This window comes from Trichosurus vulpecula, chromosome 2 (genome assembly GCF_011100635.1).
Source record: "Trichosurus vulpecula isolate mTriVul1 chromosome 2, mTriVul1.pri, whole genome shotgun sequence".
Lineage (NCBI taxonomy): Eukaryota > Metazoa > Chordata > Mammalia > Diprotodontia > Phalangeridae > Trichosurus > Trichosurus vulpecula.
Genome location: NC_050574.1, coordinates 39,237,748 through 39,359,643, shown reverse-complemented (window position 1 = coordinate 39,359,643; position 121,896 = coordinate 39,237,748). Strand labels below are relative to the sequence as shown.

General features: G+C 40.7%; 3 protein-coding genes and 1 pseudogene across 6 annotated transcripts; 3 read left to right on the top strand and 1 right to left on the bottom strand.

Moving 5' to 3' along the window:
* Nucleotides 1–294: 294 nt before the first annotated feature.
* Nucleotides 295–1,290, top strand: LOC118836350 (olfactory receptor 49-like). The gene has a single exon (XM_036743667.1). The coding sequence runs from the start codon at nucleotides 295–297 to the stop codon at nucleotides 1,288–1,290; it is 996 nt and encodes a 331-aa protein (XP_036599562.1).
* A 20,646-nt stretch (nucleotides 1,291–21,936) lies between these two features.
* LOC118839542 (zinc finger protein 260-like) lies at nucleotides 21,937–53,591 on the top strand. 4 transcript variants are annotated; one of them, XM_036747017.1, is made up of 4 exons: nucleotides 21,937–23,830; nucleotides 38,098–38,104; nucleotides 51,550–52,285; nucleotides 52,430–53,591. In XM_036747017.1, the coding sequence occupies exons 1-4, from the start codon at nucleotides 21,943–21,945 to the stop codon at nucleotides 52,691–52,693; spliced, it is 2,895 nt and encodes a 964-aa protein (XP_036602912.1). In that variant the 5' UTR covers nucleotides 21,937–21,942; the 3' UTR covers nucleotides 52,694–53,591. The 4 variants fall into 4 exon arrangements, with proteins under 4 accessions (XP_036602912.1, XP_036602911.1, XP_036602910.1 ...); XM_036747016.1 differs by lacking the exon at nucleotides 38,098–38,104 and adding an exon at nucleotides 44,057–44,061 and having other exon boundaries at nucleotides 21,937–23,824; nucleotides 51,434–53,591; XM_036747015.1 differs by lacking the exon at nucleotides 38,098–38,104 and adding an exon at nucleotides 37,482–37,504 and having other exon boundaries at nucleotides 21,937–23,824; nucleotides 51,368–53,591.
* Nucleotides 53,592–63,446: 9,855 nt separating this feature from the next.
* Nucleotides 63,447–64,147, top strand: LOC118839136 (claudin-6-like). The gene has a single exon (XM_036746579.1). The coding sequence runs from the start codon at nucleotides 63,479–63,481 to the stop codon at nucleotides 64,145–64,147; it is 669 nt and encodes a 222-aa protein (XP_036602474.1). The 5' UTR covers nucleotides 63,447–63,478.
* A 10,482-nt stretch (nucleotides 64,148–74,629) lies between these two features.
* On the bottom strand, nucleotides 74,630–102,197 carry LOC118836349 (annotated as a pseudogene).
* Between the last annotated feature and the right edge of the window lie 19,699 nt (nucleotides 102,198–121,896).

Genomic DNA, 121,896 nt, shown 5'->3' with positions numbered 1-121,896 from the left:
TCACTTTATATCAGTTCACGTAAGTCTTTCTAGGTTTTTCTGAAACCATCCTGCTCGTCATTTCTTAGAGCACAATAGTATCCATTACATTTATATATTGCAACTTGTTCAGCTATTCCCCAGTGGATGGGCACCTCCTCAATTTCCAGTTCTTGGCCACTACAAAAAGAGCTGCTATAAATATTTTTGCATAAATAGGTCATCTGAAGTCCTTTCTAGATGTAAGATTCTGTCTATTAAGAGCTCTGACCTCCTTTCTGCCCTGCCCCCCCCCCCCACCCCCCGCCACTTCAGATGCCTCCAGGAGGGTGGAGTGAGCTGGGGAACCACTCAGAGGGCACTGAGTTCATTTTACTTGGTATCACAGACCTTCGGCACCTGCAGCTCCTGCTTTTCACTGTCCTCCTGCCCACTTACCTGTTGACCTTGCTGGGCAACTTGTTCATTGTGATCCTTTCCCTGGTGGATTGCCGCCTACAAACCCCCATGTATTATTTCCTGAGGAATTTCTCCCTGCTAGAGATGGCCTTCACCTCAGTCATCACTCCCCAGGTTCTCAGTCACCTCCTCACAGGCCATAAGACCATCTCCCCACCAAGATGCTTCTCCCAGATGGTCCTTTATTTGACCCTGGGCACTGTGGAGTTCTTCCTGTTGGCTGTAATGTCTGTGGACCGATACCTGGCTATCTGCTATCCCCTGAGGTACCCAACCCTCATGACCAGCCAGGCCTGCCTGCGGCTGGTGCTGGGCTGCTGGGCTGGAGGTTTCCTTTTCCTCTCAGGGCCATGCATCTGGCTCCTCCTGCTGCCACTCTGTGGACCAAAGGTGCTCAACCACTTCTTCTGTGATAGCATCCCGCTTCTGGCTCTGGTGTGTACCGATACCAGCCGTCTGCAGCTGCTTGCCTTCTTGGTGGCTGTGTGCACCCTGGCCGGTGCCCTCACTGTGACAGTAGCCTCCTATGTCTGCGTCATCTGGACCCTCCTACAGCTGCCCTCTGCCCAGGGCCGGCGCAAGGCCTTCTCTACCTGCTCCTCCCACATCCTGGTGGTCTCCATCACCTATGGCAGCTGCATCATCATGTACCTCCATCCCACCCAGACAGGACAGCTGGACCTCAACAAGGGGGTGGCCTTCTTTAACACCACTGTTGCTCCCCTGCTGAACCCTTTTATCTACTGCCTGAGGAATAAGCTGGTGCAGCAGGTCAGCAGGGACATGCTGGTCAAAGGAATGGGGCCTTCTAGGCATCTCAGAGTTTGCCTGGGGGGCCCTGGGAGCTTCTAGAGAGGCCAGAACATGGAGGAAGTGGGGATGGAAGATGACAGGGTAGGAGAAAGAGCAATGCCTTGGGAATCAGAAGCCCTATGACTGAGGCTCAGTACTTACACTCAATAGCTCTGTGGTCTTGGAAGAGTCTCTTCTGTTCTCTAGGCTTCAATTTCACCCTCTGTCAAAGCCCAAATGGGGTCATGAAGAGTCAGACCTGAGACCATATAGATACAGAAAGAGAAAGAAAGGGAGGGAAGAATATAGAATATAGAAAGAATATAGAATATAGAAGAATATAGAAAAAAGTGGGAAAGAGGAAAAAAAGTGAATGAAGAGATAGAGTGATAAAGGTAAGAGAGAGATCAATAAAAGGAGAGACATAAAGGACATGAAAGGGAGGAAATTGGAGGGGAAGAGTGAGTAGAAGACAAGGTTGGAGGAGGAGGAGGTGTAGAAAAGAGGGCAAGAGACAAAGGAAAGCCAGGATGGAATGAGTTAGCAGATGGGAGAGGACAGGGAGAGTCATCACTCACAATCCCAAAGCCAAAGGGAAATTCTCCATTCCATAAGTCTCTAGATCTCCAGAGAAGCTCGGGCACTGTTTAGGTGTGATGGGGGACTTCTCAAAGTGGTGACCAAAGGAGATGCTTTGCCATAGCAGAGGAAGGATGTTCAACAAAGATATTCATTGCCACCCCTTTGTTGGCCACCTATGGTCCTCTGGTCCAGCCCCAAGAAAGGGCCCAACATCCTGACTTTACTCAGGAACCAGGACTGGCCCAATCCTGAGCTCCCTGAGCCAATCAAGTCCCAAGGACAGTTTCAATTTCTTTTAAGGAGACGCCCACCTGGCTGGGGACAGCTATAGGTGTTTCTGTTCCTCCAATCTTCCTAATCATTTCTCTGTCCAACTCACCACAGAAGCTCCCCACACTCTGCCTTCTCTCCTCACACCTCACTCTCTCACCTGAAGGCCTCACCTAATTCTTCCCTGAAAAATTGAGGTTGTTCACAAGAGTTTCCTCTCCTCCCTTTCTAATCTCAAACCCTTCTGCCATTATCTCCATGTCCTCCTTCACCCCTATCTCTAACCCACTTTGTTTCCAAGGCCAGTCCCTCTAGATACACCCTTAATAATCCCTTCTTACCCAGCAGGTTGCAATAATATTGCACCCACTGTCTCTTTTTTTAAAATCTCTTTCAATTTAGTGGCTCCTGCCCAGCCCCCCAGGAGCACTCTTAGGTGTAACCCACCCTTAACAAACCCTTACTCAATGCTGTCATTCCTGGTGTGTCTCTTCCCTTCTCAGCAAAACTCCTTGACAAGGAATAAACTTGGTGCCTCTTTTCTTTCTTCTACTTCTCTTCCCAATACCTGCAGTCTGGCTTTGGATCTCATCACTCAAGTGAATCTTCTCTCTCTAAAGTCCTCAGTGATATTTTGATGGCCAAATTGAGTGGCACCCTCTGGATTCTGATGCTCATTGGCCTCTGTAGCATTTCACACCATTGATCACCTTCTGCTCCTGGGTACTATCTCTCTTCTATTTCTCCTACCTGTCTACCTACCCCCTTTCACTGTCCTTAGTCAGACCTTCATCTATGCCATACCCAAATGCTTTGTCACTTTTCTCCCTGTTCATCTGGTAATTTCATGAGCTCTCATGGATTCCATTGTCATTTCTATGCAGATGATTCCCAGATTGGTATATTCAGCCCTAGTCTCCTTCTTCACCTACATTTCTACATCACCAGTTGCCTGTTGGACATTTCATCTTGGTGTCCAATAGACATCTCAGACTCGACACGTACAAAGAACTCATTGTCTTTCAATACCTCCAGCCCCTTCTGTATGATAGTCTAGGGCACCAGTATGTTTGCAGTCATCCTTGTTTCCAACCTAATTCATACAAAAAGTTGAAGAACTATGCTTTCACTCATTCTCTCTCCATTTAGCCAGTTTCCAAATCTTGTCATTTGTTCCTTTATAATGCCATGCCCTCCCTGACATAACCACCACCTCAGTACAATCTCCCATCAGCTCATGCCTAGCCTATTGCAATTCATCTCCCTGCATCAAAATTCTCTCTGCTCTGATCCTTCTAGAATGATTTTTCTAAAGCACAGGTCCTGGGGTGGCCAGGTGGTGCAGTGGTTAGAGAGCCAGGCTGTAATAGTAATTAAGGTGGGACTTTTTGCTGTTGACCTTTAATGATTCTGGCCTTTGTTTGAATGGGGCAGATAAAGTGGGATGTTTTTGTATTTCTCAGCACAGAGACAATTGGGAGCCATTGATTTGTATCTGATGTGATATTGGGGGTGGGGAACTTCTCCACGCCCAGTCGGTGTTCTCCCTCTGAGCCACAGCCAGAGTGTCCTGTGACTCTGGGCCAGCTGTTCTAATGAGCTCCTCAGCTGTACCCCCAGATGTTGAAAACTACAAATTGTATTTGGTCTGTAATTCAGGGGGCTGGCTTTTTCCCCTGAACTAGGTGGATGTTATTTGTGTGCTGGATTAAAGTAAGATTGTTAACCCCTTAACGTTGCTTCCCTTAAATAAAGCAGATCAAAAGGACCTGTGTTGGCAGCTTTCTGGGTGCTGGTTGTTGGTAGATCTTACGCCCCCACAGAAGCTGCTAGCTGGATTGTTGATACACAGGCCTGGAGTCAGAAAGACTTATCTTCCTGAGTTCAAATCCCACCTGAGATATTCCACAGCTGTGGAATCCTGGGCAAGTCACATGGCCCTGCTTGTCTTGGTTTCCTCACCTGTAAAATGAGCTGGGGAAGAAAATAGCAAACTACTCCTACTCTTGTGACCTACCATAGTTCACGTCTTTCCCCTCTCTGGCCATCACCTCCCTTCTGTGATTTACAAATGGTTCCAGCTGAATGAGCTCTAAGGTCCTTCTACATCTGATAGCTTGGATGCTCTGGAGTCTAGGCAAGATAGACCTCAACCCAGAGCCTTAGACATTCTTCATTTTCCCTCATTTTTTCCTTTACCTTATTTCTGGAAGGAGGCTTCAAAATAATTTACTACAAAGTGGTTCTTTTTACAGTCAGTGAAAGTGAGCCCAAAGGGGAGGTAAGGTAATTTAGAGGATTGTAGAATTGGTGATCACAAGAAACAATCTAGACCAAGTCCTTGATGATAACAATGAACAATCGGAGGCTTAGAGGGTAAAGAGTTTCTCAGTATTTGTGTTGGTAAGCAAAATGGGCTCTTAGCACTCAGTTCAACCAAGTGCCCTTGAAGAGTTTGGCTTTTGTTTCCTTTGATTAATTCAGTGTATTTCATTGAGTCTTACTAGGTGCTAAGCCCCAGGCCCAGACTCCTATTAGGTGCTAAGCCTATGTGGGTGTGAAGCTCCCAGGGTACTAAGGGGAGGTGCTAACTCAAGAGCCAATCATAGGAGCCTAAGTTCTGGTCATTCAGATGATGTTTGATGTCATCTGAAATGGTATAAGAAGAGAAGACAGAGCCATTTGCGCAGGGCTCTCACTTTTGGTGTGTGATGATGTGGGAATTCTGGGCAGCTGTAGCTAAGAGCCCTCCAGCTCGTAAACCCAGATGCTGGGACTTTGTTAAACTCTGGTAACTGTGTATTGGGATTTGAATCAGACAAGGTCTGTCTGTCGATGTTTGTACTTTGTTGTATTTTGCTTTTAAGTTCAGGGTGCTGGCTTTTTCCCCTGAACTAAGTGAATGGTATTTGTATGCTGAATTAAAGTAAACTTGTCAACCCCTTAACGTTGCTTTTCTTACCAAAGCAGATCAAAAGAACCTGGGCTTTTGCAGCGTGCTAGTAGCATGCTTGTTGTTGGACTTGTGTTGGTCTTTCACCCCCACAACAGCTGCTAGCCGGATTGTTGAAACAGTATTACATAGATAGCGAGACAATTGCAGTCTTCTTGTGTGTTTTCGTATTAGATGGTATCACATGCTTTGAGGCACCAGTCATTCGAGCTCTGGGTAGCATTTACTGCTTAGATCCTTCGAGTCAATTCCACAATTGAGGATTAAGCACCCACTGGATGCAAGACCTTAAGCCATAGAGATCAACTAACTCAGACCTCTGGACTCAAGGAGCTCCCAATTTGTTTGGGGTTAGATCCCAATGCAGAGAAATTTGAGAAATCATACCTTGAAGGGGATTTGTCATCACTCTCTGGGCTGCTGTGGTTCTCTATATCTTTCAAGGGGCTGATCCTCAGCTGCCCTTCCGCTATTCTGCCTTCTAGGACTGGAAGGCTTCTGTCCACAAGCTCAGGCTTCCTTTCTATTTGTGACCCAAGCTCATCCCCCAAGAATCCAGGTTCTTCAGTCTAGAGGGCATGTCCTCCCTTCGCCCAGATACTGTTCACAGTCATTCAGAAACTGAGCCCAGGGATGGAGGGGCCACACTCTAAGAAGTTTGCAGGTTCTTTGATTAATTGAAGAGTGGAGTGTGTGTGTGTGTGTGTGTGTGTGTGTATAAAGGACTGTGCCAGTGGGGAGCCTTCCTTTCTCCTACCCTCAGCCTTCCTCCTCTCTTCTCCACATAATGACATAATGGAGTCATGAAAGTGGTAGTTTACAGGAAACAGGCTTGTGAGAGGAAGCAGTAAAAGACAAGTTTCATCCCATGAATGGACAAGATCTTCACTATTAGAGCTGTCCAGGGCGGCTAGGTAGCACAGTGAATAGAGTACTGGTCCTAGAGTCAGGAGATCCTGAGTTCAAATCTGACCTCAGTCACTTATTAGCTGTGTGACTCTGGGCAAGTCACTTCACCCTGATTGTCTTCCCCTCCACCCCCCAAAAAACCCCAATTAGAGCTGTCCCAAGTTGCCAAATGCCAAGCAGCCTCTGGAGAGCAAGACTCTCCTTCACTGGAGGTTTTCAAACAAAGACTGGTTGGGGGCACTGTTGGAGACCCATTGGGAACATTGTGGAGGGAGTCCTTGGGCAGGGATGGGTTAGTCTGGATGCCTGTGAGCTCCTGGCCGGCTATGATGTTCCTTGGATCTGAGATTCTTTCTGTCATAGCAAGGGGGACTTCTGCCGATCATGTTGTCTCCTAAACAAGGGGCCTCCCCAGGTCCTCCCAATAACTGTTTCCTTTCCTTGATGAGGCTTTCTTGGTGAGATGTAAATTCCTTTCTAGGTCCAACTCCATTTTGCAGATAAAAAAATAAATAGCATTTATTCCTTTCAGGGATCTCCTTGCCCCATTGACTCTCACTGCTTTCCAGATCTCCAAAATACTGTTTGCCACCTTCGTGTATTTTGAGCATGTCTGGAAGCTGTCAGGCTTCTCGACTTTCCCCTCTCCCACCCATATACTACATAGGTCTAGAGCTTCAGGGAGTCTCAGGTTTTGGAAGTACTTGGTTTCCCCCAGGACCCTTGCCAGGGACAAGAATTTCAGTCCTCAGTGGCTGCAGAAGTTGGATTTCAGGATCACTTGGGAGGAGCAGATCCCTGAGTCATTGGAGCCACAATATTTACTGAGTACTCCACCTGGGCCAGTTAAGATGGAAGCAACTTAGCTGCATCTAAATCCCTGCCAGGATATGGTGATACTGAGAAAGGATTTGAAAGAAATGCTGGGGCCTAGAGGCAAGGAGACAGAGATATCCCAAAGGGTCCATGCAACAGCTCTTTATCCACTGGTTCCTTCCCTGTTTCAAACAAAGATTTCCTCCATACTTAAAGGTAACGAACAAAAGCCCAACTTTGCCCCTGGACTTATGGGATATCTCCTCTCTTTTACCTTGAAATTCCCAGAAAATAACACTGAGTACAGATTGCCTCTCCCCTTGCATTCATACTAAGCTGCCAACCTCTTGGAATCACTCCTCTCCCACTGTCCGTCCCTTTCCTAGCAATCAGCTGAATCTGCCTTCTTTAAGAACAGCAAGGATTTCTATCTTGCTGTATTTAGAATCCTTCCCCCAGGATTCATCTTCCTGGGCCTTCTCATAGTATTTCATGCTGTTAGTCTTCCTCTCTTCTTGTTTGTCTCCTGCTGCCAGTTTTTTTCACAGCAAGGATCTCTCTTCATTTTTCTCCCTTCCTGACATTTTCTTTTTGTTCAGTTGTTTTTTGGTTGTGTCTAGCTCTTTTTGACCCAATTTGGGGTCTTCTTGGCAAAGATACTGGAGAGGTTTGCCATTTCCTTCTCCAGCTCATTTTACAGATGAAGAAACTGAGGCAAACAGGGTGAAGTGACTTGCCCAGGGTCACACAGCTAGTAAGAGTCTTGAGGCCAGATATGAACTCAGGAAGATGGGTCTTCCAGACTCCAGGCCTGGGGCTCTATCTAATGGGCTCTTTTCAGGATTAGCATCCATAGTTTGACCCCTAGGCATTGGTGACCCCCTGAATTCTGACTTTGCCTTTTCTCCCTCCCCCACCCCATTGATTTTTTTTCCCATTAATTTTTTTTGGCTCACATAAGATGTAGATCAGTCCTAGACATAGAAATTGGGCTCTGGTCTGTCTCCTAAGCTTTACTTCAGCATCTCCAAATGCCTTTGGGGCTTTTTCTGCTGAAGACATCCCTAACTCCACATGTCCAAAGCAGAAAAGGAACAAAGCAAGACTGGGGGTGGGGGGTGGGGCTGTGCTAATGCAGTTGGAGCCAGCTCCACCACAGGAGCTTGATAAGTTTGGGGGTGGGGGTGGGGGTGAGAAGCTACAGCCCAGAACCCTGCAATGGCTATACATTGTGGAAAATATTATACTATTTTATATCATTTTTGTAATTTCAATAAGACTCAGGGCCTGAACTACTTAACCAGAAGAAAAGCCTGATCCTAACAGTCTCTTTGTTCTCTGAGTAAGCTCAGAGACATCTCTATCTTGTATCAACAAATCCAGATGGAGTATTCCTTGCTCTGTCCATGGCCATTAAGGGTGAAAACCTTGAGCCCAGACACTATCTTGAATTATGTGACTTTTCCTTATCTTAATATTTTATGGGCATATACTATGTTGTGGAATGTTAATGGCCAATTAAACACAGAGATCCTGGGGCTACAAATCCAATTGACACTTTGACAACTATCTAATTTGTTGTATTTACAATCTATTCCATTAAGGAAAATCCTCTTCTTGTATCATGGTTAAACATACATGGGGGTCATAAAAATGAGGTCATACAGGCTTGCTAGCTCTGCTAAAATAACGTATATAAGTTTTCTCATTGCTTTGTTCAGGCAGCCAGAGTTATACTCTGACTCCTTGTACGTACAAGTAAGCTAGCTCCGCTATGCTTTAAGGGAAAATAATAAACAACATGGATTTTTCTATCACCTAGCTCTGTTGTTTCCTTCAACCAAATTTTCAGGTTTAACAACATCAAGGCTTGATTTATTGTTTTCTTGATAAACTTGATTTAAGAAGTGATGGAGCAAAAGGTTTGTAATAGTGTCGATTAAATTTAAAAGAGAAGCCACCGTGCATAGAGTGCTGGGCCTGGAGTCAGGAAGACTAATCTTCCTAAGTTCAGATCTGGCCTCAGACTGGCTGTGTGACCCTGGGCAAGTCACTTCACCCTGTTTGCCTCCATTTTTTATCTGTAAAAATGAGCCGGAGAAGGAAATGGCAAACCACTCCAGTATCTTTGCCAGGAAGACCCCAAATGAGGTCGTAAAGAGTCGAGCATGACTGAACAACAAATTTAAAAGTGTATCATGTGTTGATTTGTGTTGTTGGTTTTTTTTGAGAACCAGTTGTTAATCATTTATTAGCACACCTCAGGCTAAGGGAAAATGTCTTCAAAATCAAAGATTGGTTTTAGACTAAAGAGGTTTGGGTTTGGATTTGCAATGAGAACAAGGTCAAGTTTGTGATTCACCCAGTTTTTTGTTTTTATTTGTGTATTTTTAACTTTCGACAAATGACAGCTTAACTCAGTCTCACTTTCTTCTTCAGAAAAATGTGTGGATTGGTATAAAAGATATCTAAGGAATCTCTGGGCAGAGATTAGAGTTTGGATCTAGGGTGGAGGAGGGGCCTGATAAAGCAGTTAGTGAGTCAATAAACATTTATAAAGTACTTACTGAGGGCCAGTCCTTTTTACCACAAAAAAGTCAAAGAAAGTATTCAATCCTCCCACCAAACCTCAACCCCGGTCAGAAACATTAACAAGAAAAACCAGTACCTGCCTGGAAGGAGAGCTCATTGTAATGGAAGAGACAAGCGGGAAATAGCTAGGCTGAGTTGATTAACCCCACCCCCGACCATTGCAGATTTTTTCTTGGCGTGGTGGGGTTTGAGGTCTTCCATCTGTGTAGCACACCTTTTGGAAGGGAGTTTTTCTGTAATGCACCTGAACATACTTGAATGGCTGGGGAGGAGCTTGAGTTGTGAAGGTTTAAATTCTGAAACAGTCAGAAACAATCCAAGAACTTTTCAGGTCCTCAAGGCTGAAGTCCAGGGGAAGAGCCGAAGCTTCTGCTCTCTCAGGAACTCAATGGAGAATCCGGATAGCCCAGACTCCATAGGTGAGTACCCTAAAAGGACAATTTTGTTTTCCTTATTGAATTCCTCTGATTGGGTTCAGATTCGGAAGTGACGTTTGGAACTGCCTGACGGCAGGAGCCTGACTTGATCAATCTCTCCTCCTCTAGTCTGTAGGCACTTAATCCTTGTGAAATTGAGTTGAGCAGTTTGAAAACTAAATGTCTTTTATTTTAGACTCTGAATAAAAGCTAGAAGTATCTGAGGCTCATCTGAAGGGAAAAGAAACTGCTTTTGTTCACTAGAAACTAGCCTGAGACCTCTACTGGGTCCCCTTTTTCTGAGGGCCCTCTTCCTGCTGCTCTTTTCCATCCTATCCTCACCTTCCACAGGCTGGCATCTGCTCCCTTCTGCTGGCACTGAGATCCCACCTCTTGTTCCAGAGATCTCCAGAGATAACACCTGAGACTTTGGAATTGGGGCCCCTCCTACTTTTAAAGGGAAGCTGCCAAAATCTTCCCTTCAGGACCTTTCAAACCCAAATGATAAAGTAATGTATCTTTCAAAATTCTGCTTCTATCTGGTCTTCCTCATGTTTCCTTCTGAACCTCAGAAAGTGCTTCAATGACCTCCTTGTCTTTGCTGTTTGATTTTTTCTCCCAGTGACTTGGATAAAGGCATACAAGGTACAGTCAGTGGTCCCAGAGATGAGCTGGAGAATTGGGGGAAATTCAACAGGAGATCAAAGACAATAAAAGTTCCTCAAAGGATCTGGGGCTGCAAGCTCCATAGGGGTCAGCATTGTGAAATGACAGCAAAAGTCTCTTGCTGTTTGGGCCTCCTTTGAGAGGGACACAGGATAGAGAGAGAGCCCATGTCCTCTGCCCTTGTGAGAGGGTATTGTTTCATGTGTAAAAAGGGTGCTGATGAGCTGGAGATTTCAGAAGAGGGTAGCCAGTATACTACATAAACTTTGGTGTTATTATTAACAATTATTTCCTCAGATTCTATAACCTTCCTAATTGTCTTCAATCAGCCCTGAAGCACCAGGGACCTCTCCCTTTGTGGCCTTGGGGCAGTGCTGTTCACTCTGACTAGGTCTCTGGGCAATCTCCAGTTAGAGCACTGGGTGATAGAAGGAAAGTCAGAAAGGGAAAGTGAGAGAGTTGACTCCTGAGGCCCCCACCCACCCACCCACTCCAACCCTTGTTAGCTCACCTGTCCCCTCTGACCTCTGGAAGCAGCATTGACACAAGAAGCCAATATCTGTAATTCAAAGGTAAGAGTTTCATTTCTCTTCCTCCCTCCAGAGAAGAACTAGGCTGGGATCTGGGATCTCTGACATCTCTGTTCCTGCCCTGCCTCCTATTGTGATAATCCATCAGCCCCTGGAACAGTAAGGGAAAACCTTGGCTCTCAGCCTTCCCAGCTCAATTTCCCACCTTCTCCTAATACTATTACTCACTATGGCTTCCATTTATCAAACCTTTACCCAGAGCCCAGGGAGAAAAAAGAAATGAGATTATGTTGAAGTCTTAGGGGTATATGTGTGTTAATGTATGTGTTTGTGTATGTAGGTCTATGCATATGTGCCTAGGCATCGAGAGATCCGAGTTCCATTTCCAAACTTGTCTCACTGTGTGACCTTGGGCAAGTCTTGTCTTCTTTCTGGACCTCATTTTCTCCATCTATAAAAAGGGCTTAACTTAATTCTTTGTAAGTCTCCAATGAGGTCTTGACCAGAGAAGCATAAATTAAAGGTGATATGCATATCAGGGGTGGGGGAGATTATTATTACCTTTAGTTCTATTATTTAAAGATCAAAAAAAAGAGCCCAGCACTCTGTTGACTATGGGTGACACCTTTGCTAGCTTGAACAGGAAAGGAACTGAGGGTGAATCTCTGAAGGCATATCCATACTTCCAAGTGCCTAATCTCCTGTCCAACAGAGGTATGTAGGACCCAGGTGTCCATACCTACCTACAGACAGATTAACTTTGGATTTTTAAAAAATCCTACGATGGAGGCAGAGAGTAGTGCAGCCAAGAATTCCTGTCTCCATCTTTCCTCCACCCTACCCTTATGAGTCTTATAAGAGAGAAGAGAATCCAGACTTTGGGTCAGCAACAATTGCTCTGAGCTCTAGATGTCTGGGAAATACCTTTGATGGTAGGAGTCCTCCGGTGGACTTTCACTTGGAGAGTTAGAGACATTAGAAGTTGAGAACTCTAGCATCTCTTAGTGAGTTTTAACCTCTGTGTTGGGGTTTAGGTTAGATTTAGAGTAAGGAAGCAGAAAGGATGGGTAAACATAAGGGCTATTGGATGACAGCTCTGCTTAGCACTGGTGACCTGGATAGGTGGGAAAGTGTAGGAAAAAGAGCCCTGGTCTGGGAAGCAGGGGCCAGGCTGAGGCAGGGAGTCTGGCTCTGTCTTTTCCATAGGGTATGAATCTGGGCAAGTCCTTCCCTCTCTCATGGCATCAGTCCCCTTCTCTGTATAATAAGGAAGGGAAAGAGGCATTGACTGATGTTATCTAAGGATTTTCATGACTCTCAGAAATAACCCAGGGCAACCTTACCTCTTCATTTATCAGATGAGTGAGCTGAAGGCCACAGAAGGTAAGTGAATTGTCAGAGGACACACGGCTGGTGACTTGATTAAACAAGATCTCTGTCTGCAGCCCCAGCACTTTCTGTCATATTTCTTTGCCTCCTTATGACTTGCAAATAGAAATGGCTTGGAACTAGAGCTGCCAGTTCCAAGGTTCATGATTTACTCAGGACCAAGGACAGCGGTGTCCTGGAGCTAGATGGAGTCAGCTTCTCCACAGGGAATCATTAAATTTTTAGGGTGAGCATTTACATGTCAGAACCACTGCAAGGCTTGTTTTCTTGTTGAATAGAACAAGGACTGTTTCCTGCTCAGTCCCTTCTGAGGTCCCTGGTGTGGATTTCTGATCTGATTGGGACTTTCTGAGGGTGGGCTTCTGCCCTTGGGCCTTCTTGTGGTTTTGCAGGATGTAGCTGCCTTTGCTGCATCTGTCTCTGGGCATGTTGAGAATCTGCTGGGTGGTTTGTTTGTGTTTGTACTGGCTTTTTGGGTGGCCCCTTTTCCCATAAGCTTCTGGCTAATTCAGTGTGTTGTTCTGGAGTGGAAGAAGTCTTCTGCTACAGTTTCTAATTGGCTTTCTTGATCATTATTCAGTCTGCTGTGACTTTGAGGTTTTTGCTGGAATAGGTATATAGGAGATAGGTGATCTGCCTCCATTCAGGCACCCATCTTCACCAGAAATCTTCTATAGTGTCAGATTGTGATAATGGGAAGGAGACTTCTAGTCCACAACAGGTCTCCTTGCCCGTGGGAGGAGTCTCACATGCTCTGGGATTTCTGTAGAAATTTACGCCTTCCTTTGGAAATAAGAAGCTTGATTTTCTCGTTCTTTTTTTTTTTTGAGTAGCTAGTGATAAAACTCAGCCTATGTGTGTATGTGTCCAGAGTAGAAGGGCTCCTTGCTGAGAAATGATACTAATGAAATACTAATACTAATGAAGTCTCCTTTGGAATCTGTGTCAGTTTTGTTGGAGCCTTTTATACCTGACTGAGCACAGAGTGGAGGGTCCCTTTTCGGTCACAAGGAGAGGATGGGGGTAGGGTTGATCAATGTTTCTATAGAAACAAGCCCATTGGAATCTGACAATGTCCCTGTGAGATTCGTACTATAGGGGTTATTGACCCCAATTTAGAGGTGAGGAAACTGAGGCCCAGAGGGATGAAAGAATCACAACCTGAAACCAAATCTCCCTGATTCCTGGGTCTTGGCTAATTTTATGGAAGTTGGTTTGCAACCAGTTGTGCAAGTCTATTTTGGAGATTCTGGGCCATATGACTATTGCTAATGAAAAGAGACCCTAGTAGTTAGTGATCAGTTCTGGGAATTTTAAGGTCCTCCCAGAACTCCAGGAGAAAAAAAAGATTCTACCTCCCATGCTTAATCCTACCTGTGTGTCTGTTGACAAGTCTTTAGTTTCCCTATCCATGAAATGAAGGAGGTGCACTAGCTTGTATATAAAATCCTGCTTTCCCAGCACAGCACTAGTGGTGGCTTCTGAGGTCCCTTATAGCTTTACATCTATGATCTATGTCAGGGCTCATAGCTGGGTGACCTGGACAAGTCTCTTGTCTCCTGTAGGCCCATTTCCCACCATTTGTAAGAAGAATTTGGACTCTATTGGACTAGATAACTTATGAAAGTCTCATGTTTTTCTTCTACAGCCCCAGGGCTGGGCCTGCCCAAGGGCCTTCCTCTCTCTGTCTCTGTCTCTGTCTCTGTCTTTCATTGGGAGGATGATAGACTTCAAACTAGCAGGTCCTTCAAGGTCATCATGTCCAATCTCATTTTGAGGTAAGGAAACTGACCCACAGAGAGGAGAAATTAGTTGCCCAGTGTCACATCAATGTCCTCTCATGTGCTCTGGCCTCCTTCCTCCAAGTTCCCTCATTTCAATCTGTGCCCATGTTATTTATGAGAACAAACTCCCAAACTGGAAATAGTTTTAGGTTATTTAGTCATTTGGTATAAGAGAGTGAACCAGAAAAGAGCTGTGTTTTCCTCCCATTCAGGCTCTGGAGGGTTTATATTATATAAGGTTTTGACAAGAGTCATGCATAGATGTCACACGTACATGGTTCAATGATCTTTCTGAGAGCTAACTTATAAAACAAGGTAGGCTGAGATATATATGAGTAAATGTAAACATTCGATAAAATTTGGACCAAACCAAAACACAAAAGGAACCCAAAACACAACCTTGGGTGAACCTCCCTGCCCAAAGGCCCATGCATGAGGATCCAAAACAAGAATGCTTTGGGAGGATCCAGGACCTGGGAGAGAAGGTGTAGGAGAAAGAGCCCTGGACTGGGAACCAGGAGCTGGAGATCTTAGTTCTGACTCTTTCCTGATGTAGAATGATCCTGGGCAAGTCCAAAATCCCTTGTAGCCATCTCTGGCATTCCTGGAGAGTTCCTGAACTCAGGGTGACATTCTGGACTCAAACAATCTCTAGATTAAACCAAATAATAATTAATATTTTTTCTGAACAATATAATAAAGCATTTCTCCCACCAGGCATGGATCTTTGACATCTGTTGTGGCTTTGGTTTTCCTGGAAGAGGTTGCTAACCATAGAATGCCCCATTCTATCGGCCGTGTAGTGGACAGGAAAGGGTCCTGGCTTTGGAGTCAGGAGACAGTCTGGGTCTTATCTCTGGCAAGGACTAATCTTGTGATCTTAGGTAAGTCTTCTTCACTGTAGGCCTTAGTTGCCTAGGTGACAGGGGCTATTTATTGTTCAATAGGAAGAGAGTTAGATGGAGAGTTGGGGATGTGCATTTGCATTCCAGCTCTACCACCCCCCCACGCGCCCCCCCCCCCCTGCTCACTACCTCTGCAAACTCAGGCAGTCCCCCTAAACTCTCTGGGTCTCAGTTTCCTTAACTGTACAATGAGGACATTGGAATAGATGATAATTAAGGTTCCTTCTATCAGGGCAGCTCAATGGTACCATAGTGAATAGAGTGCTGGGCATAAAGTCAAGCTGACTCGTCTTCCTGAGTCTGAGGCCTCAGATACTTACCAACTGTGTAACCCTGGGCAAATCACTTCTCCCTGTTTGCTTCAGTTTCCTCATCTGCCAAATGAGCTGGAGAAGGAAATGGCAAACCACTCCAGTGTCTTTGCCAAGAAAACCCCAAATGGGGTCACCAAGAGTCTGAAACGACTGAACAACAATAAGGTCCCAGTTCTCTCTTAATATTCATTTTATCTCCCATTTACCAAAGAGTATAGGGAGTAAAGCAATAAGGGTCCATATATGTGTATTCATATGTGTGTGGGTGTTTGTGTGTTTATGTGGCCAGGCATCAGGAGCCCTCCTTCCATTCCCAGACTTCTCTTACTGTTTGATCTAAGACAAATCTTAACCTGTTTCTGGGCCTCATTTTCTCCATCTATAAAAGGGGTTAATACCTCTTCTGAGACATATTTGTGAGACTCAAATTAAGCCTTCACTGGAGCTCTTCCCCATATTTTCTCCATCCTCCCCTCCCCCAAGCCTTATAAGACAGAAGAGAATACAGGCAGCAAGTCCTGTGGATTCTAGATGTCTGGGACACGCCTTTGGAAGTAGGGGCTCCTCTGGCAAACTTTCACCTGAAGAGCTGGAGAAGGTAGAATCATAGGGTATAGAAGGTCATTTCACTTCAGGGCTAGGAAAGACCTTAGAATATAGAGGATAGCATTGTTGAGGGCAGAGGTCATAGGTGAGCTGAGGGTTGTAGCCCAGGGTGGGGGCTGGATAGGGCCAGTCTCATGGCACTGCTTCTCCTGGGGACCATGGGCAAGGGTCCCACACAGGTGCCAGGGCTGGCCCACCATCCCTCAGGAAGCTGTATGGGGGACACTGCATGTAGGGGTCAATGACACAGACTATTAGCTCCAGAATCTCAAGAAACATTTATGAAGTATCTGCTATGATCTAAGTGCCAAGGATACAAAGAAAGGCAAAAGACAGTACCTACCCTCAAGGAAGTTACAGTCTAATATGGGAGACAGCATGCAAACAACTGTACAAACAGGATATAGTCAGGGCAAGTTGGAGGTGATGCGTTTGAAGTGTGAGAACCTGGGTTCAAATCCCAGCTCTCTTTGTAAGACTTAAAAATAAAGCCTTTGTAATTATGACAACTTTTCTGGTCCTCACTTTCTTTCTTGGGAGAATGTCTGCATGAAGGTAAATGATCTCTTTGGCTTCTCCCAGCTCTAAGTCTCAGAGTTTTATAATTTGGAGGGGATGGCATAGAGATAGGTGTTTCCTGGATAAAGAGAGATCTGGCTTCACCTTTTCCCTCAAATATGGCCATAGTACTAGGTAGAGTTGGGAAGCTTACCAAAAGATCTCAGTTTTGAGTGAAATCAGGGCAGAGATTAAAGTCTGGGTCTTGGGTGGGGGAGGGGTGTCTGAGCAGCCTATCAGAGAATCTAGAGACATTTACAAACTGCTTACCAAGGCCCAGGTTCTCTGCCTAAAGCTAGAATTACAAAAAAAGCCTTCTGTCCTCCCATCCAATCTCAAATCCCGGTCTTAAAATATTACAACAATAACAAAAATTGTACCTGCAGGGTCCTGGAAATTATATTCTAATGAAGGAAATCACTGGGAAACATTTAAGCTAAGTAGATTTAGCCTCACATCTACTCTATCAAAAGTTTGAGGGTATGTCTGTTGTAGGCCTCACTTTCTGAGTATTAGTGAACCACTAGTGGCCAACGGGTTCCCTCTGTGCTTGAGTGCCTGCAGAGGAGCTTGGGCTGAAAATAAGCAGTCAGACACTGTAATCAAGACCTTCCCAGGTAGGTAAGGCTTAAGTCCAAGGGAAGATCTGAAGTTTGGCCTGTCTCAGAAATCCAATGGAGAATTCCAAGAGTCCAGACTCTGATGGTAACTTTCAGGGAAAAATCTTGTGTTTCCTATTGATTCTTCTGCATTGGGTACTGATGGGAGGGGGATGTTGGGAGCTGCCTGTGGGCAAGAGCCTGACTAAGGTGGTCTCTGTAGGTACTCAATCCTGCTCATGAAATTAACTGGATGGATTTGGAAACCAGAGAACTTTGAGCATAGATTCTGAATAAACGCTGCAGGGTCCAGAGCCCCCTCTCACAGGGGGCAAAAAACTGCTTGTGCTCACTGGGAATTGGTCTCTGAGAGGTCTCCTGGATCCCCATTTTCACAGGGTATTTTTCTTCTCTTTACCATTCCAAAGGCTTTCACATAGACTAGAATCTGGTAGCTCCTGCTGGTGCTAGGTTCCCATCTCCTGTTCAGATCCCTCCTTTAGAGTTAACCTCCAAGACTGGGTAGTTGGGAAAGCTCCTGTTTGAAAGGGAAGGTGCCAAAGGTTTCCCTTCAGACTTTCTAACACCTAAATGATAGGGTCATCATGTATCTTTCAAAGCTGTGTCTATCAAAACTTCCTTCTGGACTAACAAAGAAATACTTCAATTTATGTCTGTGTTTCTAGTTGATCTTCCTTCTATCCCCCCCCCTCTATGCATGAAAAAAATCTGTAATTTCTATATCTATGTTTTTCATTGGATTTTCTGACATTTTGTTCTGTAGCTAAAAATAATGCCTCAATTTCTATAGTTGTGTTTCTTCCTGAAGTTCCTTCTGTACCTAAAAGAATACTGCAATTTCTATGGGTACACTTCTCTCTGGATTTCCTTGTAGATAAAACAAAAAAACCAACTCATTTTCTCTGGCCCTGTTTCTACTTAAAATTCCTTCTGTTCTCTTCTGTACTTAAAAAAAATCCTTCAATTTCTCTAGCAGTGTTTCTATCTGGACTTTTTTTTTCCCATTCTCTTCTCTATCTAAAAAGAATGTTTTAATTTCTATGGCTGTCTTTTTATCTGGACACCCTTCTGTTCCCGTCCCTATCTAAAGTAATGCTTCAATTTCTATGGCTGTGTTTCTATCTCAACATCCTTCAGTTCCTTTCTGTATCTAAAAAAATGCCTCTGTTGTGATGGCTGTCTTTCTCTCTGGGCTGTTCTCTTTTGTACTAAAAGAATGTTACAATTTGTATGGCAGTGTTTTTTTTTTCTGAACTTTCTTCTGTTCTGTACCTTCAAAAAATGCTTCACTGACCCATTCTTTTATTGTCTTGTTTGATTTTTTTTTCTCGCCAACTTGGACAAAGGCAAATGTGGTATTGCTCAATGAACTTGCAGATGACACAATGCTGGGAGTATAGCTAATATTCTAGATGACAGACTCAGGATCCAAAACGATCAGCATGAACTAGAGGATTGAATAAAATTCAACAGAGGATCAAAGACAGCAAGTGTTCCTCAAAATATCAGGAGCTGCAAGCTCAATAGGAGTCATCAGTTATCAGTGTAAGAGCCAAAAAAGGTACTGCTGCCTGGGTGTGCATGGCCAGGGGCATGCCTTACAGGCAGATAGCTGCAATAGAGCTTGGGTCCTCTGTCCTTTTCAGAGCTGTCTGGTTATCATTGGGTTCAATTCTGGGCTACATGCATAAAGTGGCAGTGATCAGCTAAAGTGTCCAGAACAGGGCAGCCAGGATGGTGAAAGGCCTTGATTCCTTGTCCTGTGTGGATTGTTTGAAGAAGTGGGGATTTAGAGCCTTGAAAAAAGACTCAGAGGGAAATAAGTTTCCTAAAGTGGGAAAGGGGATCATAATAGGCCCTACCTCCCTGGGTTGCGATAATATCTGAAAAGGGCTTCCTTAGCTCAGTGCTTGGCACATAGTTGGCACTTAATAAATGCTTGTTCCGTCCCTTCCTTCCCTTCAGTGTGTATTACTGAATCTTCATCTATGTAATGACAACTTGATGTGGGTGTCCCTTGGGGTTCTTTCCTGTGTCCTCCTCTCTTTTCCCCCATGTTCCCTCCTTTAGGTGATCTAGCATATAACCTGCCAACTAGAAAAGTCTGTTGATTACTTTGCTGATGTAGTACCCTGCTGTGTCATGGAGCACACAAATCACCAGGATATTAATCAGCAAGAGTAAATGCCAAGTCTTCTTGGGACACAATGATTGTGATAAATATTCCATACTATGTTTCCCCTCGGGCCCTACCTCCGCACTTCTATCTCTTTGGTGCCTTAAGATACAGAAGATGATAGGAGGAGGAGTTGCAAGCTGGAGAAGAAATCAGATTCAGATAGGTGTTTCATGTAAAATAAACTGGATAATAATGAATATCCTTCACCAGAATTCTAGGCAGAAAACACTTTTGTACACAGAAAGCACCAAGTAAAGAACATTTATTGTTAATACATCCTGCGACCCTCAAAAAGATCCCGAAATTGAACCTCTCTTTCTTCCTCGTATGTAAAATAAGGATATCTTTCCTCATGGTTCTGTTGTTCACAAGAACAAATCCCCAATTCTAAAATAGTTTTAGAAAGGAACTTAATAAATCATTTGGAAGAGGAGAGGGAGCTGGAAAGCTCAGGGCACTCTCTTATCTAGGCTCTGGGAAGTTTATATATATAGGATTTAGACAAGGGTACTGGCCTGAACCAGCAAAGAAGGCAGCTTGAAATCAAGGTAGATTGAGATGGACATCAGTGAGAGAAATGATTATTAATAACCAATGATTTGGGGAGATTCAAATTTCCCCCTTTTCCTATTATTCTCATTTCAAGACCTCAGTCTCTGAAAGTTGAGCTTTCTACTGTGATTGTCACCCTCAGGAACACTCCTATTCCAAAAGGGCATATAAACCACGAGCCTTCCACCATGATTGTCTTTGCTCTAAGAGATAGATGGCCAAATGACCATCCTTTTATTAAAATACTAGCCTTATTAATAAAATGATTAAGTTACCCAGACATTATGTCTCTCAAAACTTTTAAAATGTTGCATCAGTAAATAGAAACATTCAATAAAATTTTAGCAAAACCAAAACATAAGCTTGGGTGGACCCAAAATAAGACCTGGTTGAGTGAACCCAAAACATAAATTTTTGGAGTGGATCCAGGATCTGGGGGAACCTAAAATTGTTTATCACCATCTCTTGCATTCCCAGGGTGTTACTGAAGTCAGGGAGATATTCTGGGTTCAAACAATTTCTAGTCACATAAAATTAGATTTAAACAGTATAATAATATATTTTCCAGACAATATAATAAAGTAGTTCCCATAGTACCTTGATCATGGGGTTGTTAACATCATAACATGAAAGAATACATGTGCCAAAATTTAAAAACCTCATAAACACATCAGATATTGTTTCTTTTCTTGTGATTAATTAGTACCAATGGGTTCAGACTGCCAAGCAGTAGACTAAGATTGCATCTCTTGGAATATACTCAAGCATTCATAGATGCATATACACATATTAATGTGTGTATGTATATATATTACATATGTATGCACACATAAAGAGGTAGCTCTACAGACATATGAACATATAGATATCTACATCTACATGTATGTAGAGAGTAATAGATCTATATCTACATATCACTCTATATTTCATGCACAAATCTGCAATGCAGAAAAAATATTTTTTTTAATCTAATATCATTCTACATCAAAGCAATCTTAGTTGACTGAAAACCATACAAACTGGCATGGTGTATCCAACTCACACCTCATGCCCTCAGACATGTCCAACTACTCAAGAATATTTGTGATAACACTTATAGTAATCTTATGCAAAATAAAATACCATGTTAAAATATATTTTTGGGTTAACATTCCAAAATAGGAGTCATTAGTCTGTTCTGCCCGTGATAGACAAATAGATTCTTTAAGCATTTATTAAGTGCTTACTATGTGCCAGGAATTGGGACTAAAAATACTTTACCTGGAGAATAAATATGTAAGCACAAAGAAGAACATTCCTAGCTCTTAAGAAGCTTACATTCCAATTGAAGGAGTCCACATACAAAAAGGTTGCTGAAATATTGGGAGACGGAGAGTATCCATATCAGAGTAAGGAGAAGTACACAGGGTTGTCCAGGTTTGACGTAATCATTGCTGGTGTGGGTGCGTCTTTAAATAGAAGTCCTGGGGAGGAACTCACCAGGTAGAAGCGATGGGGGTCATAATGGTTGGGGCACACTGCTACTGTGATTAGGCCACTGGGACAGAGGTTGAGAAGGAATCCTTGGAGTCTTGGACTGAGCTTATTTTGAAGTGTCTGATGTCCTCAAATGTTCTGGACTTCCTTTCTCTGACAAATAAATATACCCTTCTGAACGTAAAGAAAGACAGTGATTCTGGGTAGGTCATATCACAATCCATTGAGGGAATGGCCAATACAATGATTTTTTTTTAAATAGAAGAGATAACCTTTGTTCAAAGAATGGATTCTACCTTTATCCCATTTCCCTAAAAAAAATGACATATGTTCTGGGCCTTCTAAATACTTTCAAACAGAGAAAAGTCTGTTAGTCTAGGAAAGATATTATTTCTCCATATTTCTAGAGATACTGAAAAGAAGCTTTCAAAAAATGGTTCTTTGAGGTGCTACTTTCCTCTGAGTACCATTTGCAGTTTCATTACTTCATCCCTAGTTTTCATTCTCAAAGCTCAGAACATTTGTACTTTATATTAGACATATATCAGATATTTGTACTTTATATTACTGTTTTTCAGATTTGGAATCCAAGATCATGACCAAGAGTGAGCCAGAGGAGGAATCTCCCCATACAGTGAAGATCGAAAGACTCAGCAATGTTGATGATTGCTCCTCTATTTGTGGGGAATGGGGTGAAAGTGAGAGCCAAGTAAAAAGTGAGGAAATAAAACAGGAGAGTAATATGAGAAAAATGACCACACGCCAGAAGATTCAAACTAGAGACAACTGTTATAAATATAAGGAATGTGGTAAAGTCTTCCCTCCACATTCAAACTTTTCTGAACATCAGAAAGTCCAGGCTCTTGAGAAGACTTATAAATGTAACCAATGTGGGCAAACATTCACTCACAAGTCGAGACTTATTCGACACCAGAGAATTCATGCTAGAAAGAAGTGCCATAAAGGTAATGACTGTGAAAAAGCCTTCAGTCAGACCTTAACCCGAGCTTCACATCAGATGATTCATACTGAAGAGAAACCATATAAATGTAATGAATGTGGGAGATCCTGTCCCAAAAACTCAATTCTTATTAGGCACCAGAGAATTCATACTGGAGAGAAGCCTTATAAATGTAAGGAGTGTGGGAAAGCCTTCACTGAGGTTTCAAAACTTAATATACATCAGAGGATTCATACTGGAGAGAAGCCTTATGAATGTAATGATTGTGGGAAGGCCTTCAATAGAAGTTCATCCCTTGTTAGGCATCAGAAAATTCATACTGGAGAGAAGCCGTACAAATGTGACAAGTGTGAAAAAGCCTTTACTGAGAGCTCAAACCTTATTTTACATCAGATGGTTCATACTGGAGAGAAGCCTTATACATGTAATCAGTGTGGGGAAGCCTACACTAAAAACTCAAACCTTGTTAGGCACAAGAGAATTCATACTGGAGAGAAGCCTTATAAATGTGAGGAGTGTGGGAAAGCTTTCACTGAGATGTCAAAACTTACAACACATCAGAAGATTCATAGTGGAGAGAAACCTTATATATGTAATAAATGTGGGAAAGCCTTCACTGGAAATTCAAACCTTTCGAAACACCAGAAAATCCATTCTGGAGAGAAGCCTTATAAATGTGCTGAGTGTGGGAAAGCCTTCAGTCAGAGCTCAGTGCTTTATAGGCATATGTTGATTCATACTGGAGAGAAGCCTTATAAATGTAATGAATGTGGGAAAGCATTTACTCAATACTCAACCCTTTTCAAACATGAGAGAATTCATACTGGAGAGAAGCCTTATAAATGTAATGAATGTGGGAAAGCCTACACTCGAAACTCAACCCTTTTCACTCACCAGAGGATTCATACTGGAGAGAAGCCTTATAAATGTGAAGAGTGTGGGAAATCCTTCAATGAGAGCTCTACTCTTACTGTACATCAGATGATTCATACTGGGGAGAAGCCTTATACGTGCAAAGAATGTGGGCTATCCTTCACTAAAAACTCATTCCTTGTCAGGCACCAGAGAATTCATACTGGAGAGAAGCCTTATAAATGTGAGGAGTGTGGGAAAGCCTTCACTGAGATGTCAAAACTTAAAATGCACCAGAAGATTCATAGTGGAGAAAAACCTTATAAATGCAATAAATGTGGGAAAGCCTTCACTGAGAACTCACGCCTTTTGAAACACCAGAGGATTCATACTGGAGAGAAGCCTTATAAATGTAATGAGTGTGGGAAAGCCTTCAGTCAGAGCTCCATGCTTATTAGGCATATGATGACTCATACTGGAGAGAAGCCTTACAAATGTAGTGAATGTGGGAAATCCTTCACTCAAAAGTCAAGCCTTTTTATCCACCAGAGAATTCATACTGGAGAGAATCCTTATAAGTGTAAGGAATGTGGGAAAGCCTTCCGTAGAACCTCAGCACTTAATAAACACAAGAGAATTCATACTGAAGACAAGCTTTATAAATGTAATGATGGAGCCAAGATGGCAGAAGAGAGACAGCCACCCAAACTGAACTCTTCCAACAAAAAAACTTTAAAATAGCACCTCAGATAAAATTTTGAAGCAGCAGAGCCAACAAAAGGTCAGGGTGAGACATTTTTTTCCAGCTTGAGACAATTTAGGAGGTCAGCTATTCTTTCCAAGGTGGTGTGATCAGGGAGAGGTGTGGTTACTGCTCTCTTGGTCTGTGCTCTGCTCTTTATCCAGGAAGGACCCCTAATCCCCTGCAGCTACAATCACTAGTGCTCCTCTTGGCCTGTGAATTGTGATCCCATTCCCTGATCTCCTGCAGGCATAAGGGCCAGTGCTCCTTGCAGATCTTTATAGACCCCCCTACCCTGAACTAGCTCTGAAAATAGCAGCATGAAGAAGCCTGAAGCTTGGGACAGTGCCTCCCTACCTCCAAGTGAGAAGAACCCAACTTAAAGGTAAAGTTCAAAGTCAAGATATAGGCTAGAAAAGTGAGCAAACAACAGGAAAAGAACTTGACCATGCGAAGCTACTACAGTGGCAAGGAAGACCGAGACACCAGCTCAGAAGAAGACAACAATGTGAAAATAACTACAATCAAAGCCTCAAAGAAAACTGCTAATTGGACCCAAACCCAACAACAATTCCTAGAAGAGTTGAAGAAAAAGAGAAGAGTAGTAGAGGAGAAATTGAGAAAAGACATGAAAGTGATGCAAGAAAATTATGAAAAGAGAAATAAAGAAGTGCCAAAAAATACTGAAGAAAACAACTCCTTAAGAAACAGAATTGGCCTAATGGTAGAAGGGTACAAAAATTCACCAAAGAAAATAACTCTTTAGAAAGCAGAAAAGCTCAAATGGAAAAGGAGGTACAAGAATTCACTGAAGAAAAGAACTCCTTAAAAAGAAGAATTGGCCAAATGGAAAAAGAAGTACAAAAGTTCATTGAAGAAATAATTCCTTAAAAATTAGAATTGAGCAAATGGAAGCTAATGACTCTGTGAGACATCAAGAAACATTAAAATAAAGTCAAAAGAATGAAAAAAGAGAAGAAAATATGAAATATTTCATCAGAAAACCTACTGACCTACTAAATAGATTGCAGAGAGATTGACTACTTGAAAGCCATGATCAAAGAAAAAGGCCTAGATGTTATATTTCAAGAAGTTATGCAGGAAAACTGCCCCAGTATCTTAGATGCAGAGATGCATTTAGATGCATTTCCCTAATTACATTTATAAAAAAGAAATTGGAAGAATCCATTGATCACCTCCTGAAAAAAAAATCCCAAAATGAAAACTCCTTAGGTATCATAGTCGAATTCTAGAACTCCCAGGTCAAAGAGAAAATACTGCAGGCATCCAGAAAGAAACAATTCAAGTATGATGAAGTCATAGTCAGGATCAAAGAAGATTTAGCAGCTTCCATATTAAAGGAACAGAAGACTTGGAATATGACATTCCAGAGAGAAAGGAGCTAGGACTACAACCAAGAATCACCTACTCAGTAAAACCAAGTATAATACTTTTGGGGGAAAATGGATATTTAATGAAATAGAGGACTTTCAAGCATTCCTAATGAAAAGCACAGAGCTGAGTAGAAAGTCTGACATTCAAACACAAGACTCAAGGAAAACACAAAAAGGTAAACATGAAAGAGAAATCATAAGAGAATAGTTAAACTGCTTACATTCCTATATGGGAAGATGATATAGGTAATTCCTAAGAACTTTATTATTATTATGGCAGTTAGAAGCATTCTACATAGATAGAGGGAATGGATGTGAGGCAATTATGTTGGGATGATTTAAAAAAGAAAGAGATGAGAAAGAGGGATGCACTGGGAGAAAGGGAAGGGAAAAGTAGAATGGGGAAAATTATTTCACATAATAGAGGCATGCAAAGAAGAGCTTTTACAGTGGAGGGGGAAATAGCTGGGGTGGGCAATGTTTGAAACTCACTCTCATCAGAATCAATTCAAAGAGGGAAAACACACACACACACACACACACACACACACACACACACACTCAGTTGGATATATAAACCTATTTTATCCAACAGGAAAATAGGAAGGGAAGGGGGTAAAAGAAAGAGGAGAGGTAACAAAAAGGAGGGCAGATTAAGGGAGGCAACAGTCAGAACAAAAAAGGCTTTTGAGGAGTAACAGGATAAAAAGAGAGAGTGAAAGATAAACAGAAGAAAATAGGATGGAGAGAAATATACAGTAATTGTTGAATGGGATGAGCTCACCTATAAATCAGAAGCAAATAGCAAAATGGATTAGAAATCAGAATACTACAATATGTTGTTTACGAAAGACACACTTAAAACATAAAGACATACCCAGAGTTAAAATTAGGAGATGAAATAAATTAGGAGAATCCACTATGTTTCAGTCAAGTTAAAAAAAAGGCAGGGGTAGCAATCATGATCTCAGACAAAGCAAAAGCAAACATAGATCTAATTAAAAGACATAATCGGGGAAACTACATTTTGCCATAAGTTACCATAGACAATGAAATAATGTAATTTTTTTTTTACAGCAAGTTTCTCTGATGGCTTTTCCCCTCCAATACATAGGGAACTGAGTCAAATTTATAAAAAATAAGATCCATTCCCCAGTTGATAAATGGTCAAAGGATATGAACAGGCAGTTTTCAGAAGAAATGGAAGGTATTCATGGTCATGTGAAAAAATGCTCTAAATCACTATGGATTGGAGAAACACAACTTAAAACAACTCTGAGGTACTACTTCACACCTATCAGAAATGCTGGAAGGGATGAGAAAAAATAGTTATGCTAACGAACTATTGGTGGAGTTGTAAACTGGTCCAACCATTCTAGAAAGTGATTTGGAACTATGCCCAAAGAGCTAATAAAACTGCATATACCCTTTGACCCAGCAATACCACTATTAGGTTTGTAATCCAAAGAGATAAAAGGAAAAGGACCTATATGTACAAAACTATTTGTGGTAGTTCTTTTTGTGATGGCAAAGAACTGGAAATTGAGGAAATGCCTTTTAATTGGGGAATAGCTGAACAAGTTGTGGCATATGATTATGATGGGGGTACTATTGTGCTATAAAAACAACTTACATGAAATGATACAAAGTAAAGTGAGCAGAACCAGGAGAACCTTTTGCACAATAGCAGTGCTGTTGTAATGATGATCAACCATGAAAAATTTAGCTACTCTGATCAATGCAATGATCCAAGAAAATTCTAAAGGATTCATGATGAAAAATGCTATCTGCCTCCAGAGAAAGAACTGATGAATCCTGAGTGCAAATTGAAGTATAATTTTCTCACTTTATTTTTCTTGCCTTTTTGTTCAATCTGGCTAATTTGGAAATATTTTTTGCATGATTTCACATGTGTAATTATACCATATTGCTTGCCTTCTCAGTGGGCAGGGCAGGGGCAAGTAGGGAGGGAGAGAATATGGAACTCAAAATTAAAAGATAAAGATATATAAATAATAAATTTAAAAAATAAACAGAAAATAAATGTAATGATTGTGGAATAGTCTTTAGTCTCAAATTTAACATGATCTGACATTAGAAGACACATAGTAGACTGAAGTCTTATAAAAATCATGAATAAGGAATAGCTTTTATGAGAAAGTTACTACTGATTTTACACAAAAGGAAACATGATGGAGAGAATGTAGGAATGTATAAGATGTGGGCAAGAATCTACTCAACATTTATGCCTTATTTTTCACCAGAAGATTCCCACTGGGTACAGATCTTATCAGTATAATGAAAACCTTCATTCTGAGTTCAGCCCTTAAATGCATTATGTATTTCATATTGGAGAGATAGAAGCTTTATAATTAATATGGGAAGGCTTTCTTATGCTTTTAAACATGAGAAGATTCATCCTCAAAAATAGCCTTTTTAAATGTAATCAGTTTGGGAACGCCTCCTATGGCAGATAAAACCATATGTAATATCAGAGATGGAATAATGAAAAAACTTTTATTGTTTATGGTAGCCTATTATGGAGCTGTCCTTGGTATACAAGTTATAAGAGAAGATGTTCCTATTAGAGCTGTCGATGCTTGGACCTCTTGGTAGTCTAATGACAAAAATTGGGTATTTATTTACTGAGAACACTGTATGAGGCATTCTTGGTCAAGGATGCCTTCAATAGCCTATTAGTGTAGTATGGTTGTGAAATTTAGAACACTACAATTTCCAAAAAAATTAAAATTACAAAAATATTTGTCATGGCTCTTTTTGTGGTGGCAAGGAAGTAGAAGTTAAAAGGATGCCCATGAATCAGGAAGTGGTTGAACAGGTTGTGGTATATAATTATTATGGAATATTATTGTGCTATAAGATGATAAAGGAGCTTGTTTCAGAAAAATCTGGGAAGACTTATATGAAATGGTATGAAGTGAAGCATAACCAGAAGAATATTGCATCTAATAACAATATTCTAACAACTCTGACTGTAATCAACTCTGAAAGACTTTACTACTCTAATCAATACAAGAATGCACATCAATGTCAAAAGACTCATTATGAAAAAGCTAACCACTTTCGGAGAGAGAACTGATGAGTACAGATTGAAGTATATTTTCCACTTTATTTTTCCTGCTTTTTTTGGCAATGGTGCTAATATGAGTACTTGTTTTGCATGATTACACATGTATAATGGGTATCATATTACCTTCTCAACGAATGGGGGAACATTTTGAATAAAGGAGAGAGTTTGGAACTGTAAATTACATTTAAAAAATTAATATTCAGAAGACCAAGGGGAGGCATATGTTACCTAAGGGCAGGTAAATATGAAATCATGAAACATGGATGAAATTTTTGCATTCTCTATGGGTAGATGATTATATGAATCCTTTCAGAGCTCTGCCATCACACATCCTAGGGAGAATCTAATTACACAGAGGGCCTGGGAGAAGCACTATTTTCTGTTTTCCTGAAACATTTTCTTAAATGAAGAATGGGAAAGGAACATAAGAGTACACTGTTTGGGGGAGAAGGGTGAAGAGAAAAGAAGAATGGTGAAAATTAATGACAGAATTCTGGTGCCCAAATAGATTCCTCAAAAAAGTTATAAAGGGGTTCATGGGGAGGGGTGTAGTAGGTGATATTTTAAACTCTGTGTTCTGAACTGAGCAAAGCAGAAAATGAGACACTAGGAAATCTGGGGAGAAATTACCAGGCTACCAGGGATCTTTGCATACTACAGCTACCTGGGACTAGAGGGCAGCTGTCCAAGAGGAGAGCTTAGATTCACCAGCTTGAGAAACCCAGTGAATAATCTCAGGGGGCCAGGCAATGCTGACGAGTCTCCTTCAGGGCGAATTTACATTTTATGAATGAATTTATCTGCACTGAGATCTAATGCCAACTACACAGGGAAGCTCCTTGAAGCCCAAGGACCTATCCCTAGAAGGTACTTAATATTAGTTCTAGGAATTCCTCTGGAGGGTTTGAGTGTGAATTCTACCTAGAGCTTTAGGGGCCAGTGCCACACCAACCTCATATTGGAATAAGGCATTTGCCAGTGATCACTTGGGACTGGCTTTTGAGACTTCCTTATCCTGAGATCCAGCTCCCTCTGGGGACATATCATGCCCTGGTACCCTTTTCCAACACTGGTTGTACTTTCACTCAGAAACTCCAACTGACTGATGATAGTGGGGGAGTCAGAAGAGTTATTGTATCCCACCCCCAGCACCACTTTCATTCAGCAATCTGTTTGCCTTTGAGGCTCATTCAATCCCAATTGATCACTCAGTCAAGCCTCTGGGAGCTATTATCTCCCCAAGCCCAGGACATTGTCTCCTTCCTTCTTCAGTAAGTTTAGTGCTTATTACAATCTTTCCCTTTACCCAAATTTCCATGATTATACTAGAGATTTCAGATATCTTGATAGTCCTTCAAGCAATCCAAATTTCTACTTCCTCAATATAGTTAATTCCCATGACCTCCATTTCGCCTCAGCTATGCATAGAGATAGTCATACCAAAGAGTTTGCTATCATCCATGTATGTGAACTGCAAAATGCCTTTAGCATTCTTTCTCTCTGTGACCTCTAACCCTGTTCTTTGTCTTCACTGTGACATGATTACATCATTCCCAGGACATCACCGCTGTTTTGTCTCCTTTCTCCCCTCTTGCCTAACACCTTAGTTAGCCAGGTGATTTCTACACTATATTCTATGCTCTTTGTACTCTTATTATGTTGCTGGATCATGCCTTGGCAAGCTCCACAGTTGGATTACTTCCATCATCTCCTTTGGACATTTTTTTTTTCTGGGAATGAGCAGGTTCCAGGATCATAGGTGTTTGAGTATTTCCAGATTGTCTTTCCTGGGAAAGGTTGGAAAATCTTTGCTGAATTCAAAGTCCAGTAAAGAGATAATGATCCTGAAGAATGACTGGAAATGATTGAGTATGAAGGGCAGAACTACTAGGGTACAAATTCCCATGGGGTATTTGCTTGGGAGACACATTTGTCTGATGTTAACCTCAATTTTCCCTTACTCATTGTCTCAGACTTTCCTTCCCTGCTATATTCAAATACCCTCAGGTCTCCCACATCCTTAAAGATCCTTCCCATGTCCAAACTACCTGCTTAAGCTTTTCCCTTTCATATCTCTAAGAAGGTCAATTGACCAATCAAACAATAAGCATTTATTAAGTGATGATTATGAACAGGCACTGTGCAGGGTGCTGAGATGCAATTCAAAGAATCAAAAAATCCCTACTCTGAAGAAGTTTACCATCACATGCAGGAGGCAATGATCATATCTACAAATATAGAAAGCATAAACTTAAATGAAAATACATACAAAGTAGTTACACTCTGCATTCATTGCGCTGAGTTTCTCACCTCCTAGCCACTCGAAATCTGGCTTCCATCTCTGTTTTGATAAACTTTAATTGTTTTCCCAGGTTTCATCTTCCTGGACAGCTTTATAAATATTGCAATGTTGAACAGCCTCTCCAACATACATGCTCTTTTCTATCTCCAGTTCCTTTACAAGATTCCTTCCTGGGGCAGCTAGGTGGCACAGTGAGTAGAGCACAGGCCCTGGAGTCAGGAGTACCTGAGTTCAAATCTGGCCTCAGACACTTGACGCATTTACTAGCTGTGTGACCTTGGGCAAGTCACTCAACCCCAATTGCCCTGCCTTCCCCCCTGCAAAAAAAAAAAAAAAGAAGATTCCCTCCTAATTCTGCTCCTTCTAGTCTGACATCTCACTTTTATTTACTGGATCTTCATCTATGCCTACCCTAAAAACATGTTTTCCCCAGCTGCTGTCCTAGGTCCTTTTCTCTCATTTGTCTCCCCTTTCTACTGGTGATCTCCCTGGCTTATACAGGATTCACTAACATCTCTATGACTTCCATAACTCATTATCTTTTCCCCTAAACCTTCCTCCCCCTACCTTTCCTATTACTGCAAAGGTTAACACCATTCTCTCAATTCCTCAGGCTTGAAACCTAGGAGTCTTTCTGGATTCCTGACTATCTCTTACCCCACCTATGGTCAAGCTTTTGCCAAGGCTTGTTGGCTTCACCTTTGCAACATTTCCTGAATATATTACTTTCTCTCCTCTGACATTGCCACCACTCTACTACAGATCCTCATCACCTCATGCCTTGATATCTGCTGGGTCTGCCTGCCTCTGGCATCTGCAATCCATTCTTCATTCAGCCATTAAAGTGCTTTTCCTAAAATGCAGGTCCCATCATGTCACCTCCCCTCCCCCAACTCAATAAACTCCAGTGGCTTTCTATTGCCTCTAGAATCAAATACAAAACACTGTGTTTGGTTTTCAAAGCCTTTCATAACCTAGCCCCTCGTACCTTCCAGTCTTTTTATGCCTTATTCCCCAATACATACTCTTTGATCCAGTGACACTGGCCTCCTGACTGTTGCATGTACAAGACAATCCATCTCTTGACTCTGGGCAATGTCTCTGGCTGTCCCCCATGCCTGCAATGCTCTCCCTCCTTCTCTCTGACTACTGTCCTCCCTGGCTTCCTCTAAGTTCCAACTAAAATCCCACTTTTTATAAGAAGCCTTCCTCAACCCGTCTTAATTCTATCACCTCCTCTTTGTTCATTAGTTCCTATTTATTCTATATTTAGCTTACTTTGTATATATTTGTTTGCATGTTGTCCCATTAGACTTCAAGCTTCTTGAGGGCAGGGCAGTGCTAGGCACATAGTAAGTGCTTAAATGTTTACTGAATTGAATTACATTCCAAGTGGGAGGGCAATATAAAGTGGGGGTAGTTGGGAAAGATGAAGACACACCAAAACAGCATTTGGTGCATAGTAAGCTCTTAATAAATGCTTTCTCACTCTTCCATTTCTGATGTTATATGCAGTTTGAACTACCACAGAAATCTTTCCCATTGAAAAGGCTACTCTCCTGTATGGATCTTCTTATGGCTAATACCATGAGAAAAACTTCCCATATTCACTACATGTTTCTCTCCTATTGATCTTCTGATATACAACTGGGTTGGACCTCTGAAGGAAGACTTTCTCACTTACTACATACATAAGGCTTTTCTCCAGTGTGACTCGTCTTATAACTCATAAGCATTGAGCTCCGAATGAAAGCTTTCCCCCATTGTCTATGTTTAAGTCTCTCTAATATAAATCTTCTGATATACAACAAGATTTGAGATCTGCCTGAAGACTTTTTCCCATTTATCACGTGTATAAGGCTTTTTTGGTTTGAATTCTCTGGTGCTAAATAAGGATAGAGCTTTGAGTAAAGGCTTTGCCACACTGAATACATTTATAAAGCTTCTCTCCAAATGTATCATCACATATAAAATAAGAGTTGAATTCTCAATGAAGGTTTTCCCACACTTATTGCATTTAGAAGACTTAATGATAGAATCTATATTGTGATGTTTAGAAATGTTTGAACATTGACTTAAGGCTTTCCCACATTCCGAATAGTTATAAATTTCATCTCCAATTTGAAACTTCTGGTATTTGGTTATTTTTTTTTTCCTATCTCCCTCCTGCTTTAGCTCCCAACTCTTTTTCTGGAATCCTCTTTCTCAATATTCCCCAGAAATAGAGGAGCAATGATCAGCGTTGTAAAATATTTCCATTTTCACTCTATGGGATGACTCTTCTTCAAGAATGTTCTCTTCTGAAATTGCCTCTTTGGTTTTCCTTCTGAAAGATGTCTGGAATACACACAATATAGAGTACAAACATCCTCATTGCTCTGAACTTTGAGAAAGGAAACTGGGGATGGAGCAAAGCAACTGAAAGTGGGGCCCATAGCAAGGTATCACCTGGTGGAAATCTTAAAATGTTATTCTATTTTTCCCATTTACATGTAAAAACAATTTTTAACTTTCATTGTTTTAAGTTTTGAGTTCCAAATTCTATACCTCCTTCTGTCCCCTCTCCCCTTATTGATATGGTAAGCAATCTGAATAGGTTGTACATGTGGGAACATGTAAAATATTTCTATATTAGTCATTTTGTGCAAGAAAACTTTAAAAATGAAAGAAAAAAGAGAGAGAGAGAGAAATAGTATACTTTAGTCAGTGTTCAGATGGCATCAGTTCTTTCTCTGGAGGCGGATAGCATTTTTCATCATGAGTCCTTTGGGATTGTCTTGGATTATTGTATTACCGAAAACAGCTAAGTCGTCATAGAATATTGCTGTTACTTTGTACAATGTTCTCCTGTTTCTGCTCACTTCACTCAGCATCAGTTCATGTAAGTGTTTCCAGGTTTTTCTAAAATCATCCTGCTTGTCATTTCTTTTTTTCTTTTTGAGGGAGGGAAGGCAGGGCAATTGGGGTTAAGTGACTTGCCCAAGGTCACACAGCTAGTAAGTGTCAAGTGTCTGAGGCTGGATTTGAATTCAGGTCCTCCTGATTCCAGGGCCGGTGCTCTACTCACTGCACCACATAGTGGCCCCTTGTTGTTTCTTATAGCACGATAATGTCCCATTAAATCATATACCACAACTTGTTCAGCCATTCCCCAATTGATGGGCATCCCCTCAATTTCCAATTCTTTGCCACAGAAAAGAGCTGTTATAAATATTTTTGTTTGTATAGGTCCTCCCCCTCTCCCCTTTTAAAATATCTTTAGGTTACAGACCTAGTAAGTGTCATTGCTGGATCAAATAATATGCATAGTTTTGTAACACTTTGGGCATAGTTCCAAATTGCTCTCCAGAATGCTTGGATCAGTTCACAACTCCACCAACAAGGCATTAGTGTCCCAGTTTTCCCACATCCCCACCAACATTTATCATTTTCCTTTTCTGTCATAGTAGCCAATCTGATAAATGTGAGGTGATACCTCAGAGTTGTTTTAATTTGCATTTGTCTAATCAATAGTGATTTAGAGCATTTTTTCATATGACTATAGATAGCTTTGATTTCTTTTTCTGAAAAATGTTCTTTAAAAATACTTAAAAATAATATTTTCTCTAGTTTGACAACTATTTCCAGTCTTTCCTCTATTTGAAAGTATTTAGAAAGCCAAGAAAAAAGGCCTTTCTTAGGATAATACTTTAAGGGTAGGAGCTAATCCTTGAACAAATATTATTTATTATTTTATTTAAATCATTCCTCTCTAAGGAAACAAACCTCAGGAGCAGATGGATTGACAGGGGAATTCTACCAAATATTTAAACTGTTTGCAAAAATAGGTAAAGCAAAAGCCTTATCAAATTCCTTTTATGACGCAAATATGGTCTTGATACTGAAACTAGAGACAGTCAAAATAGAGGTGAAAAAAACTATAGAACAATTTTCCTAATGAATATTAATGCAAACATTTTAAATGAAATACTGCCAAGGAGGCTACAACAGCATATCCCAAAGATATACACTGTGATAAAAGTGAATTTCTACCAGGAACACAGGACTGGATGAAAATTGCGAAACTACTGAGTTTAACTGACCGCTTCAATAACAAAAACAAAAACCAGATGATTATTTCTGTATTATTCAACAGCGTACTGGAAATGCTAGCTATAGCAATAAAATTAAAAACTGAAGGAATAAGCATAGTCAATGAGAAAGAAAAACTGTCACTTTTTGCAGATGATATAGTTGTGGGATTGAAAATGGATCGATCATTAGTACTGCTTGATTAGTGTATGGTGAGCTGATCAAGTATTAAGATTTCCATTGTATTTTAAAAAAAATTATTTTATTTTCAATTCATGGAACAAACAAGCATTTCCATAACACAGTGCTAAAAAAAAAGATAACTACAAATCTGCCATGTGCAAATTGCTATTCCCTCTAAATATACAACAAAGTTATCACATAAATTTCTTTTTCCCCCTTATTTTCTTTACTGCCCCTTGCTCTAGATATGCCTATCATTAGACACAGATAGGTATGTATGTATATGTATATACATATATATAAGTAAAATTATTCTATACATACTTCTATTTATCTTTCTCTGGATGCAGATAGCATCTTTCTTTGTATATTCTAATAGTCAAAATTACTTAGTCACTCAAAGTCATCCTTAAAACAATATTGCTGTTACTGTAACTTCCACTCTATTTCATTAGGTTTAATCAGTCTGCTATGTATTGGTTGGGACCCCTCATTGTGTGAGTTTGAGCTCTTAAACCTGTAGCTTCAGTTGCCTACTCCATGCTTGTAGCTTGCCACTCATATCCTGCTTGCTGCTTGACAACATTAGCAACAGAGGAAAACAACTCCAGGTGCCTCATTCCTTGTTCTCCTTTTCTCAATGCTTTCCCATCACAAAGATTCTAAACCCATCCTTAAGTACTAGCATGTAAACCACAAGCCTCCTATCCCCCGCTCTGGAAATTGTCAACCATAGCACTTTCTAGGGCATGTGAGTCAATCTGGTCATACGATGTTTGCCTACCCTCCCTGGGACATTCCAGAGGATGTTAGTCCGTGAATGTTAGGGCATCTGGTGAGGAATTTATGTAAGAGGGTACCAACCAATCAGAAGTGATATATGTCTATGTTTAAGAATCATAACTGTGCGAATGCTCTAAAAAAATTGTTCTGCTTGTCAGTTTTATCTTTGGCTACTGAGGAGCCTTGGATCCCATTTATTGTCAACTGCTAACCTTGCTAATAAATTGATCATACTAAGAATCCTGTGCATAAGTTTCTCTTTGTTGCAAGTTTTTATGGCAACATGCTTTGCCTAGAGAATCCTAGAGAATTTACTAAAAGTCTAATTGACACAATGAAAACCATCATCAAAGTTACAGGATATAAAATAAATACATAGAAATGATTAGCATTTCTGTATATTACAAATAAAATCCAATGGGAAGAGAGAAAAGAAGAAATTCTTAAAATCACTATAAGTAGTATAAAATAATTGAGAGTTTACCCGCTAAGACACACAGAGAAGCTATGTGAGTGGATTAAAAAAAAATTCACCCAAACAAAGACTTCTTTAATTAGAGAAATATTAATCATTCATGGTTAACCTCAGCCAACATAACAAATATGACAACACTACCTAAATTAGTTTACTTATTCAGTGCCATACCGATCATACTACCAAAGAATTACTTTGTAGAGATGGAGGAACAACTGCACAAGAATATTAGGGAATCGATGAAAGAAACATGAGAAAGGAGGGGCCTAGCAGTACCAGATCTCAAGCTATATCATGAAGATGTAATCATCCAAAGAAGCTGATAGTGGATAATACATGGAAAGGTTGATCAGTGGAACAGATTAGGTATACAGCACAGAGAAGCAAATGAAGCTAGAACCTAGACTTTAATAAACCCAAAGATCTCAGATTTGGGGGCAAGAACTCACTATTTGACAAAAGCTGTGAGTAAAACTGTAAAGTAGTCTGGCAGAAATGAGGTATAGACCAACATCTCACACAATACAAGATAAGCTCAAAATGAGGACATGATTTAGACACAAAGAATATTATAAACAAGTTAGGGGAATAGATAAGAAATTACTTGTCAGATGTATAGATAGGAGAAGAGTTCTTTATCAAATGTGACATACAGAGGTTCATAGGAGGTAAAATGGATAATTCTGATCATATGCAATTTAAGTTTTTACACTAACACAAGCAATGCAGCAAATATTTGAAGAAAAATAAGAAACTGGGGGAAAATCTTTGCAGCAAGTTACCTGGATAAAGATCCCACTTCTAAAATATATAAGGAACTGAGTAAAATTGACAAGAATAAAAGTCATTCACCTATTTATAAATGGCTAAATGATATTGATAGGTAGTTTTCAGAGGAAGAAATACCAGCTATCAATAGTCTATATTAAACTCTATATTCTCTAAATCACTAATAACTAGAGCGATCCATATTAAAACAACTCTGAAGTACCACTTCACACTTAGCAGAATTGGTTAAGATGGCAGAAAAGGAAAATGAAAAATGCTGGAGGGGATTTTGAAAATAGGGCTGGGAAATGGAGAGAATTTAGAACTAAAAAATATTTGAAAGTTGAGCTTTAAAAAATAAAGAAATTTTTTTTAAATTAAAAACAAATCACCATACTCCTCATTTATGAATGGATTAGGAGATGATCCACCTGGAAGTACTACCTTTTCTTCCATTCAGAAAGGATTGAAATACTGATCTGAGGGAAGTGGTCCCCTTGGTTTTGGAAGAGGTCAAGAAAACATAAAGGGATTGGTCATTACAAATTTGGCTCATCCCAGAACTTTCAGGACTACTTCACTTCTTCTGCCAATATCTTTCTCACAGTAACAGTGTACCCTGACCACTATGGCCTGGATCTTGCTCTCATAGTATATTCCTCCCTAGAATCTCCATTTGACAAAGTACCCACACCAGGCATGATCACTTCAAACCTGCTCTAGCCCATGACTCCCTGCTCTTCCTCACCACTTTTTGTACATTTGGATACTTTTCTCTCCTAACAATTTTTCTGTGTCCTTCTTATATGTTGACTTTCTTCGTTAGGATGTAAGCTTTCTGAGGGTCAGGAATTTCTTTGTCCTTGTATCTATCATATTTCTATTATATTATTATATCTATATTCCCAGTGCACAATATTTATATGCCCTGTGCCTGGCATATTGTAAGCACTTAATAAATGCTTTATGAATCTAATTATTTATCAGTGGAGGAACCCAAAATGTGTTTTAACAGATAATTTTTTCTTGTTTAAGGTTACTATGTTACCACAAATACTCATGGGCAGGAGGCATGTTTGATGGCAAGGAGGTGGAGAGATAGACATGGGAGTGGTGGTGGGGGGAGACAATGCATGTATGGATAATTATCTCTCCTGTTAGAAATCACTGATATAGAATGATATTCTATTTTAACATTGCTTCTGCCAGGCTAGTACCTAAAACACAGAATATAGTGTTTTGTTGTTATTGCTGAGTTGTTTCAGTCACATCCAACTCTTTGAGACCCCATTTTGGGGTTTTCTTAGTAAAGATCCTGCAGTGGTTTGCCATTTCCTTCTCCAGCTTATTTTACAGATGAGGAACTGAGGCAAATGGGATGAAGTGACTTGCCCAGGGTCACACAGCTAGGAAGTGTCTAAGGTTGGATTTGAACTTGTGAAAGTGAGTCTAGCTGCCTTACGGGGTGTGTGTGTGTGTGTGTGTGTGTGTGTGTGTGTGTGTGTGCCTGTGTCTGTGTCTATGTGTGTGTATCAATAAACATTTCTTTGGGGCTTCCTCTGTGCCAGTCGCTGTGCTAAGCACTAGGGATACAAATAAGGGAAAATATGATCCCTGCCCTTAATCTGCGGGGGCAGACAAGAAGCAAACAAATATGTACAAACAAGCTACATGCTGGATAATTGTTGTTTGTCCTTCATTTCTGAAGAGCACTGATCAAATCACAGGATGACATTTTGACTCGTGTGAATTGAATTTAAGTAAGACAGTGTTGCACAATGTAGTCAGCCTCACTTCCTCTTCCAGAGTCATCCAAGCCTGGTAGCAAGCCAAAAATCAAGGTGATTGGTGATGGCCCAGGATCCAGTGGCTGACCTTGGTGTCCTTGATATTTGACCAACCTCTAAGTACTCCACAGCACCCACTTCAGCTGCCTTCATGGCCAATGGAACAAATTCTCATTTTGCTAAGGGAAGTCTTCACATGTTTCACATGCCCTAACTCACCAACGGGTTTGAAGCCCATTGGTTACCCTCAACCTGGTTTAGCATATCAGCCAAGACAGTTTACTGAGGTGTAGCTATGGGTCATGATAAAATTTCTTGCAGCCGCAGGTGAGAATTGAGTGCTAGGTAGATACCAAGGGGATGAGCAACTCTGAAAAGGGCTTGGTAATCCCTCACATCAGGTGCTAGTCCTTGAACACCCTTTACACCCCACAGGATAAGGAGGAAATAATTATAAGAAGAAAGATGTTAGAATTAAGTGGATTTAGAAAAGGTTTTCTGTAGAAGGTAGGATTTTAATTGAGACGTAAAAGAAGCCAGAAAAGTTGGTAGGCAGAGATGGGAAGGGAAAGTGTTCCAGGCATGGGAAATAGCCAGAGAAAATGTCCAGAGATGAAGAAATGAAGTTCCTCAATCTAGGAAAAGCAAGAGGTTAATGTCATTAGATCAAAGAGTGCTTCCCATGAAGCAAAGTGTAAGAAGATTGGAAAGGACAGAGGGGGCTGCCTTATGAGAGGCTCTAGACACCAAACAGCATTTTGCATTTGATTCTGGGCAGTTTTGATCTGTCACTCCTAGTTAACCATAACCAAAATAATGTCTGTCATCTTTATGGAGCATTTAGTTTTGCCAAATGTTTTTCGCCATTTGCCCATGGTAAGGACCTTGTAATGAAGGCACCAAGTGAAAAGTTGACCCTATTTTACCGAATGGAAAGAGGTTCATGAAGTTTCAGGATCCTGCCCAGGGTCCCAGGGCAAATCAATAAGAGGTGACACTTATATGGCAGTTTCTATACACAGAGTTCTTTCTCCTTAGCAAACCTGAGGTAGGGTGGTCAATATTAACCATCCTGTTTTCCATGAAATGCCTATTCAAACTTGATTTCTTCTCCAGTCTATAGTTATTTTTCCCCCAACACTGATACACAACCAATTTCTGGATCTCTGGGTGCCAAAGAGATAGATTTGTGGAGGTAGAGCCCCAGGGAAACAGAGTACAGGACATTTACCTGATCATTATGATTTCCCTTTCCTGTTTACCTTTTTATGCTTCTCTTGAGTCTTGTGTTTGAAAGTCATATCTTCTAGTCAGTTCTGATCTTTTCATCAGGAATACTTGAGAGTCCTCTATGTTATTGAATAACCATTTTTTCCCTTGAAGGATTATATTCAGTTTTTCTGGGTAGGTGATTCTTGGTTGTAATCCTAACTCCTTTGTCCTCTGGAATATCATATTCCAAGCCCTCCTATTCTTTAACATAGAAGCTGCTAGGTCTTGTGTTATCTTGATTGTGGCTCCATGATACTTGAATTGTTTCTTTTTGGCTGCTTGCAATATTCTCTCCTTGACCTGGGAGCTCTGGAATTTGGCTCTAATATTCCTGCGAGTTTTCATTTTGGGATCTCTTTCAGGAAGTGATTGGTGGATTCTTTCAATTTCTATTTTACCCTCTTGTTCTAGAATATCAGGGCAATTTTCCTTGATAACTTCTTGAAAGACGATGTCTAGGCTCTTTTTTTGACCATAGCTTTCAGGTAGTCTAATAATTTTTAGATTATCTCTCCACGATCTATTTTCCAGGCAGTTGTTTTTCCACTGAGATATTTCACATTGTCTTCTATTTTTTCAGTCATTTGGTTGTTTTATTGCTTCTTGATTTCTCATAAAGTCATTAGCTTCCATTTGCTCACTTCTAATTTTTAAGGAATTATTTTCTTCAATGGGCTTTTCTACCTCCTTTTCCATGGGGCCAACTCTACTTTTTAAGGAGTTTTTTCTTCAGTGAATTTTTGCGTGTCCTTTATAGAGCTATTGACTTTTTTCATGAGTTTCTTGCATCACTTTCATTTGTCTTCGCAATATTTCCCAATATTTCCTCTACCTCTCTTGTTTGATTTTTGAGCTCTTCCACGACAAGAGACCAATTCATATTTTTTTTCTTGGAGGCACTTTAACTTTGTTATCTTCTTCTGAGTGTGTTTTGATCTTCCTTGTCACCACAGTAACTTTTCTGTGGTCAGAATTTTTTTCTATTGTTTGTTTATATTTCTTGACTTTTTACTCTTTGTTAAAGTGGGGAGTCTGCTGTCAGGGTGGGGGGATGCACCAGAGGGTTTGTGCAGCTGTTTTTAAAGATACTTCTGTAAGTTTTCCATTCTTCCAAAGGTAGTATGATCTAAGGAGAAGTGTGTTTACTACTGTGCTCTGGTCTTCAAGTGACCACAAGCATTCTCTTCTGCCCTGGAACTGTGAGTAAGATTCTCTCTACTTCTGCCTCAAGTTCTGCTATACCAGTGTTCCTCCTCGCCCTGGGACTGCCACTCAGAATTACAACTCAGATCTGAGTATGGGCAAAGCACCAGAGTCCTGCCTCAGTGCTAGTGAAGAGACCTCAGTAATCTCCTTCTGATCAGTTGCTTGATCCACTTACCATCTGTGGGGTGAGAGCTCTGGAAGCAGCTGGTGCCACTGCTAATTCATTCATTTCCAAGGCCCGTTTCTCATTTCCAGGGCTTTGGCCTGCACTGTACTGGACTATTCTCCACTCTTACCCAGGTGTGACAGACCTTTCCTGCTGACTTTCTAAATTGTCTCTGGCTGGAAAATTATTTCACCCTGTCCTTTTGTAGGTTCTGCCACTTCAGGAATTGTTTTATGGCCTGATTTAAAGGTATTCAGAGGGGTCTGAGGGAGAGATGAGGTCTCCTCCTCTTTTATTCTTATCCATTTGCCTCTATAATGTCCAGGAAAAGACCCTGGCTCTCAGCCTTCCCAGCTCAGTTTCCCATCCCCCTCCTAATACTGTGACTCACTATGTGTCTCATTTACCAAACCTTTACCTAGAGCTCAGAGAGTAAATCAATGACGTTCTGTTGGGATTTGACTGGGGTGTGTGTGTGCGTGTGTAGCATCCAGGAGCCCTGCATTACAGTCCCAACCTCCTCTCAACCAGGGGCATTTCCAGGCTTCAGCTTCCCCATCTATAAGAGGAGTTTAACACTTCCACTACCAACTTTGAGCTATCTATGAAATTTCAATGAAATGAAGCATAAAATTAAAGCATGGTGTGGATATAAAGGACAGGAATAACTTTTATTTCTTCTTATTATTATATAAGAGTAAGAGGAATAGGTACCACAGTGCATGGGGCACTGGGCGGGAGCCAGGAAGACTCCTGTTCCTGAGTTTAAATCTAGCCTCAGATACTTCCTAGCTGTGTGATCCTGGGCAAGTCACTTCACCCTGTTTGCCTCAGTTTCCTCATCTGTAAAATGAGCTGGAGAAGGAAATGGCAAACCACTTCAGCATCTCTGCCAAAAGAATGCCAAATGAGGTCATGAAGAGTTGGACATGACTGAAAATGACTGACCAACAACAACAACAACAACAAAGAATAGGAGAAAGGGAGTCTAGTAACCAGTGCATTCTGCATGATAGTCATTGGCCCTTGCCAACCTCAAGAAAAAAAGCAGCTGAGAGTGACTTTTCTGAAGGCACATTTATACTCCTAAGCCTCCAAGCTTTTGTCCAGCAGAGGCATGTGAAATTCAGGTGCCTCCCTATAGGCAGATCCATTTTGGATTTTAAAAACCAAAGAATGGAGTGAGAGTGTAGTGCAGTGAAATCCCTGCACAAGAGGCTACTCCATTTTCTCTCTCCCAACCTCCCCGCCCCTCCCCCCCCCATCCACCCAATAACACACAAGAGAACACAGGCTTGAGTTGGCACCAGGTCCTTTAGACCCTACAAGTCTGGGAAATGCTTAGCATGTGTCTACTACTATTAAATGCCTACTATGTGCTGGGTACTGTGCTAGGCACTGGAGCTACAATCTCTGCTCTCAAGGAGGTCAGTGTCTGATGGTGGAGACAAAACGCAAAGAAAATGGTGCAGTCTGTAGAAAGGATAAATTGGAAGAATCAATAGAAAAGAGACCCTAGAATAAAGAAAGTCTTCCTCTAGAAGTTTCTCTCCCATCCCTCACCTGGGCGTCATTCACTCTCCAGATTGACTAACTCCAAAATCCCCTTCCCCTTCTCTTTTCTTCCCCGGGACACCTAAGAATAGATAACTGGACCAAAGCCCCATAAAATAGCTAATGGGGAGAAGTCTGAGGTGAGTATGATGCTTTGGTCCAGAACAGGGACAGGATTAGGGCTAGAGTTGAGAGTTCTAGTAGCTCTTGGTGGGTCTTGTCCTTTGGGTTGGGGTTTAGGTTAGATTGGGAGTCAGAAAGCAGGAGGGATAGGTGATCTCAGAGACCTATTGGGCATTAGGACTGGTAAGCACCAGAGACTTGGAGAGATGGGAAAGTGTAGGACAAAGAGTCCTGTGCTGGAAAGCAGGAGTCAGGGAGCAGGGAATCTGGGTCAGTCTGTTCCCTTGACAAAGGATGGGATGCTGGCCAAGTCCTTGCCTCCCTCAGGGCCTCAGTCCTCTTGTATAATGAAGAAGGAAAGAAGGCAGATGTTCTCTAAGGGTTTCCATGACTCTCAGAAATGGAAGGAACCAGACCAATTCTACCTCTTCATTTGGCAGACGAGTAAGCCGAAGTCCACAGAGAGGAAGTGACTTGGCCAAAGACACACAGTTAATCTATCTGGTCAGTGGCAGAGCCAGGTTCAAAACCAGACTTCTGGCTTCAGCTATGGAATTTTTTTTCTGTTATATTACTATGCTTGGAGACAGAATTGGACTAGGGTAGGTGCTGGAGGATCTGTCAATTCCAAGATCCATGATTCTCTCAAGACTTTAGGCAAGAGTATAGTGGAACCAGCTGGAGCCAGCTCTACCAGAGGGTGATTATTAAATTTTACAGATGAATATTTATATCTCAGAGCTCTGCAAAGGCTACAAATTAGGGCTTACTTTATTATTTTCTTGATTATCTAAAATTAAGTTGGGCAAAATGTTAATCATGGAAATTGAACTTGAGTGTGTCACTTGTACATATTTTTTGGGGAGTAGGTTGTTAAACATTTAACAGCACAGCTCAGGCTGTGAAGGAAACGGATTAAAAACCGAACATTGGTTTGGTGCCTAAGCAGGTTTGATGTTGGATTAATGTGGGGGCTAAGGTCAAGTGTATGGTTCAACTAGTGCCGGACCTCAAGTCCTTTCTTGTGAGTTCTCCATTTGGAGCGTGAGGATCTGGATTCAAAATCGCAGCTCTCTATTTAGGTCTTAAAAAACCAACCAAACAACTTTGAACATATGACATCTTTGCTTGGCCCCACTTTCTTCCTTGACAAAATGTGTGGATTTGTATAAATGATCTTCATGGGTTCTGCCAACTCTAAGTCTCTCGGCCAGGGGATGGAGGTGATTGGTCCCTGGAAGAAGCAGGATATGGCTTCCCTTGTTCATTTGAATCAAGAGAGGGTACTAGGAGGGGTTAAAAAAGTTTGGGGGATGATCTCAGTTCTGAGTGAGATCCCAGTAGCGATTAGAATCTAGGTCTGTGGTGGATGGGGTGGGGGGGTGGGGCTGGCAGTCATGAGACAGTGTTTGCTGAGGCCCGGAGCCTGAGATTAAACTAGAATGACAAAGCAAGCCTCCCATCCTCCCACCCAACTCTAAACCTCAGTCAGAAACAATAATGATACCAAAAAAAGTACCTGCCCTCCAGTATAGTGTATTCTAATGGAGGAGACGTCTGGGAATCGGTAGACTAACCACGCCCCCAGCCTAGCCAAAATCTGAGAGTGTGCCCTCTACATTCCAGGGCTCATTCTGAATATCAGTGAACCACACCTGGGCTTGGGGTGTCCCTTTGTACCTGAATGCCTAGGGAGGAGCTTGGGCTGAGAACAGGCAGAGTTTTCTTTCAGAAGCATTCAGACAGTGTAACCAAGACCTTCCCAGGTACATAAAGCTGAAGTCCCTGAGGAGAGCTGAGGTTTAGCCTTTCTCAGAAACCCAATGGAGAATCCCAAGGGCCCAGATGTTTCTGGTGAGTAACCTTCAGGGAAATTTTTGTTTTTCTTATCAGATTTGAGGCTGAGAATTTCCTGAGAGCAGGAGCCCGACTTAGCTTATCACTGTAGCTCTGGGTTCTCTTCATAGTAAAGAACCTGCTTGTGAAATTGACTGCATTGATTTGGAATCCAGAGAGCTCTGAGCACAGATTAAACAAAAGCTGAAGGGTCCAGAGTCCGATCTCACGGAGGGACAGAACCTGCCTGTGCTCACTGGAAACTGGCCTCTGAGAGGTCTTTTTACCATCCCAAGGGCCTTCACATAGACTAGCATCTGGTAATTTATGCTGGTACTAAGTTCCCACCCCCTGTCCAGATTCCTCTAGAGATAAGCCTCCAGACTGAGGAGAATCTACTGCTTTGAAAAGAAAGCTGCCAAGACTTTTCCCTCAGAATCTCCAAGGCCTAAATGATAAACTCATTTATCTTTCAAAACTATATTTCTATCAGAACTTCTTTCTGTTGCCTTTGGTACCTAAAATAAGTATCTCAGTTTCTATGACTGTTTCTATCTGTCCTTTCTTCTGTTCTCATCTACACATTAAAAAAAAAAAACAAAAAAAAAAAAACCCTATATCCTTCCCTTTCTATGGCTGTGTTCCTATTTGAACTAACTTTTATTCCTTTCTGTACCTAAAAGAATATTACTGTTTTTGTAGCTGTGTTTCTAATTGGACTTTCTTGTATTTCATTCTTTAGCCGAAAAAAAAATCCTTCAGTTTCTCTGTGTTTCTATCTAGACATCCTCCCTTTCCATTCTGTACCTAAAAGAATGCTTCAATTTCTGCTTTTATTATTTACTTTTAAGAATTGTTTTTAAAATTTTGTGTTCCAGATTCTCTCCCTCTCTCTCAGGCCTCCCCACTCAGAATGCTTCCATTTCTTTCTGGATAATCTTCTGTTCCCTTCTGTAGGTTAAAAAAAAAACAAGCCTCAGTTTCTATAGCTGTGTTCTTAATTGGACTTTCTTACGTTTTGTTCTGTAGTTTCAAAAATCCCCATAATTTGTATGACCATTTTTCTATCTGAACTCCCTTCTGTACCTAAAGGAATGCATCGGTTTCTATTTCTGAGTTTCTCTGCACTTGCCTGTTTTTGCTTCTGTAGCTAAAAAAACAAACAAAATGCCTCGCTTTCTCTGGCCTTGCTTCCCTGTACTAAAAGAATCCTCCAATTTCTCCAGCAGTGTTTCTAGCAGGACTTCTTTCTGTTCCCTACTGGAACATTTCCATTTCTGAGGCTGTCTTTTTTATCTGAACAGCCTTCCGTTCTGATCTCTACCTAAAATGATGCTTCAATTTCTACGGCTGTGCGTCTATCTCAACCTCCTTCAGTTTCTCTCTGGACTGTTCTTTTCTGTACTACAAGAATGCTTCCATTCTCATCACTGTGTTTGTTTCCGTTCTGCACGTAAAAGGAAATGCTTTTTTTCCTGTTCTATTTGATTTTTCTCTCTGACGTGGATAAAAGCATACACGCTACTGACAAAGAATTTACCGATGACTCAAACCTGGGAGGATAGCTAACTCACTGGATGATAGGATCCGGAAAGATCAGCATATGCTAGAGAATTGGGGGAAATTCCACAGCTCAAAGACAGCAATGTTCTTCAAAATATCTGGGACTCGAAGCGCAATCTAGATGAGCAGGGCGAAGTAAGAGCCCCAAATGCTGATGCCACCTGGGCTTGCATGGAGCAGGGCAAGACTTCAAGAGTGAGGATCAGATAGAGCCCAGGTCCTCTGCCCTCGTCAGAGCTCATCTGGGTTCATCTGGTGTTCAGTTCTGGGTTCCATGCATAAAAAGAACACTGTCAAACCAGAATGCTCAGAAGATGCAGAAGGGTCTTGACTTTTTGTCTTGAGAGGATTAGTTGAAGGAAGCAGGGATTTAGAGCTTGGAGAAAAGACTTATGGGGGAAAAGAGTTGCCTGCACATATGGGAAGGCCTATCACATGGAAGAGGGTTTAATTTTGTTGTGTTTGGCTATAGAGGATAGAACCGGGAATAATGCCCAGGGCTTGCAAAACAATTTTCTAAAAAGTATTCGTGACAAACTTCCTAAAATTTATAGTAGTCTATAAAGTGATTGGGCTCCCTTGAAAGGTGGCAAGTCCCTTCAAAGGATTTCGTTTAGAGGCTATGTGACACCTCTGGAGCACATGGTGATGAAAATTCATTTCTGGTGCTGTTTGTGCTTAAAGGCTGCTTGGGTCCTTTCCAAATCTCTCTGGGATGGAAGGGCTGAGTTCTTCTTAAGTGAGAATATTTACCCCTTCCCCCTCAAAGTTAGCAATGATTTCTTATGTGACAAATTTCGTGGTGTTTTTCTCAGGACTCATTCTTGATCTCTCTGTAGTATTTGTGGTGGTGTGTTTTACTCTCAGCCCAGATATGGTTGCCTCTTGGGGGTTTTGGTTATTCTTGGTTTTTCTCTGACCTAGCTTGATACTTTTCCAGAGTAGCTGCTAGGTGACTCCATGTGTGGAGCACTGGGTCTGTAGTCGGGGAGAACTGAGTTTAAATCCATCCTCAGACACTTAGAGCTGTGTGACTGGGTCAAAACACTTAATTTCTGCTTCAGTTTCCTTAAGCGCAAGTGGGGATCCTAAAAACACCTACCTCTGTGGGTTGAGATAATAAAAGGGCTTACTTAGCACAGTGCCTGGTGCATGTTGTTGTTCAGTTGTTTTAGTCGTGTCCAACTTTCCATGACCGCATTTGGGGTCTTCTTGGTAAAGATACTAGAGTGGTTTGCTATTTCCTTCTCCAGATCATTTTACAGATGAGGAAACTGAGGCAAGCAGGATTAACTGACTTGCCCAGGGTCACACAGCTAGTGGTTTGCCGTTACCTTCTTCAGCTCATTTTACAGATGAGGAAACTGAGGCAGACAGGGTCTGCCCAGGGTCGCACAGCTTAGGTGCTTTATGCTTGCTCCATCCCTTTCTTCCCTTCAGTCTATTTTATTTAATCATAATCCATGTAGTAAACACTTAATGTGAGTGTCCCTCAAGGTTCTTTCCTGGGTCCTCCTCTCTTTTTTCTCTATTCTTCCTCTCTTAGATGATCTAATATGTAACCTGCCCACTAAAAACATCTGTTGATCCCTTTACTGATCCAACACCTTGCTCTGTCATTGAGCATAGAAGTCACTGGGATATCTGTCAGTAAGAGCAAATACCACAAGACCCCACTACTCCCACCCTGGGACTGAATGCTTGTGATAAATATCCTACACTATGCTTCCCCTGGGTCCCTGCCTCTACATTCCTGGCTTCTTGGCACCCTAAGATACAGAAATGGATTATGCAGGGTAGCAGGAATAACTATAGGCTGGAAAAGAAATGAATCCTAGGCAGAAAGCCCTCTGTATACAGAAAGTGCCAAATTAGTGTCCTCTATTCTTAACTTACCCTGTGGCTCTGGGCAAGACCCTGAAACTGTGAGCCTCTCTCCATTCTTTAGAGGTAACATAAGGACATCTTTCCCCATGGAACCTGCTCATAGGGTTTTTACCATGAGCAAATCAAGTGTGAAAACACTTGGCAAAGCTTAAAAGCCCCATAAACATGTCAGATATTATTAATTTTCTTATGATTCATTAAGACCAATGAGTCTAAATTGCTAAGAAGTATACTGAGTTCTTTTCTAGAAATATGCCCAAACATACATAGACCCATACACACATAGATATATACAATCATACCAACATATGTGTTTATACATCTATATGTGTGTACATATCTATATATATATACATATATATGTATAGAGAGAATATACATATAGAGAGAATAATATATCTATAGTTATATATCACTGTATTTTAAGCATGTCAGCATGCCAGAAACAATTTTTTTTTAAATCAATCTCATTCTAAATCAATTAGGCAGCTAGGTGGCACTGCAGTGGATAGAGTGCCAGGCCTGAAGTTATGAAGACTCCTCTTCCTGAGTTCAAACCTGGCTTCAGACACTAGCTGTGTGACCCTGGGCAAGTCACTTAACCCTGTCTGCCTCAGTTTCCTCATCTGTAAAATGAGCTGGAGAAGGAGATGATAAATCACTCCAGTATTTTTGCCAAGAAGACCCCAAATGGGGTCACAAAGAGTTGGACACAACTGAAACAACTGAACTACAACAAATTCTAAATCAAAGTAATTTCTGTCTGACATAAAACCCTTTAAACTGCCATAGTCTACCCCACTCTCATCCCCATGCCCTCAGACATTATCCCTCTACCCAACGAAATCTGTGGTGACATTTATAACAATCTTAAACAAAAAAATTAGGTTAAAATACATTTTTATGTTTACCAAACAGGAGTCATTATTCTGTTCTACCCTTTATAGATAGGTTATAAGCATTTATTAAGTGCTTACTATGTGCCTGGAACAGGGACTATCAATCAATGAATAAATATTTATTATATGCCTACTATATGCATGGAAATCAAGAAGTTAGGGATGACTTTCTGAGCATGGTGGGATTTTAGCTGGTACTTAAAGGAAGCCAGGCAGTTCAGTGGTACAGAGGGCCCAGAGCATTCCAGGCATGGGAGACATCAGAGAACATTCATGGAGCTGAGGGCATTGTCTTGTTTGTGGATCAGCCAGAAGGCCAGTGTCACTGGGTCACAGAGCACATGGTGGAGAATTGGGAAAGGTGGAAAAGGGCAGGTTAGGAAGGGCTTCGAATGCCAAACAGCATTTGTATTTGATCCTGGAGGCAATAGGGGATCACTGGAGTTTACTGAAGTGGGGGGAGAGGGTGGTGACATGACCCCACCAGCATTTTAGGATAATCGCTTTAGTGGAAGAATGGAGGACAGAGTAGAATGGGGAGAGTCTTGAGGTAGGCAGATTCCCCAGGGGGCTGTTGCAACAGTTCAGGTATGAGATGATGAGGACAGGGACCAGGGTGAGAGCCATGGCAGAGGAGAAAAAGGGGCCTATTTGAGAGATGTTGGTAAGTTGCACTTTACAGGTCTTGGCAGCAGCTTGGATATTGGTGGGGGGGCGGAGTGGGGAATCCAGGATAATTCCTAGGTTGTGAGCCTGAGGGACTCAGAGAATGGTGTTGCCCTTTAGAGTTATAGGGAAGGTAAGAAGAGGGAAGGATTTAGGGGAAAAGATCATGAGTTCTGTTTTGAACATACTGAGTAGAAGATGTCTACTAACCATCTAGTTTAAGATGTCTGAAAGACACCTGGTGATGTTAGATGGGAGGTGAGCAGAGAGTTTGGGGCAGGGGAGGCAGATTTGAGAATCATTAACATAAAGATGGTAATTAAATCCATGGAGGCTCATGAGATCACTAAGTGAAGAAGGAGAAGAGAAGAGGGCCCAGGACTAAACCCAGAGGGACACCTAAGGTTGGAGGGTGTGATCTGGAAGGGGATCCAGCAAAGGAGACAGAGGTGTTGTCAGGTAGATGGGAGGAAAATCAAGAGAGAGTGAAACATACTCAACCATGAAAATAAGCACAAATAAAGACATTTTCATCTTTTAAGGAGCTTTCATTTCAATGAAGAGAATCAACATATAAAAAGGTTGCTGAAATATTGGAGAGGAAAATACCTGAATGGGAACAATGTAGAGAAATACACAGGGGTGTTCAGGTATAAAGTGATCATGGCCAATGTGGATACTTTCTCAAATGGAGGCTCTGGTGAGAAACTCACCAGGCAGAAAAGGGGATGGGGTCAAAATGTTAAGGGCACCTTCTACTGTGAGGAGGTCCCAGAAGGGGAGAAGAAGTCCTGGGAGTCTTGGATGATCCCCTCAAGTGTTCTGGACCTCCTTCAGAACCAAGGGGACCTACTCCTACTGATTAATGACATTACTTTCTGAATGGAAACAAGAAAAATGATTCTAGGTAGGTCATATCGGTCAAACATTCTTCAAAGGGCTGACCAATGAAATTAAAAAAAAACACATGACATCACTTCTATTCAAGGATTGGTTACTTACCTTTAACCCATTTCCCTTAGAAAGGCCTGTGTTCTTGTTCTTCTATATACTTTCAAATAGAGAAAAGTCTAGAAAAGCTTATTAGACTAGGAAAAATATTATTTTTCAATATTTCTAGAGACACTAAAAGGGAGATTTCAAAAAATGCTTCCACCAGGTGTTGTCTTTCTAGGTACCATTTGCAGTTTCATTACTTCATCCCTAGTTTCCATTCTCAAACCTTTGTAATTTGTAATAGACATATATCAGACATTTGTACTTTATATTACTGTTTTTCAGATTTGGAGTCCAAGATCAAGACCGAGAATGAGTCAGAAGAGGAATCTTCCCATGGAGTGAAGATTGAAAAACTCAGCAGTGTTGATGATTGCTCCTCTATTTTTGGGAAGTGGGGTGAAAGTGAGAGCCAGATAAAAAGTGAAGAAATAAAACAGGAGAATGATGTGACAAAAATGACCAAAGACAAGAAGGTTCGAACTAGAGGTAAAATTGTTAACTCTAAGGAATGTGAGAAAGCCTTCCCTCAGAATCCAAACTCTTCTAAACATCAGGAAATCCATGCTATTCGGAAGGCATATATGTGTAGTGCATGTGATTTGATATTCGCAGACAACTTAAGACTTATTCAACATCAGAAGACTCATGCTGGAAAGAAGCGTTATAAATGTGAGGAATGTGGGAAAGCCTTCTTAGAGATTTCAAAACTTCATATACATCAGAAGATTCATACTGGAGAGAAGCCTTATAAATGTAATGAGTGTGGGAAAACTTTCACTCAAAATGCAACCCTTTTCAAACACCAGAGGATTCATACTGGAGAGAAACCATATAAATGTAATGAGTGTGGGAAAGCCTTCACTCAAAAGTCAACCCTATCCAACCACCAGAGAACTCATACTGGAGAGAAGCCTTATAAATGTGATGAGTGTGGGATAGCCTTCAGTCAGAGGTCAACCCGTATTAAACACCAGAGGATTCATACTGGAGAGAAACCTTATAAATGTAATACATGTGGGAAAGCTTTTGTAGAGAGGTCAAACCTAATTCAACATCAGAAAATTCATACTGGGGAGAAGCCTTATAAATGTAATACTTGTGGGAAAGCCTTCAATCAAAACTCAACCCTTTTCAATCACCAGAGAACTCACACTGGAGAGAAGCGGTATAAATGTGAGCAATGTGGAAAAGCCTTCAGTCAGAGCTCAACCCTTATTTCCCATCAGATGATTCATACTGGAGAAAAGCCTTATACATGTAGTGAATGTGGGAAAGCCTTTCGTAAAAACTCAACATTAAATGAGCACCAGAAAATTCATACTGAAGAGAAACCTTGTAAAAATGAGAAATGTGAGAAAGTCTGCAGTCCAAGCTCAACTCAACTTGTGTCACATAAGAAATCTCATAATAGAAAGAAGCCTTATAAGTGTGGTTACTGTGGGAAAGCCTTTCCTAAAAACTCAATACTTGTTAAACACCAGAGGATTCATACTGGAGAGAAGCCTTATGAATGTAATAAATGTGAGAAAGCCTTCACTCAGAGCTCCACCCTTATTAAACATCAGAGAGTTCATACTGAAGAGAGGCCTTATCAGTGTAATGAATGTGAGAAGGCTTTCAACCAAAAATCTAACCTGGTTCGACATCAGAGGACACATACTGGAGAGAAGCCTTACAAATGCCGTGAATGTGGGAAAGCCTTTATGAGAAAGGTCCTACTGATCTTACACAAAAGGAAGCATAATGGAGACAATGTGGAAAAGTAAAGGGTGTGAACAAGCACCCACTGAACAATTAAGCCTATTGTACATCAAGAGATTCACACTGGATAGAGACCTTATCAGTATAATGAGAGCCTCCATTCTGAGCTCAGCTTTTAAGGACATTATATAATTCATACTGGAGAGAAGAAAGCTTTAGAACTACAAGAAGTATGGGAACACCTTCTTGGGCTTTTAAATAGGAGAGGATTCTTCTTGGAAAATAGCCCACCCCTCTTTTTTTTAAAATGAAATGTGTTTGGGGAAAGCCTCTTATGGCAGATATATCAGAAATGGAAGAATGCAAAATCATTTGTTGCTTACAGTGATCAATTACCGGACTAAGTCTTGGATATCTAAGTAGTAAGAAAAGATAGTCCAATTAGAACTGAGTCAAAGTGTTATGGGGGAGAAGATTTAACTGTAGGTCTTATGACAAAAGTTTCACAATCACCTACTAGGGATGCTAGGCATAGATGGAAGGCATTCTTGGTCAGGAACTATTTGGAATAAATGTCTCAGAGGTATCTCCTATCCAGCTGTGTCTTTCAATGTCCCCTAACTTTTCCCAGAAATAGCATCTTACCTTTTTAATACCAGTAGTCTGTTAGTGTTGTATGGTCATGAAATTTGGAACACTATAGTTTCCAAAGAATTACAAATGGATATTACTTAGAAGAAAAAGGAGAGTAGTGTGTTGTGTAGGAGCAGGTAAATAAGAACAGTCAGTCTTGAAACACAGATGGATTCTTTGCATTCTTTTATGCAGAGGTGACTGTGGATTCCCTCAGAACTCTGTCATCACACATCACCCAGGGAATCTGATGACCCAGAGGGCATGGGAGTAGTGATTTTTTGTTATGATGATCTTAAATGAAGAGTAGAGCTGCTACTGCATAGAGTGCTGGGCCTGGAGTCAGGAAGGCTCATCTTCATGAGTTCAAATCCTGCTCAGACACTTCCTAGCTGTGTGACACTGGGCAAGTCACCTCACCCTGTTTGCCTCAGTTTCCTCATCTGTAGATGAGATGGAGAAAGAAATGGCAAACCCCTCCAATATCTTTGCCAAGAAAAGCCAAATGGGGTCATGGAGAGTCAGGCATGACTGAAAAGACTTGAACAAAAATGAAGACTGGATAGGGAACACAAGAAGGGCACATTAGTGAGGGGAGGAGGGCCAAGGGAAAGGAAATCATGGTGAAAATTATCTCATACAATTATGGTGCCCAAGTAGAAGCCTTAATGTTGAAGGGACTGGTGGAAAAGGAGACAGTAGGTAATATTTTAACCTCATTTGAACTGGACAAAGGAGGAAAAGACGCACATACATACAGCTGGTACAAAAAGCCATTTCACTTGTGGATGCTTTATTATATTGTTCATAAAACTTATTAATTATTATACTGCTTAAATCTAACTAGATGTATCTGGAATGTTTCCTTGGCTTCAGTAACTCTCCAGGAATTTCAGAAATGTCTACAAGGAATGTTGAAGTCCCCAGGGTCCTGGATTCACCCAAGACAATTTTATTTTGGGTCTCCACAACCAGGTCTTGTTTTGGGTCCACTCCAGCTTGTTTTTTATCTTTGCCCACATTTTATTGAATGTTTACATTTATTCATTTCCATCTCATCCTACCTTGCTTTCAACTTGCCCTTTCAGCAAAATTGCTTCACTGTGTATGTGTGGTTTGTGTGTGGGCACCTTTGTCTAAATCTTATATAATGTAAACCTTCCAGAGCCTGGATGAGGGGATCCATACCTCCTTTCTGGCATGTTCTCCTCTACCAAATGACCTAATAAATTTCTTCTTAAAACTTTCACGTTGTGGGGTTTGTTCTTAACAATATAGTGTCAGAAGTGGGATTCTTTAGTGGTCACCACAAATTATACCCAAAGGTTCTCTGAGACCATGGAAGCTGAGTAAGTCTGTGATTTTAAAATTGAGATGGACAAGACAACACTAACACGGGATCACATTGAACAGAGTAAGAACCTGATGAGTCCCCTTGGTTTCAGGTTGGACCCAGTCAAGGCCCTGACTCCAAGTGTCCATAAAATTAAGGGGCTTTACTTGACCTTAGCCCAGGGAAAGACGTGGCTGGCATTAATATTAGCCCAGGCCATCCTAATGGGCCAAATGAGTAACTACCTTGACTTGATCACTCAAGGGCTTGGTAAGCAGCTGTTGAAGACTAACAATTTGGTTAAATTAGGTTGGAGGACCTTTGACAGAGCCTTTTGCTTTTCTCTTTCTGTTTTCTCAACTCTCTCTAGATACCTTGCTTTCTCAGTGAGTGGGGAGAGGAGAGAGGGAGAGAATTCGGAACTCAAAGTTTAAAAAATGAATGTTAAAAATTGTTTTTGCATGAAATTGGCAAAAATAAAATATTTTTAAAACTATTTCAGATTTTGGGGTTTGTTCTGAACAACATACCCAAGAGGGAAATTAGAGGAAAGGGAACAGATAAGAATAAGAGAGAAGGAAGATAAAAGGAATAGCTACTACACCAGGACTGTTTGCTACCATCTTCCCCTTCAGGATCCATGATGTGGGTTTCTGATTTCAGTGGGGTGTTCTTGGGGGAGCCCTTTGCTTTTGTGGCCAGAAGACACAGGCTGCAGATGTCTTTGTTAGAGACTCAGGCATGTGACTGAGCCTTCAGGAACACTCACTGTTCAGGTAGGCAAGGACCAATATCTGCCAGACATACTTCTCTGAGTTCTCAGTTCCCTTTTGCTTATACTTACATAAAAGCATTACCAATTTCACAATTTTTACCTCTTACCCTTATATCTTTAGGACACCACTTTTCTCTTATTCCTATATTTTCCTTTTCCTCTGATTTCCCTATTGCGTATATTGTTTGTGAGAACAAACCCCCAAATCTGTTCTGGGCAGGGGGAAGGATGAGAGAAATAAAACTTGTCCCTTGAGATTTCAGATTTTGCCTTCTTGTATAGACCCTGTTGCCAGAGGTAGTGGGGAGCAGGCCCCCTAACGTTAGTGGGAATGAGGGAAAGGTGTCAGGAATCAACGTTCTTCCTTTCTCTTCCCTACCTGAATCCCAGGGGCTCTTCCCCAGTGCCCTAACCTCTGGTTAGGAGATTGGCTGGAGACTAAGCCACTAGAGAGCAAGCAGGGCTGTCCATGGTGGCAGTAAAAACAGGAAAATTCCTGGTCTTTCAGAGCTGCTCAAGATATTTAAAAAACTCATTGAATTAATAGAAATAACACTCAATGATAACAGCTAGCATTTATATAGTGGTTTGCACAATGTTTTAAATATATTTTCACAGTTGATTATAGACCCAAAGGTGGAAGGGACCATAGTTGTCATCCATCCCAAATCAATGGCAAACCACTCCAGTATCTGCCAAGAAAACTCCAAATGTGATCATGGAGAATTGTATACAACTGAAACAGCTCAACAGCAACAGTACCATGCCAAATCACTCATTTTACAGATAAGGAAACTGAGACTCAAAGAGTTTATATGACTTGTACAAGATCGTAGAGGTAATGAGTTGCACAACTCAGATTTGGTCCCCTGTCCACTGATTTCCAACTTAGTTCCCTTCCTCTTGTATCTCAGCACCTCTCCAGGAAAACTAAGGAAAAGTGTGAAGGAGAAACTTGCCCAGGACACAGATTTAATCAGTGCCAGACTAAGATCTGAAAGTCTTCTGACTCTAAATCTGGTGCTCTTTCCCCTAGACTACACTGCCTTCTGAATGATTAGTCATGTGGTCTGTGACCTATTTCCAGGAAAATCAAAGTCCCAACATGTGTTAAAGATTCAGGGCAGGACAGTCAATTAGTTGGATAAAGGGAGAAAAATCCAGGAGGAGGGGCTGAAGGACGGGAGAGGTCATCTATGTGACATTGGACAGGTAATTTCACCTCTACACTACTGTTTTCTCAACAACGAGGAGGTTAGACAACATGACCTTGAGCGTCCCTTCTGGCTTTGAGCCTATCACACTCCTGGTGGGACAGAGGAAGGGATCATTCATCCAACCGTCTTTGGGAATGCCCACCTCTAGTGGTACAGAAGGAAAACATGAGTCCCTTATAAGTCTCCAATTCTTTTATCTTATAAATGTGAGGAAATAAACCTAAAGAAAACAAGGGAACTGACCATGGTCAAACAGCTACCAGCCTGACCCCTTATGAACATCTGCCAAGGAGCACAGAAGTCAGTCTGGGAGGGAATTCAGAAGCAATCCCTGGAGCTGAGGAGGGAAAGTAGCTAAGGCACTTCTCTCATTTTATGGATGGAGAAGCTGAGGACCAGGGGACTGAAGTGACTTGGCAGTGGTCACACAGGTAAAATTAAGAATGTGGGGAAGGATCTCTTTCCTCTGGAGTTCTGGGAGGGCCCTATATTTCCCAGAACTGATTGTTAACCACTTGAGTTCCTCCTCATTTGCGATAGTAAAATGCCCCAGAGAATAGAATTACACATCATGTTGCAGACCTACTCCTATAAAGTTAACAAAGAACCCTGAGAGAGGTCTGCTTTCAAATTGTGCCTCCAACCTTTGCTAGCCATATGACTCACTTCATCACTCTGTGCCTCAGTTTTCTCATTTCTAAAATGGAGTCAGTAATTCAGATTGTACTTTTTTTTAGAGGAATGCTGTCAGATTTTGTTGTTCAGTCGTTTTTAGTTGTGTCCAAGTCTTCGTGACACCATTTGGGACTTTCTTGGCAGAGATACTGGAGTGGTCTGCCAAAATTCCTCCTCCAGCTCATCTTTTTGATGAGGAAACTGAGGTAAACAGGGTTAAGTAGCTTGTCAGGGGTCACACAGCGAATATATGCTTGTATAGAAGCACTTATACACTGGCTCCAGAGGGAAAGGAGTGGCTGGCATCCTTGCATTCATCCTCTTCCCCCATGCCAGGAAGGGGTCCTTCTACAAAGGACCCAAACACTATGACAAAACTAGCTTGCTTCCAAAAGGGACCAGATCATTTCACCACCTTCATTTCCCATCAAAGAGTTCTCCTCTGGATCCAAATACATTTAGGTCTAACAAAGATAAAATAAGATCTTGTGTGATCTTGACCTGGGTTTGGGTCTATGTATCTCGCCTCTTATTTTACCTCTTGTTGGTCTTTCCAGTAGGCTGTAGCTAGACTCAGCCACTATCAGTCAGTGGGAAAGCTCTGTAGGTTTAGAGGAGCAGATCTATGTTACTGTTTATTCATCTGTAGGCTCCATTCAGGGCCTACATGGGCAGCTCTGTGGCTTAGCCACCATTCTTTCTAATTGGGCAGCCTTCCCTTTCTTTCATTTTGTGTTCTTTCTGTTTGCATACTTGTGGTCATTGAATATGGAAATATGTTTTGCATGATTGCACATATATAACCTATATCACATTGCTTACTGTCTTGGGGAGGGAGGAGGGAAGGAAGAGAGGGAGAGAATCTGGAACTCAAAATTTTCAAAATGAATGTTAAAAACTGTTTTTTACATGTAATTAGGGAAAATATTCATGTTTGTAGTCATTGTACATACCATTTTTGGGTTCTGCTTACTTCGCTCTGCATCAGTTCATGTAAATTTTTGTGAACTTGTGTTTTTTCAAAAAAAAAATTTAAAAACTGTAGTTTTATACAAGAGCCACTAAAGTGGCACAGTGGATAGGTGCCAGTCCTGGAGTCAGGAAGACTCATTTTCAGTTCAAACCTGCCCTCAGACACTTACTAGCTGTATGACTGGGCAAGTTACTTCACCCTGTTTGCTTCAGTTTCCTCGCCTGTAAAATGAACTGGAGAAGGAAATGGCAAACCACTCCAGTATCTTTGCCAAGAAAATCCCGAACGGGATCACAAAGAGTCAGACAAGACTGAAACGACTGAACAACAACAATTTTGTGTAACTGATTTTCTTTGCAACCTGATGTATTTTGTTAATTTAAAACCATGATTCTGAAAAAGGATCCATAGGCTTCACCAGGTTAGAATTCTACTCTGGAAGATCAGACGATGTTATTGGCCTCCCTGGGTTCTTCTGGATCTTTTAGGAATTTTACCTCCCTAGTAACAAGCCACACATCAATAAAGCATTTTTAGAAAGGCTGCTGTTTGATTTCTCATTCAGGTACACTCAAAGCATTTTGACAGTTGGGTCTCTGGATGTCAGCAAATTAATCCCCTCATTACCTTATGTGCAGGTCATAGCCTCATGAGAGCTTCCCATATTCTTTGGATCTGGCCCTAGACTATGCATGGCTATGGTGGATTGACTTCTCTTTGCAGAAGTACCAGTACCTAGCACTAAAACGCTGAGGAGTCTCAGAATGAGAGCGCCTTATTTACTTTAGTCCCCTACAGAGCATCGGTCCCACCTCAAATCTGGGCACATTTAAGAAGGGTTCCCTGCAGGCAATGTTCCCTAACCTCAGTGCTAAACTAGAATTTGACAAAGAATCTGCAGACATCTGCAGGTGTGGCCTCTGCATCCCTAGGCTCAGACTTTGGGCACCCAAAGGAGGGAAGTTCCAACTCTCCTTTGAGAATCTGAATTCCTGGTTGATGATCTTGGGCTCTGTATGAACAGCCTGGGGAGAAATGTCCAGGCTGCCAGAGAGCTTACACAACAGAGCTGCCCAGGCCTGGAAGGAAGCTGCTCAAGAGAAGAGCTGAGGTTCATCAGCCTGAGAAGCCCAGTGAGTAGTCTCAGGGAGTCAGGCAATACTGGTGAATCCCCTTCAGGGAGAATTTATGTTTTATGATTGAATTTATCAACATCGAGATCTAATGGCAAGTACACAGGGAAGCTCCCTGAAGCCCAAGAATCTATACCTAAAAGGCACTTAATATTTGCTCCAGGAATTCCTCTGAAGGGTTTGAATGCTGAATTCTATCTAGAGCTTTAGGGGCCAATGCCACACCTACTTTATCCTGGAATAGGGCCTCTGCCAGTGATCTCCCGGGGCTGGCTTTTGAGGCTTCTCTTGGGTCCATATCTCCTACTGGCTCTTTCTCTGCTAGCCTTTTCCATCCCACCCTCTCTTTGCTTTTTTGTTGTTGTTCAGTCGTTTTCAGTCATGTTTGAGTCTTTGTGCCTCTTTTGGGGTTTTCTTGGCAGAGATGCTGAAGTGGTTTGCTGTTTTCCAGCTCATTTTACAGGTGAGGAAAGTGAAGCAAATAGGGTGAAGTGACTTGCCCAGGGTCACACAACTAGTAAGAATGAGCCTGGTTTTGAACTTAAGAAGATGAGTCATCCTAGTTCCGGGTCCAGTGCTCTATCCACTGAATGGATTAAGTCAATCATTTTCCTAATATTAAACCATCCTGCATTCCTGGCTGTAGTGTAGGATATTTGTGATATGTTGTTTTGTATTCTTCAGTGTTTGCATCTGGATCTCTCTTTGATCAAACCTAGCCCAGACTGCCATGCTATTTCATGTGTGGGCTCCCCAAAGGCATGTTTTTGACCGCCCTGGCTATTTGTGAAAGGACTCCCCTGGGCCCCCCAGGACTCAAAAGCTTCTGCTATGAGGTTAGTCCTTGAGGGAGGGCTTTGGGCATTCTAACGCTGTTTCCTCTATGGACCTGCCTTTAGCCACTGATACTCTTCCTGGAATCTTTCCTCAGTGGTAACCATATTCCCCCCTCCCCTCCTCCCTTGCCCCTGTCATATGTTCCCGAACGCAGGGATTTTGAGTTCTCACCTGTCAGTATACAAACTGAATTCTCTTTCCACCACTCTGACTCAAATTCCCCTCAACCTTGCCCCTTACATTTCTCACTGCAGATCTAACTCTATTGTACTCTCCGGAATTCTTGCTCTGTGGTTAAAATCTTCTGCCTCTTCTGAGACTGCATTATTTCTGCCAACACAACATTCCTAGCCACACTCTCGAGTTCTGGTCATGCTTTCGAAAACTCAGACACCCAAACTGATCCTGGTGGGGGAGTCAGAAGAGTCCTTGCACCCAACCCCGCCAATGCCACCGCCAGATGGCTCTGCTGCCACTGTCGCTCAGTAAACTTTTCATTTGAGGATGTCAATCCAAATTGATCAACAAAAGAAGATTCCAGTAGCTATTATCGACTGAGTCCAAGGACACTCTCCTTTTTCCTTCTGCAATGAGTTCAGTGCTTAGGGCAGTCTTCCTCTCCATCTCAATTGCCACCATTACACTATGAGATTTTAGATATATTGATATTCATTTCAGCACCCTAAATTCCTATTCCTCAATCTACTCAATTCCCATGACCTCTAGGGAACCCCAGCAAAAAAAAGTGGCGATAATTCAAATTCTTGTTTTACCTCTAATTTTGTTGGAAACAGTACTAGTTTGTCCCCATTATAATTAATGCTAGCTAATGATTTTATATCTATATCTACATATGTATATACTATTTATCATTTTGAGGAAAAGTCTTCCAAGAAGCAGCTAGTGCTGGGCCTGAAGTCAGGAAAGACCTATGTTCAAATCTGGTCTTAGGCACTTAATAAATAGCATTGTTAGGGCAAGTCAATTAACTTCTTTTTGCCTCAGTTTCTTCAACTGTAAAATAGAGATAAATAATAGCAGTTATCTTGCAAAATCGTAATGAAGGTGTTCCTTCCATTTAAACTTCTGTTTTCTAGTGTTTGTAATAGAAACCGGTATTTCAAAAAAGATTTCTCTGTATTATTGATATCATTATATGATTTTTTTTGTTTTTCTTATTAGTGTGGTTAATTAAGCTTATAGTTTCCTGAATATTAAATCAAGCCTGCATTCTTAGTTATAAATGTGTTTTTATGGCCTCTGCTGTTTGAATCAATGTTTATTAGATATTGGCCTATAGCTTTCTTTTTTGTCTTAACTTTCTCTGGTTTGTGTGCTTAGAACATATCTGTGTCATAAAAGGAGTTTAGCAGGATCTCTTTCACAATTTTCAGAAACAGTTTCATGTGATTTTGGGATTCATAGTCACATTTTAAAAAACCAATTTGACTAGCTAAAGCTAACAAGCCAGCAAAAATCAGAGGCCATTTATTATACTCGGTGTGTGGCCTACCCCATCAACAATGGACAAGGAACTTATGCACACTCGGAATTCAGCAAGCAATATTTCTACATTATATGAAATGGGGGAAAAAGGTAATTGGTCATTACAATGCAGCTGGCTATAAAAAAAAGGATGCATCTTATTAAGGAAAATGCATGTCATTAGTTACAGGGCATAGATAAGAGATGTGTCCTTATTAGTATAGCGAATTCAGCTATGAGTCTAAGTAAGGGAGGGAGACATTTCAGAGACTGAACTCCTTTTTATCAGTTAAGTCTTTTTGTACTTGTTGGGTTTGTGCTTGGTTTTCAAAGAGGACCATGACATCAGGGAAATGGTGGTATGACTTGCAGTTGACTTGGATTTGAGTGAGGAAGGGCCGTGCAAGATTACCAGCCTCAGTTTCTCTTCCAGACCCATCTGGGTCCAGTGGCCTGATATTCATCAGGATGACTGGAGTTGACTCAGGATGCAATGGGAGACCTTGGCCCTTTTAGGCTAAGGCCTTTCCATGTACTCACTTAGAGTGAGGTAACACCTATTTTCCATATTTTTTCAATGGTAACTACTTGCCTTTGGAACAGCAACCCTGAGGGTCTTCCCCCCAGTTTGATTTTTTTTTCTAATTAAAGGGGCCACCCCTAGACTCGCTTTTTAAAGAGGCCTATTCACTGAAGGGGTGTTACCTCACTCTAAGTGAGTACATGAAAAGGCCTTAGCCATTTTGTACTGATAAGAGGAGGAAAGGAGAAACCGATGAAAAACCCCTGCTATAGCTGTTCTTGTAGTTCATGGGGGTGGGGAGGTCATACATCAAGATGGCCGACACAAAACAAAATGGAGTCAGTTATGTTCACTTTCGACATTTCTCCCTTTGTCCCAAGATAAAAACCATTTCCATCTCTAGGACATCTAATGGAAGAGTGAGATGAAATGAGAAGCTTGTACTATAGAACAGGCAACTTAGTCCCAAGAAGATTATAGCCATTATGAAACAAAAAATGTGGCTAAAAGTACAAAATGCAGATCATTCTCTTAAAGACTAAGAGAAATGATTATTAAATAACCAATTGTTAATATTGGGGAGATCTGGGATTTTTCCCCTCCTATGTCCTCATTTGGAGATTAGGTCAAACCTTAGTTCTCTGAAGAACAGGGCTGATAATGAGATGAAATCTTGGTTGAGATTTACCCAACTGGGAAAGCTTAGATTTGATCAAAAGGTAAAGAGATTTTAGTCTAGGTGAATTCCAGCCCATTGTGTTCTAGCCAGACAGATCTGAGTGGAGATGGACCCCTCTTTGTCTAAATTGCCGTATGTGAGTAGTGGCATGGGTAGAGATAAGTCCAAGACTGACTGATCAGAGCCTTGTCCCCCAGCCTCTCATTAGAATAGGTCTACCTCTCATTATAATATTCATTCTCATTGTTAACCAATCAGAGTTGATTGCCACTCTTTCAAGGATATATAAGCTTCAAGAGGCCTCCAGAAGGGGTCTTTGGATGACCATCTTTTTATTAATTATTGGCTAGCCATAATTAATAAAAATGATTTATTACTCAGAAATTATGTCTCTTGAACTTATCACAAGACTACATATCGAACATCAAGCAATAAAATCAATCAATTGTACTATAGTTAATTTGTAATAAACATAACTATGGTATCAGGGTCTAAAAAAAGCAATAAGAAATACATCTTGATACTCTACCCTGTTCTCTGGCTGCACCTGTTCTTTTCCTAGGCAGGTCTTCTCTAAGCCTCCAGCCATGGCTTCTGCTGGCCTCCAGATCCTGGGCATCATCCTTTCAGTACTGGGCTGGATATCAGGCCTAGTGTCCTGTGCCATGCCCATGTGGAAAGTCACGGCCTTCATTGGCAATAACATCGTAGTGGCCCAGGTGGTGTGGGAAGGCCTCTGGATGGCTTGTGTGGTCCAGAGCACTGGCCAGATGCAATGCAAGGTTCATGATTCCATGCTGGCTCTGCCTCACGATGTCCAAGCCTCCAGAGCCCTCATGGTTGTTGCTCTGCTTCTGGCCCTGGTGGGCCTGCTGGTCTATCTGGCTGGGGCCAAGTGTACCACTTGTATAGAAGATGAGGAACCAAAAGCCCGGCTAGTACTGACTTCAGGGGTCATTTTCCTCATCTTAGCAGTCCTGGTCCTGATCCCTGTGAGCTGGACTGCCCATGTGATCATCAAGAATTTCTACAACCCCCTGGTCACTGATGCTCAGAAAAGGGAGTTGGGGCATAGCCTCTATGTTGGCTGGGCATCTGCAAGCCTTTTTATACTAGGTCGGTCCTTACTGTGCTGCACTTGCCCCTCCAGCAGCTCAAGGGGCACCAGCCATTATGTGGCTCGATACTCTGTTTCTGCCCCTCCCCCAGGGGGCTCCCGAGGTCCTTCTGAATACCCGACCAAGAATTATGTGTGAATCCGGAAAGGGGGGAGGGAGGTAATAAATGACTCCCTAAGGTAAGGGAGGTCCTCTTTCCCCTCCTTCCCTCTCAAGATGAAGTTACAGGTGACCCCTGTCAGTCTTGAGAGTTTTAGGTTTTTTTTTTAACCCCTTGGATGACTGAGCCAAGAAGATGACTCCACATCCCTTCCTAGTCTTTACTGCTGCTACTGATGCAAAGTCTTCCAGAAATCCTTGGATAAGGAGCTGCAGAAATCCTGCCCAAGAGCTCCAGCATCTTTTCCTGGATACTGCAAAGATCTACACTATTTCTCTGGAAATGTCTGAACACTCTTTGGTTGTGGGACTGAATTCTAACCCTGTCAAGTGCAAAGTTCTTCAGTGTGCTCTGTCCTTGCCATCCCCAACTTCCAGGAAAACAGGAGCACCAAGATTCCACTAGCCTTTCTTGGTTTCCATGGGAACTGTGATAGCTACTATGATTCTCCTGGACTCCCAGAAGGCAGAAAGTGATCTTCCTGCTGGCTCTTGCATCCTGCTGTTAACATCCTCTTTCTAATCCAGAATCCAGCAAGCATCTCTCCCACCCTCCCACCATGCTCCTGCCTTCCTTCCCTGTCTCTTTTTGTGGAGTTTCCATAGTTGGAGTTTTTAGAGAATAAAATGTGCCTTGCTAAATGAAAAAAAAAAAAGAAATACATCTTAATGTCCATTTAGCCACCTACTTTATGAAGTTGTCAACTTCTGGGAAGCATTTTCCCTTGGAAATTCTGTATCAAAAGTGAACGTCCTTGACCACTAGTCACAAATTGTCCAGTTCAATCTCCTTCAACTCTGAGATATGTATCCTGGAATCAACATCTTGGTGTTGTTCACTTGAATACTAGTTGTTAACAGTACTTGCAATAGGTTATTTCACCTTGTTTTCAGGACAGATTTACAGAGGTTTTTCCTTGACAGCTTCCAGATTCCAGGTCACTTACCTAGATAACGTTATTTTTAATTTACTCATGATAAGATTTAATATGATTTAGTAGGGCCTGACAAAATCCTTATACATTGAACTTTTGAGTAACTAGTTCATGTGGTAAAAGCCGGTGAAAATCTTATGGAGTTAACCTTATGAACACCTGGGCTACTGGAAGAACATCAGATTAGGTTATCTGTAACTCATCTGAAGGTTTAGAGATTTTAAAAAATATTCACATATTATTTGTTTTTTCTATCTTGCCTAAATCCTGTACATGCTATGGATGAGCATCCATGAGAGCCTGACTTACAAAATGAGTCCTATCTCTTGTTATTATCAGAGGGAGACATCAACAGGAAAAACATGATCTAAAGGTTCCTTTATGACTATTAAAAACAATTTTACATGTAAATTCCTTGATCTAATTTGGTAATTGATACATAATTACTAAAACATAATCAGATTTTTAAGTATTTTTAAAAATAAAATTAATCTCTATATATTCAAATAGATCTGAAGGACTTTCGGTACTTTACTTTTTTTTAATCTTGTCCATTATTATCTCTAGGAGAAAAATGTTTAAAATATCATCTAGGACCATCATGTTTATTTGACCCCTTGTTATTGTTTTTAATAGAAAATATTGGAATATCACATATATCAATCACATATATCTTAGTTCCCCAGTGGAAAAAATCTAATCTTGTTGCTTTTCTTAAAGGAATGATTGCTACCTCATTAAAAATTAAAGCTTTGGTGAATGGCCAAACAAGCTATGGTATATAAGTGTGATAGAATATTATTGTGCGATAAGAAATGACAAACAAGATGATTTCAGAAAAACTTGGAAAGGAAAACCTGAACTGATGCAAAGTGAAGTGAGCAGAACCATGAGGACATTGTACATAGTAACAACAACAATGTACGATGAAGAACTGTGAATGACTCAACTATTTTCAGCAATTCAATGATCCAAGACAATCCCAAAGGATTCATGATGAAACATTCTATCTACCTCCAGAGAAAGAACTAATACCATATGAATACAGACTGAAGCATGCTATTTTCACTTTCTTTCGTTCTTTTTTTTATTCAAGTCCTCTTGTACAAAATGATTAACATGGAAATATTTTATATGACTGCACACGTATAAACTATATATATCTGATTGTTTACCATCTCAGGCAGAGGGGAGGAGAGGGAAGGAGGAATAGAATTTGGAACTCAAAAACTTTTTTTAAAAAATGTTTAAAAATTGTTTAAACATATAATTGGGGAAATTTTATAAAATGAAAAGGAAATTAAATCTTTACATCTTTACACATGTCACATGATTTCCCCTTTGAGGATATTTATTATTCTCATGTCATTGAGAAAGAATGTAATACTTTAAGAATATAATCTTATACATGAATATATAACTATTATCAAGTGAATGGCAAGCCTAGGCTTGCCTAGGACTGGTTTGTCTTAGTTGCTTAGGTTAGAAAATTGAAGCAAGAAGTAGCCAAAAATTCAGAATGTTAAAAATAAAAGAAATAGGGTCTCATACTCGCATCTCATTATAGTAGCTTAGAGATGTTTGAATATTACAAGTTTCATTATAAATACTTTACCATTCACCTGCCAAGATGATAAAAATTTACTTTGAAAGGAAGGAGAATCTGCATTCAGATACTAGTATGGAATGATTAAAACCAAATTACTCTTCTAGTTACAAAAATGCCATTGGCACTTGCCATTCAGAAAACAGATCAATCATGCCTTGAATAGAGGTTTTCGCCAATTTATCAAAACCCAATATAAAGCCAAATCCTAAGCTGCCCAATCTTCAATACTGCTGCATATTTCCAGTTACTTTTCTGCATCAACAAAAATATCAAAATCAATGAAATAAAGCTTAGAGATACTGAGAAATCTCAGAATTAATTTTTATCTATTATCTATTTTATATTTGTACACCTAATTTTTTTCAAATTTTATTTATTTGTTTGTTTTTAGTTTTCAACATTCACTTCTATAAGATTTTGAGTTTTAAATTTTCTCCTCTTCCCTTCATTCCCCCTCCCCAAGATGGTGGGCAGTCTGACATAGGCTATACATGTACAATCATGTTAAACATATTTCCACATTAGTCATGTTGTGAAGAAGAATTAGAACCAAAAGGAAAAACCATGAGAAAGAAGAAACAAAGAAAGAGAGACAGAAAGAGATAGAGAGAGAGAAACTAATAAGCTTTGATCTACATTCAGACTCTGTAATTCTTTCTCTGGATGTGGACAGCATTTTCCATCGTGAGTCTTTTGGAATTGTCTTAGATCATTGTATTGCTGAGAAGAGTTAAGTCTATCAAAGTTGGTCATTGCACAATGTTGCTGCTACTATGTACAATGTTCTCCTGATTCTGCCCACTTCACTCAGCACCAGTTTATGTAAGTCTTTCCAGGTTTTTCTGAAGTCTGCCTGCTCATCATTTCTCATGGAACTAATGCTATTCCATCTCAGAATTAATTTTAATTAAGGAGGAAACAAGCACTTCTCCAATATAGAATAAAAATTCTACAGGCACCGAAATCTTCCTAATCTCCTCTTAGCTAAGTGAGATGTTACTTACCTTAAACTTCTCTTAATTCTAAGCTTGTCTTTTGACCTCTGATGTACATTTTGATAGCTGATAAAGATGAAGACTTTGTATTATATCAATGTGGGTAAAGAAAATCACCCATTTTATATTCCTGCTTTTTGGGAAATCCAAACACTTACTAATCATTACTTTCTAATTAAGCTTTACATCAAAACAGTCTCCAATGAATGGCCTCCAAAATGACATTTTTTCTTTCCCCATTCTAGTTCAACCCTTCACTTTCCTTCACTACTTTCTCAGTCTTCATATCCCAATTATATCTCAATTCATCTACAAAACTGTTTTTTTTATTCAACTGAAATCTTTTATGCTTGTACAAATTATCACAAGTCTCATTAAATGTATCAATTAATTTCAAAAGCTTTTCCCTGAACAAAGCTGAAACTTCAAGGTTTACATATAATTTCTCATTTTGTCAGGTACAGCTTTTAACCTGGCCAATAAAATTCTACTAAATCATTCCCAGAACACCAAGGTAAAATAAAGATATTCACCTAAAATGATATTTTGTTTTCTGATTTACATGAATCTTTTTCTTTCCAAACTGGAGAGAAGAGTTAATCATTGAACCAGCAGTGGTTCTTGAGTGCCAGATAAGTTTAGAAACAGCAGACTGCAAAACTGTTTGCTTCTCTATTTACTTCTCTCTGCTCTATAGCTTTCTTAGCATTTTCTACTTGGTGAAATCACCTTCTTCTTCTATCCTAAAACAATAAATAGCATTTTTTTTTAGAAAGGAAGGAGATGAAAAAGGAGTCTAGGTGTGGTTTATACATAATGATCTCAAAGTTTTTATTTTTCCTTTAAAAATTATAAGGAGCAGTGTCCTCAAAACTCAGTAGGATATTTCAGCATTTACAAAAAACATTGAAGTCACAATATAGAAATTCACAGTAAAGAAATTATTTTTCAGTCACAAGTTTAATCTTTAATGTACAGTGTCATAAATTTCTGCAAATGGGGAAAAAAGTTTCCTTCTCTTTTATTTGACTATCTCTGTATTCCCAACTTCATCAGAATTAGAAAGACAAAGATGAGACAGTATCTTTTGAAAGCTTGAAAAAATTTTTGCAGAAAAATTCTTTTTCTTTTTCTTATTTTGCACTGAAAGTGTATTGGGAGGGAGAGAGTTTCATATTAGAATTGGCTGGGTATGTGGAATAAAAAGGGCATTTCTTGTGCTAGTGCCTAGGATTATGAACCAAGAGTTCATTTAAATCAGCCGAAATTTCACTGTAATGTAGCTAATAGTTATATCTGGTGGTATTCCTGCTTCAGAGTTTCTATCCATCTTTCCTTTTCTCATCTCTCTCATTTTAATGAGAGATTATTTATCAGTGAAGGGATTTCACAGAGATATTTTTCTTGCCACTAAAGGGCAAAGTTGAAAAGAATGATGACATCATCCCTTAAAATAAAAGAATGCTGCCTTTGGGTTGCTGGTATTTCTAAAAGTCGGGTACCTGAGACCAGCAGTGGAACACTGGGTGGAAAATATGGCAAAGTGCTAGCCTCTGTTCTCAGGTGAAACCTCATAAGGAGGTATTTTTCTTTTTTTCCCCAAAAGAAAGTTGATTTCATTAATTTTTTTTACGATTTGGTTGACAAATTTTATGAACTTCAGAATCCACCCAAATACGCCACTACAACTTTGGGGAATATAACCTCTATTTTGCTCTTTAAAATTATAAAATTTCATGATCAAATGTACCAAATAATGGCCATGACTGTTCAGTAAAATAAGGCTGGGCTGGTCATTTAGTTTGACAGAGCTCAGCAAGTACAGACTTAGACACATCAATTCTTGCTATGATTTTTTTTTCACTTTGCCAAAATATTACCAAGAGGGCTCTGTTCTAGAACAAAATTACCAGCTCCTGTAATGACCAGTGATTACTCTAACAATTTTTGAGCTTTATGTTGGTCTGCTGTCATTATTTTGAATGGGACTCCACTAGCTAGTCAAGATTTACTCAAGATTTACAAACTTTTATTCTGAATGAATGAAATCTCCATTGTAGATTGAATTAAGAATTTGGATAGGAAGGGCAGCCAAGACACTGATTATATACAAATGACAGACAATCAGACAACACAATACAAAAAAATACAAAACACAAATTTGTTTCTGTAGATCTTTCAATTTGGAGCACAAAAGTGCTCAACTGCAATTCTTTTCCACCCTCCCAGGTCCGGTCTCTAAGAGGTGCCAAATGGGTGCACTCATCAGTGTGTGCTTGAAGAGCTTTTTGAGTTGGGAGCCTGTGGGAGTTGGGTCATCCAGTCCCAGCTAGTGTGGCTAGAATTGTCAAATGAATTTTCTTATCAATTTTACCAGCTATAGCTAATAAGTTAGCACAAATAAGGACACAGGCTTTATTACAATCAAGAGTATGGCATACTCCACCAGCAGCTGATGTGGGATGAGTCATTCACAATTCAGCAACCAATATTTATACATTATATGAAACAAGGAGGGGGGGAAGGTGGCTACTTGAAGCAATATAACTGCTAATACAAAGAAAAGTAAGCTCATTAAGGAAAATATGAATAATTAACAACAGGAGATAGATAAAAGAGGTATCCTTTTAAGCATAGCTAATTCTAATAAATCAAAGGGAAATACCTATTAGTATAGATAAGAGAGGGGGGCATTCCAGAGACTATGAAATTCTCCTTTTTACCAATTAAGTCTTTCTGTACCAAAAAGAAGAGGAAAGAAGACACTGAAGGAAACCAGTTGCTGCAACTGCTCTCACGGTTCATTACAACATCATATACAACAAGAGACTGATACACCACAAAATTGAGTGTTATATTTTTCCAGAAATTCACTTTTAACAGTTCTTAGAACCTCTGGTAAAATTCACTTGTGAATCCATTTGGTTCTGTTTTTTGTTTGTTTCCTTTGGTATTTCATTTATAGCTTGTTCAGTTTCTTCTTCTGAGATTGGATTGTTCAAACTTTTTTCTTGTGCTGTTAACTTGTATATTTTGTATTTTCTAAATATTAATTTATGTTTTTAAAGTTGTCAGTTTTATTCACATGTGGTTGGGCAAAATTCTTTCTAATTGTATTTCTTGTTCATTTGTTGTGAATTTTTCAATATTTTTGATAGTTAACTTGGTTTTCTCTTTTTAAAAAGTCAGGTTAGCTAATTATTCATTCATTTCAATGAGTCATTAATCATTCCCCATGTGCACTCCAGAAGATGGGTTTCAACATTGCTGAAGTCAGAAGTCTCCATTGCTCAGTAGCCAATGTTTTTGGGATGAGCTTCTCCAAGTGGAACTCAGCTGAGCTTCAGAGGACAGCCATGATGTAATAGGACCAATATTTCCATGACATAAATTGTTTCCCTCTTACCCATGACACAACGTAGACTCAGACACTTCCTCCTTCAATAAGGATTGGCTTTTCCTAAATGGAGAAAAATCTGTACTGTGGAGATGATTGGTATTGTACTAGGAGATTTTAAACATTATGATGCTCATTCAAACACCCTAAATTTCTACTTCCTCAATCTACTCAATTCCCATGACCTCTTCCATTGCACCTCAGCTACACAGAGACAGTCTTATCATTGAGTTTTTTGCCCACAAATATTCCCCTCCCATGCTCTTGAATTTCAAACTCCTTTTATATGATAATCATCCTTAGCATTCTATCTTTCTTCTTCCATTTTGACTTAGTACCTCAAAACTTCATTTCTTTCCCAGGTCATCAGTCCTATGCTGATAACACCCTCCTCCCTTGCCTATCTAACACCTTGGTTAGCTAAGTCAATTATACACTCTCCTTTACATCCTTTGCCTCCTTAATATGTTGCTGGATCACATCTAGACAAGCTCCACAACTGGATTCCTTCCACTATCCCCTTTGTGCCTTTGTTTTAGGATGAGCAGATTCCAGCGTCACTGGTGCCTGTGTATTCCCCGAGGGTCCTGTCTGGGAAGGTTTGGCTGGAGAAACTTTCCTGAATCCAACATCTATTGAGGAGATGATGATCCTGGAGGAATTATTGGGTAGAAATGCCCAAGAGAGAAGAGTAGAATGACTGGGCTATGGGGGAATTGAAGACACATATGCACAAGGTTGAGTTCTACTTCTCCTTTATCTATTATCTCCTTCTTCCCTGTTGATTCCAAACACATTCGCATGTCCTTAAAGATCCTTCACTTAATCAACCCACTCTCTTAAACTGTTACCATCTCCTCCCTTTCAGACACAAACTCTTAGATAAGTGTTAATAAAAATATAAACAAAGTAGTTGCAATCTACACTCATTTCTCACCTTCCAGTCACACGTAATCTGGCTTCCATCTCTTTCTTAATAAATTCCAAATTGTTTTCCCTAGTCTTCATCCTACTGGACAGTTTTGGAAATATTATAATGTTGAACACCCACTCCACTCTGCATGCTTTCTCCTACCTCAATTTCCTTGAGAGGATTCCTTCCTGATTCTACTCCTACTGGTTTGACATTTCACTTTTATTTTCTGGATCTTCATTTGTGTCCTAACCTCAAAGCATAATTTTTCCCAAGGTTCTGTCCTAGGCCTTCTTATCCCACTTGTCTAATCTCTCTCCTGGTGATCTCCTAACCTCACCCAGGATGTCCTATCATCTCCATGCTGATGACTCCTAGATCTATATATCCCCCTCTCCCCCCATGTCTCTCCCTTGAGCCCCCTGTCCTGCATTTCCAACTCCCTTTTCAACATTTCATATTGTAAGCATCTTAAACTCAACATGTCCAACTCTAAGTGCATTTTCCTTTCCCCCTAAACCCATCTCATCTCCTATCTTTCATATTTCTGTGGAGGGTATCCTCATCCTTCCAGTTTCCTAGGTTCCCAATCTTGGTGCCTTCTTCAGCACCTCATGTGCACTTACCTCACATCTCCTATTCCTTGTTAAGCCTAATTCATTCTACCTTCCCAGTATCTCTCTCATATTTCCCCTTTTATTCTCTCAAACCACAATAAGCCTTTAGTCTCTACTCATCTGTGAGCCAGCCTATTATAATAAGCTCCCTGAATGATCTCCTTGCAGCCAAGCTTTTCTTTTTCTAATCTCTCTTCTATAAAGCCTCCAAGTGGTTATTCCTTAAGAACAGTTCTGATCATATCCTTCTCAAGAAAAAGAATAAATGAACAAAATTACTCTTTGGGTTGACATTAGATTCATCATATGCTTGCCCCTACCTATCCTTCAAGATTAATTGCATCTTACTATCCCTCCAAAATGGCTAAAATGCTTCTGCCAAAATGGCTTTCTACAACATTTCATCTCTTGCCTCTAAAATTTACACAGGATGCCTCCCCACCCCCATGTCCATATGATAATAAGTCCAACTCTTCCAACCCTTGCTCCATTGAAAACTCAACTCAAATATCACTTTCCACAAGAAATTTTAACAAATGAGAAGTCACCATGAGAGTGAAGAATTGGATTAAGGCAATAGCTATGAAAATGAAATGATGGTGAGAATGAAGTGAGAAATGGTTATCATCAGAAAAAAAAATTTGAGGCCAATTCAGAGGAGAATACTAGATTTCACTCTCCCCAGGCAACACACAAAAAGAAAATGTCGGAAAGTAAGTTGAATTAATCTACCAATAAATGTATATTCTTGAATATATTCATTAAATGAGTTACAAAATTAATCAAGGAAAATATTATTACAGGAAAAGCATTTGAAGCACAAATACAAGCTATACTAAGCTAAAACATGACTAGTTTTTCTCTTTTGAAAGAATCCTTTGTTGTGGGGTAAAGTTTGTATTGTCTAACAAGGACAAGAAAGGAGAATTTATTAAAGACTTACTATTTGTCAGGCTCAGTGTTAAGAATTGACAATAGAAATACAAGAAGGAAAAGAGTCCTTCCCTCAAGGAGCTTACATTCTAATTGGGAAGACAACACATGACAGGAAGTTGTAAAGTGGGGTGGTAGTGAGAGATGAAGACACCCATGTAAGAGTTTTTGCTATTTTAGTCTAGAAGGTCAGAGGAGCACATGGGAAGAGAATAAAGGTTGGCCATTCTGGTACCCTCACCAAAATAGAGGCCTGGGGAGGAAGGGGGTCAAGGGTAAGAAGGACGGGATCAGGGAGAAGGGGTAAGAAGGGATTTTTCAAGGTGAAAAGATTCCAGGTACTGAGAGGGTTTCTCTGTTGAGACTAAAAATGAGGTGTGGCGTTGAAATTCAGAAAGTCAAATGAAAAATTGGGAGGAGAATGTCTGGGGGAAAATTCTTACATTTCTAAGAATTCAATTCAGTATGAGGTGACATCTTCCCCTTTGTACTGGCAAGCAATCTCAGACCTCATGCAGGGTTGACTGGAAGATCCAGGGGAACTGGTGCCCAAAGGGATCTAGGTTTCCCTTCCCCATATAAATCTTCCTCCTACTTTTTGTCAATGGCACTTCCCCTTTTACATTTCTGACAAGATGTCAAATCCCAATCCCTTCCCTTCCCTTTCCACTCAGAAACCACTCCACCTCAGAACCACTCCCCCATCCTTAATTATGATGGGCAGCCCCCATTGGACAGAAATCCAGATGCTTGCTAAAGACTGATAGGCATTGCCATTGACCCTATACTTGAACCCTTAAGATTTTGTGCTCCCCCTCATTTTGCCGCTGATTGAATGCACATATGTTGTCTCCCCAAATTAGACTAAAAGCTCCTTGAGGGTAGGGACTGCCATTTTTTATTATTTGAATACACAACAATTAGCCCAGTGCCTGACACATAGTAAATTCTATTTTTTTTTTGTAAATTCTTAATAATGCTTTTTCATTCTTCAGTTTTCAGTGTTATATGCTGGTTGATCTGCCACAGAAGGCTTTTCCTAAACCAGTTATATTAAAAAGGCTATTCTCCAGGTTGAATCTTTTCATGCTTAATATCACAAGAAGGCTTTTCCATGTTTTTTACAAGATGTTTCTCTCCAGAATGAATCTTCTGATGTACAATGAGGTTTGAACTCCGACTGAAGGCTTTCCCACATTCATGACATTTAAAAGGTTTCTCACCAGTATGAATCATCTTATGCCTGATAAGGAGTGAACTCTGAATGAAAGCTTTCCCACATTCATCACATTTATAAGGTTTCTCTCCAGTATGAATTCTATGATGTTTGAAAAGATCTGAACTTTGAGTGAAGGCTTTCCCACATTCTTTACATTTATAAGGCTTCTCTCCAGTATGAATCTTCTGATGTACAATAAGGTTTGAGCTCTGAATGAAGGATTTCCCACACTCATTACATTTATAAGACTTCTCTCCAGTGTGAATTATCTGATGTATAATAAGAGTTGAGCTTTCACTGAAGCCTTTCCCACATTCAAAACATTTATAAGGCTTTTCTCCATTATGAACTCTCTGGTGCTTAAGAAGGGTTGAGTATTGAGTGAAGGCTTTCCCACATTCCTCACACCTATAAGGCTTTTCTCCAGTATGAATTCTCTGGTGCTTAACAAGAGTTGAATTTTGAGTGAAAGCTTTCCCACATTCATTACATTTATAAGGCTTCTCTCCGATATGAGTCTTCTGATGTACAATAAGATTTGAACTCTGACTGAAGGCTTTCCCACACTCATTACATTTATAAGGCTTCTCACCAGTATGAATTCTCTGGTGCATAACAAGTGTTGAATTTTGAGTGAAGGCTTTCCCACATTCATTGCATTTATAAGGCTTCTCTTTAGTATGAATCCTCTGATGTAAAATAAGAGTTGAGCTCTCCATGAAGGCTTTTCCGCACTCATCACATTTATAAGGCTTCTCTCCAGTATGAATCTTCTGATGTCGAATAATTCTTGACTTGCGAGTGAATGTTTTCCCACATTCTTTACATTTATAAAGCTTCTCAACATGATCTTTGTCATGTTCAGAAAAGTCTGAACCTTGACTGAAGGCTTCCTCACCTTCCTCATCTTTATTAGTGTTGTCTCCAATTTGGATCTTCCTTTTTCTCAAATTCCATTTATACCTTACCTCCCGGCTCTTCTCCTGGCTTTCACTTTCCCCACAAGTAGATGAGCAGTGATCGGCACTGCTGAGATTTTCAGATTTCCCTTTATGGAATGATTCTTTTCCAGGGATATTCTCTTTTGGAGCTGCCTCTGTGGTCTTTCTTCTATGTTCCAAGTCTGAAAAACAGTAATATAAAATACAAATGTTACCAGCGCTCTGCACTTTGAGAAGAAAACTGGAGAGGAAGTAATGCAACTGCAACTGGTTCCCAGAAAAATGTATATTGTGCAATCATTTTTTGAAACCTCTTTAGTTCCTCTAGAAATATCAAGAAACAATATTTTCCCTAGTCTAACAATAGTTTTCAGCCTAGTCCTTGTTTGAAAGTACATAGATGTGAACTGATCCAACTATTCTGGAAAGCAATTTGGAACTATGCCCAAAGGTTTATAAAACCATGCATCCCCTTTGATTCAGCAATACCACTAGTAGGTCTGTATCCCAAAGAGATAAAAAAAGGGAAAGGACCTATATGTACAAAAATATTTATAGCAGGCCTTTATATGGTGGCAAGGAATTGAAAATTGAGGGTATGCCCATTAATTGGGGAATGGCTGAACAAGTTGTGGTATATAATTCTCACAGAATACTATTGTGCTATAAGAAATGACAAGCAGGATGCTTTCAGAAAAACCTGGAAAGACTTACATGAACTGATGCAAAGTGAAGTGAGCAGAACTGGGGGAACACTGTACATAGGAACGGGAATATAATATAATGATCAACTGGGAATGATTTTGCTATTCTCAGCAACACAATGATCCAAGCAATTCCAAAGGCCTTATAATGAAAAATACTATCCACCTTTGGAGAAAAAACTGATGGAGTCTTAATGCAGATTGAAGTATACCTTTTTTTTGGAGGGGGAAAGGCAAAGCAATTGGAGTTAAGTGATTTGTCCAAGGTCACACAGCTAGTAACTGTCAAGTGTCTGAGGCTGCTTTATTCACTGTACCACTTAGCTGTCCCTAGATTAAAGTATGCTTTGAAAAAAAATTTATTTTTCTTGTGGGTTTTTTTGCTCCCCCCAACACAACATAACTAATATGGAAATATATTTTGCATGATTGAAAATATGTAACATATCAAATTGCTTGCCTTTTCAATGAGGGGGTAGGAGAGAGAAAGAAGGAGAAGAACTTGGAACTCAAAAATTTTAAAAATGAATGTTAAAAATTGCTTTTACATGTAACTGGGGAAAATAAAATATTAAATATATATATATATATGTATATATATATATAAAGAAATCATAAAAAAAAAGAAAGTACATAGATGGCCAAGACCAAGTAAACCTTTCTTAGCAAAATAGGAAAAGGGTAAAAATGAATCCTTAAACAAAGGTTACTTTTTATTTTTTTTTCCACTTCATAGTATTTTTCTCAATTATATAAAGATAGTTTTCAACATTCACTTTTATAAGATTTTTAGTTCCAACAAAGGTTACCTTTTTAAAAATAAGTATATTCTCCACACTCTGAATGGATTAGGCTACTGCCCACCTAGAAGCACTGTCCTTATCTCCATTTAAAAGAGATTGAGGTATTGATCAGAGGGAGCAGATTCTCTTAGGTTCCTGAACCTTTGAGTGTGCAGAACACTTGAGAGGATTGGTCCCTTCAAACCTGGACTCAGCCAAGCTTCCAGGACAACTTCTTCAGCTCTGGCCTCCTCATGGTATCAATGTGACCCTAGCACTAGCCCTGCTCCTCTTCTTCCTGATGAGTTCCTTCCCAGAAACTCCATTTGAGCCATGGTCACCTCAAGCCTGGTCTACCTTGTGATCCCCACTCTGTTTCTCCACCATGCTCCCATTTGCGTACTTCCCTCCCCTTCGTACTTTTCAGACTGTTTTTTACATAGTGACTTTCTTCATTAGAACTTTGAGGGCCAGGGGATGTCTTTCTTTTTGTTTCTATTTGTATTCCCATATGTGGCACATCATAAAACTTAATAAATGCTCTATGTGTCTATCCATCAAGGAAAGAACTGGTTAATGACTACTCTTTCGGAATCTTAAGCCCAAAGTATATTTTAGCATAGTATAATATTTTTCATGTTCAAGTTTTCTATAAATGTTAATTCAAATGTGGGTAGAAGGACATGTCTGAGGGTATGAAGGTGGGGGTGGCATTGATCATGTCAATTTGTACAGATCACACTCAGATAAAAATTGCTTTGATTTTGAACAATGTTAGATTTTTAAATTGTTCCTGACAGACTTGTGCCTAAAATACAGAGTAGGGTATACATATCTGTGTATATGTGCAAATGTGTACATATATACACATACACATATGTACACATTATATGCATGCATTATGTACATATGACTATATAGTAAAATAAAAAAGAGCCTCTTAGTCTACTTTCAGTCTGTCAGTAAACATTTATTAAGTACCTACTATGTGCCAGTCTGTCAGTAAACATTTATTAAGTACCTACTAAGTACCTACCTACTATGCTAAGTGCTAGTTACAAAAAGAGGCAAAAGACAGTCCTTGCACCCAAGGAATGCAGTCTAATGGGGTAGGCAAGAAGTAAAGAAATATGTACAAACAAGCTATATGGGGAATAAATTAGAAATCATTGCTAGAAGAAAGGCACTGGATTGAAGGAGGGCTGGGAAAGGCTTCCTATAGAAGATAGGATTTTAGTAAGGAGTTTCAAAAAGTCAAGGAAGCCAGTGGGTAGAGATGAGGGGAGAGAGTATTCCAGGCATGGTGGTAGGGAAAGAAAATACAAGAGGCAAAGAGATGGATTCTTCTATTTGTAGAGAAGCAAGAAGACTTTTGTCACTGGATTCTTTCCAGGTTTTTCTGAAGTCCACCTGCTCATCATTGCTTATAGCACAATAGTATTCCATTGCATTCATATACCACAATTTGTTCAGCCATTTCCCCAACTGATGAGCATCCCCTCAATTTCCAGTTCTTGACCACCACAGAAAGAGCTGCTATAAATATTTTTGTACATGTGGGTTCTTTTCTCATTTTTATGATCTCTTTGGGTTACAGCCCTAGGACAGGTATTGCTGGGTCAAAGGGTATACACATTTTTATAGCTCCTTTATAGCTCAAATGGCTCTCCAAAATGGTTGAATCATCTCACAACTCCACCAACAATGAATTAGTGTTGCAAATTTCCTACATCTTCTTCAACATTTATAATTTTCCCATTTTGTCATGTTAGCCAATCTGATAGGTGTGATGTGGTACCTCAGAGTTGTTTTGATTTGCAATCAATAGTGATTTAGAGCATTTTTTCATATGACTATAGATAGCTTTAATTTCTTCCTCTGAAAGCTGCCTGCTTCATATCCTTTGACTATTTATCAATTGGGGAATGACTTGTATTCTTATAAATTTGACTCAGTTCTCTATATATTTTTAGAAATGAGGCCTTTATCAGAGATACTGGTCCTAAAAATTCTTTCCCAGTTTTCTGCTTCCCTCCTAATCTTGGTTGCATTGGCTTTGTTTGTACAAAGCCATTTTTTTAATTGGCTTTTTTCAGTTTAATGTAATCAAAATTATCCATTTTGCATTTCATAATGTTCTCTGTCTCTTGTTTGGCCCATCATCACTGGATTGAAGAGTATGTGGTGGGAATAAGGTATAAAAATATTGGAAAGTCAGGAAGAGCCTGGCTTTGAATCCTAAATGGAGGATTTTGTATTTGATTCTTGGCCAGTTTGACTCATTGGTCTTAGTTAACTGTAATGAAGATCTGACATCATCATGGGGCTTTCAGTTTTGCCAAGTGTTTTCCATGATGTGATCATGTAACCACATACTGATGAAGGTACTATGGAGAAAGAAATTCCTGTTTAACAGATGTGAAATAGAGAGAGGTTCACAGAGTTTCAATGTCTTAACTAGGGTAACAGGTAAGTCAACAACAGATAACACTTATAAGGCACTTTTGCTTTTCTCCTAGCAAAATTGGGGTAGGGTGGTTATTATTATCCAGCTCAACTTATCTGACCTTGATTTTTCCCTCTCTGGCTTGTGGGTATTCCCCCTACCCCAGCCCTACAATAAATTTCTGGATATCCAAGTGAGAAGGAGACAGAAGAGTGGAGGTAGGGTCCTAAGGCAAATATAGGACATTTATCACAACCATTCTGTCTCAGGGGCTCCCATAGCTTTTGCTTTTGCAGAATAGACGTCCCAGTGACTTGTATATTTAATGATAGAGCATGGTATTGGATCAACAAAGTGATTAGCAGATTTTTCCAGTGGGCCAGTTGCATATTGGGGCACCCAGAGGGATGGAGTATAGAGAGAAAAGTGAGAAGGAGCCAGGACAGAACCCTGAGAGGCATTCATGGTAAATTGTCATAATGTGGATGAAGATTAAATAAAAAATGATTAAAGAGAAGGGAGGGAGCAAGCATTTATTAAGCATGAACTATGAGCCAAGGACTAGAATAAGTTAGCCCTCTAACAGAAATTATCTTATTTGATACAACAACGCTGAGAGGTAAACACTATTCTGATCTTCATTTACAATTCATGAAACTGAAGCATAGAGTTCAAGTGACTTGCCCATGATCACTTGATTACAACTAGTAAAATCTGAGGTCAAATTGGAACTCAAGTCTTCCTGATGCCATGCTTCACACTCTATCCATGGTTACTTTTCAAGAGTGGTGAACCAGATCAGAGGAAAATCAAGAGAAAATGGTATCATAAAATCTCCAAGAGGAAAAGTGAAGTCCACCGCCAAATTCCACAGCGAGGTCAAGAATGAGGAATGAGAAAAATATCACTATATTTGCCAATTACAAGTTCTTTGGTAACTTGGAAGGGTATAGTCTAACTTAAGGAAAGACCTCAAGGAAGAGGATAGAGGGGGTGAATCCAAGATGGCTGAGAGAAGGCAGGGACTAACCTGAGCTCTCCCCCAACCTCTCCAAAGACCTTCAAATAAATAAAAATAAAACAAATCCTGCAGTGGCAGAACTCACAAAAGGATGGGGTGAAACAATTTTCCAAACTTAAAAGTTTGGCAGGAAAGATCTGTCATGCCAGGGTGAAAGTGGAGTACAATTCAAGCCATACCAGCACAGACCAGGCCCCAGCAAATGAGGAGTGGGCCTTGTGAGTGAATGAATAAACAGCTACAGTGGCTGTTTCTGGAGTTCTCAGTCCACAGCCAGTAAGGGAGTTGAACAACTGGTCAGAAGGAGATTACAAGGGTCTCTTTGCTGGCATTGGGGGGCAAGACTCAGTTGCTTTGCCCATACTCAGATCTGGGTTGTAGTCCTGGGTGGCAGTCTTAAGGTGAGGAGGAGCGCTAGCATATTAGAGTTTGTGGCCACAGTGGTGCAAAAACACCCATCATAGTTTCAGAGCAGAAAAGAGTACTTGTGGTCACTCACAGATTAGGGCACAGGTCACCTGTCCTTAGAACATACCACCTTGGAAGAACCGAAAACTTACAGGCACCTAGAAACATCTCTGAAAACAGCTGCACAAAACCCGTAAAGCTTGGGACAGTGTGCCTTCTACCCTGGGAGCAGAGCTCCACTTGAATAAAAAGCTAAAAATCAAGAAATAGGCTGTGAAAATGAGTAAACAACAGAAAAAAATTCTGACCATAGAAAATTACTATGATGACAAGGAATATCAAAACACACACTCAGAAGGAGACAGCAAAGTCAAAATTCCTACATTCAAAGCCTCCAAGAAAAATATGAATTGGTCTCAGGCAATGGAAAAGCTCAAAAAAGATTTTAAAAATCAAATAAAAGAGGCAGAGGAAAAATTGGGAAGAGAAATAAGAATGATGCAAGAAAATCATGAAAAAAAATAGTCAACAGCTTGGTAAAGGAGGCACAAAAAATACTGAAAAAAATAACACCTTAAAAAACAGAATAGGCTAAATAGAAAAAGACGTACAAAAATCCAATGCGGAGAAGAATGCCTTGAGAAGCAAAGTTTGCCAAATATAAAAAGAGGCACAAAAAATTCACTGAAGAAAAGAACTCATTTAAAAATAGAATTGGCCAAATAGAAAAGGTAGTACAAAACTTCACTGAAGAAAATAATTCCTTAAATATTAGAGTTGAGCAAGTGGAAGCTAATGACCTTATGAGATACCAGGAAACAATAAAACAAAACCAAAAGAATGAAAAAATAGAAGACAATGTGAAATATCTTAGAAAAACAGCTGACATGGAAAACAGATCCAAGAGAGATAACTTTAAAAATTTTAAAATTTCCTGAAAGCCATGATAAAAAGGAGCCTAGGCAGCATCTTTCAAGAAAGCATCAAATAAAACTGCCCTAATATTCTAGAACCAGAAGGTAAAATAGAAATGGAAAGAATCCACCAATCACTTCCTAAAAGAGATCCCAAAATGAAAACTCCCAGGAATATTATAGCCAAATTCCAGAGCTCTCTGGTTAAGGAGAAAATATTGAGAGCAGCCAGAAAGAAACAATTCAAGTATTGTGGAGCTACACCCAAGACAACACAAGATTTAGCAACTTCTATATTAAAGGATAGGAGGGCTTAGAATATGATATTCTAGAGGGCAAAGGAGCTAGGATTACAACCAAGAATCACCTACCCAGCAAAACTGAGCACAATCTTCCAGGGGAAAAATGGGTAGTAAATGAAATACAGGATTTTCAAGCATTCCTGATGAAAATACCAGAGCTGAAAAGAAAATTTGACTTCTAAATACAAGACTCAAGAGAAGCATAAAAAGGTAAACAGGACAGGGAAATCATGAGGGACTTTATTTTTCCTACATGGGGAATTGGCTCAAAGAGGTAATAACATATACAGTCAAATGGGTACAGAAATCTATCTTACCCTATGGGAACGTAGGAGGGGAAGGGGATGGGGGGTGGTGCTCATAGAAGGGAGGGTGGATTGGGGGAGGCAATAGTCAGAAGCAAAACACTTTTGAGGAGGGACAGGGTGAAAGGAGAGAAAGAATAGAATAAGTGGGGAAATACAGTTATCAATCATAACTGTGAAAACAATTTTGAAGTAAATTTCTCTGATAAAGGCCTCATTTCTCAAATATATAGAGAACTGGGTCAAATTTATAAAAATAAGTCCTCTGCAATTGACAAATGATCAAAAAAATATGAAGTCAGTTTTCAGATGAAGTAATCAAAGCTATCTATAGTCTTCTGAAAAAATTCTCTAAATCACTATTGATTGGAGAAATGCAAATTAAAACAATACTGAGATACTACATCATACTTATTAGATTGCCTAATAGGATAGAAAAGGAGAATGGTAAACGCGGGAGGGGATGTGGGAAAATTGAGACACTAATGCACTGTTGATGAAGTTGTAAACTGATTCAACCATTATGTAGATCAATTTGGAACTATGCCCAAATATTTATAGCAGCTCTTTTCTGGTGGCAATGAATTGGAAATCGAGAGGATACTCATCAAGTGGGCGATGGCTGAACAATTTGTGGTATATTATTGTGATGGAATACCATTGCGATATAAGAAACAATGAGCTAGATGCTCTCAGAAAAACCTGGAGAGACTTACATGAACTGATGCAAAGTGAAATGAGTAGAACCAGGAGAATATTGTACACAGTAACAGAAATATTGTAAGATGATCAGCTGTGAATGACTTAGCTATTCTAAGCAATACAATGATTCGAGAAAACTGTGAAGGCTTATGAAAAATACTGTCCATCCCCGGAGAAAGAACTGATGGAATCTGAATACAAATCAAAGCATACTTTTAAAAACTTTCTTTATTTTTCTTAGTTTTTTTATTTTGATCTATATTTTCTTTTACAACATGACTAATATGGAAATATGGTTTGCATGATTACAGATATATAACCTATATCAAATTACTTGTCTTCTCAATGAGGTGGGTGGGGAGGGAAGGAGAGAATTTGTAACTTTGTTTTGAAAATGAATGTTGAATATTCTTTTGGATATAATTGGGGAAAATAAAATATTAAATTAAAAAAGAAAATAAAAATAAAGAGATTATATTTATAATATAGAAGGAATTTGGCAGAACCTCTTCTTTTTCCATTTTTTCAAACAGCTTATGTAATATTGGAATTGTTCTTTAAATGTCTGATAGAACTTGCTAATAAATCCATCTGGATCTGTTTTTCTTTTTGTCTTTTTGGAAGTTCATTTATGGCTTGTTCAGTTTCTTTTTCTGGGATTGGATTATTTAAGACTTCTATTTCCTGTTCTGTCAATCTAGGTATTTTATATTCTTTTAAAAATATTCATCCCTGGGGCAGCTAGGTGGCGCAGGTATAAGAAAACAAGAAAAATAGGAGCAGGGTTATGAGCCAAACAGAGTATTTTGTATTTATCTGGAGGTGATAAGGAATCACTGAAGTTTATTAAGTACAGGGGTGAAATGGTGAGACCTGTGCTTTAGAAAAATCACTTTGGTGGCTGAATGGAGGGTGGATTGAAATGAAGAGAGACTCGAGGCAGGCAGACTTACCATTGGCTATTACAATCGCACATAAATATGGGCCTGCACCAGAGTGGTGACAGTGTCAGAGGAAAGAAGGAGGCATATTTGAGAGATGTCACAAAGGTGGAATCAACAGGCCCTGACAACAGACTGGATAAGGGGGTGGGGTGGAGGTAAGAAATAGTGAGGAGTCAAGGATAACACCTAGTTTGTGAGCTTGAGGGACTGAGAGGATCTTGTTTCTTTCTATAGTAATAAGGTAAAAGAGTGGAAAGAAAGGTTTAGGTGGAAACATAAGTTCAGTTTTGGATGTGTTGAGTTTAAGATGTTTACTAGACATCCAGTTTGATATGTCTGAAAGGAAGCTGGAGATGCAAGATTGGAGATCAGTTGAGAGGCTAGAGCAAGATAGGTAGATTTGAGATTGGTCAGGATAGAGATAGTAATTAAGTCCATGGGAGCTGATGAGATCACTAAGTGAAGCAGGCCAGAGGGAGAAAAGAAGAGGGTGCTCGATAAAACCCTGTGGGACACTAGGAGAGAATAGTGTCCTAAAAACCTAGAGGGAAAAGTGTATCAAAGAGGAGAGGGTGCTCATCAGCATCCAAGGCTGCAGAGAGGTCAAGGAGAATGATGACTGAGAAATGGCCACTGAATTTGGTAATGAATTATTAGTAATTTTGGAGAGACGAGTTTCAGTGGAATGACAAAGTTAGAAGCTGGATTCTACGGGGTTAAGAAGGGAGTGAAATCAAAGAAAGTAGAGGTTTTTATTGTAGATGATCTTTTCAAGAAGTTTACCCAAAAAAGGTAGATGAGATATAAGATGATAGTGAAAACAGAACAGGCCTGTTCTTAGGCAGCACTGAAGATAAGTGAAAGATTAAAAATGACAGAGTGAGAAATCTTTTGGAGGAGATGGGATGGAGTGAATCACTCAGACAAGTAGAGGGGCCTTGGTAAGAACTAAGGCCACCTCAATATGTGAGAAGGGGGGAAGGAAGACAGTGGCAGTGGCAGAAGGCATCCATGATAGAAGATGGGGAATTAAGAAAAGGGAGCTCACAGCAAATCATCTCAATTTTTTTCTACAAATTATAAGCTCTCAGTTGAGAGAGTAAGAAACCATGGGAGGTTTGAGGAGGGATGAAAAGGTTTGGAAGAGCCATTGTGGAGAGTGGGAGATTGAGTTGATTTACGGAGATAGAGTAGGATTACCTAGCAATAGTGAGGGCCCAGTTGAAGTTATGTAACATAATTTGTAATGGACCCAGTCAGAATGGTTGCATGAATTTTTCCATCTTCAGTAGCACTTGTGGAGGAATGAATGTGTTAAATGGTGAGAATGATCCAAGGTTGAGGATGGGCTGGGCATAATCAGTGATAAGATAAGGGATCTAGGAATTCAAGAGAAGGGAACATTGTAAATTTGAATTGGTTCACCAAGGGGTCAAGATGTGGAAGAGAGGATAGAGTGCCTAGTCCAGGGGAGATGGCCTGAGAGAGGACTGAGGCATTGAGGGATAGAAGATTGCAGTGTGCACAAAGAGCCAGGTTATGTAAGGGAGGGCAGAGAGACCCATGAAAAGCCAATAGATTATGGGCCAATTAGAGGATTACAGAATTCTTGACCATGGATGTGGTCCATCTGTAAGTGAAGACAAGATCAAGGGTGTGACCATTTTGGGGTATAATTGAAGTGAGGTAGAGAGTAGGTCATGGGAAATGAGTAGGGTTGAGAAACTAAGTGGTGAAGTATTTGAGAGAGAGTAAATATATATGCTGTAGTGCCCTGCAGGAGTTGAGAAGAGAAAGTTTGAGCCATGTACCAAACTCATTGAGGAAGGAAGGGTTGTGAACCGAGGTTCTGTTGTTTCTGTCATGCTCAATTCTTCTTGATGCATTGTGGGGTTTTCTTGGCAGAGATACTAGAGGGGTTTTGACATTTCCCTCTCTGGCTCATTTTACACATGAGTGTTAAACCTGAAAGTTGGTTGAAGGAAACAACAGGCTAGGTGATAGAAAAATTCATATTACTTATACATCTATTTATTCATTCATTCCCTTTAAACTTAGAGGATACATGCATGCATGGGGGCCAGACTAAGTCTGACTCCCCAAACAAAGAAATGAGTAAGGTTAAATACATTTTTTTAGTCCCAACACAGCAGCCTGTATTACATCACTTTTATGACCCCCTTGTATGTTAATTATGATACAAGACAAGGATTTTCCTTAATGGAATAGATTGTAAATACAACAAATCAGATAGTTGACAAAGTGTCAATTGAACTTACAACCCAGGATCTCTGTGTTTAATTTGCCATTAACATTCCATAACATGGTATATGCTCATAAAATATTAAGATAAGGAAAAGTCACATAATTCAAGATAGTGTTTGGAGTCAAGGTTTTCACCCTTAATGACCATGGACAGAGGAAGGAGTGCTCCACCTGAGTTTGTTGACATAAGATAGAGACATCTCTGAGCTTACTCAGAAAACAAAGAGACTGTTAGGATCAGGCTTTCTTCTGGTTAATTAGTTCAGGACCTGAGTCTTATTGAAATTACAAAAATGATATAAAATGGTATAAAATGTTCCACATTAGGAAACTAGGCAAACAGGGTTAAGAGACATGCCCAAGGTCACACAGCTAGGAAGTGTCTGAAGCCAGATTTGAACTCAGGAAGATGAGTTTCCCTGATTTCAGGCTTGGTGCTTTATCCACTGCACCACTGTGCTGGCATTCTGTAGACAACAGCTACCAAGATTGTGACTGAATGATAGAGATGAATAGCATGAACCTCAAAGAGAAGAAAGGTCTCTGAGTGAAGTGTTAGTGAGAGACCTTGGATGTAGCAGTGAGGAGTCAGAATATTTTAAGTCTCCCATCTTCATCAGTGAACTGAAAGAAATGAGTAAAGATGCAATTGGTACTAGAAAGGGTGGCCATGGAGGCTGTCATTGAGGGAACCCAGATTTCTATAAGAGCTAGAAGATGGAAGGAGTGAGAGAGGAAAAGATTTAAGATGAAGGGATATTTGTTGCCTCTGGAAAATCATTCCAGAGGGCACAATGGAAGAAGAGGGTGGCATTTGTTTGGAACTCTAGGATTGGAGGGTTGAAGGGTTTGGGAATAAGGATCCAGTGGTGGAGGATGGTCAATGAGGCTTGACCCAGAGGAGTTCAGAATCACTAGGATGCATAGGTATAGTGGAGAGCAAGAATAGTTATCATTGAGTGGAAGACACTGTTCCACTTCCCAAAGAAAGCTGGAGACAAGTGAAGCATGAGATGGAAGGTGTGCTGTCAGGTAGTAGTTCCCACCTAGAGGCTAGTCAGGAAACAGCAGCAGGAGACAGAAATCAAAGGGACACAGCAGGAGAAGTCCTTGCTCCCCACCATCTTTCCCCTTCCTCTTCCCTCAAGGGACAGGTGCAGCAGGAGATGGAAGGACTGAGGTCAAAGGAAAGGTTTCTCCTCTTTGTGTTAGAGGTTCTCCATATCAGGGATATCAGCAGGAAGTGGCCATTGCCTTGGGACATGCAGATAGTTGTCCAGCTTGGTTCCTTTCTGCCTTCCCTTAGGGGACATGCACTGGAGGAGATGGAACGGTCCCAATCCATTAGGAGGAAGATAGCTAAGTGGCACGGTGGATAGAGTGCCAAACCTCTAGGCAGGAAGACTCAACTTCCCAAGTTCAAATATAGTCTCAGACACTTTCTATCTGTGTGATACTGGGCAAGTCACTTAAGCTGTTTGCTTCAGCTTCCTCATCTGTAAAATGAACTGGAGAAAGAAATGGTAAATGACTCCAGCATCTCTGCTAAGAAAATTGGACAGGACTGAACAACAATCACTTAATCTTTCACTCCTTTATTTTGTTTTCCCTCCTGTTTCCCTGCTGATTGATGTATATTTCTGCACCCATCTATGTGTGTATTTGTGTGAATATGTGTTTTTCTTTCCTCCAGTTCAGATGAGATGTTCAGATGTCATTCACTCCCCACCGCAACCAGTTCCCTTATCTTGTTTTTTAGTCTTCTACTTAAGCAATCATGTGAAATAATTTTCACCATTCTTATCCCTTTACCTCCCCAACCATGTTGTGCATTCCTCTCCCTCTCCCTTTCTAATCTTATTTTAAGATCATCAAAACATTTCAACCACTCGAGACTCCTCAATCAAATTAGACTCCCTTTATGACCTCTGATGATGACAAAATTCTGAGGAGATTCATGTATTATCTCTCCTTATAAGAATGTAAACAGTTCATCCTTGTTTTGTCACTTATAATGATTAATTGCTCATGCTAAATTTTTTTATGCTTCTCTTGACTCATGTGTTTTTATGTCAAATTATCTTCTCAACTCTGGTCTTATCAGCAATCATTGGAAGTCCTCTACTTCATTAAAGATCCATTTCCCCCTATAGAATTATACTCAATTTTACCAGGTAAATTATTCTTCATTATAAACCTACATCTTTTGCCTTCTTGAATATTATGGTCTACTCTCCTCTCTTTTAGACAGGTGGCTGGTAATCTTTCATGATACTGACTTTGGCTCCTTGGTACTTGAGTTTTCTTTCTTTTTTTCTGGCTGCTTGTAGCATTTTTCTTTGACTTGAAAGCTCTAGGTCTTGGCCATAATATTCCCAGGAGCTTTTATTTTGGAATTTCTAGCAGGAGATAACTAGTGGATTCTTTCAATTTCTGCCTTGCCTCCTACCTCTAAGATATCTGAGCAATTTTCTTTTATGATGTCTAGGCTATTTTTTAAAATTTTTTAAATTATGGCTTTTAGATAATCCAATGATTCTTAGATTTCTCTCCTCAATCTTTTTTTCCAGGTCACTTGTATTTTCTATGAAATACCTTATGTTTTTCTCAAAATTTTCAGCCTTTTGACTTAAAAAAAAAATTTGTTGTTGTTGTCTCATGGAGTCATTAGCTTTTAATTCCTAATGCTAAACTTTCCAGCATTGTTGTGAAGATCAAATGATAATATATGTGTATGTGTGTATAGTCACATATATACATACATATATACATATACATACACATACATATACATACATACATATATACTCATATGTCTTTTTAAAAACTTAAGTACAACAACTCATTGAATCAGCAAAGATGTCTTGAAGAAATGGCTCTTGAGCTGAGTCTTGAATGGATCAATGGATTGAACAGTTGGGTCTGGTGAGGGAGAGCATTCCATATGAAATACTGTGGATGGGGAACAAGAAAGAGGCCGTGTGTCTGCAATACAGAGTAGATAGGGTTAAAGTCATGTAATATTAGTTTGGAAAGATAAGTCAGAAGGGCCATGTGATGGCTTCTAATGCTAAACTTAGGCTTGTTTTTGTTCATGTATTCTAAAGTGAGCCACATGACCATGAGGAGCAGGAGAGTGACGTGATGAGTCAGTTAGTCAATTAATAAACGTTTATTGAGTTCCTACTATGTGCAAGAAACTGTGTCCTTCGAAGGGATCCCATGAGAAAAATGCTTTGTAAACCTCAAAGTTCTGGGGAAATTGGGACCTGGCATAACAGTTATCATGAGTTTGCTTTGGATGCTGTAAGAAGGATGGATTTGAGAAGGGACAGCCTGAAAGACCAAAGAGAAGTTATTGCAATAGTCCAAGTGAGAAGTGATGAGGAGCTGAACTAGCATTGTCAGAAGAGATAAGTGAATGTATATGAGAGATCCTAAGGAAAGAAAGTGGATAAGACTTGGCTATTGGTTTGATATGGTGGATGAAGGAGAAGGAGCAGTAAAGGAACACACCAATGCTGGGAACATGGGTCCCTGGAAAAATGGAGGAGCCCTCACCAGAAGTAGGAAAGTTGGCACAAGAGGTGGGTTGGGGGGAAAGATAATGTTTAGGAAGGAACATAACGGATCTATTAAGTTTGAGATATTTAAAGTATGAAAAGCACAAACGATATTGGAGTTGCTGGCCTGGAGCTGAGGAGAGACAGAAGGATTGATCATATAGAACTGGGTGCCATGTACATAGAAATGATGGTAGGACTTGTGTGAGGGGAGTTTTTCAGGAGAAAGAAGATGGAAAACAGAGAGAGAGAGGACCTAGGGCAGAGCTCTGGGGGACAGCCAGGTACAGAGGTCAAGATATATATGCTGATTTTTTAAAAATGAGAGTCTGCGTATAAAAACAAAGAGGGGTATTTAGTGGCATTAGTTCATTCTCCTGTACCTGCTGCCCTGCCTGGTTTCAGATCCGCAGATCAAGATGCTTCCATGCCAGGGACCCTCTGGTGTCTCTCTCCCTTCTGCTTTCCTGCCTCCTTTTGTGTGTTGTGTCCGTTCTCCCTCCCCCACTTTAGAATGTAAGCTCCTTGAGAGCAGGGACTGTCATTCTTTTATTAATTGTATTCCCAATGCTTAGCACAGTGCCTGGCACATAGTAAGCACCTAATGTTTATTGGATTGGATTGGATTGGATAGCTTAATGCAGGAGGGAGGAGTAAAACGTAAGGATCAGGGAATATTTGCAGGCAATCTGGGAGTCAAAGTATAAGGAGAAATTGAGCCAAAGCTTTGGGACATCTGTGACCCCCTTTTTTGGGCAGGGCAATTGGGGTTAAGTGACTTGCCCAAGGTCACACAGCTAGTACATGTGTCAAGTGTCTGAGGCCAGATTTGAACTCAGGTCCTCCTGATTCTAGAGCCGGTGCTCTACTCACTGTGCCACCTAGCTGCCCCGACCCCTTTTCTGCATCACAACAACTCTGCTATATTCTTCTTAAACATTTTCAATCATCTGCCTCCTTGTAGATCTCTAGAAGTTCATCTACATTTCTCAGTAAGGGCCCTCCAGAAATCCCACCCCGTTTCAGTGATTCAGAGATCTGCTCCTCCCTCTGACCTCCAGCACCTGCCTCCTGTACCACAGAGAGATAAAACTAGTGGTGTGTTCAAGACAGCTCAAAATAGCCGGAGAGAGCTGATTGTTAAATATTCATTGCGAGCATTTAGAAACTGGCAAATACTCAAATCTGGGCTTGATTTACTGTTTTATTGATTATCTAGATTTAAGAAAGTGATGGATAAATGTTACTAATGCAGATTAAGCTTAAAAGTGTCATGGCTCTGTTTTAGGGAGTGGTGGTGGAGGGGCAGAACTGGTTATTAAACATTTACTAGTAGACCTTGGGATAAAGTTGTTGCCTCCTAGCAATGGTTATGGAAAAGACTGGACACTTCCAGAACTTAAGACTGCAAGAAGTTCTGGATCAAAGAGGAAGGAGGGGTAGGAGAGGAAAGGATGCAGAACCCAGCTCCATCATCTCCCATGCCTTGGAGCCTATGGACATCCTCAAGTTCCCCAAAGTGGCAAACAGTATTTTAGGGATTTGGAAGCTTCGCTATCAATGAAAATAAGTGGGAGCAAGAAGGACTCTGAAAAATCATGGAATTCCCACCTCAAACAGTCCTAAATAACGAGGGCCCCTAAGAATTCCCACCTTGTTCAGGACTTAACCTGGAGTGTGATACCTCTTCTATGCTCCCTAGTGTTTTTAATAGGAATGGGTGTTGTATTTGTCAAAAGCTTTTTCTCTTCAGATAATCATAAGATTTCTGTTAATTTTGTTATTGATGTGATGAATTGTGTTGCTAGTTTTCCTAATACTGAACCAGCCCTGCATTCCTGGCATAAATCCCACCATAATACACCATAGTGTATTATCCTCATAATAAGTTGCCATAATCTCTTTGCTAATATTTTATTTAAAATTTGTGCATGAATATTCATTAGGAAGTTGGTCTATACATTTCTTCCTCTGTTTTGGCTCTTTCCATTTTAGGTATCAGCACTATATTTGTATCATAAAAAGAATTTGGTAGGACTCCTTCCCCTGTTTTTCCAAATAGTTTATATAGTATTGGAATTAATTGTTCTTTAAATGTTTGGTGAAATTTGAATGTGATACCTCTCAACAGAGACAGTGGACATTTTCAGGTGAGCTTTTTCAGCATCTTTAGAGCAAATGACTATACAAGAAGGTGGCAAGAGGGGAGGCAGGTTTTTTCTCTCCTAGGAGGAGAATAGCTGCTCTTTGAGCACAACTAATGGCCACGGCAGAAAGAAGAACATCTGACCTAGACAGAACCACAGAGAAATCCAGTACAACTCATCCCTGCCCAAGAATGTTCTCTCCAATATCTCTGACAGGCCACCAATGACATCCCCATCCAAACTTTGTTTAAAGATCGCCATTGATGTAGAGGATAGAACATAGGCCCTGAAGTCAGAATGGACCTGAGTTCAAATGTGACCTCAGATACTTAGTAGTTGTGTGACCCTGGGCAAGTCACTTATCTCTGATTGTCTCCCTCCCTCCCCACAAAAATAAGACATCCAGTGAATGAGAGTTTCTCCCACTTTAGGCTGCCTGTGTGCACTTGGGGACAGCTGTAATTATGAGGAAATTTTTGTAGGATGGAGGTGAAATCTGTCCCTTTCCACTATTTCTACCCATAAATCACCATGTCCATAGCTTATGTTATGTGTTTAACATGCTCTTACAATAATTAGCCTCAGGGACAATATACAGGCTTCTGGGTTCAAACTTGTTCCCTTCTGTCGGGTTTTAGGGAGTTTCTTTTAGATTAAAAAGTTCTGAGTAAAGATATTCTCTCTGAACTCCCAGTTATGAAAAAATTCCAATATGTTGGCAAAGGCTGGGCTCTCTGCCTACCCTTACATTTGCATCCATGTCTAATTAACCTTTGGCTTCTTTGTGACTGAGGTAAGATACATTTTACTGGAGACATTTACACAACAAAACCTAAAAATATATGATCTGTATGTGGATAGAGAGGGCAGCTAAGAGTTGCAGCAGATAGAGTGCCAGGCAGTCGGGAAGTTGGGAAGTCATGAATTCAAATCCATCCACAGACACTTACAAGCTGTGTGACCCTAGGCAAGTCACTTAACCCTATTTGCTTCAGTTTCCTCATCTGAGCTGGAGAAGGAAATGGCAAACCATTCCAGTATCTTTGCCAAAAAAACTCCAAAAGGGGTTGCAGAGTCAGACATGACTCTGGTCATGGTTGAACAAGAAGAAACAACATGACAGAAAAACAATTTGAAAAGTCCTTTAGGACTGTGATCCATCAATACAACGAAAAACCAGGAATCCAAAGATTTAAAGGAGAACAGCATAACTCACCTCCTGACAGAGAGACGATGAACTTAAAATGAAAGAGAACACAAAGAACGTGTTCATTCTGGTCTGTGCAGGTTTGTGATGATAGCTTGATTTTTACTTTGGGAGGGATTTGGGTTTTTTTTCTTTTTCTTTTTTTGTTTTGTTTAATGGGGGAGGGGGTAATAAGTGAGGCAGATTTTATTCCAGTTTCAAAAATCAGAAGAAAATTTATTTGTTTGGAAAAATTAATTTTATATTGATAAATTATACTTGTAGTTTATAAATTCTATAATAAAATTAATTTTAAAATTATATTTATAGAACTATATTATAGAATTTTATTTATTTATAAAAATGAATACATTTGTTTAATGGAAAAATAAACAAATCTATCAAAGTGAAGAGAAAATTAATTGATTTAGAAGAAGAAACCAATGAAGCAATTGGTTTGTTCAAAATGTTTTAAAAAGCAGGACAAAAGAGCAGTGACCTCCAGGAACACAGGATGCCAATGGGAATTTGAAGTTGCATGAATGCACCAGCCTCTCATACTCCTCCCCCAGTCTTTGGCACCTGCCCATTGGCATAGCAGGAGGATCAATAAAGAAGAGTGCTCATGCCATCTTCCAGTATGTGGGAGCTGTGATTTTGTGTATGCTGAAGCAGAAGTACAGTGAGGAAGGTTGAAGGAGATTGAAGAGAGGGTCCTAGTGAGCTTGGGAAGTGTGGCAGTCCATAGGTCTGGAGTCTGTATAGAGCTAAGGTGCTGGGGCAGGCCTTGTCATGAGGACAGGCTGGAGGAGCTACTGGAAGTTTTGTGGACCTTTTGTATGACCTTTTGTGGGGTGGCCAGAGAGGTCAGGAAGTTGATGATGCTGATGTGGGCTATGATGCTAGGGGGTTTGGTAAGGGGCTGGAAACTACCTGGGGGCCTCATGGTCTCTATCACCTGCCCCAAGGCCTGGAGGTGGCTCAGGACCCAGATAGGTGCCAGCTGTTCCAACACGGTCCCAATCTTACCTAGAACAGGGAATGCCTGAAGGAAAAACATCTCTCTAACAAGAGGGCTCTTCCTTAAAATGATAAACTACCATCTTTGGGATAACCAGAGGAGTTGTTCCTGGGGGGCGGACTAGACCGGTAGTGTATGATCTGCTATCACTGGGGTAGATGGCTGGGCTCTTGGAGGCCCATGTGCTCACACTGGAGCTGCTGTATTGAGGACCTTTCCCTTCTCACACTCCCTCCTTCCCTCCCTTCTCCCTTCGTTGATTTCTCTGACTATGGTGCTGACTCTGTTTCTCTCTGCCTACCTCCATTCCTCCTTCTCTCTCCCCCTTTTCTGTGCACTCTTATATTATACTTTCTTTACCTGCCAACTTGTTTCCTTCTCCGTTTCTTATTTGCCTGCTTCGCCAATTCCCCTCTCCTAGGGATCACTCCTGGCCTCCTTACTCCCCGTTCCCTTTCATCTCATTCTGTTTCCTTTAACTTTCCCTTCCTGGAGGCAGAAATAATAATATCTCACCCTGAAGATCATTCATCTTCCTCATCACCTCAAAATCACCCTTATTTCTTCAGTTCCCATCCTACCTTCTGCTGGAGGCCTTTCATGGTTCTTCCAGCTCCCTATGCCTTCCCCTTTCACAATGCCTTTCCTCTCCTCTCCCTCAATCTTGTACGTATGAGGTTAATTTCACATTATCTCCCCAGTTTGAGGGCAGGGCTAGCTTTTGTGTTTCTTGGTATCCCCAGTGACTAGTAGGATACCTGGCACACATTAAGCATGTATGGAATGCCTGCTGACAGAATGCCTGGAGGCTGGCGGAAGGGGCAGAGCTACTGACTGTATTTAACTTCTAAGAGCCTGCTCCCTCCCTCTCTCTCTCTCTCTCACACACACACACACACACACACACACACACACACACACACACACACTCATTCCATGATGGTAAATCTCACCAAAGAAATTAAAGAGAAAATAGCTGAACAGGAATGCAAACAGAGGTGGGATTCAAATGAATTAACAACCGGTTCTCCACAGAACTGAACCGAGGCGCTGCCCTGCCCCTGATGTGGAGGGTACTGGCCCCTCCCCCGCTAACAACCTGTTTGCAGAACTCAACCTAAAATTAGGTATCAGTTCTACTGAACTGGTGCGAACCGGCTGAATCCCAACACTGAATGCAAATATACAAAAGGGAAGGAAAATTTTTAAAAAAGAGAGAAGCAAAAAAGCAGTAACATTAAAAGAAAACATGATTTTCACACAAGCAAAACATAATTATCTTTTAGACACAATGGGTAGAGACAACTTTCTGGAGAGCAATTTGGATCTACGCCTAAAAAGTATACATAGCCGTGCGCAAAATTCTGCATATCTCTTGCCCCAGAAATATCACTACTAGGTCTGTATCCCAAAGAGATTTTTTTAAAAAGACCTATATGGACAAAAATCTTTCTGACAGTTCTTTTTTGTGGTGGCAAAGAATTGGAAATTGAGCGTTTACCCATCATTTGGGGAATGGTTGAACAAGTTGCGGTATATGATTGTGTTGGAATACTGCTGTGCTATAAGAAACGACAAGCAGGATGATCTCAGAAAAACCTGGAAAGGCTTACAAGAACTGATGCAAAGTGAAGTGAGCAGGAGAACACTGTAATAGTAACAGCAATATTGTACGGTGATCAAGTGTGATTGCCTTAGCTATTTTCAGCAATACTATGATCCAAGACAATTCTGAAGGACTCCTGACAAAAAATGCTGTTCACATCCAGAGAAAAAAATTGGAGGAGCCTGGATGCAGATTCAAACACACATTTTTAAACTTTATTTTTCTTGTTTGTATTTGGTCTGTGTTTTCTTTCACATAACTAATATGAAAATGTTTTATATGACTGAACATGTATAACCTATGTCAAGTTGCTTGCCGTCTCAGGGAGGGGAGGGGAAGGAGAGGAGGGGAAGAATTTGGAACTTAAAAATTAAAAAAAATGAATGTTGAAAATTTTTTGCACGTAAGTGGAAAAAAATAAAATATTTAAAGTAGAAAAAATTATAGGTTTCCCAGAAGAATGTCACAAGGCAAATAATCCTGAAAGCTATGTCAGAAGTAATCTAAGAAAATTGCCCAGAACTTCTGAGCATAGAAAACAAAGTGCCAATTACTGATTGCCCCCACAAAGATTAATGAGAGTAGGGATGATACAAAAGACAATCTTCTGTAGAAGACAGGATGGAATGGGATCACTCGTGCATCAAAGGAGTTAGCCCTGGCAAGGAAAAGGGTGAATTCCTTGTGTGAGACAGGGGGAAAAGAGAAAATAGTGGCCCCTGAGAGTGAAGCAAGATGAAGAGGCATAAGAAAAAGCTCTTGGCAAATGGACTCAATTTTTGCAAAATGAAATATGAGGCAAGATTCTTTGCTGGGAGGGTGGGGAGTAGGGAGATCCGTTGGAGGCTTGAAGAAGGAGGAAAAGGTTTGGAAAAGGTGCTGTGGTAAGGTAGTGAGCCAATTAGGAAAGTGTAATACAATCACCTTCCTGCAGTTTTGGCCCAGTTAAGATTGCGTAATATAACCTGTAGGGGACCGAGTCAACAATTTTGTGATTTTCCCCAGTTTCATTCAGCAGCACATGAATAGGCACAAAAGTGGCAGATGTTGGGACTAATCCAAGGATGAGGCTTAGCAGTGCTAGATCAGCAATTAGATAAAGAAGCCAGGGACTTGAGAAGAGGACAGTGTTGAGTTGAGCTGACTCACCAAGGGGTCAAGATGAGAAATTGAGGAGAGTGTGGCCAGTGCAGGGGTGATGGGCTAGGAAAGAGTTCAGAGGGGGAGGGATTGGCAGTGAGCATCAAGAAAAGGGTTTAGGATTGTAAGACAAAGGGAGAGGTGGAATGACAAGAGACTGGGATCAGATAAAGGACTTTCAAAGTTTACAAACATAAAAGTGGAATACCCAAGATCAAAGGTGTGACCATCTCTGTGTGTAGCTCAAGTGGTGTGGAGGAGGTCATGGGAAATGAACAAGCTGAAAAATTAGGAGGTGATGGTGTTTTGGGGAGTACCAAATACAAGCAGGATGGACATGCAATGGTGAGTTCACAGAAGAACCAGAACAGTTTAACTGGAGTGTAATTGGCGAAGGACAAGGTGGACAAGGGATTCAAGAAAAGAACAAGACTTTTCCAACAAGGTGTAATGACCTAGGAGAGTACAGCTAGTAAGTACATAAGGAAAATGGTGGAAGAATGGAAAGTCAGAGTGAGGATAAACAAAAGGGTCTTGGATCTTCAGGTAATGAGAAAAATGGAATGATAAAATATTTTTATCAGGGGCAGCTAGGTGGCGCAGTCAGTAGAGCACCGGCCCTGGAGTCAGGAGGACCTGAGTTCAAATCCAGCCTCAGACACTTGACACAAGTACTAGCTGTGTGACCTTGGGCAAGTCACTTAACCCCACTTGCCCTGCCAAAAAAAAAATTAAAAAAAATATTTTTATCAGATGAAGGAATTTTGGATCACGTGGAAGACTGATTTTACTTTCTCCAAGCACCACAATAAAGAAGAAAATATCAGAAGCCAAATCAAATTTATAAATTAAATCAGTAAATATGGATGGTTTGAATTCTAACATTCAATGAATAGTTACAGAATGGCCCCAAAAGTATTTTTAAAAATCATTGTTAATTACAGGAAACACATTTAATGCAAACATAAATTTCAGAACAGCTGGTTAGTACAGTGAATAGTACACTGAGATTGGAATCAGTAAATTCTCAATTCAAATCCTGCCTCACATACTTACTAACTGCGACCAGGAAAAGTCAATTAATCTCACTCCTCCTGTTTTCTTCTCTATAACATGTGGTTGAACAATCATGGCTAAGGTCTCTTCCAGTTCTAGAATCATGTGACCACAACCTAATTAGACAAGGCTTAGCTTTCTCACTATTAATTCTCTGAGGCTGAGTAAGATTTGAATTGTCTGAGAAAGCTTATTGACATTTTTTTACACTTCTATGAATTCTCCACACCAGGGTTTGGCAAACATTTTCTGTCAAGGGCCAGATACTTTGTGTGCCAAATTGTGTGGGTATTTATATAACAAGAGAGAAAAAAATTTCCACAAATTTTTATTGATGAAATTCAAAACATAATAACAGGTACATTTTTTGTAGGTCCACTAATGAGAATTTAATTCTTTTTTTGGGGGGGAGGAATAACATTTTGCTTAATAGGGGGTCAAAGTTAGTATTCCCTATCATCAAAATCAATTTCACATGTTTATCTGTTAACGCTGATCTGTCATGAAACTTTATGAATTTCATCTTTAAAAATGTCCTTGCACATAGGTAGGTATTGCCAAATACTAATATCAATCCACGAGCACATGACTTTAATTGAACATATATGTTGCTTGGAAGGTCTTTATGGAATTCTATTAGATTCTTCTCTTGATATTTGCCTTTTAGCATATAATTTCTTTGCAGATTTGTCACTTCTAATTGAAGGGCAGGTAGAAGCTCGATTGTCCAGTTAAATGAATTTTGAAATAATAATTCTTTTTTGCACTTGCTTTAAGATCTGAAAAATACTTCTAGAACTGTAGTTGGAGCTCAGAAAATATATCTGATGCAAATTTGTGTAGGAATAGAGATCTTGCTCCTTATTTTTAACTTCCAACAGCATGGAAAGTATAAAAAGCAGCTTGACATCATTTAAGATTCAAACAATGTCATCAAACTTGACTTTATCACAGTATGTTTCACATGTAAGCATTGTTTTGCCTTGCAATTTTAGATTGAAAACATTAAGAAACATTATCAAGTCTGCAGTTAAAGCTATTTCCCAAAGTTGTTCCATGTTTTATAATAGTAGCTGAGGGAGGTTCTTTTTGACAGCTTGGTTGCAAGCTCAAAAAATTATAATAAAACTTTTTTCTTTTCTTCTTTTGACAAGATGCGTATGCACTGACAATAAAAAAAATGTCACAGTACAATGATATCCATGGCACTCAAAATACTGTTGAGTTGTAATGGTCACTGAGATTTCTGGTGTACTGAGCAACAGTGGGAAGGGATGAGCGTCTGTCGCAACTACTCAATTCTGCCATGTTAGAGCAAATGCAGCCATAGACAATACACAAATGAATGAATGTGGCTATATTCCAATAAAACTTAATTTTCCAGTGCTTTATAAGGACTAAGTCTTGACCAGATACTTTCCCACCATTTTATTTATAAAACATCTCTGCAGTATGAATCATTACAGTTATGAACTGACTGAAATCTTTTCCCACATATAGTATGTTTATAAAACTTCTTTCCCATGTGAATCTTTTGCTGTCAAATAAATCTTGTGTTCTGTGTGATTTTTTCCCAAATTCTTTACCTCCAGTAATATTTCCATGCAGGAATTATTTCCAGGAATTTCTGAGGAAATTTGTATCACATATGTATGTATGTATGTGTGTGTGTGTATACACATGCATTTTTTTTCTGAATCCCATGAAAAATCAATTGACAAATTGGAGGGAAAGTATTATGACTCTCCTTCAAGAATGACATGGAGGTATCTGGTTCTGAGGAATCCAATGATGGAATGTTAATGTAGACATTTCTGGGAAGTGGGACAGAAGTACACACTCAGGAGAGAAGCTGTCATGAACTCAGTCTTCTTTGTAACTCAGAATGTGTGTTCATGGCCCTGTCTTGGCTAATAGTGAGTCACTCCTGAATAGAAAATGAAAATGAATTACTTTCTATCTATATTATATTTTATATAAATCCTGTGAGTGGTGTTCTAAGAAATCAGCTTTGGAAGTGAACATAAGTCATTAAATTCGCAATTTTGACATATGACACACGTCTGGGTAGTGGTCCTGGCTAGGAGATCTGAATGTTACATTATCCAAACTACCCAATAATGTTTGCTGACATTATCTAGGGTTTTAATATTTGCTATAAGCCATAGATCTTTTATAAATACTAACCCTAACATTTCTTATTTATTAAGCAGTTTTAAGATTCATACTGATGAATGAAGAGAATGGGGAACATTAATGTATTTCAAGAAAGATGAATGAAATCAGTCAACTCATCACCAGAAATTTTAAATCATGGTCCCAATATATTGGTTCATAATAGTAGTAACGTATGCAATTTATTATATCAGTTTTTATAGAAAAAACTCTGAAACTTTTAGTATAACCGTATCAAACAAAAATGATTCACTTTATTATTATGATCACTCATTATTATAAAACATGAAATGTTATGGAAAATACCAAATAACTCATGATTCCATGAATTCCCCAGTATTCAGATTTCTCATTCTGAAATCCCCCAAATTAATATCTGTTGGGAATTTGGCCAGTATGAATCCTCTGCTGTACAATAAGACTTTTCCTCTGAAGGAATGTTTCCCCACATTTATTCCTTTCTGAAGGAATATTTTCAAATAACACGTGAAGAGTTACAGAAGACTTTGCCACATTGATTGCATTTCTAAGACTTCTCTCCAGTATGAATCCGCTCGTGCCGAACCAGGGATGAATTGGTAAAGAAATGTTTCCCACATTGATTACATGCATAAGGTGTGTCTCCAGTATGAATTCTCTGATGCTTATCAAGGTCGGAGCTTTGAATGAACGCTTTCCCACATTCATTACATTTATAAGGCTTTTCTCTAATATGTGTCCTCTGGTGTAGGATCATATGAGACTTTCGAATGAAGGCTTTCTCACATTCATTACATTTATAAGGCTTTTCTCCAATATGAATCATCTGATGTCGAATAAGATTTGAACTCTGAATGAAAGTTTTCCCACACTCATCACATTTGTAAGGTTTCTCTCCAGTGTGATTCTTCTGATGTCGAATAAGTCTTGACTTGCGAGTGAAGGCTTTCCCACATTCATTACATTTATATAGCTTCTCTCCAGTATGAATCATTTGGTGTCGAATAAGATTTGAACTCTGATTGAAGGTTTTTCCACATTCATTACATTTATAAGGCTTCTCTCCAGTATGAATCTTTTGATGTCGATTAAGTCTTGAGATGCAAGTGAATGCTCTCTCACATTCATTACATTTAAAAAGTTTCTCTCCAGTAGAGATCTTCTTATGTTCTGTAGGGTTTGAGCACTGACTGAAGGCTTTCCCAAATTCACTACATTTATAAGGTGTCTCTCCGATATGAATCATCTGATGCATAATGCGGTTTGGGCTCTGAATGAAGGCTTTCCCACATTTGTTCCACTTATAATGCTTTTCTCGAGTATGAACCATCTTATGCCTAACAAGCTTTGAGCTCTGAATGAAGGCTTTCCCACATTCATTACACGTATAAGGCTTCTCTCCAGTATGAATCACCTGATGTCGAATAAGATTTGAGCTCTGAATGAAGGTTTTCCCACATTCATTACATTTGTAAGGCTTCTCCCCAGTATGAATCTTCTGATGTCTAATAAGTCTTGACTTGCGAGTGAATACTTTCTCACATTCATTACATTTATACGGCTTCTCTCCAGTATGAATCTTCTGATGTCGAGTAAGATTTGAGCTCTGAATAAAAGCTTTCCCACACTCATCACATATGTAAGGCTTCTCTTCTATATGAATCTTCTGATGTCGAATAAGTCTGGAATTGCGTGTGAATGCTTTTCCACATTTATTACATTTAAAAAGCTTCTCTCCAGTATGAACCATCTGGTGTCGAATAAGATTTGAGCTCTGGATGAAGGTTTTCCCACATTCATTACATTTATAAGGCTTCTCTCCAGTATGAATCTTCTGATGTCGATTAAGTCTTGAGATGCAAGTGAATGCTCTCTCACATTCATTACATTTAAAAGGCTTCTCTCCAGTGAGGATCTTCTTATGTTCTGTAAGGTTTGAATGTTGACTGAAGGCTTTCCCACATTCATTATATTTACAACAGTTGTCTCCAGTATGAATCTGTTGATGTTTACTCATTTTTCTCACATTACTTCCCAGTTTTACCTGCTGCTTTTTTTTCTGACTCTCACTTTTCCCAATTTCCCTAAAAGTAGAATAGCAAAGATCAGCCCACATGAGTCTTTCTACTTTTACCCCATGGGATGATTCTTCTCCTGTAATGTTTTCTTTTGGAGTTGCCTTTGTGGTCTCATTCCTCAACTCCATATCTGGAAAAAAAATTAATATAAAATGTGAATGTCCCCATCTCTCTGAGCTTGGAGAAAGGAAACTGGGGGATGAGTTGATGCATACAGCTGGATATATTGCTGACAGAAAGGAAGCACATGATGTCGAGCAATCTCGCAAATATCCTGATGTCTGTGGAAAAAATGGTCAGAAACATGAGATGGGGATTTCCTATCCATAAACTGAGCATACAGGGTGAAGATAAATCACTGAAGAAGATTGGAATACGAAGTATTCAGAACAGGGGATTAGAATAGGCTATGTACATTGGCCTTTGATTATAACAGGTAAGAAAATAGCTAAAGCACAGAAGATGAAAAGAAGAGGAAATATCCAAGGAAGAGTAAGGACTAGGGAAAACCATCTGGCAACAGCAGCCAGGTCTTCATCACCTCAAGACTAAGAGCCTAACATCACTATGAGAAGGCAGCATTGTATAAGAGAAAGTCACTTGGATTTTGAATTGGAAGGCCTGGATTCAAATGTCAGACCAATTATTTACTGCTTTGGGCAAATTGCCTTGGGTAAATCACTTACTCTTTCTTGGGTTGTTTTCTCACTTGCAAAATGACATTATTAGACCAGAATCTCTTAATATGCTTCTTTGCAGGTTTGACCTATTGATCTTAATTCATTATAATAAATATATGGGACACATTTATGAGTCTTTAAGGTTTTCCCATTTTTTTCATTATTTGATCATAACAACCCTGTGATGAAGGTACTAGAGGCATTTTACGTCCATTTTATACACGAGGAACTGAGTGAGATTTGCAGAATTGCGTCTTTCCCATGGTAAAAAAAAAATACTTAAGTGATACTTTCTATGTACAAAGCAATTCCCCTACAGCAATCCTGGGGTAGGTACGTCTTTATTATCCTCCTCTTTATATATGTGTGTATATGTGTGTGTGTGTGTGTGTGTGTGTGTGTGTGTGTGTGCGCGTGTGTGTACATATACATATATATGCATATATGTATGTGCACATCTCTATCATCTATCTGTATCTCACATCACCTGATGTCAAATAAGACTTGAGCTCTAAATGAATGTTTTCCCCCATTCCTTACATTTATAAGGCTTCTCTCCAATATGAACCTTCTGTTGTTGAATAAATGTGTGTATACATACAAAACAGATATATCTGCTCTAACCTATAGCTATTTTCACAAATTAATTTGTGGATCTGTGAGTAATAGAGAAAAAATATGAAGATAGAGCCCCCAAAGATATATGAAACAGAATATTTCTCATGAATCATTCTGTCTCTTTAGGTTCTTGTGGCATCCGACCTTCCTGAAGAAACATCCCCATGGCTTGGGCGATAAAATATGGAGAACCATTCTGGAGCAGCAAGGAACACAGCAATATTTCTAATAGTCAGGTACCAAAGGGGAGAGTACAGGGAGAAAAGAGATGACCCAGAGTAGAACCCTACGGGATAACCTGGGTTAGCTGTATTAACATCAATTAAGATTGATATATATATATATATATACACATACACACACATATATATGTATATATATATACATACACACACATATATGTATATATATAGATTGATACATATAATTATAATTACATATAATATATAATTATTATTATATATATGAGATATATAAGATTGATATATACATAAAAGACTGAGAAATGATGAGGCAAGTAGGAGGAGAACCACATTCATTTCTTGGGGTCCAAGGAAATGATATCTGAGATTAAAGTCAACTATGGCAAATACTGCAGAAACAGGGGGAAAGAGTGAGGCCTGAGGAAAGACCACTGGATTTGGCAGCTAAGAGATCATTGGTTAACATTGGAAAGTTACCAACAAACAAAGTTATCAAGTTTCACTTGAGCCATAGGAACAGAAGACACATTTCATGGGCTTCCGAAGAGTGAGAGGAACGGAAGCTGAGTGTGTGGTATGTTCAAGGAATTTAGCTGATAAGGGAAGGAGATGTCTAAGCAGCTGGGATGGTAGCATCAAGTGACATGGGTTTTGTTTGTTTGTTTAAAGGATGAGGGAAGCCTGGGCTTATTTGTGCGCATCATGGAAGGAGCCAGTAAATAGGGAGACAGTGAAGAAGAGTGGCAATAGTAGCAAGGTCATCTGCTGGAACAATCCCGAGAGCATGGGGTGAAAGGTGCATGAGAAAGGGCAAGAAGGGCTCCCCAATTCTCCCGAGACTGGAGGGCAGGGAGAGATCGTAGGGGATGAAATCGGGGGGCGGGAGATGAAGACGGAAGGGGGAAGGAGCTCTTGGCAAAGAGCCTCAGCTTTGGCGGTGAAGTGTGAGGTGAGGCCCTCCACTGAGAGTGTTGGAGGTGGGGTGCTGTAGGAGGAGGGGCAAAGGAGAGAGCAGGTTTGGACTAGTATCTGAAGTAAAGAGAATGGAAAACAGGCTAGGGAGGATGCTGTGGTAGAAATATCTACCAGGGTCCCCTTCCACTCTACTCCCTCTCCCATGTGGACTAGATTAATTCTTTTCCTTAAAAGGTATTAAAACTGTCCTTGGGACTCAGACTAACTCAAGGAAGTGAGGAAGGCATTCCTGGTTGCCCAAGTACAAGAAAGCAAGAGAAGCTCCAGCTTCTCTCTGAGGCTTGACCAGGGGACTCGGGGGAAGATGCACTCAATTAATGCTGAGGTAATGAGGGATCCTTACTGAATATTCTTGTTGAACATCCTTCCCCAGCTCTATGTATGTCTTGTCAACACTTTGTGATTTTCAGGTTCCTCAGTAAAGGGTGCCATTGACGCAAGAGGAATTTCCTATGAGAGATGATGACCCCTGACAGGCCAGATGGGGACAGAGTCCTCAGGACTTGGGACCCCATAGAAGTCTCAGAGCCTGGGTGCCTTCTGGTTCCTCCAGTTCTTGCTAGGAGCCAGAGTTCATAGTTCCTATTTCCAACTCTTCCAAGTCAATTCCTGACCCACGGATTAAGGATCTACTTTCTACAGATCTAGGAACAGCAGTGATCAGCAGAGATCCTGCCCTCCAGGAGTTCACAGCTGACCATCCTTCGACACAAAGCAAATAAACTCAGTAACCCAATGTCACTTCTCCCTAAAGTGGACTCACCATCATGGTCAGGACTTCTTGGCTTCTCCATTGGGACTCTTGTGCTTCTGACCCTGAGTTCCCTCCTGGGCTGTTGCCTTTTGGGTTTGGGAAGCTCTAGTTTCTAGGCTCAGGTTACTTCTAAATTTCCACCCTGGGGGTTCCCAGATTCAAATCCTTCCCCAGTCACTGAGGTTAAAATTCTCTTTCCCCAAGTATGGTTCACAGCAGCTAAGAGACTGGAGTTGGAGGCCCCATGCTCTCAGGGACGTACACTGTCTGGATCTATTTACATGGTCGAGGTGGGGTTAAGAACTTAACCGGATATTTTAAAATTGTGTCCTCCATGAGAATGTACTCTTCTTGAGGACTGGGATGGCTCACCAGAGGCAGCTGGTGACAGTGAATAGAGTGCTAGGCCTGGAGGTATGAAGACCTGAATTCAAATCTGACCTCAGATACTTACTAGCTATGTGATCCTGGGCAAGTCACTAAACTTCTATCTGCCTCAGTTTCCTTAACTGTAAAATTTGGGCCAAATAAGATAGTTATAAAAGCACTTAGCACATAGCAAGCTCTGTATAAATACTTATTTTTCCACCTTTCTTTCTTTTTTTCTTTCTCTGTAATTCCAGTTCTTAGCACTTGGCTCTGCAAGTAGCAAACACAGACTTATTTACTGACCGAGTGACTGCCTAATGGGTCCTCTCATCCCAAGCCTCTTCCCCCAACCTCTCTCTTATCTCTTCTGCAATTAGTCTTGGAAATGGGGCTTTACCAGAAAGAGGCCCTTTGGAGAAAGAGGTAAGATGTAGATGTCATCTCTATGCAAGGAAAATTTCCTCACAATTTGGATTGTGCCAAGGTGCCTGGGGCAGGGCCAGGAGGGAGGGACTCTCTCTAACTGGAGGTCTTCATACAAAGGCTGGGTGACAACCACATGGAATCATAGTGGAGGGAATTCTGGGTAGGGATGGGTTAGACTAGATGCCTCTGAGGTCAGGTTCAGCTGGGAGAGTCTGGGTCTGTGCCTCTTTCTGCCATGGCCAGGAACTGTTAGCTGTGCTCAGAGGACAGCCTTGCTCCCTCCTGAAAGAGAAAGAAAAGGGGCTGAAGGACAGTTTCTACCCAGGGTGGGGGGTGGGGCCCTGAGAAGGCTCTGTTAAGATAAAGTTCTAATTTATCTCATACATATCTTGTTTATATATAGTTGTTTGCATGTCATCTCCACGTTACACTGTGAGCCCTTTGAGATCATGGACTGTCTTGCCTTTCCTTGTATCTCCTAATGTTTGACGCAGTGCCTAGCTCACAAAAGGTGTTTAATAAATGTTTGTTGACTGACTGTTTAACCTTTCAGCTAGCTCTTTCAGGAGGAGTGAACTTTCAGGTTAATTCCTGAGCAAGGTGTAAAGTCTACTACTTTCTTTGATGGAGCTGCCTTCTCTGAGGCAACTGAGGTCCTCTTTTAGGGCCCTTCTCCTTTTTCCATTGACTCTCATTGATGGTGGAGTTTCCAGATCTTCAAGACAGCATTTGCTCCTTCTGGGAATCTACATAAAGAGACTCAGGGATCATGGGAGATAACGTACCTAGGTTCTCCTTCATTCCCTTCTTCTCCTACCCCTTTCTGCCTGGGTACAGAGATTCAGGGGCTAGTTCTTGCTAGGGGCAAGAACTTCGTCCAGCTGGGGGTGCTGAGGTTCACAGAGAGAAGATCCCTGAATCACTGGCATTGAGGGGTTTCATGAATGTCCTGCCTAGAGAGGTTGGGATGGGGGGAGGGGGAGAGGGAATTGAATTCACCTCAAGTCCAGCAAGGAAACACTGATGATGCAGAATGATTTGAAAGAAATGTTTTAAAAAGGAGAGAATGAAGGAGAGATTGAGGAATAGGAAAGAGGAGACAGATGTTCACAAGGTTCAATTCAACCTCTAGCCACTGGCTCTTTCCCTGCAGGCACATTCTGATCTCTCATATTCTCCAGAATTCTTCACTGTACCACTAAGTTAAAGATGGCCTCACCATTTTTCTCTCTCCTCCCTTTTCTTGCCAAACTTCTGGGGGAAAAAAAACTGTCCACACTCATTACCCACAGTTTGTTGTTGTTGTGTGTGTTTTTTTTAACCTATCACTCTCTTCTCCATATCTTGCAATCTGGCTTCATACCCTACACTAAATTGCAACTGCTTGCGCTGGGTCACTAAAGACGGAATGCTTTTCAAAATCCAAAAGCCGCTCCCCAGTCCTCATCCTGCTGGGATTTCCGTATCCTTCACCAATGCTGATCGCCCTCTTCTGTTCTACCCCACCTTTCTTCCCCAGTTTTAACCACAGTGCCCTCCTCTATTGTTTTACTACCTGACTGTCCAGTCCTCAGTATTCTTTTTAGCCTTCATCATCTATGAATTGCCTACCAGCTGTGCTTTTCCTTCAAGGAATTGTCTGAAGTCATCTTCTTTCTTCTTTGTTTTTCCTCTTTTCTCTCTTCTCTCTAATTAGTGTCATAGCTTCATTTATCATCTCTATGAAGATTGAAGTATCCAGCCCCAGTCTGTGTCCTGAGGTCCAGTCCCAAATTACCAATTGCCAATAGGATGTTTCGAAGTAAATGTTCTCTAGGCATCTAAAACCCAACACATTTAAGACAAAGCTCATTATTTAAATCGGCATCCTCCTCCTAACTTGAGGGTACCAGCTTCCCTCTAGTCACATAGGTTTCCTTCCAACCTCAGAGAAAGTTTTAGCTCCTCCTGTCCCTCTTCCAATTTATATATAATCAGTTGCTGAGTCTTGTGGTTTTTAACCCTAATCTCCTCAACACCTCTCCTGCCTTTCTCCTTTTCTCCATTCTCATGTAAATCCCCCTCATTCAAACCCTTATTACCTCTCAGCTGCATTATTACAATAACTTCTCCAGGCTTTCCCATCATCCAGTCCCTTCCCTCTTCAATTCTTCCTCCAGATATCTAGCTGATAAAGTAATATTTCTAAAACCAAGTTATTTCAACTATCAATCAAAAAATAAATTTCAATTTATTTGATCAATTTCCTCCTCCTGTTCAAGAAGCTTTATCCCCTTTAGGATGAAATGGTATCTCATCGATTTGTCAACTAAAGCCCTCCACATGGAGCCAGGGTGTGCTGGTAAGCCTTGAACAACTGGTACTTCCAAAAAAAGGTGTGGCATTGAACACTTAGGTTTTATCAACATCATTAATACTTTCTTAAACCTAGACAAACAATAAAACAAAACGTTGAACCCCTATTTGTACCCTTTGTCAGTTTCTGGGGCTGTAAGTGACCACACTGAAAATTAACCACTATCCATCATCTATTTCTGTCTGATTGTTCCAGGCTGAACACTACTGAGATGACCATTCCTCAGGGAACCCATCAGACAGCCAAAGTAGCCTTCTTCTTGCTCCCTGGCCATTCTATCTCCTGCCCTCCTCCTTGCAGTGGAAGCCCACAAAGCCCCTGCTCTCCCTTCTAGAAGTGCAGTGTTCCAAAACTCTTTGCGGGGCATCTAGCATGGAGGAGGCATTTTAAAACTATCTTGATCTAAAGCCTTTGAAATGATCTGAAAGAGAAAACTCCTTAATATATTTCACTATCCATTGGTGAAACAATGTCTTTCTCTCCTCTCTCCAGATCAGATATAAATTCTCTCTCCTTGAAGTAATTGAAGTGATAAACAACAAGGAAAAGGGTGAGAGTTCCTTGATTGATCCTGGAAGGATTAGAGCTATGACCTACATAGTAGTAGCAACTACCCTTAGATCAAATGAGATATTTCTAAAGCATTTAATAGTGCTTGGCACATAGTAAAAACTCACTAAAAGCTTATTCCCTTCCATTCCTCTTCCCCTTCCTTACTCTTTCTCCCCATTTGCTGAAAGGATGAGAGTACTGATGTGAAGAAGAAGATCCCTTTAAGGTCACCTGTGATCAGCTAGCTGTACAGTACCCCTAAAAGGAACGGGCAAAAAGAAGAGCTGAGTAGATCTGAGTAGATCCAGCTGTTAGATGGAGTAGAATGTTAACCTGAATCGATGGTTTTCTTTTTTTTCATATTGTGGGATTTGGCTTGTTCAAGATTCCTATGAATCTTACTTTACAATGTCTTATGTTAGAGGGATGCCCAAGGGTATGTGGGGATTGTTCGGATTTGGACATTTCTCTCTAAGTCATAAATGCCTGTAACAGAAAATGATGTCAGTAAAAGTCGACCGGGAATAAAACAAAGAGTACAATGTGCATGTTTCGATTTCAGCAATACCTCTGCACAATTTGCTCAGCTGCCTGGAATGATCTTTCTTCTTCCGGACTTCTTGGAACCCTGAACTTCTTTCAAATATCAGCTCAAGCGCCATCTCTTTCAAGAGATCATTCTTGATTGGCTACATTATTAAAACCCACTGGAAAACAATGTGTTTTCTCTTCATGTAGATACTGTATTCACTTAAGTCTGAATAGGATTTTTCTCAAAAGGAGCGTAATGGTGAACGAGCCAATGAGTTCAACTGTTGCTGGTAGGTGTGGTTTGCTTGGCTAATACAATTCTCCACCTGGAAGAGGGTGAGGAATCTGCTACTAGAGTGTCATGTTGAAGGGTAATGGAAATTCACCTTTGGGAGACTTTGATACATGGGATAATAGTCTGTAACTGGTTCAGGTCTGCTAAGTATGTTATGAAGAGGGGCCATTCTGATTCCTATATAGCTCAAACTGGAAATGAATGGAAAAGGCACCAATCCAACCAAACTAGTGTCTTCTCTTCCATTGACTTCTTCCTGCTTGTTATCACTCAGTTGAGAGAAGAATATGGGCCCACTCCATATGAGACCAACGTGTGGCCCATGATTATGAGGTTCAGTTCTTGGTCTGGGCATTTGTTCTTTCATTTTATATGAATCTTGTAGATTTTGAAAAGTCAGGAAAGTGAGGTCAAGGAGGGGAGGTGATGTGATGTTTGCAGCCAGCTGGTCTGAGGAGTGAAAACCAACCTTCAGGGCTGAGCCCCAGCAGTAGCTGAGACAAGAGCTCATCCAACATGGATGCCTGAACTTGGAGCAGAACTTGGTGGGGCTAATGCTATATAGAAACTGTGTTGTGTCTGAGCCTCTGAACTACAGAGGCTGAATTGGCACAGGGGAGAGTTTGTGGCCCAGGTTTTATATGTGTATATGTGTGTGTGTGTGTGTGTGTGTGTGTGTGTGTGTATGTGTGTGTAGGATTGTTGTATTTCTAGTCTTGCTACATCTTCAACATAAATATTACTTTGCAAATGCTAATTAGTAGTAAGATATTAAATGGAACTGGGGTGCTAATCACTGGTAGCTGATTGTGGGGGAACTACACCAGAATGAGAGCTAAAGACAATAGACAAGTTAACCCATTCCTTCAGCGGTTCCATTAAACCCTTTGGGGTTGATGTAGCAGCTCTTGCTCCAGGAGGCTGAGACCCTCCTCTGGGGTAACACTAGTCCCCACATATCCGTAGAGACCCTTGGAGAGGATGAAGAGGTGGGAAATCTCAGTGTCTGCCAATTCCAGAAAGACAGGACAGACTGTGTGTGGAAGCAGAAAAGGGGGTGGTGTATTGGTTTTTTTGTTAGTTTGTTGAAATTGGGAGTGGAGAGAGAAACATCTCAGAATCACAGAACTTCTGTTAGTCACTTCTTCTTAGATGAGAGGATATAAAGTCTGTCTGTCATTCTGTCTCTTCCCTCAAACCTCCCTCGTCTCTCCACAGCATATTGGACCCCTCCCACCTCCTCATTCCTTAGAGTTCTTCAGTTTTCCCATCTCCCCACATTGAGATTTGATTTCTGAGAATCTGAGATCTTTGGCTTCTTACTCTGTGACCTTAGCTAAATCTCTTTTCCTCTCTGGCCCTCTGCCCTCTGTTCAAATGAAAGGATTGGACCAGATCTCTAGTTTTCCCTTTGGCATGAAGATCTATAGTGCCTGCAGTGTCTCTCCCCCACTCCTTTCTCTCAGCTTTTTATCTTTCAAGGACTCCTTTCAAGAACCTTCCTTCATCACCCTCTGCCTACACTCTGAGTCTCAGAAGTGCAAAAAATAAAAAACTGGGAGAGCTAGGAACTTGGATGGCATCTTGGATACCAAGCTGGATGCCAACAAGAAAGTCCCTCTCTAGGCTAAAAGACTGTGGCCATACAGTTTCTGCCTGAAAGTGTCCATCCCATAAGCAGGAACATAGGACTTCCAGAAACAGCACACTCTGCTTTCTGCCAGCTTTTCTTCTTAGCAAGTTTTCCCACACTTCAAGCCTCAGTTGATCTCTAAGCTTCTTTCACCCATCATTCCTAGTTATGCTGACTGGGGAAAAACAGACCAAATCAAATATCTCTTCCATGGCCTTCCAAATATGTGAACACAGCCATGATGCTTCCCCACCCCTCCCCCAGTCTTGTTTTCTCCAGCTAAACATTCTAAATTCTTCCAACTAAATCCTCATCTGTTTGGGCCTCCAGATCACTGAGGTATTGTATTCTGGACTCTATCTAGCTTGTAAATGTCCTTCCTGAACCGTGGCACCCTGAACCGAACAAAATACTCCAGATGAGGTCTGACCAGGGCAAATAAGGGAAAGGAAGGGGAAGGAATAAACATTTATTAAACGCTGTGCCAGGCACTGTGCTAAGTTCTTTGCAAATATGATCTCATTTGATCCAGAGAGATTATACTTTCTATGATAATAATAATAATAGCTAACATTTATATAGTGCGTACTATGTGGCAGGCACTGTGCTAAGCCCTTTGCAAATATGATCTCATTTGATTCAGGGAGATTATAATCTCGTTATTCTTGAGTTATGAGTCTCCAAATGAACTAAGGGACCCAAAAGAACCCAGGAAGGCCAATAACATTAGCCCACCTGTCAAAGAGTCCAATTGTAAAAGACTTTAAATGCCAAACAGAGGCATTTATATCTTATTTTACAAACAAGTGGGAGTCAACAAAGCTTCATAAGCGACAGTTACATGAATTGACCAGTATTGAGGAAAATCATTCAGGTAGCTGGGTGGACCATGGATCAGAGTGGGCAGTCAGTCAATCAAGAGGCATTAATGAAGATTTTCACTATGTGCCCTCCTCTGCTAGGCACGCCCTTCCCCTGATCATTCCTACTTGGATGGTGGCACTAGCCTGCTGGTTGCCCTCCCTCCTTGATTTAGTTCTCTCCCCACTCTGGTCCATTCTTCACTCAGCTATCCAAGTGATCTCTCTAAAGCATCAGTCCAACCATGTCACCATCAGTAGTGAATATTCTCCAGTGTCTCCCTATGATCTCCAGCATCAAGTGTAAATTCTGTTTGGCTTTTAAAGTCCTTTAGAACCCAGCCCCTTCCTACCTTCCCAATCTTCTTACACCTTACTTTCAGAAACCCAAGGATCCTTACTGTTCTTTGCACAAGACTGGCTGTCCTAAGTGCCCAGAATTGGAATGTGCTTTTTGCTTGTTTTTGCTTCCTGAATTCCCTGGCTTCCCAGGCTCTAAGATCTAATCCTGCCTTCTGCAAGAAGCCTTTCTGGACCCCCACTACTCTTTAATGCCTTCCCTCAGATTATCCAGATTCTCTCCTGAGATTACCCAATTTAACCACGGCAGCTAGATCTGGAGTCAGGAAGACTTCAGTTCAGCTCCAACCTCAGACAATTACTAGCTCTGTGACTCTGAGCAAAGCACTTACCTTGTGCTTATCTGGGTTTCCTCAACAATAAAATGGAAAGATAATAGCACCTTCCTCCCAGGGTTATTACAAGGATAAAATGAGCTGATATTTGTAAAAACAAAAACAAAAACAAAAAAACACTCAGCACAGTGCCCAGCACATAGTAGGCAAAACGCTTGTTCCTTCCCCTTCCTTTCCCCTTATCCTGTAGATATCACATTTGTACATAGTTGTTGGCATGTTCTCCGCCCCCCCCCATTAGACTGAAAGCTCCTTGAGAGTAAGGACTGTTTTGGCCTTTATATTCCTAGCACAGTACCTGGCACATAGTAGGCATAAGTGCCTACTATTATTAAGATGAATACTTTTCGATTGGACTAAACTCTTAAGGAGCTCACATTCTAATGAGGGAGACAATATGGAAATTTTATTGTTTTTCAGCTGTGTCCAACTCCTTGGGACCCCTTTGGGGGCTTCCTTGGCAAAGATACTGGAGTGGCTTGCCATTTCCTTCTCCAGATGTTTTATAGATGAGGAACTGAGGCAAACAACGTTAAGTGACTTGTTCAGGGTGACAGCTAATAAGTGTCTGACGCCAGATTTGAACTCAGGAAGATGAGTCTTCCTGACTCCAGGCCCAGTGCTCTATGGCACTATGGCACCACCTAGCACCATCCTCAATGTGTAAATAGCTATGTACATTAAAAGATATATACAAAATTGCTAGAAGGTGCTCTTAGGAGCATATGGGAGTATATACCAGAAAAGCTCTTGTAGAAGGTGGTATTTGAGTTGAGTCCTGGAGGTGAGCAGGCAGAGTAGCCGAGCATTCTGGAGATGTGAGTGAAACTACATCTAAGCGGGCATGGAGGGATATGTAGAAACATATTTAAAACTTCATTTACAGTAAAACTGAAACTATTAAGAAATATTTTTCTCTAAATCCCTTTCTAAAGTCCTTAGAAAAGCCCCCTTTGAAAGCTGGGTCAGGACAAAAATTTGGGGGGGACCTTTCATTGTGTGAATGAACCAAAGGTGATATCCAAATTTAAGTCTTTTGTTGTTCACATCATTGTGGCCCTAATGAAGCCTGAAGCCCATCATTTTCTATTAAGAAAGGATTAAGAACCAAGGAAGGGAAGAATCTCTCTTTGTAAATATTGGGGAGGGAGGGGTGTCCAAGCAACTTGGTTAATTAATTATTCTTGAATATTAACCCAGGCTATATTTTAAGATATCTTTTTCTTGTTCAAGATTTCTGCAAATGTTACCTGAAATGTTAAGACAGAGAGAGAGTAGTGTCTGATGCCAGAAATGGCTTGGATATAGATTCATGATAAATAAAGGAATAGGAGAATAAGCACATATTAAGTCCCTACTATGTGCCAGACACTGTATGATGTGCTTTTTACAAATACCTCATTTGATCCTTACAACAACCCTATAAATACTATTACTACCCCCACTTTACAGTTGAGAAAACTATTGAATATAAGTGACTGGCCCAGTGTTACACAGTGATTGGATTTGAACTCAGATCTTCCTGATTCCAAGTCATGTACTCTATCCACTGTGCCACCTAGCTAGCTTCTCAACCTAAAATAGAATACAGTGTCGGTATTAATATTTTTTCTTCAATAGGAAGAAGCATAAGAATGAAAAAGCAGGAAGGAGCATGCTTGAAAAAGTTTCTAAGGGACAAGGAGAGAGCTTTCTATTTGACCCTGGAGGCAAGAAGGAGCCATTGAAATTTGTCCCAATGGGGGTGGAGGTGAGGCGGTGACAGGATCAGATCTGTGATTTTGGAAGATCAATTTGACAGCTGAATGGAAGATAGACTGGAGTGCGGGAGACTGAGTCAGGGAGATCAGGTAGAAGCAGACCAGGTTTGAGGTCATGGGAGTGGTACAGGGTTGGGCTTTACAAGTGAGGAGGGATTTATGAAAGCAAACATAATGAGATTTGGGGACACTGGAAAAATAAGGTTGAAAGTAAGGAGTCCAGAATAAGACCAAAGTAACAAAATGGGCTGTCTGGGAGGATGGCGGTGTCCTGGATATTAATAGGGAAATTGGGAAGAGGGGCAAGTTTGGTGGGGGAAGGTGCTAAGTTCCATTTTGTACATGTTAAGTTCGAGATGCTTACAGAGCACCCAAGAGAAACATCCAGCAGGCAGTTGGTGATGTGAGCTGAAGACTAGGAAGGAGGCTGGATAGATAAATCTGGAAATTCTCTATATAGAGATGGTAACTGAACCCACAGGGGCTGATGAAATCACCAATTGAAATGGTATAGATTGAAAAGCTTTGGGGGATACTCACATGAATGGGCAACACTTTGATGAAGATCCCCCTAAGGAGACTGAGAAGGAGTGGTCAGACAAAGAGGAGGAGAACCAGGAGAGAAGCGTGCCCAGGAACATACAAATGGTGGTGAAGAGTGTCAAATGTTACCGAGATTCAGCACTAAGAGAAGCAAGAAGAGGCCATTCCATTTGACCATTAAAAGAGCTTTGGAGAGAGAAGCTGAGTGGCAGGATTAGAAGCCAGATTTGCAGAGGCTTCTGAAGAGGAGGAGAGGAGAAGGGGAGGCATCAAGTATAGAGGGACAATTGGAAGAGTTTCACCGAGGAGGGAAGGAGATGTATTAGATGAGGGTGAGCTGGGCAGAAAGACCAAGTGAGAGCTTTTAAAGATGGAAGGAGACCTGAGCTTCTTTATAAGCATCAAGGACGGAGCCAATAGATAAAGATTGAAGATTACTGAGACAATAAAATAGTGAGGGTAGTATGATGAGACAATCTGGAAGGGAAGTGGTCAAGGATGCTGCAAATGTCAGGGTTGGTCCTGCAGAGGGAAAGGTGACTCCTCCGTTAGAGACTAGGGTGAAGGAGAAGGTAGCTGGGGATGACAACAGAAGGGTATGAGATTATAAGGGCAGAAACTCTTGGAGAATGACCTCAATTTTTTCTATAAAGTATTGAGAGAGTGAGATATGGGGGTCACATGGGGTGGGGGGAGAGAAGAGATTTTGGTACAATCAGACAAAGCTGGAGCAAAATTACAAAACTGTGCTGGCATAAAATTTGTGCAACACACCCTCAACTGGGTCCTCCCTGGCAAGGAGATGCTTTTACACCTCTCTAATCGACTCCTTTCAGGGCAGCTGGAGGGCACAATGGATAGAACACCAGGCCCGCCGTCAGGAAGACCTGAATTCTAATCCTGCCTCAGACTCTTACTAGCTATGTATCCCAGGGCAAGTCACTTAACCCAGTTGGCCTCAATTTCTCATCTTAAGTGAGTTGGAGAAGAAAACGACAAACCACTCCAGTATCTTTGCCAAGAGAACCCCAAATGGGGTGACAAAGAGTTGGACACAACTGAAACAACTGAACAACAAAAATTGACTCATTATCCCATTCCCCACACAATTGCTCTTCCAAATATTTCCATCCCTCCTCAAACTTCCCATGGCTCCCCCTCCCACTCACCCTCTCAGCTGAGAATCTTACATCATATTTTATTGAAAAAATTGAGGCCATCTGCTGAGTGCTCCCTCTTCTCCCCTCTTTGTCATCTCATCACCCAGATGCCTTCTGCCACTATCTCCTCCTTCACTCTTTTCTCACATGAAGAGAGTCCTTCTTACCAAGGCTAACCCTTCTACATGCACCATGATCCCATTCCATCCTATCCTCTCCAGCAGATTTCCTCCATTACCATCCACAATCTACTGATCTTCAATCTCTTCATGTCCATTGGTTGCTTCCCTACTGCACAAACATGCCCATATCTCCTCCATCCCCCCAGCACTTTCTCTTGATGCATCTATCATCCCATATCTTTCCTCCTTTTTGTGACTAAATTCCTTGAGAAGGCCTTCTACAATCTGTGACTCCACTTCCTCTCCTTTCATCATCTTTTTTGACTCTTTACAGATTGGCTTCTGTCCTCATAATTCCACCAAAGTTACTCTCTCCAAAATTACCAATGATCTGCTAGTTACCAAATCTGATGGCCTTTCTTCAGTCCTCATCCTTCATGACCTCTCTGCAGCCTTTGACACCATTGATGACTCTTTTCTCTCAGTTTTCAGGATACCACTTTCTCCTGGTTCTCTTCCTACTTATGTGAACACTCCTCAATGTCTTTGCTGAATCCTCCTACAAATCACACCCTCTAACTGTAGGTGTCCCTCAGGGTTTTGTCCTGGGCGCTAATCTCTTCTCCTACATTACTTTCTTGGTGACCTCATCAGCTTCCATGGATTCATTTATCATCTCTCATTCTCAGATCTATTCATAGAACCCTCTCTCCTGACCATCAGTTTTACATCTCTATTTGACTATTACCATCTCAAGCTTGGGCATCTTGAACTTCACATGTCCAAATCTGAACCCATCTCCCTCCCCTCCTCACCCCTGCCTCAAACCCTCCTCTCTTCCTCATTTTCCTGTTACTATTGAGGGTACCATCATCCTAGACATCATCCCTGACTCCTCACTCTTTCTCACTCCCTATCCAATCTGCCTTTCAATTCTGCCTTCATAACAGCTCTGTCATAAAGCCTCTTATTTCTTCTGACACTGCCACCAACCACCCTGGTGGATGATGGAGGACAATATGTCCAAAACAGAACTCATTATCTTTCCCCCTAAGTCCCTTCCCCTTCCCTATTATTATAGAGGGCACTACCTTCCTCCTAGTCCCTCAGACCCACAACCCAAGAGTCATCCTGGACTCCTCACTCTCACTCCTCATATCCAATATGGCACCAAAGCCTATTGATTCTACCTTTGCAAATATCTCTCATATACTCCCTTCTCTCCTCTGACACTGCTACTCCCCTAGTGCAGGCCCTCATCACTTCACACCTGGACTATTGAAGTTGCTGCTGGGGGGTCTGCCTGCCTCAAGTCTCACCCCACTCTACTCACCTGTCAAAGTAATCTTCCTAAAGTACTGATCTGACCATGTTAGCTCCCTGTTCGATAAACTCCAGTGGCACCTTATCACCTATAAGATGAAATATAAAATCATCTGTTTGGCATTCAAAACCCTTCATAATTTGGCCACCTCCTACCTTACTAGTATTCTTATACCTTATTCCTTTCCATATACTCTGCTATCCCAAGACACTGGCCTCCTTTTTTTTTTCCAACAAAATACTCCATCTCTGGACTCTGAACATCTCTCTGGCTGTTCCTCATGCTCTCCCTGAAATGTCCTCCCCCCTCATCTCCGACTCTGGGCTTCCCAGGCTTCAAGTCCCAGCTAAAATCTGTCCTACCAAAAGACTTTCCTGAACCCTCTTAATTCTAATGTGGTGTTCAGTCATTTTTCAGTCATGTCTGACTCTTCATGACCCGATTTGGGGTTTTCTTGGCAAAGATACTGGAGTGGTTTGCCATTTCCTTCTCCAGTTCATTTATAGATGAGGAAACTGAGGCAAACAGAGCTAGGTCTTTCTCTTAAAACATATTGAAGTTATTCTAGGGACCTGATTGGTTCAGGATTGAACTATTATTACTGGTTGTACAAAGGAGCTCCAGCTTCTCCCAAAGGCTAGACCAGGGGAGCCCTACAGGTAACGCAAGAACAGGGAAGCAGTCCTCAACAGAATCAGTGAAGAGTCCTTCTTGAATATCCTTGTGGAACACCCTTCTCCTGCTATGGCTAAGCAGAATTCCTTTTGTGAACACCCCATCATATGTGACAAGTGTTTGATCATACCCAGGGGTAGAGAGCATTCCTTTCTGGAGCTGAGGGCAGAGGAATATGTACCTTAGTTACAAGTGCTCTATCAATTTGGAACACTTAGAAATGGAGAAAACTTCCACTTGACCAGAACAGACCATCTGAGACTTCCAGTGGTGGGGGAGAGAGGGAATGTGTGGAGCTTGGGCCCCACCCTGGAAGAAATGGCTGCTTGACGATTGAAGTTGCAAAGTACCAGGATAGCCTTGAAGAGTCTTCCAGAACCTCCTTTGCTAGGTGTCCCTTTCCCCAGTAATCCTGAACCAGACAGTACTAGCCCTGGCAGGCATCTAATGAATCCCAGATCCCTCAACTGACCCTTTCAGGAGCAAGAAGCATTTCCCCCACAGGAGAGGATGACCCCTAACAGGACCCCAAGGGAGGAACCCAAGCTCCGGCCATCCCCAGGAGTGATTCTTCACCTCCTCAATGTGGCGGACCAGCCTTAGGAAATGAGTACCTTTGGTCTTTGTCTCTGGCCCCTTGTAAATCCCTAGTACCTCCCTCAGGCAGAGGATGTGTGGCAGAGGAGGGGGAGTGAGAATGGCAGCTGGATTGTAGGCAATGAACTTAATTAAGTGATTTACCCAGAGTCCCATGAATAATATCTGTAAAAGGTGAGGCTCAGCTCCCAGGTCCGCTCTCTATCTATTCTACTATGTGACCATACCAATAAATAAGTGAATGAAAAAGCATCTATTAAATAGTGTTTGTTTATTTGCTGTTATTGTCATTCAGTCCTGTCTGACTCCTTGGGACCACATTTGGGGTTTTCTTGGCAAAGATAATGGAGGGGTTTGCCATTTCCTTCTCCATTAAACATTCACTGTGTGCCAAGGACTCTGCTAAGAGCTAGGGATGCAAATATAAAAGCAAAGATGGTCCTTGCCCTCAGGAGGCTTACATTCTAATGGGAGAGCCAACACCCAAGGAGGAGCGATGGCCAGGGAGGAGCACTTTATTCCATACATTTAGAGGGATGGTGGGTGGATGGTGGAACCGATTTGATCCTTGTTTCAGAATTGGGGTAGTGTGAGTGAATAGAGGGCAAGGGGGATGGGGAGGCTATGGAGGAGATGGCCCGAAAGTTAAGAGTGAAGTAGAACATGGTTTTCGTCCTAAAAGCATCCCCTCTTAATACCCAGTGCTACCCTATGTACCATGTTTCTACCCTGTTGCTTTTCTTTTTTTTTGGAAGGGGAGGGCAGGGCAATTGGGGTTCCTCCTACAAATCACACCCTCTAACTGTAGGTGTCCCTCAGGGTTTTGTCCTGGGGTTAAGTGACTTGCCCAAGGTCACACAGCCAGTAAGTGTGTCAAGTGTCTGAGCCTGGATTTGAACTCAGGTCCTCCTGACACCAGGGCTTCACTGTGCCACCTAGCTGCCCCGACCCTGCTGCTTTTGAATAAAGCAGACCCAGACCCATACCAAAGCAATGATTCTGTCCTGGAGTTCACCCCAATGTAAAAGTGAACAAAATTATGCCTCCTCCCCCAATGCACCCCCAAAACTGACTTCACCAAGTTTCCTGAGGTTGGCACTTCCAGTGAACCCCTCAGATCCTTGCCTTAGCACATTTTACTAGAACCCCCTGTCTTTGCACCATGAATTTTCCTGATGTTTGTGTAACACATAGACTATCCACCCCCACCCCTCTTTAGGAATAGCCCTATTTCAAAGCACACCAACTTCAACCATTTTATTTTAAATGGCATGAAGGACTCAGCTGCAGCAGCTAGCCGAATCCCTCAGTATCTCATTCCTGCCTCTCATCCATCAGTACCAAGAGACTTCACTGCTGAAGGTGGAGGATTCCAGAGTCTTGGGAAAGTTCCCCTCCCTGTCTGGCCCAATGGGGAGATTCCTTTGACTTAGTGAGACCAACTATAATCTGACGATAACTTCCTTATCTATCTCTTGTAGAGAAGAAGAGATTTTTCTCCAACACGTATACTATCATTTTGGTATAACCCACCTATGTTTTATGAAAAGCCAACTTCCTTTTCTTCGTTTCACACGATATTAGTATTAATAATATTTTGCTTATGACAGCTACCCTGAAATTTTACATATAAGAGTATATGTGTGTGTATAGATATGTAAAAATTTGCAAACAAAGTTGGGCTTGGTGTGACTTGCTCTCTCTCTTGTGATCTGCCCCAGGTGACCAAGTAAACAGCTACTTTCTTTACTCTTTTTTTTTTTGGAGGGGGGAAGGCAGGGCAATTGAGGTTAAATGGCTTGTCCAAGGTCACACAGCCAGTGTCAAGTGTCTGAGGTCACATTTGAACTCAGGTCCTTCTGACTCACTGTGCCACCTAGCTGCCCCATAATGTACTTGTAATTGGTTTTATGACTCTTGTTTCTTTGATGCATCACTCTTTTCTTTCTTTTTCTTTAGAGGGGGGAAGGCAAGGCAATTAGGGTTAAGTGACTACTTTCTTTACTCTTAATTTCCTACTTACTTCTATTATCTGATCCCAACCTCGAGAGTACAGATTGGTGAGTGACAACCCTATTAGGTGCCCACTCGCCCCTACCCCTCAATTCCACGATGCCATCAAATTTACCTCATTTCATTAGAACACTGGTTACTTCTATGTGTTGTCTAAGCTTTGGACACTTGTAGATACACTTGAGGCAATGGGTTTGATTTCTACAGCTAGGTGGTGCAGTGGATAGAGTGCCCAGCCTGGAGTCAGAAGACCTAGGTTCAAATCCAGCCTCAGATACTTATTG

Coding starts and splice junctions, on each gene's coding strand:
- LOC118836350 (XM_036743667.1), top strand. CDS start 295: ATGCCTCCAGGAGGGTGGAGTGAGCTGGGGAACCACTCAGAGGGCACT.
- LOC118839542 (XM_036747015.1), top strand. CDS start 21,943: ATGACCAAGAGTGAGCCAGAGGAGGAATCTCCCCATACAGTGAAGATC. Junction 23,825..37,481: donor TGAAGACAAGCTTTATAAAT/GTAATGATGGAG, acceptor GTTTTGGAAGAG/GTCAAGAAAACATAAAGGGA. Junction 37,505..51,367: donor AAGAAAACATAAAGGGATTG/GTCATTACAAAT, acceptor ATAAAACAGGAG/AATGATGTGACAAAAATGAC.
- LOC118839136 (XM_036746579.1), top strand. CDS start 63,479: ATGGCTTCTGCTGGCCTCCAGATCCTGGGCATCATCCTTTCAGTACTG.